We start from the raw sequence: 144179 nt of genomic DNA on the forward strand, positions 1-144179 counted from the left end.
AGTATTTTCATTTTAGGACTCTATGTTCTAAAATGTTGTTGAAGCTTATGCTGCAAATAACCCTTGAAGTTATGACCTCAGTACAGGGAAATCAAGGCTTAAGGCTCCCGCTATTAAGGCTTTTGTGAGCTTTTGGTATATGTTTTATAAAAGGTTTAAGTTTCAATATTCAATGGGTTTGAATAGGTTTTGTGCTTTTGTGGGGTTTTGTATAGATTTGATAAGTTTTGTCAACATCCAAAGCTTGGGTTAAACATAGAGTAAGAGCTTAATTGGCTACTAATAAAACCCTTAAACCTTGAGTAAAAGTTTAATTGCCTTCCAATAAAACCATAAAAAATGAGGGAAAAAAAGATATTAAATAGAAGAAATAAAAACATTGTTACATGAAATCACATAAAATCATTATTATATTATTGATAGATAAAAGAAAAATATCACCTCAAATAATGGACAAAAAATGATAAGGATAATAGAGCAATTAAATATGAGTATGATTCCTCAAAAGATACAACTAGTAATAGTGATGGAAATGCTTGAGATTATTTGACAAAGTCATGAAAGAGTTTAATTTTATAATCCTACCGAAAAAAAATTATAAGAGATAGAAAAACTAAATGACAAACAATTAGTTTGATTATTATGAATTTTATGGTTTTCTTATTAATCAATTTTCATATGTTTATTTTAGTATATTCCTTAATTTTTGAGATTTTTTTTTCTTGTCCATTAGTTTTATTTAAAATTAATTGATTAAATAGGATGAAAAGATCCCAAAATTGTAAATATAATCTCTCTGATTTTTTTACTTGAAAAATAACTTATTTTTAATATAAATGTCCTTCGATATTTGGATTATTTATACGTAAACTTTAAAAAAGAAAAGTTATTTTTACAAGGAAAAAATGAGGGTGTTTTTGTCAAAAATGGGTATCTTTTAGGCCTATAAAACGTGGAGAGAGTTAGATTTCCAAATTGTAGATTATTTCATCTCTTTTAATCAAATAACCCTTTTATTTATTTATTTCTCATTCCGACCAAGCTTAAGTTTCCCCTTGCTTGGCTAAATTGCCTAAGATTGTGTTTAGCCTTTCAAAACATTGTTTGGGACCTCACAAAACCATAATTAAATTCAATCCTTCATCCACCTTACTTGGTACAAATTTTTCCATTTAGTATCAGAGCTCAGTACAAAAGCTTATCAACCATCTGATAAATAAAATCAAAATGATCACTAGCAATGCACAAATTATAATGATGACGTTGTGGTGAAGATATTACATAGTTATATGAAAAACAAAATCAAACTATCAAAAAAAAAAAAAATCTTATAGTAATAGGAGAACTAGTGTTGAGAACTCACTGTCCTTGGACAAGACCCTTTGTCCCATCTATAGTGTAAAGACAAACAATGCACAGGTCTCTCTAAAGATAAGAATTGCAACAAATCCAAAAGCTTCAACCATATCATCTCATCCAAAAGCTTCTACCATGTCAGTCGTTCTTGAAGCCTAGATTAGTTAGAAATTTGTTAATATCAAACAAACATTTTGTTCTTGATCAGCTAGCATCAATAGATTAGTTAGTAAATAAAAATAGAACACTTTGTTCTCTATGCATATAAAAAGGATACAACATCTATTCAAAAGATGAGAAATAAAAATTTAGCTCATCAAATATTTATTTCTTGGCTCCATCATTTTCTTCTCTTTCCTTTTTTAATTACCAAACACATTTCTTTTTCATGGTATCAGAGCCTTCATTTTTCTCTTTTCAAGCAAGAGAACATCTTAATCACAGTCAGGCATTACTTCTGCTACATCAAGTTTGAACGTGTTGTAAAAGACAAATGCGTCTTCTCCATTCACAACCACTCTTAGCACAACACTCTCAATCAAACTCGATTGGGATAATTTTCTCTTATAGAAATCTCAAGTATCACCTACAGCTAAAGGTCATGGCATTAAAGGCTACCTATTTGGCACAAAGTCACGACCATCAGAATTTTTGGAATCTCAAGATGGAGATGGAAATAATGTTAGGATTATCAATCTTGAATTCAAATAATGGAACAGAGAACAACAATTACTATTGAGTTGGTTGTTTTTGTCTTTATCAATTGTAATCCCAAGCCAAGTTGTTCTCCACACTACTTCACATGAACTCTAGATGACCTTGGAGCACTTGTTTACCTCAAAATCAAAGGCAAAATTGTTACAACTCAAGATGCAATTATAGTCATTAAGAAAAGAATCTATAACAATGAGTGATTACTTTGTTAAGATGGAAAATATTGCAAATCAATGTGCAATGGCTAACTATTTTTTCAATGAAGAAGATTTGGTACTTTACATTTTAGCAAGTCTTGGATCAAAGTATGATCCAATTGTATGCAGTATTACTACTCATAATAGTGTTGATCATCTTTCTCTAAAGGAGATTCATGCTCTACTACTCAATTAAGAAAGTAGAATTGAGCAATTGTATGCAACCACTTCAGATTATCACCATTTATCTGCCAATTTTGCTGCTCATAAAAGTGGAGGAAATCGTGGTCATGGAAAAGGAAATTTGAACCCTCAAGGACAAGGCAGAGGAATGAATGGAGGTTTTTCTAGCAGAAGCATTGACGATAAACCTATTTGTCAAATTTGTGGGAAACAAGGACTTGTAGCCCTCATTTGTTGGCATAGAATGGATGAGAACTTTCAAGCTACATCCCCTACTAACAACAACAACAGCTATAAGACAACAATCTACATGGCCATACCAAAAACAGTGATTGATCCAAGTTGGTATGTTGATAGTGGTGCTACAAATCATGTTATAATTGAGATGAATAATCTGAGCTTGAAGAACTTGTATGAAGGACAAATAAAGCTAATGATTGGAAATGGTATAAGTCTTCACATTACACACATAGGTCACTTATATCTACCAATACCTCATGTTAAATCATTACACATCAAAAACACATTTAGAGTGCCTAAAATTATCAAAAACTTAAGTAGCATCCCCAAACTTACTACTGATAATCATATATTCATAGAATTTCTTTCTGACTTTTTCCTTGTAAAGGACAAAACTACAAAGAATATGTTGTTGCGAAGGAGACTTAAAAGATGACCTATATCTATTGACTGAACCTCAACCTACTACTACATCCCAAAACAGAAAAACTTCAATTTTTTTTTGTTTCAATCTTTAACAAGTCTATTAGCAATTATCATCCAAACAAATCTAGCAATTTAGTTTGTTGCTTAGTGATTGTTTCCAACGTTGATCCCATTGTATGACATAAAAGGCTTGGTCATCCTTCTACCAGAATTTTGAGTCAAGTGTTAAAGACTTGTAGCTCTTCAATAAATAAAACTCCATATTTATGTTCAACATTCCAATATGGTAAAAGTCATATGTTTCCCTTTTCAAGTTTAGAAACCAAAACTGCTACCCCTCTTGAGCTCATTCACTCATATATATAGGGAACAACACTCGTAAATTTCACTATTTGTTATACGTACTACATCCACTTCTTGGATGATTATAAGAGGTACACATGGATCTATCCCCTTAAATTTAAATCTGAAGTCTTTTCAATCTTTAAACAGTTCAAAGTTCTAATAGAAAATTCTTTGAATAAATCCATCAAGTATGTCCAAATAGATTGGGGTGGAGAATATAGGTCATTTCAAAATTTTCTTACTCAAAATGGAATCCAGTTTCATCATCCTTGCCCCTACACTCATCAACAAAACGGTAAAGCAAAGAGAAAACATCGTCATATTATAGAACTTGGTCTTACCATACTAGCTTAAGCATCTATGCCTCTCTTTTTTTGGTGGAAAGCATTTTCAGCCTTTATTTACTAGATTAATAGACTTCCCAATCCTATTCTTTCAAATGATTCACCATTTCAGAAATTGTTTGGTTATACACCAGATTATCTCTTCCTCAAAATATTTGGATGTACCTACTTTCCTCATCTGAGACCTTATAACTCTTACAAGTTATAGTTTTGCTATTCCAAATGCCTCTTTTTGGACTACAATTCAACTCATAAAGGCTATCTTTGTCTACATCCTTCTGAAAAAATCTACATTTCTCATAATGTAATATTCAATGAGCTTAAATTCCCTTATTCTAAACTATTTGGTCTCAAATCTGATGTTTCTCACCCCATATCTCTTCAAGAGTCTTCATCATTGTCCATAACATTTTGTTTGAGTGATACAGCTATAGTGAGGAACATGATAAGGCCTAGTGCAACATCACTTCCTATAACCTTTGCCATAGTTTCTAACATCCAATATGGGTTACCACAACCAACTCAAACCCCACTCTCAAATGTTCATGCCTCACCTACCTCATAACCATCTACATCTTTATTTTCCCATGCTCCAATTCCATGTCACCCCATGATTACCCAAGCCAAAGCTGACATTTTTAAGTCAAAAGTGTATTCTACCCTCACACATCCCTTGATTATCTCGCTTGGTCCTATTGAACCTATATGTGTAAAGAAAGCTCTTACTGATCCAAATTAGAAGATAGCAATGGAAAAAGAATACAAGGCTCTAATGCAAAATCACACATGGGACTTTGTACCGTGTCAGCCCCAATATAATGTAATGGGTAATAAGTGGGTGTTTAAGAAATTTCACCTAGATGGCACCCTTAATAAACACAAAGCTAGGTTAGTTGCCAATTCCCAAGGGCTTCCATCAAACCCTAAGTATGGATTTCTCAAAAACTTATTGTCTTATGATTAAACATGCCACAATTAGAATTATATTAACTCTAGCAATAGCTCAAGGATGTGAAAATTGGGCAATTAGACATCAATAATGCCTTTCTCAATGGATAACTACAAAAAGATGTGTTTATGTATCAACCTAAAGGTTTCATTCATCCTACCAAACTTAATCATATTTGCAAACTAAGAAAAGCTCTATATGACTTGAAACAAACTCCAAAGGCCTAGTTTGATTGACTTAAGATATATTATTGCAGTGGGGTTTTCAAGACTCAAAGTTTGATGTATCTTTGTTCCTCTATAAGACCAAAGGAATCATCCTGATGCTATTGGTATATGTAGACGACATCCTAATTACTAGAAATAATAGCACAACAATTTCTAATTTGGTTCATGACCTCAATAAGAGTTTTTTTTCTAAAGGATCTTGATTCATTACATTACTTCCTAGGAATTTTTTTTTTTATAAGTTACATTGCTTCCTAGGAATTGAAGTCTTTTAAGATGAAATAGGTATCTATTTAACTAAGTCCAAGAATATTGTCGACTTGCTTCAAAAGAAAAACATGGATGCAACAAAGCCCTTATCGACACCAACTATTTTTAGAAAAGTACTCTCCAAATCATATGGTGATCCTATGGATAATCCAACTACGTATAGAAGCAAAGGTGGAGCTTTGCAATATGTTACAATCACAAGACCTGATATATCATACATGGTTAGTGAGTTGAGTCAGTTCCTACAGAGTCCAACAAAGATACATTGGAAAGCTTGTAAAAGAGTATTATGATATTTGAAAGGCACCATCATTCATGGTTTGCATTTCCAATACTTAAAACTTGTGGGATTCACGATGTAGACTAGGCTAGTTGTCTGAATGACAAAAGATCAACAAGTGGCTATTGTATGTATCTATGAGGCAGTCTTATTTCTTAGAGCTCGATCCAACATCGAATCAGAATACTGAGTCTTAACTCATGTAACAGTTGAGTTGATTTGGCTCAAGTCCTTGGCAATAAAGTTGGGCCTTCAATTGATATTAAGACCAATAATCTGGTGTGATAATCAAGGATCTACCTTACTGGATGCTAATCCCATTTATCATGCTAGAACAAGGTATATCGAAATTGATATGCATTTTATTTGTGATAAAGTATTTCAAAAATAGTTGGATTTATGATTTGTACCTTCAATTGATCAAGTAGTTGATTTGTTTACACAACCACTTTCAATCACTCAATTCTTGAAGTTTATAGCCAAACTTTAGGTGAAAGAATCCCCCTTTCGTTTGAAGAGGCGTGTAAAGACAAATAGTACATAGGTCTCTCTAAAAAGCAGAATTGCAAAAAATCTAAAAGCTTCAACCATGCCATCCCCTCCATAAGGTTCTATTATGCCAACCATTCTTAAAACCTAGATTAGTTGGAAATCTGTTAGTATCAAACAAATTCTTGATTAGCTAGCATCAACATATTAGTTAACAAATAAAAAACAAAACACTATGTTTTCTATGTATATTAAAAATATACAACCTCTGCTTTAAAAGATGATAAATAAAAATTCAATTAATCAAATATTCGTTTCTTAGCTCGATCATTTTCTTCTCTTTCCTTTTCTTAATTACCAAACACATTTCCTTTTCACATAGCAATGGTCCTCACCATGTTTTTTTTCCCCAAATGCTGAGCAACCTCAAGAACCAATTGAGTTGAATTGTCCAAAATCTCTAAAGCCGTCAAGATCAAAGGCAAACTTTCATCGAATTAAACATCCACTACCGCACCAATCACCTGACACTTGCTCCCTATGGCACCAACCCCGGTGAACTCATCAGTAATCTTACCGTCATGTGAATTGCCCATTGTTTTGGCCTACAACAAAGGCACCATAGCTGTCGAAGCCCCAATGACAGAGCAATTAACCACTTCGTTAAGGAGGAAACATAGACGATGGTGTCGACCTTGCGATTGCACTGGAGGATCTGGGCACATAACCACAACGCACCAATGACTAGAGCAACATGGATAGGAGCTTCTGAGAAGCCATTGGAAAGTGGAATGGTTAGCGTTTTGCTATAATTTTTTATTGTTTTAGTCCATAATCATTTTGGGGATTTCAATATGTATATTTGTATATTTGTGTGTTTCTTTTGGTAGTTTTGCATTGAAAGACAGAGTGTTAAGTAACTACGAGGGGAGGAGTGGACGTGAAAAGGGATTTATAAGGAGGAGTTGATGAAAATATGGTGTTTAGGTCGTTTGTCTCCAAGTGAGGGACAACGAGTGATCACCATGCCACTAAATCACAGGAGATTTGGAGCTCCTAGTCCTACGTCCCTCTATTGACTCGGGAAATATGAGATCGATCTTTTGCAGTGTAATCTTCTATAACTACTGTGCTAATTGTCCTTCTTTTTTTTTTTTTTTAATTTAAGGAAATAATAAAAATAATAAGAAATGATGTTTAATAGTTTAGGCCATTTCAAAGGGATTTTTTTTTAAAAAAATATTCAATTTTCAAACATATTTTCTTAAAAGACATTTTCTAATTTATTTTCATATATTCATGTTATAAATATAAGAATTCAATGTTGTTAGAAAAAATTGGGCTAATCCAATTTATGGTAATCATCCTAGAGGGGGGTGAATAGGGTGATGGTCTCTTTTTGCAAATTTAAATTATGTGAATGCAAGAGATAATTATATGCAAATATATAATAAAGCAATATAAAGATAATTATATATAAAGTAAAAGAGTAGAGAAGAGATAATGCAAACATAAGATTTTTATAGTGGTTCAGTGCAACCTGCCCTACGTCCACTATCCTCTAACTTTAATCCTAAGCTTGAAGTTTCACTAATTTAAGGCTTCCAAACTAAGCCTTCAAGCAATACAATTGGATTATGGTTCCAATCCACCCTCTTAGACTTTTGACTCCAAGCACCCTTTACAAACCTCAAGAGATACCTCACTCTTGAATAACCCCTCAAGTGATACCCCATACTTGAGAATCCCTGAGTGATACCTCACACTTAGAATTTTCCTCTTAAAGATTTAAAAATGAAAGATAATAAATGATCTCACAAAATCCTAGTACAAAACTTTAAGGCTCAAATGATACAATAAAACTATGATTGAATGGTTCACTAATAATATGCAAGTTTTAGAACAATGATGTACTAAAAAACACTCTCCCAAGGCTCAAATATATTCAAGAAAGGTTTAGAAAGGTTAAGTTTATGAAACAATGAATATTAGAGCCTTTTTATAGAGAAAAAATGTCAAATTAGTCATTGAGGGTTCAATCGGTCAAGTTGGGGGTCAACTGATTGGCTAGCTGTTAACATTTAATACTTAGTAGGTGACCATTGGACAACTGTTAGCATTTAATACTTGGCAGGTGACCATTGGATCTTGACCGTCCCTTGACCAAACCTCGACTGGTTGAACAAATGTTTTGGAATAGAGAGAAGGTTTTTGCATCCTTCGACCAATTGAGTTGAACAGGTCAACCATTTCCTCATCTGGTTCAACCAATTGAGCTGTTTTTGGCTCAACAACCATCATTTTCAACTTAAAACCTTTTAAACAAGTTTGGAAAACATTTGACACAAGGTGTTGGTTGAAAACATGAAATCATCCAATTTAAAAAGGATTTAAAACAAAATTAATTTTGAATGATTTTGGTGCATAAATTAATAATGTAATGAATGAAAGACCTAGTACACCAAAAACCTTACAAAGAAATCCTTTAAAGATTAGGTCTTGAAAAACACTTTTCTGTGAGGTCTTCTTCTTCTTATTAATTTCTTTTTGGCTTGATTTTTTCTTGGTAATTGCCACTTTGGAAATCTTCTTGCCTAATCACACTTGAAATATAATCATTAGTTCCAAACCTTGTTTTGTTATCATCAAAATTGAGATTAACCAAACATTGGTTTCACAAATGTAAAATACTAAAATTATATTTTCAAAACACGATATCAGTAGAATTTCTTTTCAAGACAACAACTTATCTAAATACATTAATAACTTCTCTATTTCATCATCCATTAATAATTAATAACAATAAGCATCAATCAACATTAACTTAATAATCAAAATATATACATCATTGACAAATGAGCCCATATATAATAATCTCCAAATTAGCAAATGAGTCCAAAATAACTTTAACTAATAAGAGTTATAATAATACATGTCAAGTATAATAGTCTCTAACTAGAAACGGTAGTTAAAATAATTGATTATAGCTTAAATATGTGCTCCGATGGCACATAAAAGATAAGTATTATGGAATATTATAAATTTAAATCACCCAATTTAAGTAAAATTGATGTTAAGATCCTAACTATTGATTTAAATTCTATTTTGAGATTAATCTCCGATTTAAAGGAGGAAAATAATGTAAATTACAAGAGTTATTTTCAACCATGGTAGAGTAAGAAGTTTAATATTAACATATGAGATATTTGGAACTTGTGAATGAACAATGAAGTTATAGAGTGAAGTAGAGGGCAAGCAATCATGGGATAAAAAGTTTGAAGCAAATGCTAACAAGTTCAAAATACAAGATATTTTTTCTTACATGTTGGTAATTACAAACAATTTGAGAATGACTTTTCTTTCTCCTGAACTTATAGTCCAAATTGGAGAAACCACCAAAATTTGTTATAGAGAGGAAACAATAATGACGAATTTTAGCGGTAAGGTAATCAATTCTAAAGAAATCAAGGTAGTGGTTAGCGGGTTTTTACACCTCAAGGGTTCCTCCTTAGAACTTTCATTAGCAAACTAATCCTCATCATCAAACTCAAAGCTTGGAAAACTTAATAAGGCAATTTATGCAATAGTAAAGCAAGTTAATAAAGTTAATTGAAGATAAATGCTTAGAATCCATGTCATTTCAAATATTCAAAATACCTTTAAGTTAGATTACTACAAACTTAAGTGTCATGGAAGAGGTCCCTTTTTATAGATGTAGAGAATTTCCATATATCAAATAAGGTGTATCTTAATAGAAAAGATGTTTGGAAAAGACACCGTTTCATTATCGCAAGCTTTTTAGTTAAGTCCAATCATGTGGGCTCCATTACGCCCAAGTCCACACCCATCTAAATGTAACTTTATTTTTGTTTTATTTTGGGTTTTTATTTTTTATTTTGTTTTCTTTAATTTTTTCTTACATTTTCCTTTATGTTATGTTTGGTTCTTAGAAAATACTAAAGAAAGAAAAAAATGTTAAAGAAAATATTTTTCTTTATATTTGATTGTTGTATAAAAAATATTTAAGAAAATAAAATATAATTTAAACTAATTAAAAACTTATGCATTTTCAAATTGTTTTATCTTTATATCAATAAGTTGAAATAAGTGAAAAAAGTTTCAAATATTATATAAAAAGTAATTTATTGACTTTAAATATAAATTTTTTGTTTATCTTCATTTTTTTTTCTATTTTTTTCTTTGTTTTCTTTTATTTACATTTTCCCACAAATTTTTTGGACCAAACATGGCGTTAAATTTTCAATAACCCACAAATTTTTCGAACCAAACATGCCGTCAAGTTTTCGATAACCAAACATACCAATATATACACACGAAAAAGCTCAAAGAATGAAAAGATGTGACCAACCGAACAATGAACTTCAAATGTGATGGTACGGACAGTGGGCGATGCTTTGGCGCCATCCAACCTCCCCACTCCGAACCTCTGTAAGCACCCACCACCGCTTCAACTGCCAGAAACCCCAATGGCGGCTCCCCAATCTTCCTCCTCCGAAACCATGACGTTAGATTCCGCTCACCTTTTTCTCAACTCCCACAAATCACTCTCTCAACACCAATCTCCCCAACCCCCTCCACCTCCCTCCCTCTCTTTTCTCTCCAATCACTCCCCTCTCCCCCCAATCCCCACCAATTTTCCTCAGTCCAAGCTCATTCCCAAATCCCGGTTCGTTGTCGATGGGTTTCGGTGCTCCGGCGACTACTCCGTCACCTACTTCCTCTCTCACTTCCACTCCGATCACTATTCCGGGCTCAGCCCTAAGTGGTCCAATGGTATTATATTCTGTTCAAATACAACTGCACGCCTTCTCGTTGAAGTGCTTGGGGTCTCTTCTTTGTTTGTTTATCCTTTGGCGGTGTCCCAACCCGTTTTGATTGATGGATGTGAAGTGGCGCTTCTCGATGCAAATCACTGCCCCGGAGCGGTGCAATTTTTGTTCAAGGTTCCTGGTGTGGATGGTAGGTTTGAAAGGTATGTTCATACTGGTGATTTTAGGTTTTGTGAATCGATGAAATTGGAGCCTTGTTTGGGTGAATTTGTTGGTTCTGAAGCGGTTTTTTTGGATACGACCTATTGTAATCCAAAGTTTGTATTTCCGTCTCAAGATGAATCTGTTGATTATATAGTTGAGGCGATAGAGAGAATTGGCCTTGAGAACAAGGGTTTGATGAAGTCTGTTTTGTTTCTTGTAGCTACTTATGTTATTGGAAAAGAGAGGATATTGCTTGAAATATCAAGAAGGCGTAACTGTAAAATACATGTAGATGGTAGAAAAATGTCGGTGTTGCGAGTTTTAGGGTATGAGGATGGTGGGGTATTTACAGAGGATGAGTCTAAGAGTGATGTTCATGTTGTTGGATGGAATGTATTGGGTGAGACTTGGCCTTATTTTAGACCCAATTTTGTGAAGATGAAGGAGATTATGATTGAAAGAGGGTACTCAAAAGTTGTGGGCTTTGTTCCTACAGGGTGGACGTATGAAGTAAAGCGCAACAAGTTTGCCATGAGGACTAAGGATTCATTTGAGATCCATCTTGTACCATACAGTGAACATTCAAACTATGATGAGCTCAGAGAATATGTTAAATTTTTGAGACCAAAGCGTGTTATTCCTACAGTAGGATTGGACATTGAGAAACTTGACAGTAAACATGCTAATGCCATGAGAAAGCATTTTGCTGGTTTGGTTGATGAAATGGCCATCAAGCATGAATTCTTGAAGGGTTTTCAACGTGGGTGCCTGGAAGCAGATGAAAATGTTGAAAATAATACGAGAACTGTCCTGAACAAGGAGCTGGATGCAGAGAAACATGTGACTTTTTCCAAAAGGAAAACGAAAGAAAGTACAGAATCAGGATTTCTTGCAGTATCTTCATCTTCTATGCAAGAACCTGGTTCACGAGATTCAACTTTGCTGAATGATAAAGGATCAGAGGAAGTCATACAAGAACTTCGTGATTGCTTGCCCATCTGGGTCACTCAAAACCAGATGTTAGATCTCCTTAGCTGCTCAGATGGAAATGTCATTGAAGCAGTTTCTAATTTCTATGAGCGTGAAACTGAATTTCGTGAGCAGGTCATTGGGCATACAAATTCTGTATGTACATCTCAGACAAGCTCACTCAAAGATTCTGTGTCACTATCTAAACTGGGTTCTGTGGGGAGCAGCCCTCAGAAAATGGAGGATATTCATGGTAGCCAAAGCTACAGTTTACTCAACATTAGGAGTTCCATGAAGAGCAGCAGTCTCTCTTCTGGGAAAAGGAAGAAAAACCTTGACAAAAAGTCAATTAAGAAAGGAAAAGTTGGTTCAAAACCAGAATCTGGTGGCTCAAAACAATCTACAATAACAAGGTTCTTCAGTAAGATAGCGAGTAATGATTCTCAAAGTGGGGATGGTATATCTGAACAACTTTCTGATAATGAAAATTCATTTCCAAGTGAGGCTATCACATCTTATGAAGAACAGGTTGAGCAGTTCATTAAGATAGTAAATGTTGATGAATCGTCAAGATACTATGTTTCCTCCATCCTGAAGAAGACGAAAGGAGATATTAATATGGCTCTGGACATATACTATAGTAAACCTGAGGGTAACCTTGGTGAGAATGAAGAGAGGTTGGTGGTCAGTAGCAAATCGATTCAACCTGAATGCTGTATCCAAAGTTGCAGTTCTGAGCTAGAGAAAAAAGTATCAGAGAAGGAATCAGGAAATATAGTTGAAGCTAAGGGGCTATCAAGAGATACTATAGCTGCAACTCTTGTATCATTACCGCTGGAAAAATATTCTCCAATAGAGCACGGTCGGTGTACTTAGTTTGGAAAAAGTTAATTAAGTAGCATATCTTCCAAGAATGCATATCTCAATTTTGAATTTTATCCAAATCTAAATGTTAAATCATGCTGAGATACATGTGCAGCATGCTGGAAGCTTGGGCAGCCTGCCCCATATTTACATCTTGCTCGGACTTTTGACCTGGTTGAGGGTGAGAAGGGCAAGATAAAAGCAGCTTCTATGCTGTGCAATATGTTTAGAAGGTTTGTTGATGTTGATTGCACTTTTTTGTTTCATCCTTTAAAAGAAAAATATTTCCTTGCTATGAAAACTTGTTTTTAGAAGAGGATGCACTGTATTATACCTGGACTTATTGGGGCATGCTGTTTGCTTGCAATGTTTCTCATGGCACAGTTTGTTGGCCTTGTCTCCTGAGGATGTGATACCTGCTGTATATCTCTGCACAAATAAGATTGCTGCTGACCATGAAAATATGGTTTGTGTACTTCCATTCTTAAATTGCATGTCCCTTTTCTATCCTCAAGGGAGTGTCACTCTTCTCATGTTAAACAGTTTTTTATGCTAAACCACCCAATGAGTAAGTATCAATTAGCAGCAGCTAAATAAATTATTCTTGAAAGACTAGTTATTTTGGCTTGTCTTTTAAATTAATCTCTAAACTCCTTTTTTTGCTTCACATATATGCAGAATCCCAGTTAGTTGTTTTTATCTTGTATCTTCCATTATGAGGTTGTTCTTACTTTGCTTCTCTAGACTAATAATTACCTCAAGGGGCGAGTTCTATTATTCCTTGGCTCCTCTCTGCATTTTCAACTCATAAGCACACTCTTCAGGTTTTAACTAATGCAGGACTCTTTTTTGTGGAATGGAAATTTCTATCACTTATATCTCTATAGTCTCTGAGTGTCAACCAATTCTAGTTTATTAATCTTATTTACTTATTTATTTATTTTTAAATTATTCAATTTATAATTGATGTACTAATAGAAAATTTGAAAAAAGCACAATACCAAGAAAGAAGACTTGTTTTCTTATTAGTTTATGGTTTCATGATATTTTTGGTGTTCCAGCTTTACAGGAGAAAGAACCTAGGTAGGTTCTATGTCTTTGTTCTCAAAAGATGTCACCAAAAGAAGATGTCATTAAAGATTGTTGGAATATTTAGCTGGTAAAGAAGATAGATGCTTTGACAAAAAGAAGAAAGAAATTAAAGGAGGAAGATTTTTTTAGAAGAGAGATTGAAGAATAAAAGGTTAAAAATTCTTCTTCTTAATTAATTTGTATAGAGACATGTGCACACACACATATATACAAAAATCCTAGAACCCAAATTAGGGACTTTCCTAACTCAATTACAACAAAATCCCTTTGATTACGGGATTGCCTAATTCTCTATTTAGAATCACATCTTTCCTAATTTCAATCTTCCACACCTTCTTAACATCCAACTTACATATGATTCCACTTTCAAAGCTCTTTAGCCTTGAATCAATTACTCCACTTGTTATGAGGATTGCATCTAGGATTTGTCTACTCTTTACAAAAGCATGTTGAGTTGCTAAAACTCACTTTCCAAGCACTTTCTTTACTTTGTCAGTCAAGACTTTTGCTAGAAGCTTGTAAGTCCTTCAACCAAACTTATTGGTTTGAAGTCTTTTAAGTGTTCGAAACCCCTTTTTTTGGGACTAACACAATAAAAGTAGAATTAAGGTTTCTTTTGAAAGATTCTCATTGAAAGAACTCTGCAAAGAATCCTACCACGTCACTTTTGACAAACTTTCAATTGAACTACCAAAAATCTATGGAGAATCCATCTGGTCTAAAGGCTTTATCCCCACACAAACTAGAAAGGAATGAAAAAACCTCTTCCTCAGGTAACAGAGACTCAAGGGACTTAGGGTCTTCACCATCAAATGACATTTAATTCCTTTCATTCCAATGTGCCATCATTTGTCCCCCTTAAAGGATGCAAGGCTTTAGCCTTTTTTTGGCCCATATCGCCTTTAAGGGACACAAGGCCTAGTCCCACCTTACTCCTCTTAGCTCCATGGGCCTTCATTTCTTCCAATATGCCTTTTTTGCCCCTCATCCTTTAGAGATCCTTCCTTCCTTTCTTAGGCCTAAAGCATTAATGCTGGGCTTTCCAAGGGGAAGTCCAAACTTCTTGATTGGGCAACTTCCACCTAACTAGCCCACCTAAACACTTTCAACCTCACCTCTTGAGTTAGACCCCAACCCATTCTCTTGGCCATCCTATTTGCTAGTTTTATCACACCCTTTGTGCCCAAGCACCATCAGATCACCTACCTCTGAAGCATGGGTCCTCTCTAGCTGTTTAATGCCAGAATTCTCAGAACAACTCATATTCTTGTTAGCCAACAAAACACCCTACAATTAAAGGAAGTAGATGAAGTTAAGAATATGGGAAAAATGTTGGAATTGCCTAGTCTTCTCTAGGAATCCTTCAAGGGTCTTAGGAGTGCATCACAAGCAATAAAATAAAAGGAATTTGACTTCCTTTCCAAGGAAATTAGTCAGGAAACAACTTTTTCTCAACTCAAACATCTTCCCTTCTAGACTCTAAAATACATATATAAGATATTAAAATATTTTCTTGACATGGATTTAAAGGTTTCCTACTTATTCCAAAAATTACTATAAGAATAGGAAATGTTCCAAAAATTCTAGAATATTTAACTTACTAACCAATTAATTATACTTATAAGAGAAAATTAACTTGCTATCAAAGTAAAAAGGAAAATGCTTCATTTCACACCTTTTTACCACTTTACTAGATTGTGAATGGTGATTAGCTAAATTTTTTTTCATATTATTTTCTTCTTTTCACTTTTTCCTTTTTCTGGTCACCATGTGCTGTCAGAACAATGGTAAAAAGGTGGTAAAAGAGCATTACTCAGGGGAAAAAAAAAATGAAATATGTGGTTAGGATGCCTATAAAAAAAAGTTTATATCATATATTCAGTTAGGATTGTGAGTCCATGTGGATCCTGTGATGCTCACAATTGAGAGATTTTTCTTTTTTTGATAGTCCACAATCAAGAAACCTTTCAAACCTAGTAAATAAAAATTATGAGCTAGGTTGTAGAGAAGGCCATTAAAATGTTGAAACTCTAGCATGGTCTATTATGTAGGCCAATTGTAAGACCCAATAAATGGTCTGGGAGGTTTTACTTTTAAAGGATACTAAACTTCCAGTTTAACTCAATAGGTTTATCAACTTGGAAGCAAGCATGACAATCTTTTTCAATGATACACTTGTTTCTTTTGAGCTATAAAAGTTTTTTGATCAAGTTACCTCAAAATGCAGAAAGTATAGTAATATGATATTCTTAATTTTGCTATCCTTTACAACATTTCTTCATTTTTAGAAGAGCAATCAATCCTATATATCTTCTTTTTTGGAAGCTGTAATTTCCTTGACATAGCTTTTTTCAAGTCTATAGGATAAAGTGGCAATAGGATTAGAATCTAGTTCATCTCGGCTAGGTGCCAATGCCTCTTGATAATATATTTGATAAGTTTGAAAACTGCTCTTGGCATGTCCCTCTTATGCCTGTTAATAGATCAGTCAGTGATGGACTGGGTTAAGTCCTGAATTGCATCCCTGTGGGTCTATTCGTCTGGAGTTCATTAATTACCATCTCTATCTTTCTTTTAAGAATTCTTATTACCTTGGGCATAGCTCAATTCCTTTTGAATGAAGTAAGGTTTAAAACCTTTGAATTGTCAAGGTAAGGGAAAAAGGGAAATGCATCAAGCATCACATGACAAAGATAAAGAGCAAGAAGAATCATTTTTTGACTGTGAGATGTTGGGTACAGAGAAAAACACCTTGCAAAATCATCACTTGTAGCTGAGCATGTCTCCTAGAGGATCATGTCATCGACTGATGCTTTCCTACATGTCTCAAGTTCAACTAGTACAAGTTAATATAAAACAAAAGTAGAAGTAAGATATCTAATAGAATGGGAAGTATTAGAAAAGGAGTGGAACATGACATCTAATTGCTCTTGCTTTATAGAGGCATCATTTTGCTAATCCAACATCCATAGAAACCAACATTTAGTTGGGTGGTAGCAGTTATATTTATTATGAGTAGGTACATGGAAAAGAAAGATGCAATTCAAGGCCTTAAGGTTGATTTTCTGTGCTCCAAAGAAGGAAGTTGAAATACAGTAGTACACAAGGTAGAGATAATCCTGTGGAAATAGGTAAAGGATGATGGTGAATGCAATGATACTAGACTGACCTGGTGGTGAACTCTATCAGTTAATAGATGCAGAGACAATAAATTTTTTTGGGGTAAATGATATGAATCTTATTACTGAATATGTCTGTTCTATTTGGCAATCCCTATTTTGACATGGTGGTTTGATTTGAGGTTTACTCTTTTGCTAGAGCTTTGAGGTAGGCCATTGTTTATGTACTCAACCCCATTCGTAGATGGAGAAATTTGTCTTTTGCATTGAATTGGATCATGCCATTTTCTGGAAAAGTTAAAATTTTTACTGATGGAGAAACTTGTGATTGAGGTGCTGAAAGTAGTTTTTTACTCCATTTTCTTTTTACCTGCATATCCTTACTGATGACTGCAATCTGAAAACAAGCTTATTTCATTTAAAATTTTCTGCCCTGATGGTGACTATGGACTAAGGCTGTGTCTTTCATGTAATTTTCTTGGACTATAGACAATAATGTGTAAATGTGTTATATTAATGGTACAGGAACTAAATATTGGTGGAAGTATAGTCACATCTGCAATGGAAGAGGCATGTGGGACAAGCAGGTCTAAAATAAGGGCCATGTACAATAGCTTAGGTGATCTTGGTAGGAAGAGATGATTGCTGTCATAAATTTTGAATTGTTATGCTAAACTGTTCTCTTTTGATAAGTTTTTATAATCTAATTAACATTCTATCCTGATGAAAGGTGATGTTGCTCAAGTATGCCGACAAACACAGTCATTCCTTGCCCCTCCTTCACCGCTACTAATTAAAGATGTGTTTTCCATGCTCCGAAATATAAGGTATGAACTGTTAAATCTGGCTTTTGGTTCATGATATATCTATGGACTCAAGAGACATGTTGATGCCATGACTAGCAGTAATAAAGAATATATCATATAGGATGCAAGGCATTTAAACTGTGAGCAGATGACTGTCTGACATCTGTGAAAAGTGGTGCTTAGGTTTAAGAAGCAGGAAAATTGGGCAGGATTTGCAATTCCTTCTCACATTATACAAAATCTAGTACTGTTTGAAGAATTGTAAACAGACGAAGCTTGTGCCCATCTAATTTTTTTGTTCTCTCTATTTCTTTCTCAAGGTCATAAACTTGTACTCTTTGGGATAATTTCTGAGCCCCACTTGTTCTTAATTAAGGATAACATTTGATTCATTCGGTGGGTGATAAGTAAAGGGTTAAGTCCTCTGTGATTTCATCTTTTTCATTATGATGGGGAATCTTTTAAAATTTGAATCATTGAATACCTCACACCTTTGAGATCTCATCCTCTTAGCCATGCTACAGAATCTTTACTTGGCTCTTATTATAACCTTTGGACCATTATATACTTGGCCTTCATTGAATTTTATTATGTTTAAGGATTTTTTGATAAAATTGTTAATATAGGAGTTTTTGGTTATAAAGAAAAATATGTTCTGATTTTCTTCATTATCAACTTGAACTATCTTAAGAAAATTTTCTTTGGATAAAACCTAAGATTGTAATGCAATTACTAGAATCATTCTCAATTTTTCTTACAATAGAAATCATCAGTGTACAAACAGGCAGTGGAAGTATTGTTCGAAAGAAAAGCCTTATTTTGAATCTCATGCGGTCCTGTAGAGAGAAGGAAATAAAGTTTCTTGTTAGAACTTTGGTAAGCTATTTCCGAATTGTTTGGTTCTTGATATAGTTTTGTACAGATGCTTTTACTTTCGTCCAAAAGATAGTCTTTTCTAGTCTCATAGAATATAATCACTAAACAAAAAGTTATTTTATGTTGGATTTGCTAAAAGTGGAATTGACTTGCTGGATAAATCAGAACATAGTGTCACTTGGTCTGTGCAATAGTAATCAGGATCCTCAGAATGTAGTTAAACTGTATATTTAATATTTTATATTATTGTTTCCCTTTTGCATCCTTTCAAAAACTATGTTCCTCATTTTGCTAACAAGATGATACCAAGTAAGAGTGAAGAAGTTATTGGAAACTTCCATTTCTGAGATTGTCAATGGACCCCACTATAGTTAATGAGTTTGTTTGAGTCAAATGTGTCTGTTTGGAAAGTTCTAATTCCCCTTCTTTTAATGTTCATGTTGACCTGCCAAACAAAATAAGGATCTTCTTATGGTATGGACTTTGGTGAGGTCCCAAAACCTAAATACAAATTTGTTCTTTGTGCTTTATGCACAAATTTCTTATGATTTTTTACTTGTTTGTATTCAAATTGGTGCCTCATAGGAGCGTGTGTCCCTTATAGGGTTCTTGGAATGGTTGGCATCCAACTAAGGGGTGGTGAGCCTTGTTGATTTTTTTGCTTTGAGAGGGGGTTGTTGCTTTGTATACCCCCTGTATACTTGTAACTTTCCGCCTCTTCATTAATATATCTTGCTTTACTTATCAAAAAAAAAATTGGTGCCTCATAGGATCTTCTTGGGCCAAAATAAAACTTAATGCCATGCTTCTATGCATTTGTTGGTTTATGTCCCTAACTTGTGCACCACCTTTGCAAGCCTTAATAATGTTCATGTTGGAGTATTTCAAATGGTCCCTACTGGTGGATCTCTCGATGCATATGTTGTAAGCAGATATGGATTGAATCTGTATTTTTTTTTTGTATAGTATCTGAAGAATACAATCTAATATTTATAACCTATACAAGACATATTCAAACAGGAAACTATACAATTGTCACCTTAATCTAGAATATGAATTAAATTTGAATAGCAAATCATAATCCCAAATTTAGCTCCCTAAAATAATGAATTTAGTTCCCTTAATAATGAAATTAACTAAATCAAGTCTACTAAAATAGTGCAATTCTCACACTCCCCCTTAAGTTGGCTCATAGATGTCAATCATGCCTAGCTTGCTAGTTAAGTAGTCAAATGTAGGTTTCAACAGCCCCTTAGTAAGTATATCAGCAAGTTATTCATTCATTGGAATAAATGACAAACAAATAAGTCCATTTTCCAATTTTTCTTTGATGAAGTGTCGATCAACCTTCACATGTTTGGTTTGATCATGCTGCATTGGATTGTTAGCTATATTTATGACATCTTTATTGTCACAATAAAGCTTCATTAGAGTTTTCATATTTACCCTCAATTCTTCTAGCAACCTCTTTAACCATTGAAGCTCACACTTTCCTTGAGTAACAACCATATATTCTTCTTTAGCATTGCTTCTCGCCATAACTGGTTGCTTCTTGCTTCTCCATGTGACTAGATTTCCACCTACCATGGTAGAGAAACCTAAGGTTGACCTTCTTCATTAATAGCTCAAACCTAGTCAACATTAGTGCATGCCTCAACTTTTACATGTTCACCCTTTTTAAAGAGTAGACCGCCTTTCCTAGGTGTTCTTTTTAAATACTTGAGTATTTTACAACTTCCATTTGTTCTTCATGGGATGAGTGTATAGCAAGTCACTGCAAATGCTATATTAGGCCTTGTGTGTGATGGATAGATAAATTTACCTACTACTAGTTGCCTATCCAAAAAAAAAAAAAAAGAAGTTTGCCTACTAGTCGTTGATAACATTCCTTATCTAGTGGGCCTTCCTTTAGGAGCTACTTCCCTGGCAAGGTGAGCTTAAGGTTGGAAAAGATTTAAAGAGATTTTCTTTGGGAAGGGAGGAGATTCCTAAAGTAGGCCGCATTTGGTGAATTTGTCTATTGTCTGCATGGAGAAAAAGGATGGGGGCTTAAGTATTAGAAATCTTTCTATGATGAATAAGGCTCTTCTTGGAAAATGGTGTTGGAGATTTGCTTTTGAGAATGAGTTTTTTTGGAAACAGGTGATTGTAGGGAAATATGGAGAGGAAGATGGAGGATAGTGTTCTAGTGCTTCAAGGGAAGGTTATGAAGTGGGGCTTTGGAAGGCGATTAGGAATGGGTGGATGGAGTTTAGCCAAAGTGTGGTTTTTAAGGTGGGGGATGGTAGAAGAGTGCGGTTCTGGAAGAATAGGTGGTGTGGAGAGGATTCCTTGGAAGACGCTTTTCCAAGCGTGCATTCTCTTGTCTAGTCTAGAGATGCTTGGGTAGCTTAGTTGTGGGATCAAATTGGGGAAATGGGTTACTGGAACACTATATTCACAAGACTTGACAATGACTAGGAGTTGGAAGAGGTGGAAGCTCTTTTCAAAAAGTTACATAGACATGTTCTTAGAAGGGACGATGAGGATGTCATGTCCTGGTGGGTTTCAAAGAAAGGCCTCTTTATTGTGAAGTCCTTTTACTCCTCCCTAGTTCCTTGCAATGGTAGAGAGTTCCCTTCAAGCATAGTTTGGAACCCTTAGGTACCGAAGAGGGTCAACTTTTTTGCTTAGAAAACTATTTGGGGGAGAATTCTAACTATGGATCAACTAAAAAGGAGGGGTTGACTTTTATCAAGCAGGTGTTTTTTGTGTAAAGCAGAAGAGGAATCGGAAAATCATTTGCTTCTTCACTGTCCCAAGGTAGCCATGATTTGGCAACTTATTTTTGCACTTTTCGGTGTTTAGTCGATTATGCCTAATTCTATCAAGGAAACCATTTTTAGTTGGCACGACTCCTTTGTTAGTGTGAAAAGAGAGAAAAGGGAGAATTCTTAATTTTTGTTATATTAAAAACTGTTAATAATACTCATTGGACTTGGGTATATATATACATGTTAGTGGGACCCACAATACAATAAGGAAAGAAAAGGAAAAGTAAATAACTAAAATAACTGTACAGTATCTAACACCCCTCCTCAAGCTGGAGCATATATGTTATATGCACTCAACTTGTTACAAATGTATTTAATTCTAGGACCTCTGAGAGATTTAGTAAAAATATCTGCTAGTTGATCATTTGAATTGACAAAACTAGTCGCCACACATCCTGATGCGATCTTCTCTCTAATGAAGTGACAGTTAACTTCAATGTGTTTGGTCCTTTCATGGAAGACTGGATTGGATGCAATATGCAAAGCGGCTTGGTTGTCACAGATGAGCTTCATCTGTTTATCCTTTCCAAATCTCAACTCCCGAAGAAGATGTTTCAGCCATATGAGTTCACATGTTGCCAGAGCCATAGCTCGATACTCGGCTTCAGCACTAGATCTAGCCACTACATCTTGTTTCTTACTCTTTCAGGATATTAGGTTTACCTCTAATAAAAACACAATACCCAAAAGTGGAACGTCTATCTGTGGGTGAGCCAGCCCAATCTGCATCTGTGTAACCAACAACCTGGGTATGACCTCTGTTCTCGTACAACACACCTTGGCCTGGTGTGCTTTTGATATATCGAAGAATGCAGATTACAACATTCCAATGACTATCACATGGTGATTGTAGAAATTGACTAACAACACTTACAGGAAAAGAAATGTCTGAACGAGTAATGGTGAGGTAGTTCAGTTTATCTACAAGTTGCCGATATCTCCTAGGATCTCCTAAAGACTCCCCCTGTCCTGGTATAAGTTTGACATTTGGATCCATAGGAGTGTCTACCGGTTTACAGTCTAACATACCGGTTTCTTCCAAGATGTCTAAAGCATACTTCCTTTGGGATGTTGTGTGTAAGCCGAGGGTAAAAGGGGGTTTGGGGATAGGGAAGATTCCTTTAAGGAATCGCGCTCTTTTAGGGAAATGGTTGTGGAGGTATCCTAGGGAGAGTACAGCTCTATGACATCAGGTCATTCTTAGCATATATGGGACACACTCAAATGGTTGGGATGCCAACACTTTAGTCAGGTGGTCACATCGTTGCCCTTGGAAGGCCATTGCACAAGTCTTTCAGGATTTTTCCAAGTATACTCGGTTGGTCGTAGGAAACGGGGAAAGAATTCGTTTTTGGGAAGATTTATGGTGGGGGGACCAAATCTTCAAAGACCAATATCCAAGACTATGTAGAGTAGTAATGGATAAAAGTGTTCCCATATATTCAATTCTTGGTTCGGATCGCCCTTTCTCATGGAACTTTAATTTCCTTTGTAGTCTAACCGATTATGAGATAGAAGATCTAGAAAGCCTCATGTGCTCTATTGATTGTATGAATTTATCCACCTCCGCTTCAGATGCGAGATCTTGGTCCTTATTGTCTTCAGGACTGTTTACAGTCAAGTCCTTCTTTACAGCCTTGTCCCAAATGTCTGATTCATCTCCTTTGATCCCTTATAAGTTTGTATGGAAATCTTAAGTTCCCTTCAAAGTTAAGGCCTTTGTCTGGCTTGTGACACACAAGAAGGTAAATACCAATGACTTGCTACAATTGAGGAGGCCCCACAAAGCTCTTAGCCCTGACATCTGTAAGTTGTGTATGGGGCAAGGAGAATTAGCAGATCACCTATTCCTTCATTGTTCTGTGACGTTGGGGTTGTGGCACAAACTTTTTCAGTTAGCCAAGATGGATTGGGTCCCTCCGAAAAGCATTTCAGACATGATGTTCATCAATTATAAAGGTTTTGGCAAATCCAAGAGAGGGTTGGTTTTGTGGCAAAATGCGTGCATAGCTTTAATTTGGGTTGTGTGGCGGGAAAGGAATGTTAGGATATTTGAGGACAAAGCTAGGAATTCAGAGAATCTTTGGGACTTCATTCATTTCATCGCTTCGTTTTGGGCTTTTTGCTCAACGGGGTTTAAGGGCATTCCCCTTAACATTTTACAACTAGATTAGCTAGCAGTGTGTAGGTCCAATGAGACGGTGTAGTGTCATGTTATTTATTGTGTTGTTTAGTTTTAATTCTGGCAGGAGGACTTCTCATCCTCCTTATGTACTATTTTATCTTATCAATATATTCATGTGTGGTTTCCTATAAAAAAAAAATACTTCCTTTGGGAAAGAGCCACACCGGAACTGGATTGAGCTATCTCAATCCCTAAGAAATACTTGAGTTTCCCCAAGTCTTTAGTCTGAAAGTGGGTGAAAAGGTGTTGCTTTAGTTTCTGAATACCATTCTGATCATTGCCTGTAATGACGATGTCGTCCACATAAACTACTAGATAAATACACTACCTCGAAGAGTTATGATGATAGAAAATGGAATGGTCTGCTGTACTACGGGACATGCCAAACTCCTGAACAACATAACTAAAATGGCTAAACCATGCTCGAGGAGATTGTTTCAAGCCATATAGAGAACGGCGTAACTTGCACACTAAACCAGACTCCCCCTGAGCAACAAAACCAGGTAGTTGCTCCATATAAACTTCCTCAGCAAGATCCCCATGAAGGAAAACATTTTTAATATCTAACTGATAAAGAGGCCAATAACGCATAGCAGCCATGGAGAGCAATAGATGAATGGAAGCTATCTTGGCAACAGGAAAGAAAGTGTCACCATAATCAGAACCATAAACCTGAGTATAACCTTTAGCAACTAAGCGGGCCTTAAGAAGATTAACCTGACCATCAGGGCCAACCTTAACTATGTAGACCCAACGATAACCAATTGTAGATTTACCAGAGGGTAAAACAACAAGATCCCAAGTGCCATTGGAGTGTAAAGCAGCCATTTCATCTACCATTGCCTGTCGCTAGCCTGGATGGGAAAGAGTCTCAAGGGTGCTCTTGGGAAGAGAAACAGAAGATGTAACAGAAACAAATGCAGAATAGGGTGAAGATAATCGATGGTAACTCAAAAAATTATAAATGGGATGAGGATTACGAGTAGATCGATTACCTTTCCGAAGAGCAATGGGTAAGTCAGTAGAAGGAGGCAGAGTTGGGGCAGGAGAAGTCGAAGGGATAGGAAGTGAGTCAGCAGGTACCTCGGCCAAAGAAGAAGGAACGACGACACGATGACGGCGATGATAAACCTGAAGTGGGCGAAAAGACATTACATCAGGTGGGGAGATAATGGGAAGGGGTAAGACTTCAGAAACAGAAAGAGACTCAGAGGTGGAGAAGAATGGTGAGTCCTCAAAGAAGGTGACATCAGCGGAGAGAAAGTAGTGATGAGTCTCAGAAGAATAACAACGATAACCCTTTTGAAGTCTGGAGTATCCTAAGAAGATGCATTTTGTGGCTTTGGCATAAAGTTTGTCCTGTCCAGGAGTGAGAATATGAACAAAGCAAGTACAATAAAAAACACGAGGAGGAAGGAAATAAAGCGGTTGGTCAGGGAAAAGAAGGGAATGAGGAATTTGATCGTGTAATACAGATGGGGGCATACGATTAATCAAATAACATGCTATAAGAACAACGTCCCCCCAAAAATAAAAAGGAACATTACTATGGAGAAGGAGAGTACGAGCTGTCTCAACAAGATGTCGATTTTTACGTTCAGCTACCCCATTTTGTTGAGGAGTATAAACACAAGAAGACTGATGAAGGATCCCATGTTGGGACATAAATGAAGTAAATGGTGCAGAAAAATATTCCCTGGCATTGTCACTGCGTAACACACGAATAGAAATATTGAACTGGGTTTGAATTTCAACATAAAATTTCTGGAAAATAGAGAATAATTCAGCTCGATTTTTCATTAAAAATAACCAAGTACATCGAGAATAGTCATCAATAAAAGTGACAAAATACTGAAATCCTAAAGTAGACATGGTCCGACAAGGACCCCAAACATCAGTGTGGACAAGTTCAAAAGGAGACTTTGCTCGATTATTCAAACGCTTTGGGAACGAGACACGAGTATGTTTCCCAAGCTGACAGGACTCACACGTAAGCGACGACAAAGATGAAAAACGAGGGACCATTTTCTGGAACTTGGATAGACTAGGGTGACCCAGGCAACTGTGGATAAGGAGGGGATCATTAGTGGAAATGCAAACTGCAGGAGTTGAAGGCGAGGTGAGGTGATAGAGGCCTTGAGACTCACGTCCTATGCCAATCGTCTTCCCCATACTCCGGTCCTGCAAGGTCACAAATTTATCAGAAAAAGTAATAGAGCAGTTAAGAGTACGAGTGATTTTGCTGATGGAGATAAGATTAAAGGAACACTCAGGAGTATAAAGGACAGAAGTGAGAGGTAGAGAAGGAAGAGGATGTGCCAAACTAATGCCTTTAGCCACAGTTTGAGAACCATTAGCTAAGGTAACAGTAGGTAAGACAGAGGTAGTAATAATAGAAGAGAAAAAATCCTTATTACCAGATATGTGATCAGAAGCACCAGAATCTAGAATCCAAGGTCCAAGAGAAGATGTGTGAGTAAGACAAGCAGAAGCATTACCAGTCTGGGCAACAGAAGTAACAGAAGCTGACTTGGTGGCCTGATAGCGGAGATAGTCATCATACTCACTGTCAGTGAGGGAAATACCCTGAGATGTGGAGGAGTTCGGAGGCTGAGGCGGCTGAGGATCAGATGACTGGGCCACGTGGGCAGTGCGGGGAGGCAGCCCATGTAACTGATAACACCAATCACGAGTGTGGCCAAGCTTATTGCAATAGGTGCAATGAGGACGTTGGCCTCTACCTCGGTTACTACTGCATCCTCCTCGAGAGTTAGTTTGAGAAACTAACACAGAAGAATCTGAAGTGTTATCGGATGGCAAAGTTTGAGTGGAGGAGATATGGAGGAGGCGAGCAAACACATCATCTAAGGATGGAACAAAGGAACTACCAAGAATCTGATCGCGGATGGTCTCAAGATCTGGACGGAGGCCAATAAGTGTAAGAACCATGAAGAACTTGTCAATCTGTGTTCGTTGATCCCCAACATTAGTAGTAAGATGCATCACGGTCAAGAATTCCTCCTTAAGAGAGGCAATCTGGCCAATATAAGTAGATAAATCCATGTCTTGTTGTCTAACATTGACAATAGAAGAAGCCATCTTATAAAGACGTTGGATATCATTCGTGTATAGCCCTTTCGCCTGATTCCAAAATTTAAAGCATGTTTTGTAGGCCCGAAGATGAAGCAGAATCTTAAGATCTGATTGCCATAACACATTACATAACTGTGCATCTATCTTCCTCCATTGTACTCTGTCAACCTCAGGGATATCCGCCTCCTGCGTAACAAGGTAATCCTCATAACCTTAACCCATAAACCAAAGCTCCGTATAGGCAGACTAGGACAAATAATTTTCACTGCCAACCAATTTCTCCGAAGTAATCATAGGAGATCCAGATATGATAGAGGAAAAAATGGAACTTTTAGTAGCCATATCTACTTATCTGGAGAACGAAATATGTTTGGATCGAAGAGAGCCCTAATACGGCTTCAGATTGTGACTGAAAGAAGAAAAACCGAGGATCCGCGGCTGTGAGAGACCAAATAGTAAAGAAAAACAAATGTGGCACTACTGGAAGGGTAGAAGAACACTTCCTAAGACACGTGCAGGGCTCGGGGTGGAGAAGAAGTCACCGGAGGTCGTCGGAAAGGCTGTTTAGAGGGCCGACAAAGACAAAAAACCCCAAAAAATGCACTTGTAGGGCTCGGATGGCACAAGCAGAGATGGAGGGTGGCTAAAAGGCGTCAGGCGAGGCTGAAGGTGGAAGCGCGTGGTCGGAAAGTGCTCATCGCGCCCTCACGTGCCGGTGCGTGAGGTTTAGGCCGCCGGAGAAGAAACACGCGTGGCTGAGAATCTCCCTCCGGTGCTTTGACTAAACTTGAAGATCTCCTTCTTGCGCACTTGATGGTATGGTCAGTGTCGGAAAAGGATTTTGCCGAAAAAAGTCGTTGAAAAGTCGCCGACGATGAGGGTTTTCTGATGGTGGTGAGGGTTTTCTGACGGCGATACGGTTGATCGGAAAACTTTAGGAGATGGGGAAGGTGGCTGGAATGAAACACGGTCACTGAAAGGTTTCCCAGAATTGATTCACGGATAAACCAGAAATAATTAGGTTTTTTTTTCTCCCTATGCTCTGATACCATGTGAAAAGAGAGAAAAGGGACAATCCCTAATTTTTGTTATTAAAAACTATTAATAATACACATTGGACTTGAGTATATATATACATGCTAGTGGGATCCACAATACAATAAGAAAAAAAAAAAAGAAAAGTAAATAATTGAAATAACTGTATACTATCTAACAACCTCCTCACTGCTTAGTTTCTTTGAGTCCCAAATAATCAAAACCCTTCCCAAAGCCCCACAAGCTAGAATAAAAGCCCAGTCCTTATTCCTAGTTGTCTAAATGCTACCTCCTGTCACACACCTCCCTTTTTGTTTCCTGAAACATTACAACATTCGGGTTCTCATGTAGCAAGAAATCTTTAACCACCCTTCGTTTTTTTCTTAGAACTCAATCCCCGTATATTCCAACTGTAGATCTTATGACAAAACCACCTCTGTCCCTAATCCTCCAAGCTAGTTCCTGTAGGTCTCAAAGACTTGTGGAAGGTTTGTTCTTCCGCCTAGAATACACCCTGATGTCCATAGAACTTAAGACCAAATGAACTCTAGCCATTTTGTTGGGAGAAAGACCCTCTATTTGAAACCCACCCCAAGAGGAAAACTCAGCTTCAATCGGGCATTCTATAAAGAGGTTAGGGCCCTCACTAGGCATGTTGGGCAGGGTCTTAAGGGAGTTAATACCCTCAGACACTTGATCTGTAGGGGACTGAGACAGATGTACTGAGTAGGGAAGAGCCAAATCAGAAAAAAAAAAAAAAAAAAAAAAACAAGGGTGGATGTGCCAAGATAGAGGAGAGGGGAAGATCCCACTTTGTTTTTCTCTACCATCAAATCGCAAGTCCCCATTGAGGACCACCTTTTTTCTTTGGTTACTAGACTAGAAGGAAAAACCAAGATTGAAGAGCCACAATGAGCAAAACCCCTAAATCCTTAGTCTCCTCTGTTTGTAATGTTACAAGTTAAGCAAAATTTCGCTTTCCCCTCTGGCTAAATAGTTGCCTTAAGTGAAGACCTTTGCTGGACAGGGCATTCATTATTACCTACATTGCCACCTGTCGACGAAGGCCTTCCCTAGAACATCTTCTTTGGAGCCCTAATTGACGTTTAGAAGTGACAAGACTTGAGCTGAACCTTCGCGCCTTCTGTGATCCCACTTTGAAAGCAACGTCCCATGGTTGAACATCTTGTGCTGAAGTTAGAACTTCCTGCAATAGAGGCCTGCTTTGTCTTCGAAGCCCTTGTTGGCAACTAGAAATTGGAGGACTAAGTCTTGTCTGTAGCTTCTTCAAACCAATTTTTGGCATGAAACCCCCTAGTTGAGAAGAAAAGGCCTTTGAGACTATCATCCCCTTTGCGATTGAAACAAGCAGAGAGGAGTCTTCTTTGCATAAAGAGCCCTTCCTAGCTTTGGGCTGAACTCCATCCATCTCTTGGCCTAAAATTGTAAACGGGCTTTCTTTTAATTTATTTCCCCTATCCCGGCCCACTTTTGCTTCCACCAAGGGCTTAGGTTCTTGAGAAAAATGGGCCCTTCCCTTCTGCACAATATTTGAAGCCTGGTACCATTCCTCAATGCTTGAATTGGCCTTACCCCTCTAACCATATCTTCACCAAACAGCCTTAGCCCAAATATCCCATTGCTCTCTTTATTTGAATTCAAATTAAAGAGAGGGAAGGGTGAGACATAGTTATTCCCCATTGATGCACTCTTCTTGCCATGTGTCCCCTCAAAAGCATCCTCACCCTTTTGACTTTCTACTCCACCTTGAATTTTGCCAAAATCCCCATTAAAAGACCAACCCTTAGCCATTGGATTAGCCTTCTCAACCATCCTTTTGCCATCTATCTGTGAGTGAGACTCAAGCCTCCCTTGAGTCGACTCACACATTCCTCTAACCCATCTTTCGTCTTCAGTTTCAGCCATTGCAACTAAGATTGTAAAACCCCATCTTTCACCTTAATTAAAGTAGGAAGAACTGTACATTCCTTCATTGATATTCTCACCCTTGCCTTAGAAAGATCAAACAATTTTACAGTTCGCCAATTGATCTCTACCACCGTTCCCCACTGCTCCACAATTTTCTTCAGATGTTCCTTAGACCATAAATGAAAGGGCAAACCCTGCAATTCAATCCATCCTCCTCTAAACTTCCACAAGACTTCTGTGTTTTCCCTAGGAGACCACCATCTCAATTGGACTGTGTACTTTCCCTTAACCAGGAAAAACCTTAACTCCTGAAGAAATGAGGCTTTCTCAACTATGTCTACAAAAAATAAACCTTTTCCAATAGAGAAACCCACATTTTTGTATTTTATACTTTCATCCCTGCACTGCCTTTCCGTTTCAGTTATATTCAAGGAGAGGACCACCAACATTGAAGAAATAGCATTTTTTAGTCACTCCCAACCCTTGCCTTTCTCGCCTTTAGGGATTACCAAAAAAGTTAACTTTCTTTTGAGGGCAAACTTTGAAAGCCTGATAAACCTACCATAGTTGTTGAAGCATACCTCCATTAAGTGAGCTCTGGACTTTCCTTTGTATTTTATGTTGAAACCCATGTAACTCTTCAACTCAACAACCTTCGCCAAATGCTCAATCAACCAACCAACCTTTTCCTTCTCAAAGCCTAAAGAGAAAACAAAGCCTTTACCATGATCTGAAAGTGAACACCAAGTACCTCCGGACTCACCTTCAAACTTGACCTGGAAAGTCTTCATTTCCACAAAGAACCTTTGTGTCCTCATTTCAGGGGTTTTTACCATACATTAAAAAAACTCATTGTTTTTCTGATTGTGGTTAGTATATTCACTTTTACCAATTACTTTCATTGTTTGATACATTATGTGTATAGATTCTAAGGGGTTCTCAATTCACAAAGTTTTTATGTTGGAAAGCATTGATGGGGAACCATTCATGAGTCTTAAGAACCCTAGATGGTTATCTTACTCTAGCCTATTATCTAATCTTTAAATTTTTTTTTTCCATGATACAAAATCAATTCCAAACCACCATTAAAATTTTCAGATTACTCTAGCCTATTAGCTAATCTAAAAATTTTAATGGTGGTTTGGAGTTGATTTTGTATCATGGAAAAATGATTTTTCAAGGTGGCTTTGGCTTCACTTTTTTCTTTCGAAAGGTATGCCCAACAAACCCTAGAATCATTGATAAAAGTAATAAATCATTTTGCTCCAGTCAAATTTGTAACCATCGAAAAAAGTTTAATGGTTTATTTATGAATGCTTTTGTGTAGCTAGAGTAACAACTAATTGCATGATTCGCTAGATGGGTTGTATTCTAATGCTTGGACTACTGGTGTTTGTACTTTGTATTACTTTTTAGTTTTCTGGTTCATTTTGGAGACTCTTTTGATTTTTTGTGAGGCAAAGGAGGAACAGTTGATGTACTTGTGCTGGTTGTTAATGTGGTTTGAGGCAATTTTAGGGTTAAGAGAAAATTTGGAGAAAAGTGAGCTGATTCCGGTTGCTAGAGTTGAGAATGTGGAAGAGTTGGCTGATGAGTTCGATTATAAGGTGGGAAAATTGGCCTCCACCTACCTAGGAATGCCGTTGGGTGCTCCTTTTAAATGTGTTGCAGCTTGGGATGGAATGAAAGAAAGATTCTGAAAGAGATTGGCTATGTGAAAATGTCAGTACATTTCAAAAGGGGGGAGGATTACCTTAATGCAAAGTACCTTGTCTAATTTGCTGATCTATTTTATGTCTATTTCCAGCTGCCTAGGGTGGTTAGAATGAGATTGGAGCAGATTCAAAGGGACTTCCTATGGGTTGGTGGGGCTCTTTAGCAAAAACCGCACTTAGTAAGGTGGCCGATAGTGTGTTTAGACAAAAGAAAAGGAGGGTTGGGAGTTAAGAGTCTTGGGTCTTTCAATAGGGCTCTCCTTGGCAAGTGGGTTTGACGCTTTGCAAATGAAAGAAAGGCCCTTTGGAACCAAGTGATTAGAGGGAAATACGGGGAGGAAAGAGGAGGGTGGAGATCTTGTGAGACTAAGGAGGCCTATGGAGTTGGGTTGTGGAAAGCAATAAGTAAGATGGGACATCTAGTAACCCCTTCTTTTGGTTTTGTGGTGGGTGATGCTAAGAAGGTGAGGTTTTGGAAAGACAAGTGGTGTGGAACCATCCCTTTGTGCGAGACTTTTCCTTCATTATATGCTTTAGCATCTTACAAAGAGGCTTGGGTAAATGAAGTTTGGGCAGCCAAGGGGGAAAGGGGGGGAAGTTGGAATCCTTGTTTCAATAGACCTTTCAATGATTGGGAGTTGGAAGAAGTGGAAAGGTTGTTTTGTTGTTTGGAGGGGAAGAAGGTTAGGGTGGATGAGGAGGATAGGGTGAGGTGGATGGACTCAAAGGATTGGGTTTTCTCGGTAAAATCTTTGTATAGGACTATGCAGCCGGTGTCTCTTGTTTCTTTCCTTTCGAAGATTATTTGGAACTCTTGTGTGCAGCCCAAATTAAGCTTCTTTAAGTGCGAGGCTTCATGGGGAAGAGTTCTAACCTTGGATCATTTGCAAAAGAGAGGTTGGGCTTTGGCAAATAGATGCTTTTTGTGTCATACGTGTGAGGAGTCAATTGGCCACCTCCTCATTCATTGTGAAAAAACAAGGGAAGGGTGGATGTTGCTCATTTCTTTTTTTGGAGTTTCTTGGGTTTTTCCTCTTTCGGCGAAGGAAACCCTTTTAGGATGGAGGAGCTCTTTTGTGGGTAAGAAGAGGAAGGTGGCGTGGCAAGTGGGACCGTTATGTTTGTTTTGGGTCATATGGAAGGCTAGAAATTCAATTGCTTTTGAGGATTGCGTGTTGTCCATTCAAAGGCTGAAAGCTTCTTTTGTGTATTTACTATGGTCAGAAACCAATTTGTGGATAAAAGATGGTCCTTCAACCTTAATAGATTTTATAGATTGGGCGTGTTTGCGATAAGGGATAAGGTTTTTGTTTTTTTCTTTGTTGTATGGGCCCTTATGTAAGGGGGTGAGTTCCTTTATATTGTAATTTTGTGGATCGCTATTTTAATGCCTCTTTGCAATACAATCGTATACTTATTGATCAAAATAAAAAAACAAAGGATTCTGGTTTAATGCTTATCATTCTTTAAATTTGCTACCCGTATTCTGAATTTTGGGTCATGATGATGGATCCAAATTGATTTCCTATTTTTTATTCATTTAGTTGCATGCTTTCTTTTTTGTAAGCTGGTTTTGTAAGTGCCCAATTAACTAATATGAATGCAAACCAAGGGATTTTGTTCCAGCATCTGCTTAAGCATGGTTTTTCTATCCTTTTTGCCTGCATCTAGTGTTACCAATGTTTTCAGAACCGGACTGGTCATTGAACCGGAAAAATTATGGGTTTACGTTCATCGGTTGGACCGGTGGTTGAACCGCAGTCGAACTGGTGATGTCATAAATATGTATTTTATATATTATTAAAATTTAAAATAATTATAAAAAATTTAAAATATATATGCATAAATTAAAAATCAATAATATTATTTTATATCTTTGATATTATTAAATTAAATCATATCAATATTTTAAATTTTATTAAATAAAATATGTATAATATTTAAATGTGAATATATTAAAAATGAACAAAAATTCAATTATTTAATTTAAACTAATTTTATAATTTTTAAAAATATTATATTATTTTTATTTAATATTATAATTTTTTTTAAAATGGAATATATTTTGTTTTGTTTGGCATATTAGATATCAAAAGGCCTATAACCGATTTGTGTCCTAGGTCGGTTACTCAACCTGGAGTCCAAGGTTCAAACTCTCTTGGGTGGATTTGTTAATTATTTTTCATTGATTAATGTTAGTAATCCCACATCGGATTCTAAGAGGCATAAGGACGCCTATAAAAACTATCCTCATAGAAGATGCAAGCATCACCACATCTTGTAGGCTCAAGACTCGGCCCACAAAATGGCTAAGGTGGGGGGCTGGGCTTTGTTATAAAATAATGGGTCCAAGTGATGGGCTTTTGCCAAAAATTTATGTACAATGGAGCCTTCCATGCTTATAAAAAGAGAGGGAGACTTGAACCGTCTGGTTTGTTTAGAACGGCCCTGTTCCACCGGGTTAGCGGTCCAACCGCTGGTTTAGGCGGTTCATGGCCGGTCCAATGCTTAAACGGTTTAATAGAGTAAACCAGAACGGAAATGCGACCGGTCGATGGTTGAACCGGTTAGGACCGGCCGGTCCGGTCCGGTTTTCAAAACAGTGGGTGTTACTTCCTTAAAGACAATTATATTCATGATGCCTTGGAAGTCTTAATTCTTTTGGTTCTCCCCACATTTTTAAGATGCCAGTGGCAATATTACGGGTTCCAACTTGGTTCATGTAATCCGATAAGTTCCAACGTAGTTCATGTAGCTTGATAACTGACTGACTGATGTGAATGTGGTTTATTTGCCCCTCTATATATAATTCTATTTATAAGAAGCTATTATTTTTGTGTCTGATTTCAAAGAAACAAAGTGTTCATCTCCAGTGGACTTTCTTGTCTTCATTCTAGGTCTTTTGTTCTAAATTTCCACATTTTGAATATCTATAATGAACAGTGTTTTAAAAAGCTATTTATGCTTACGCCTTGAGGTGAGCCTCCAGGAGAGGCTATGCAAATTAGCCTTCAGGCTATGGCCTCAGTAGAGGGTAATTGAGGCTTATGCTTTACCTCATTTGGATAAAATGCTTCATGAAGGCCTTTAGCCTTTTAAAACATTGATAATTAAAGATATAATGGTTGTCACAGGATTCATAAATGTGTTATGTTACAATATATGACTGTTTTATTCTTTTTGTGGTTTCATGTAATTGATGGTGGCCTCAGATATGTGATTGGCTTCTGAATATCATTTCCCCTTACAGGTTAGGAATTTACGAATTGGGGCAATGATGAGAACTGTTCTGCCTGCATTGGCTCAAGCTGTTGTCCTGCATTCCTCTCCTAACTTTTATCATAAAGGAACAACAGAAAACATAAAGGAGAAGCTTCAGGTTTGATTTATATTCCTAGCAGAGAGAGCTGCACATTGGTTATCAAGAGATTGGTGACCCAGTGGATTATCTTGCTGGGTGCTATGGATTGAATCCATGAAAAAATAAAAAATAAATTTGGGCTAATTTGAACCATTCCATGAATGTGGTTGTGATTTAAATTATCCTTTCGATGTTATGAGCAACTTATCTTGAACTTCTTTTAGGTATTCAGGCAGGCATGCTTATCTTTATAGAGTTGTTGCTCATGATCCAATTCTGTTGCTAATTTCATTTTTCTGTCACTTCTTAGTGTCTTTCTGCAGCAGTTGTTGAAGCATATAATATACTTCCCAATTTGGTAAGTTTCTGTCTCTTAGAGTTTAAAGTTCATTGCATCTTCTTCTACTTCTTTAGAGAGTAAAACTTTTGAACTTCATCAGCTAAATGCAACACTGACATCTAGTTTTTCCTTTTTTGACTTATCATTGGAAGAAAATATGTTGTACTGACAGAAAGTGTATTCTATTCTTGTGAGGGAATATCTACAAAACATATTTGTGGGCTGTTAGCCATCCCTGAGAATTTCTGGGATGGAACTGATGCTTTTTATGATTTATAAATTAAAAATTTTTAAAGATGAAAATAAAAATGTGGTTTTACAACTGCAATCAAATGAAATTTTGACTAATATCATCAGAGAAAAAATGCTATAACTCATTCTGCATTTTATGCTAAAATGCAGCAAAATGTGGTATTTTTTTTCTTTTTTTGATCAGATCAAAATGTGGGTTTTTGAGTATTCGGAGTGCTACCTAGTATTGTTTTTCAGTACTTTTTTTGGCATTATTGAAGTTTTCTTCATTTATCCAACTCATATTAGATGTAGGTTTACTATTCAAATTATCTTTTTTATATATGGCGTAATAACAAGATAATATTAAAGCCGTAAAAGTTTGAGGTTTATCAAAATGTACCATTTTAAGGCAGCTGTTGAGGGTGGCTTCTATTTATATTTTATTTCTTCATGTATCGGTCATAAATAGGAATGAAATGGTTTTTTTTTTTTTTTTTTTAATTTTTTTTATTAGAAACCAAAAGATGTATTAATTAAAGTGAAGAAAAACATGAGAATGATGAGAAATCCTCCCCATGATATAAAAACCTGATCATAAGATTCAATAAAACCTCCACTTTACAAGGAGAGTTGTACAAAAGGAACAAAAAAAGCCTATACAAGTATAACATCTCGTGAAACTCATTTGGGGTCCTCCTCATGTAGGCCCAACCCTAAGGTGTATATACCAAAAGCCAACTAAGTTGAATGACACTCAATGGAAAAGGTTTAAAAACGTTAGTACGGTAGGCCCAAATAGAAACATAAAAATGAAGCAAGTCCCACATCATCTTAGGTGTCTTCCAAGTATCCTAAAAAGTCCTAGTATTACCCTCTCTCTCTCTCTCTCCACATAATCCACAACAAAGTGAGACAAGCAATCTTCTAAAGATTCTTGTCTCTAGTAGAGTTCCTAAAACACATAAAAGAAATAACCATCATATTGCAAATACTACTTGGCTAACCTCACACATCCCAGTCTATGTGAATATCCTATGACATAACCTTAAAGTAATCGGACAATGTAGGAAGAGATGATCAATTGTCTCTCCACTCCCTCTACATAGCAAACACCAATTAGGACTAAGGTCTTTGAATGATCTTTTCAATTGTAGCATGTCATTGGTATTTATCTTCTTATGTGCCACTAACCAGGTAAAGACCATGACCTTAGAATCTGATAAATTGGACAAGGCTGATTTTTTATTTATTTTTTAATTGAGAATACTCTTGAAGAAGAAGGTACCCAAGCTTTTGCATTTGGAACAAATGAAGTTAAATGTACATGGGAAAGTGAAGTCATTAGTCTTTCAAGATCCTTAATCTCCACATCAGTTAGGTTTCGACAAAAAATGAGATCCCTAGACAAAGGGGTGTCAATACCCAAAATGGCTAAGATGGATAGGTTTCTAGTTGTGGTGACTCTAAAAAGTCTTGGAAATTGTGAACACAAAGGTTGATCCCCCCACTATAAATCTTCTCAAAAACAAATTCTGGTCCCATCATCCACCATAGAATGGATGTGTGGAGAAAAAACTTGGAGAATAAGTGTAATGGCCTTCCAAGGGCAATGATTTGACCATTTGACTATATTATTGGCATCCCATCTATTAGGATGTGTCCAATAGATACTTAAAATAACTTGATGCCAAAGGGTGAAACTTTCCTTAGGATACCTCTAAAGCCACTTCCCTAGTAAAGCTTGATTCCTTAAAGCAATTTTCCCAAACCTTAAACCATTGAATTCCTTGTCTAATGTTGATTCCAAAAAGAGTGCTTTTATTTAGATTGATCTTTAGCCTTGAAAGACGCCTAAAAACCAACAAAATTAGTTTAAAAGTTTGCAACTCTTCCAAGGAAGCTCTAGAAAAAAAGATAGTGTCATAAGCAAATTGTAAATGAGGCACTCTATTCCTCTGCTCTCACTATCAACCTACTTTAAACATCAACCACAATGGTGAAAAGAAAAGGGGAAAGAGGATCTCCCTATCTTAAGCCTTTATATGCCTTAACCCAACCCTTGGTATTTCCATTCACTAAGACCAAAAAAGGTGTTGAAGATAGACATCCCCTCATCCAACACCTCCATCTTGAATTAAACCTTTTTCATTCAAGTATATGGTCTAAAAAACCCAATCAACATGGTCATAGGCCCTTTCAAAATCATTTTTGAAGACTACCCCTTCCTAAAGAGGAATGAAATGTTGTAGATGATTTCCTTTATGGTGGGATTATGGAAGAGCGAAAGGCTCATTTAATTAGTTGGAAGGTAAAGCAGATGGTGGTCACAAAGTTAAGAATTTGGAAGAGATGATTAAGTTCTTGGTTAAGCAAATGGTTTTCCTAGTTTATCATCTAGAGGAGAGTAGCACCGTCCAAGTAAAGGGAGTTGGGATAGGTGCAAGGTTGGAGGGTGGAAAGAAGTGGTAGTTTTTTTGTGAAATCATTCTACATTCTTTGGACCCTAGGAGTCTCTACTTCTTTTTCTGCTAAGGAGGTTTGTATTGCTTTGATGCTATCTAAAAATTTCTTTGCTAAGGTGTGTGCTTAGTAGAAAATCCTTACTTTGGTTAAACACATGAAATGAGGTAACCTTTTAGCTAGCTGGTATTTACTGTCTTTGAAAGCAGGAGAATTAACTTATCATATTCTCATTCACTGTGGGATGGCTCATTTTGTTATTCTCTTTGTTTAGGATTACTTCGATGCTTCCTAGGTTAGTCAAGGATCTTTTGCTGGGTTGGCATGGTAGTTTTGTTGAGATGAGATAGAAGAGGTTGTGGAGGCTTATGACACTCTTTTTGTTTTAGCCCATTTAGAAAGAGCGAAAGATTAAATGTTTTGAGGGCATGAAGAGATCAAAAGTGTTGGTAAAAGTGTCTCTATGTTGGTTGAAGGATTTGTTGGTTTTGATGTTGTTTCCTTTCTAGAGTTCTTAGGCTGTTTAGGTTAAATTTAAGTTGTTTTATGGCCTTTCTTTTCTTCTTTTGCTTGTGTCTCCTTGGGTACTCTTTCTTACCATCCAATCTACTTGGGTTGAGCCTCCCTTTTGATAAACTTCTCTTTTGCCCATTGGAAAAAGAAAAAGAAGAAAAGAAAAGAAAAACGAGTATGGATTAAAGAATGGGTCTTGGGTTTCTAAGGAGTTAAAGAGTCTTTAGAGTTGAGTTGTGGAAACGTATACTGGGGCGAGATTAGTTTAGCACTCAATGTGGCTTCAAAGTGAGATATAAAGGCAACTATCCTTTTGACACAATGCTTGGGGTGGGGGAAAAACCTTAGTGAGTGGTTCACATGTTTTCCCAGGTTGTCAAAGATAAGGTGACAGGATGGTGGATTATCAGTTCTAGGAAACCATATCTAGGCATTGACAGTGAAAATTTATTACAGTTCCATGATTGGGAGATTTAGGAGGTTGTATCCTTTTTGGTTCATGTTCATTGTCAAAGTAGGTAGGGATATGATTTTTTGTTTGGTGGCATGAGGTCCCTACCTAAAAGATATAGATATGTATGTATACATGTATGAATAAATATGTACATGTTAGATGAAACCAAACCTAAGGCCTCCCTTTCCTCACCTTAATACCTTGTCACTTGAATTGAGCCTTAAGGGCCCTCGTAGAAAAGATTTAATTAAAAAAATCATACGATAAGGAGCTGGTAAGAATAGATTGTTTTGCTTCCAACAAAGAAATTTGGGGTCCTAGTGTTCTCTTGAAAGTAGCTTTCCTTGTGAGAACAACACCTTGGGCTAAAATCCTCACTATTAACTAGTTAGTGAGAAGAGGCCATATTGGTGTTCTATGGATGAAAAGGATAAGATCTTAATAGCTTGGCAGGTAAAACAATGAGTGTTTTAGGGAAGGCAACAAGGTGATTATAGATCAAGAAAGTGTGGGCCATCTTTCGGTTTATTATGTGTTTGCTTGGTTGGTATGGTTTTGTTTATCTCTATTTTAGGATTGATTATTGATATTTGAAGGCAGTCAACAATAATTGGTCTAGTGGGTAAGCTTATGGGGAGAGGAAGGAAGGCTTGGTGGGTAGATCCTTTATGTATTGCTTGGTTGTAGGAGAAAAATAAAAGAACATTAATGCTGCTTCTTTTGCTTTAAGTTAGCAGTGCAAGACCAATGCTTCAGTAACTAATGCCACAAGCTTTTGAGAGTGCTTAGTAGTAAAAATATCTTCATGCAATTCATAGACTTGAGGAGCATTGCTCTGTTATGAAAATGACTTTGCAATTGAGTTCCAAATCATCTTGGAAGAATAGCAAAATTCAACTTTAGTAGTCATGTGGGGTTCCATACTATGCCATACCCATCTCATAACAACAAAATTCTCATACATCCAATGTTCATATGATCTAGCTTTGATATGACAATGGAGGTTATCAATCAAGTATTTCAATTTCCTCCATCCATGAAAACTGTGAAAAAATGGACAAGGTATTAATGCCATTCAATTTTTTCCATATAACTAATTTTGGTATTCCATCATCCTTGAGATGGTGTAATTTATCATCAATCATGAGAAATTTCAAAACTTCAGAATAAAAGATAGCATCCAACAACTTTGAAACAACTTGTGAACTCCACTTGGAATCATAGAATGAGAAATGTCAAGACTTTGGTGTAACAAATAGCAGCCAAAAACAAAATAACAATAAAGACTCCTCATCTAACAACAACAAGCTAATAAACTAACATTTATTTCTTTGTAACCTTTCAGCTTGGATTAGCATGTGCATAAGAGAAAGGCTCAATGCCTTTGATTTTGTAGATTGGTTGGGTTCTTGTCGAGAGAGAGGTTGATTCTTTTTGTGGCATATCTTTTGAGGCCTAAACTTTTAGTAGAGGTGGCAAAATTTGATACAAATTGTCAACACAACTCAAACCTAATGCATTTTTTACGAGTTGGGGTTGAGTATAATTGTGTTTGGGTCAAACTCCTGCCGATTTGCATAACCCTTTTATTAAATAGGTTGTTTTTTGCAAATTTGACTTAGATTAACCTATTTAATAATCACATTAATTAACCTTATTATAACTCTAATCTAACCTATTTGACCCATATTTGGTTCATGTAAAATTTGATTTTGAATAAATAGGTCAAAATTGAGTCATATACATGTCAAGTTGGGAAATTAATCATATAAACTCATATAATTTCTAACTTGATTTGATTATTAAATAGCTCTTGGTTATTTTTTTTTTTTTTTTTTTTTGATAGGAAACGCCACAAAGATATATTAATATAATAAGAAGTACAAGAAGAAGGATGAGAAATCCTCCCACCAAAGACAACTAAAATACAAGAAAATACATTTAAAACAAACGACCTCCCACTAAGGACCAATCCCTATGGAGTACACACCGCTTTCCAATCCAGTTGAATCACATTAAGGGGAATCCCCTTAAATGCCTTGGAACAAAAAGCCCAAAGGGAAGCAAGGAAAACAATAGAGTCCCAAAGGAACCCTGAATTCCTTGCTTTATCCTCAAAAATCCTTGCGTTTCTTTCCCACCACACAACCCGAATTAGAGCTATGCTCGCAGCTTGCCACAAAACTATCCCTCTCTTAGAATTACCGAAGCCTTTAAATTTGATGAACATCATGTCATATATGCTCCTTGGGGGAACCCAAACCATCTCAGCTAACTGAAATAACCTGTGCCACAACCCAATCGTCAAGGAGCAATGAAGAAAAAGATGATCTGCTGATTCCCCGTGCTTCATGCATAGGATACAAATATCAGGACTAAGGGCTTTGTAGGGTCTTCTCACTTGTAACATATCATTAGTATTCACCTTCTTGTGTGCCACTAACCATACAAAGGACTTCACTTTGAAAGGAACTTGAGAATTCCACACGAACTTTGAAGGAAAGTTCTGAGGAGATCCAGAAGATTGAGATAATGCTAGAAAAAAGGATTTGACTGAGAAGAGCCCTGAAGAGGATAATGGCCATAATCTGGCATCTGGGACCGAAGGAGAGAGATACAAATCATCGATAGACCGCATGAGGCCTTCTAAGTCCTCAATCTCAGAATCTGACAGGTTACGTCGGAAATTCAAATTCCACAAGAAAGGCCGAGAAGGACCAAGAACTGAAGAAATAGAAATGTTTTTATCCACTACTACTCTAAATAGTCTTGGATATTGGATTCCCAAAGGTTGGTCCCCCCACCACAGATCTTCCCAGAACCGAATTCTTTCCCCGATTCCTACCACATACCGAGTAATCAAAGAAAACCCCTGAAAGACTTGAGCAATAGCCTTCCAAGGACAGCGATGAGACCATCTTACTAAAGTGTTAGCATCCCAACCATTAGAGTGTGAGCCATAAATGCTTAAAATGACCTGATGCCAAAGAGCTGATCCCTCTCTAGGATACCTCCATAACCATTTCCCTAGAAGAGCGAGATTCCTCCAAGAAATATTCCCCAAACCCAAACCCCCTATTGTCTTCGGTTTGCACACAACATCCCACCTCACTAAATGGTCCCTTTTGCCTTCCCCAACCCCTGACCATAAAAAATCCCTTTGCAACCTCTCTATTTTTGCAGCCACTGAAGCGGGAATTTTAAATAAGGATAGGAAGTAACTTGGCAGATGGGTAAGACAAGATTGGATAAGAGTTATCCTCCCCCCGAAGGATAAGTAGGCCTTTTGCCACCCATCTAATCTACTTGAGATTCTCTCAACCACTGGGTCCCAAAATCCACACGCCTTAGGATTCCCGCCCAAAGGGAGACCCAAATAGAGAATAGGCCATCCAGACGCCTTACAATCAAGCATCTCAGCCAATCTTGAAAGAAGAGCCTGATCAAGATTGATGCCATAAATACTACTCTTGTTAAGATTGACCTTGAGCCCAGAAATGTGCCCAAACACTAGCAAAAGACTCTTCAGAGTCTGCAACTCTTCCTCCCTTGAGTTAGAAAAGAATATGGTGTCATCCGCAAATTGCAAATGGGACACCCTAGTTCTATTTCTACCCACCCTGAAACCCTCCATCATATTTCTTTCCTCAGCTCTCATAATCATCCTGCTCAGTACGTCTGCGACTAAAGTAAACAAAAAAGGGGATAAAGGGTCGCCTTGTCTTAATCCCCTTGATGCCTTAACCCACCCTTTAGCACTACCATTCACCAAGATTGCATAAGATACTGAAGATAAACATCCACTCATCCATTTCCTCCATCTAGGACTGAACCCCTTCTTTTCTAACACATGATCCAAAAAATCCCACTTCACGTGATCGTATGCCTTTTCAAAGTCTATTTTGAATACGACGCCTTCCTCCCCTGACCTTCTTCTCTCGTCCACTATCTCATTCGCTATAAGAACCGCATCCAATATTTGTCTCCCTTGAACAAAAGCGCCTTGAGTATAGTGGATGGTCTCATGTAGAACCCCTCTTAGACGCCCAGAGAGCACTTTGGCTATTATCTTGTAGAGACTAGTGATCAAACTAATGGGTCTAAAATCTGATATTCTCTTTGACAAACTCTTTTTGGGTATTAGAACAATGAAAGAGGCATTAGTGCTTTGATTGATAACTCCGCTCCTGTGAAATTCAGCGAACACTCTCACCAAATCCTCCTTAATCACATCCCAACACTCTTGGAATACGGCAATAGTAAAGCCATCTGGCCCCGGTGCCTTGTCCCTATCCAACTGAAAAATGGCCTTAGAAATCTCTTCTTCGGTGAAAGGGGAGTCTAACCTTAACGCACTCTCTTCCGAAATAGGGGACCAATCTAATCCTTCAACACCCCAAGACTCGCCTGTCGGATTTGTGTAAAGCTTCTCAAAGTAATGTAAGATCTCCTCTGTGATACTCTCGGCATTCTTCAGCACTAAGCCCCTCTCATTCTCCAACTCCTTGATATATTTCCTATTTCGCCTGCCATTAGCCACTTTATGATAAAACTTAGAGTTGCAATCCCCTTCCTTGACCCATTTCACTTTGGCTTTTTGTCTCCAATGAATTTCCTCCCTTAATATTAATTCCTCTAGCTCCCCTTTTCTTGAGGCTCTTTGGCTTAACAAATCAGGATTGAGACCCCCTTCCTGCTCAATGGCGTCAAAGTTAGCTAAATCATTGAGAATACTTTTTTTCTTTTCTTTAAGCTCTCCAAAAGAAAACTTGTTCCACTCCTTCAATTTAGCTTTAACATATTGGAGTCTCCTCATAAACTTATGACCTTCCCATCCGTTTCCTTGGAACCCACTCCACCAATCTCTAAAGTTCTCCTTGAATTTAGTGTGATTTAACCACATATTCTCAAACCTAAAAGGTGTTGGCCCCCACATGAACGGATTGGTATCCATAACGATTGGCCAGTGATCCGATGTCCTTCTGATTAAGGCTTCTTGAAGGCCTTGGGGAAAGAGCAGCCCCCACTCATTTGAGTAGAGAAAACGGTCCAATCTCTTACACACGGGAGACTCTTGCATATTTGACCAAGTGAATGAAGCATTCCGAAGAGGTGGGTCAAGTAATTCACATTCTCTAATAAAACTATCAAAGTCCCTCATGCTTGGAGTTAGGCTAGAACCCCCCATTTTTTCTGAGCTTCTCCTAATGACATTAAAATCACCGCCCACACACCATAGCGGATAAGTTAATCCATAAATGTCAAAAAGTTCCACCCAAAAATCCTTCCTAAGTGAGGGACTGTTTGGACCATAAACAGCAGAAATCCAAAGAGGTCCACAACCGTCCAAAGAGAACTTGACTGAGACCGAGAAAGCTCCTATTACCACCTCCTCTCTACGCAGATTTTTTGAATCCCATATGATCAAAATCCCACCTGAAGCCCCAGACACCGGAAGAGCAACCCAATCCTTATTTCTGGCAGTCCAGACACTACCCACAAACCTTCTATCACAAATCTCCTTTTTTGTTTCTTGAATCATCACAACATCCGGATTCTCTGTCTTAAGAAAATCTTTAACCATCCTACGCTTATTCCTTGAACCCAAACCCCTAACGTTCCAACTAATAATTTTCATGGGAAAACACACAGACCCTAACCTTCCAAACCAAAACCAACATGTCTCAATGCCCTAAGGGGCCTCTACTCTTCCTCCTAGAATACACCTTAATGTCAAGAGAGCCTAATACCTCTCGCACTTTGGCCATTTTCCCGGGGGACAAACCATCAATAAGGAAATCACACGAAACCTCCTTAGGTGTACAGCTCTCAGTCATCAGGTTAGATAGAGCACACTGGTTCTCTTCCTCACCACGGTCAGGTATGTCACCATGATTTAAATAGTCAACACCACCTTTTTCATAAAAAAATTTTGAGATGCCTTGGTCATCCGTAGGAGACTGAGAAAGAGGGACTGAACTGGGAAGAATTGGACCAGAGGGATTCGTCAAAGGGGAAACCGGGCTACAGGAAGGAAGAAAAGGAGACTCGGGTGTCTGAGAAGAAGAGGGCTGACATACCTCCAAGATTTTGGCTCCCGGAATTTCGCAAAACCCCTCAAAGATGAGTCCTTTACCTCTGATTATTGGATTAGAAGGTGAACCCATGACTGAATAGCCACGAGGATCCAACCCCGCTCGTCCCGATAGCCCTCCTTTAAGTTCAACGCGGCTCGCCGAGGTGTCCTCCTTCGAAAGAGTACCAGCCAGAAGACAACTGGAGAGAGGATTCACTCTGGTTCCTCGCTTCATCTGAGAGCCCATCCCAAACTCCTCTTCCATGATGCGGCCTTCACTTGACGACGACGAACCCCGTGTGAAAATCGGCTCACTGCAGCACCGATGTCCCTGTCGTCGATCGGCGCTTGGAGGGAAGAGGGTAGACCACGTCTTCTTTGTAATTGCCGTCTCTTCCTCCTGCGTAGCATCCCTCATGTGAACCGCAGGAGTTTTCCCCTTCCTCGCTTCGATTGCTTCTCTTCGCGAGCAGACTTCCATACCAGAGGGCTTCGTTCCTCCTAAGCTTTGGCCCAACCCCGACGGGCCTTTAAACTTACAGCCCATGGTGTTGTCTGACGATGGCCTAGGGTTGAGCAGAGACTGGGCCTTAAACTCAACGGCCCGACCTTCTCCTCCGAGGAAAACCTCGGCGCCGGCCCTTGCATCTTCTGGACAGAGCTCCGCAATCGCCTCTGTAGATGAAGCAACTCGCTGGGGAGAAAGGGACGAAGCCGATGCAGACTGGAGGGCTTGAGGAGCATCTGGGCCATCTTGAAGCCCACGATGCCTCATCCCACTTTGGGCCCTAGCCTTGTGGGCTTTAAAAGGGGACTCATGCACAGGCCCAAAAATTACTTCAGCTTGGCCCGACCTGCTCCATCCCCCTCCTATCTCCCCTTTAACCGCCAAACACGACCTTGATTGCCGATGACGTGCCCGGGGAAGACGCCTCTTTCTGTAGCACTCGATGTCCCTAACTCTACCTCGTAGCCCTTCTGCAACTTTTGACGACTGAGAGACGCAACCTCCCACTCTCACCCACTCGTTCCTGCTACGGTTTAACTCAGACGTGACAGCGTCGGCATCTTCGTCTTCTCCGGTGACTGAGACTGCTACTGTATAGGACCTTTCCCCATCTTCCACCTCAAGCAACGCCGGTAACACGACGTTTGGAAGCATCTCCACCCATAGCTTCGCCCTCGTCAAGTCCACCAGCTTCAAAGTCTCCTTTGCCACCTTCGTTACCCTCCCCCATTTCTTCAAAATGAAATTCAACTGAACTTCATCCCACAAATGGAAAGGGAGGCCTTTCAATACTAGCCATCCCCTCCTGAACTTTCCTTGAACCACCATATTTTCCTTGGGCGACCATTTCCTTAGCAGAATCGTCCTTCCTTTCACTGAAAGTCTTCCCTGATCATGAACTCTTTCCGCTCTCCTTGTTGAACTCACAAAGAAGCATCCTTTGAAAGCAGAAATGGGATTTATGGACACCATTCCTTTCATCCCCATCATCCTCGCAATGGCTCTTCCTTCATGAGTCCAGTCTTGGACTTTTACTTGGCTTTCACATATTACAGCTCTGGCCCATTTTCCAGCTGAAAACGAACCTCCAGTCCTCAAACCTGCCTCTACCACCACTTCAGCATATGACCTTCCTCCTCTGAAAGTGTCCCTATTCATCCAGATATCGCCATTCTTCTCCTTCGAATCTCCTCCGTCTCGTTCAGAATTCTCTTGCACTGATAGGATCGCCTTCCTAAGATCTTCCCATCCTTTCCCTTTGACGCCCTCGGGGACGACAAGAAATAAAGGTTTCCTTTTTGTAACAAATTCTGTAATTTTCATGAACCTTCCTCTGTTATTGAAGCATATCTCCATCAAGAGGGTCTTAGTCTTGCCCCTGATCTTTCTTACAAAACCCCTGGAAGCCTCCACCTCCACAGCTTTCTTCAAATGCACCATCAACCAGTCCAGCTCCTCCATATCAAAACCTATTGAAACTACGAAACCTCGGCTCCTCTCTGTTACCGATACCCAAGTTCCTCCATTCAAACCTTCAAACTCAACCTGAAAATTCTTTTTCTCCACAAAAATCCTTTCAACTTTGCTCTTCATTTTTACATTCGAGGAGATCATTCTGTTGAGAATGTGAGCGGTATTGGCAAAACACCATTGAACCTCATTTCCATTGAATGATAAAAAAAAATTTCATCCATTTACTTTGATTCATACTAATGTATGGAGTCCTTCAAGAATTCCAAATATTTCTCGTCCCAGATGGTTTGTATCATTCATACATCAAGGCCTATTATGACTTCTCACATTCAAAATAAAAAACCGAAAGTCAAAATGAGAAGAAATGGAGCAAAAAAGATCCCACCGCTGTTGCTCCTGCACCAATGAGTAAAATAAGGTAAAGAAAGTCGTACATCCTTCAAGAAGGCTTTCAACCACCCGCATAAGGATTTCAGGAAAAAAATGTTCCTGCTTCAGGTTCAATAGCTTCATTCGTTTAAAAATCCTTCAGTTCCACATTCCTTCCATTAGCACAAAAGGATTTTTGGGCTTACAGAGGACCATCAACAAGGACAGGGTGTTGAGATTTATCAGAGTCCCACCAAACACCCCCTCAAAGATTCAATCCTCTTTAGTGTGGCTAGGATGTCCAACAAGATCTTCAGGGAAGCTGCATTGACATAGCTTTTCCCAACTAAGTTGTCACAAACCCAATCTTCACCTCATGCCTAGGAACAGTACCTTGACCCAACACTGTTTCCAAAAAATAATAGCTCTTGGTTATTAAATGAGTTAAATAAGTTATAATGTGCTACTTGTTTGATAATTAGGTCATGTTTAGGTTTATTGTTTTTAATCCGATTATCATTCACATAATGTTTGGTTTGAACTAGTTAGCCAAGTATTTGACCTTTGACCTTACATGAACATGACCCACCAACACGAATTGCCACCCTTACCTTTTAGTGTTTGATGTATGCATCCCATGTACTTTAGTGTACTATTTTCTTTTTCTATTTATATGTACATATCCTTCTTTGCCTATCAGGAAAAAAAAAAAAAACACTAAAAAACTATGGAAAAATCCAATCAAACAACTTCAAAAACTATAATTAGCAAAACACTTGTTTGATCGAACCTTGTAAATTTCAGATCGAGGTTGTAAAATCTTCATGACATCATCATGATGTGAGTGTTCTGATTTTATTATTTATTTATTTTTGGGAAAATACTGGGATTGTGCTATGATATCAAGTTGTGATTACAAACTTGTGATTTTAGGGTTTTGAAGGAGGAAAAAGAGAAGAAAGAAATCCTGGAAGAAGTTTTGGTTTTTATCTAATTGATTTTTATGTAATTAATTTTCCTATATCTTTCCACCAATTTTTGTTATTGAGTTTAAAAAGAGAAGATTGCAATAATGCTCCTAATATAATGTAGCAAATAATAAAATCTAAAAGTTTTCTATTTCATTTGAGGTAAACATTTGTTGTCGCATATGTTTTTTTACTTTGTTCTTTTTCCAATATTGTTTCTCACTTATGAAAAGAAGCTCTTAAGGAATATACTGCATTTACGTATAGACTTATTTTCTTTTGTTTCTGGTTTATTTTATTTGCATTGTGGTCTTTATTATTTTAAATGAAGATGAATATGTAAGTTATGAATGGCACGTATGTTACTGTTCTTATTAGCTTAAACCTTTTTTATTAACTTTTTTTTTATAGGTATTTTTTTTTCCTGTCTGTTCCTAATAGAACTTGAACTTGGAACCTCCCACATCGTTGCACCAACCCCTTACCACTTAAGCCTGACCTCAAGGTCTTATAAGCTAGAAATATGAGATGATAAGAATTTTATGCTTGCATAGGTCATGCAGTTGGAAGAGATTTATCATTCTAAAGGCAGGAAAATAACTTTAATTGGTGGTAGGCTTGCAGTCATACTGACATGCTTTATGTTGCTCTTTGACATTTGATTTTTATTATATCTAGATTGCAGAAACTGAAAAGAGGCTGTGGTTGGGGATGAAATCAAGTGTCGCCTATTATTAGTTATAGCACAAACAAGAAGGGGGTCACATGATTAGACCACTAGGAATCATGAATTGAGTTTTGTCTGGAAAATGACTTTGAAGTTTTGGGTTTGAGATAAAGTTTCATGGAATGGGGCAGTAAGTTGCAAGTATGAGTATGAGGTTAGGGATTGTTGGTATGAAGAGGTTATGGTCAGTATATGGTTGGGTTTCTGAAGTCTAGTGGGAAAGCATGTGATGAATTTGCTGGAGGGTTAAAGGCAGGAGCTGGAATGAATGTTAGGTTTTGGAAAGACATCTGATGTGGTAATTCAACTTTGAAAAAGGACTTTTTTAATTTGTTACCCATTGGGGTTGATAAGGAGGTATCGGCGGTAAAATATGTTGAGTAGGTGTGTAGAGGATTTCAGAAAATCCAATGTTCATGAGAAGGTTCAAGATCAGGAGATGGAGGTTGAGCTGGTTGTACATGTCTTTGAGAGCATTTGAAGTGGCTCTTTTTAGTGTGGATGACAGTAAGAGTAGGTGCCATGGATGGGATGACAGAAAGTGTTAGTGGGCCCATTTCTTGATCCATTTTTTACTAGCACAGGAGATTTGGGTTGCCTGTTTTCCTTGTTCGAATCTATTTGGTTTTTAAGCTGGTGAAAGAGCTTATCAGGTGGTTGACCAAGATGAGTAAGTGAAATGGTATCTTATTTGGGTGAATTACCAGACCTAAAAAGTTCCTTTTCGGGGTTCTCTTCATTGGTCTTGGCTACTCCTGTTCAGATTTTTGGTGATACTTAATGCACAGGTCATCTTTGTTAGGCCATTATGCTGTGGCTGTGGTGGGCCTTGGCTCTTGCCTCATAATTTGAGTGCTCTTGTATAGTAGGTATAAAGTTCCATGTTCTAAAGATGCCCCCTCCTTGTTTCCCAAACTGGTCTTGTGTGCATGTCTTTACTTTACAAGTATGCTTGATTTTAGTGTTTCTTTTCCTTTTCTGTTTCCTTCTTTCATGTAGCAAAATTGTTTGAGATAAACTCATATTTTTGTTGTGATACAACTGGTACCTCGATATATCACATTTTTGTGCTGCTTGGTTCATTATAAACAGGATTTGCTCATTCCTTCTCTCCTGGACAAAGGCATTGGATTTTCTTCATCAAGTTTGTCTATGGTTCCAGGAATACCTATTAAGCCAATGCTTGCAAAGTATATATATGTATTTTGTGATTTCTTGGTATTTTCTTTTACCTCAGGATGCTTATCCTTGTTGTAGCTGATTGCTTGTAACATTTCCCTGTCTTAGAATCACCAATGGAGTCCCTCAAGCTTTAAAGCTCTTCCAAAATAAAGCTTTTACATGTGAATATAAGTAAGTTCCTCTTCATAGATGTATTCTTTACTTTCTTTTGGATTATGCTGTCTAATTTCCTGACAGCAGATCACTAAATTAGCATGTATCATGTAGCATGCACATGTGCAACTGGTTATATATTAGTATTCTTGGTTAGGGATTAAAGTATGCTGGACATTAAGTTGTGGAATTTTGAGAAAATTGGGGTAAAGTTCTTTTCATCTGTTTAACGAAAAATGAACTAATTGAAAACAAAGAGAAAGAAAGAAAAAAGGTTTTGCTTTATCAGCCTCACTCTATAGGCCAAGTTTCAAGGTATCAGCCAAGTCTAATACTACTAGGTTGAGTCATGTCAAGGACAACTGCTGAGACAATACTAAGAGCAAATTCTAGATTTTCCAATTGCAACAATGAATTGGCTGGTACAGCTGAGTCATGGCTGAGTTGTGATCAAAACTGCTGAGTTATGATCAACTTGCACCATGTTGTCAAGCTTGTAAAAGTTCCAAAGTCATATTTACTTCCCATCATTCAATATGAAGTCGAACACTAAGTTACTTGAAAAATGATTATATTTGAAATGAAGAAGAAAAAATATTATATTTGACGCGAAGAAGTTTTCAATTCTTTGTAAGTCATAAGTTGATCCTAAGACATGATTTCATGACTATTTGAACAATGTCAAATGTGATAGATTTCTTATTAGTTCGTTGAGTTTATTTGAAAGTAGAGAATGATTTCTGAATAATATTTATATATTTACTGGATATATTTACAATTTATGTATGACTTGCTACCTCCTATATAGATATTATCCGCTCTAAGCTCAAAGGGCCTTTAGGACTTTAAAACATGTCTACATAATTAAGAGGAATCTATACATATATAACACAAAATTGTAGGACTAAGCAGACAAGCCCCTTACAGGGTCGGACAAAAGAACACCCACACTTAGGTGAAGTATTAGCTTTGATACCATTTGTAACAACCTACTTCCAACTTTGTAGATATTGTTCACTTTGGGGCCTAATGGATCCTCAAGACTTTAAAACGTGTCTATATGGTTAAGAGGAACCTATACATATATAGCGTCAAAAACTTTTTTCCCTATCTAAAGTGGGATATCACACTTAAGGGTGCTGATTGGTTGTCCCATTTGTTAATATTTTTGTGAACATAATAGCAACTAATGCTCAAACTCAAGGAAATGACTTTTCAAGATAATGACAGAATGTTTTGTACTTACAACATGGTATGCATAATGTAAATATAGATAAGATTACTAAGAGCAAGAGAAGAAGAATAAATAGTGTTTAGAGCCTAGTGGAAGACAAGTGTTGTCTGCCGGTTCATGCTAACTCCATTATCATCTTATACCAAATTATATCATTTGTTTCCCCTATCCAGTTTCTGTTATATTTCAAATGATGCCCAGGAATATCTACTAATTCAGATATTTTGGGACTTCTATATGAATGTGAGAATCTATGTACAGTGATGCGACATATTGAAGTTGTATAATGAACATGGCTTCTTATTCATGTGTGACCCTTAACTTCTAACTTTTAGAGCTCAACAAGTATTCCAATCTAAATTTCACATTCTTAATCCAAACTCATTTTGTTTTGTTTTGCTTTGTGTGTATGTTATGTGATAAACAGGATTATAATGATTGTTCATCACATCTTTATCTAAATTTCCCACCATATGTTTGAATTTTTCAATATTGTTTTTAATGTTTCCTAGAACTTTCTTAAAACTTAAACATAATGTTCTAGTTTCGTGGGGCTACCAAGCCCATATTGAATGAAGTTCGAATCCTTGCACAGATATCAAAGAACACAACCACAAAATTGATGATAAATATAATCAAAGTAAGATACTGTGTCTCTCAGTAGCTTTCTTCATGTTCAATTTCCTCCCATTTCGATGTTAATGAGACCTATTTCGATGTTGGTATCACCTCCCAAGTTTTTCAGATCAAGTGGCAGATATGAATACCAAGCAAGGGACTTTAAGTGTCACACAATACTATCACTCTCTCAAAGGGTTATTGATGGAGTTAGACCTTTACCAAAACATGGAGACGGAATCTACTACCAATTTAAAGAAGATGAGGGACATGCTGGAAATGGAACAGGTCTTTCAATTTTTGTTTGGACTTAATCCTGGATTTGATCAAGCATGTGAAAAAATACTAGAAAAAGGCCTTTTTCCTGATCTTGATGAAGCTTTTTCATACATCCATGGGGAGGAAAGATGCAAAGAATTGATGGGCAACAAAACTGAAAATAGTAGAAGTCTTACAACAGAAAATTCCGTTGTAGTAGTGGCCAAACAAAATCAAAATGCAAGGGACAACAAGAAACCAGTGGATAAGGATAAAATGTGGTGTGGACACAAAAGAGCCATGTGTTGGAAGCTACATGGAAAGCCTCAAAACCTGAAACAAATTAGTGGCAAAGGAGGAAATCAGCCTATTAGATTGGGACAAGCTAATCACACAACCATTGTTAAAGAAAAATCAGAACAGTTGGGATTCAACAAATTTTATATTGAGAGGCTGAAACAATTATTGAACCAGCTGGAGAATTCTAATGCAAACCCCTCATTAAATTTAGGTTCATGTTTCATGGCTTAAGCAGGTACAAAGGCTTCAATTTCCCTCTAAAATAACTTCAATACATGGATCATTGATTCAAGTGCTTGAAACCACATGACTAGCATGTATAAATTATTTTCCAGTTATTTACCATATCCAGGAAAACAAAAAATCAAGGTAGCTGATGGATCATTCTCCTCGATTGCTGGCTAAGGATTTGTACATGTTTCACCTACCTTAACCTTACACTCTGTCCTTCATGCCCCAAATTTAAACTATAATCTATTGTCTTTTGTAAAAATTATAAGATTTGAATTGTTCTATTCAATTCACTTCTACAGGTTGTTATTTTCAAGATCGCCTGGGGAAGATGATTGGGTATGGTAAGCTGAAAAATGGACTTTACTAACTAGAGACTAACTGGAGAAGAAGAGGCAAAGCGTCTCAATGCTTGGTTTCAGCCCACAAAACTGGTTTGGACCAAATCCTTCTTTAGCATAACTGTTTAGGACACCCCCCTTGCCTTTCTTGACAAGGTCGTTCCCTTTCTTGTTTAAGAAAATAAACATTAGCAAGTTCCATTATGGGTTTATCTCATAAAGTTCAAGTTTGAAGTGCCTTTAATTTTTTCTGCATTTCACTGAGATTGATGACAACAAAGAATATTTCAATTAGGAATTGATGAGTTACTTGAGCAATAAAGACATTCTACATCAGTCAACATGTGTTGATACCCTACAACAGAATGGAGTGGCTGAAAAAAAAATAGACATCTTTTGTTGATAGCCTATTGTCACGGACTTAGTCGTTCACTAAGCTCGTGCGGCACTTAGACAAGGCAAGACGCTTGATCTTGCTAAGTCAGCCTTGCTCCCAATGCTTAGCTCGCTCGGCTAAGACACTCGCGACTCAAAAGCTTAAGGAGTTTGGTAGGCAACTCTTTAAAGAATGGAAGCTCTTACTAACTCAAGAAAGCCTTTACAAGTGCTTGGATGCTCACTTGCTTGGTTAGGAAATGATTTTGGATGGTGCTTTGGCCAAATGAGGGTCTCACCTATTTATAGGCATCAATGGAACTATCTGGAACCTTGGAGGGTTCCTTACAAATCAAGAATATTCTAGAACATCCTACCCTATTCTATGTACAACCCTATGTACAAGAATATACAAGAGATTCCTAGAAGTCTCTAGAAAGCCTTGGACTCCTCCCATGCCTTCCACCATAGTGTAGAGATGTGTGGACATCTCTAGGCATTTCTAGAACCTTCCACACTCTTCCCACCAATGGCTTAGTGTAGATGGCTCTAGGAGTCTCCAGAAGCTTCCCTCCTCCTATATAAGCCCATGGGGAGGGTCATTTGAAGCATCCTGTGACACTCTCCCCCACCGATGCCGTCGACGTCCTCGTTGTTGCCTCATTCTGAAACCTCTCGATGTGTTTCCAGAACTTTCTCAAGGCATCCACATGTTCCCAACTTACCTGCCTCTTAGGTAGTCCTTTCCATTGGACTAGATACTCTATCACAAGAGGGACCCCTTGTCTCCTGGTGACCCGTTCAGCCAGGATATTCTTCACCTCCTTCTCCCGTGAGGCTTCAGATGGATGCAGACCCGTGCGCTTTCGATGCTTGGAGTGCTGCTTCCTCTTACCCATTGAGTTCACCTTTCCCTTGGTGACCTCTTCCATGTGTGTGCGGGCTACCTCAGCTCGCTCCCCTTTTTCCTCCTTTACTTGCACCCCTGCTAGTAAGGAGGTCTTAGGCATACTAGGCTTCGGGTTGAATTGGAGGGCACCTAGTAGCTGCATTGAGCCCATATGTGCTTTGTCCTCCTACTCCCTCTCCTCGATCATGGCACTAAGTGCCTTCCTCTTTGGACAATCCCGTGCCCAATGTGGACCGTCACATAGGAAGCATTTGATTTTAGGCGTGAACTCCTTCCTTACCACCTTACCCCTTCCTTCTCGGACGTTAGGCGTCTTGCCTGATCCATTTTTAGGAGCGTTGTGGTCCCTTGGAACCTCGTCTCCACCCATGGTGTGGCTATCCTCCAAAAACTCATCATTGGAGGAGTCTTCCCTCTTATAATCCGTTAAAGACTCTGTTACTGCCATGGCAGTGGCTAAGTCTTGAACACCTCGACGCCTCAATTCCTGCTCGGCCCACCCTTGCAGGTTATCCATGAAGTTGAATAACTCCTCCTCCTCAGTCATGTTAGGAATCTCAAGTATGAGCGAAGAGAATTCCTTGACATAGTCGCGTATCGAGCCTGTGTGCTTGAGACGCCTCATGTTTTTCCTAGCCAGGTAAGCCACGTCCTCGGGGTAGAACTGCCTCTTGATCCCCCTCTTGAAGTCCTCCCACGTCTCTATGATGCAAGTGCCTTTCTCCATATCGGCAAACCTCCGACGCCACCATAGAGTAGCTGTGTCAGTAAGGTAGAGGGTTGCAGTTCTCACCTTAGCCACCTCATCCGTCAATGCGATAGCCTCGAAGTATCACTCCATATGCCATAAGAAGTTGTCCAACTCCTTAGCATCCCTCTTGCCACTAAACCCTTGTGGCTTCGGCACCTCCACCCTAGATGCCCCTTGTGTGGCCATGACCCGTGCCAACACAACAGCCTTGTAGATGGCCAACTCCTGCCGAATCTTTTGGTCTCGGGCCTCCATGCGCGCAGCTAAGGCCTCCATCCTTGACTCCATACAAGCGAACATGTTCATGACCTTTCCTTGGAAGGACACAAACTCCTCGTGTGACACCGGTTGAACTTGTGAGCCTAGCACCCCCTCGTGAAGGTCCTGGATCTGCTTCCTTAGATCCTCTAAGCCCTTCTCCATGCCTTGCTTGATCAAGTCCACCCCTTCCCGGGTGTCTGCCATGGCTAGCTCCACCTTGGCTAGCCTTGCCTCTATGTTGGCTAAGGCTTCATGAGACTTATCCTTCTTGCCCCTACCCTGTGCAGTAGGCTCGGTCTCCCTCCCACGGGTTTGCTCGCTAATCTCCTCTACGTTAGAGCCCGACATGCTTCCTTGCTATGCCCATTTCGTAACCGCGCTCTGATACCACTTGTCACGGACTTAGTCGTTCACTAAGCTCGTGCGACACTTAGACAAGCCAAGACGCTTGATCTTGCTAAGTCAGCCTTGCTCCCAATGCTTAGCTCGCTCGGCTAAGACACTCGCGACTCAAAAGCTTAAGGAGCTTGGTAGGCAACTCTTTAAAGAATGGAAGCTCTTACTAACTCAAGAAATCCTTTACAAGTGCTTGGATGCTCACTTGCTTGGTTAGGAAGTGATTTTGGGTGGTGCTTTGGCCAAATGAGGGCCTCACCTATTTATAGGCACCAATGGAACTATCTGGAACCTTGGAGGGTTCCTTACAAATCAAGAATATTCTAGAACATCCTACCCTATTCTATGAACAACCCTATGTACAAGAATATACAAGAGATTTCTAGAAGTCTCTAGAAAGCTTTGGACTCTTCCCATGCCTTCCATCATAGTGTAGAGATGTGTGGACATCTCTAGACATTTCTAGAACCTTCCACACTCTTCCCACCAATGGCTTAGTGTAGATGGTTCTAGGAGTCTCCAGAAGCTTCCCTCCTCCTATATAAGCCCATGGGGAGGGTCATTTGAAGCATCCTATGACACTATGCTCTCTTATTCCAAATGAAAGTGTTGAAACACCATTGGGGTGATGCTATACTAGCAACTTCATACCTTGTCAATTGAATGCCAACTAAGGTCCTAGAAAACCAAGCACCAGTGAAGAAACTCAAGACACTATTTCCCAACTTTCAAGGAGAAGGCACTTTACCACCAAAGGTCTTCGGGTGTGCATCCTATGTTCATATCCATGACCAATTACTTGGAAAGTTGGATCCTAGAGCTGTGAAGGCTATGTTCTTAGGATACTCTCCCATAATGAAAGGCTACAAGTGCTATCACCCTCCCATGAAGAAGCATTATGTCACTATGGATGTGACTTTTGTAGGGAATCAACTATACTTTGATAGCTCCTATCTTTAGGGGGAGAATATATCAAAGATTGGAAGATAGGTGGGATTGGGATGTAAAAAAAGAATTGAAAGAAGGAACAAACATCATTGCTATTGAAAAGAAGGAGTTGAAAAAAGGAACAAACATAATAGTTTCTGAAAAGAATGACGAATTGCTGCTAAAAGGAATGATACAATGGTTGAAATTATGAATAAAGATGATGGGAATAGAATGGTTGTCCACCCCAATCAGAGAGATAATCCTAGAAATCCTTCCTACAATAAATTAGATAGTGTTTCACCAAAAATATTTGCTGAAACTTCTCCTAGTTCTCTCACAAATAATGAAACCATGCCTGAAAGACCTAAAACTCCAATTCGCAATGTGTGCTCTAGGAAGGAAAGATTCATCATCACTTCTCTAGCTCTTATTGTCAACCTTTAAATAGGTAATGAAAATAACGATGTAAGTCCACCTTCTACTTTAGAGATCTCTCCTCCTAGTAATCTTGGTTTGCTTATTGTTTTTTAAAAAAGGGTTCGAGCTTGCACTCGTCATCCCATGTCTCATTTTGTGTCTATACAGAAACTTTCACCTTAATACCAAGCCTTCCTCTCACAAGTTTTGTCTCAACAAATACCCACCTCTATTCAAGAAGCCTTAACCTCAAAATCATGGAAAGATGCCATGAATGAGGAGATGATAGCATTGAAAAAAAACCAGACTTGGGAGATTGTTGATTTACCAAAAGGAAAGAAGCCATGGATTGCAAATGGATCTTCACCATGCAATACAAATTTGATGGATCATTGGAAAGATACAAAGCAAGACTTGTTGTCAAAGGGTACACTCAAACTTGTGTTATAAACTACCATGAGATGTTTGCATTAGTGGCAAAGATGAATACCATTAGAATTCTTCTGTCTTTGGCTGACATCAAGAATTGGTCTCTACAATACATTTCTGCAAAAGTCAAATTTGCTGAGTAAGAAAGTATGGAGGAGAGAGAGAGGGTTAGAGAGAGAAAGAACGTGAGAGAGAAAGATAGCGGCGGCGATGGGGGATCGACAGAGACTGTAGAGGGCGAGAGCCATGCGAGGCCTGGGAAGAATGTCAGGAAGGGTGGTTTCGACGTGGAATCGAAAACGTTTGAGGTTGAGGTGGAGAAGAGAAGAGGCAGATTGCAAGCCACGATTGTGGAAAGGAAAGGAGGGATCTCGTCGTGGGTTAGGCTAGGTCCGGTGAGCCTTGGGATAGTCCTCGATTGCCTGATTCTGAGCATCGAGGACGAAAGGATGGGTAGGTGGGTAAGAGAGTGGAAGGAGAATGAGAGGAAGTACTCTCTGACGCGCGACTATAACAGAGGGGGTTGCTTTCTCCGTCTGGGGGTTGCGGACTTGGAGAGAAAGAGGTTTAGCATTTTTATTCCCAAAGGAAGAGGAGCAAAGGGTGGTTGGGCTTCAATGGTGGAAACACTACGGAGCTTGGGTTGTGAAGACGGAAGGATAAAGAGTCAGAAGGAAGACGAGCCACGGTCGAAGCCAAACATGGTGAAGACATATGCGGAAGCGACCAATATGGCAAGGGGAAAGGAGAGAACAGAAGTAAGGGTAGAGGTCACAAAGGAGGAAGTGGGTCGGAATCTATTCAAACTTGAACACTGTGTTGTCGAGACATGGAACCCTAACGCAGCAAAAGGGGACGACCTCAGAGGGTGGGGAACCCAGTTAGCGAGAATTTGGAGCCTAAAAGGAAATCTAGGGCTAGCAAAAATGGAGAAGGGCAAGGTTTTAATGGAGTTTGAGTTTTTGATAGAGGCTGAGCAAGTCTCTAAGCTTGGAAGTATCTCGTTTGGGGGGTTGTTTCTTCGTTTGGAGAAGTGGAGGCCAGAGACGGGATGCCTGAGGGAAGGGGAGAGAAGTAGTGAAGCTTGGGTGCAGGTAGTAGGCTTATCTGTTTCCTTGTGGGAGCGGGATATTTTGAGGAGGATTGGGGAGGCGTGTGGGGGATTTCTTGCGGTTGACTATCAAACGGAAAAAATGGAGGAGTTACAGTGGGCACGACTCTTGGTGAAGCGGAACGGTGAGACTTCTCCCAATGCAGTGGAGGTTTGGGTTGAAGAGTCATGTTACTCGATAACCTTATGGTGGGAAGTCAGGCCAGTCATGAAAGTGTCGACTACTGGAAAGAAAGGGAAGGCCGTCGCAGCGGGAGAGAAGGTAAGGGGTGATGTAAGTGCACGCGCGAGTGAGCGTGTGACGGTGGCGATGGAGGGTTCGAGGCTCGAGGACACCCTGCTGATTGCCGATGGGACGCGAGGTCAGTCCAGCAGGTCGGGTCAAACCCCGAACCCTTCTCGGAGCGACGACGGGTCTCCAGGCGGGCCTCACGTCTCGGGTGGGCTGGGTTTGTTGGGCCAAGCAAAGCCCTCTCGGTGGTCTAAGGCCTCTGACTCCCCTGGGCTAATTCCGTTTGGGCTGGTTGATTCTGGGATTGGGAAGCCCACGGAAAAGGCCAAGCCTATGGGGCTGCTTCAAGGGGCTGGGCTGGACAACCAAAGCCCATCTTCTTCTGGTTTGTTTAGGGCCCAGGCGGAAAGGGCCTTCCTGCTACGAAGTGTAGCCGAAGCCCATTGAGGGGCCCAGATGCAGCTATTTCCCCTTTTTGGGTGAAGGATGGACAGTGGGGGCTCTATTGGGACGAGACTCAGTGTGGGGGGGGGATCTCCAGGACCGACTGTGCCCTGCTGGAGGAAGACGCAAGGTATGATAACGCTCTTTCCTCCTCTAGAATGGTGGCTCTTGACCCTCCTTCTCCCTTCTTTTCTCCTTTTGGTCAGACTCCCTTGAGGGAGTCTTTCGACCGTTCTGGGGCTCTTGTGGACTCAACCAAGGGGGATAGGTTGTGCAATGGAACTGGGTCTACAGAGCAGGTTGAAGGGAAGTGTTGGGATTTGGTAGAGATCAGTAATGATAGTATGGAGGATAATAGAAAGGCTTTGTGCCTAGCCCGGCCTATGCCTCAAGAAGAAAGTGGATGGGTGGAAGCGAGATGGGAGGAAAGTGATTTGGCTAGGTTCAATTAGTTTTTGGGATTCTCGACGGAGGGCCTAGAGAAAGATATCTTGGAGTTTATGGTTAAAATTAGGAAGAGGAGAGAAAGAATTCATAGCAAAGTCATGTTGGAGAAATCGAAGTTTGAAAGAGAGTTGAGAAGACTTGAATGTTCAGTCAATTATGAGGGGGGGAAGAAGAAAAAGTGTACTGTGCAAGGAAGAGGGTGCCAAATTATGGAAGTCCAATGAAAATAAGGCTCTTGAGTTGGAACGTGCGCGGAGTCAATGATAACTCCAAGAGGAAAGTGATTAAAGCTATGATCAGAAGCCAGAAAGTTGATTTGTTTTGTGTCCAGGAAACGAAAATTCAGTCCATGACTGAGGGTCTGGTGAGGAGTTTGGGTTCTGGGAGGTTCCTTGATTGGGGTGCTTTGGATGCTTAGGGAGCCGCAGGAGGGATTCTGATTTGCTGGGACAAAAGAACCTTGGAAGTCCTTGAGATGGAGATGGGTCAATTCTCAATCTCATGCAGACTTAGGAATGTAGAAGACGGGAAGGCCTGGATATTTACAGGTGTGTATGGGCCGTTTTCCAAAGATGACAGGGAGACTCTCTGGGGGGAGCTTGGGGCTATAAGGGGTATCTGGGATGATCCCTGGTGCATAGGGGGTGACTTCAATGTTACCTTATCCCTTTGGGAAAGGAGCAATCAGGGGAGGCTGACTGGCGCTATGAGAAGATTTGCTCAGGTGGTGGATGACTTAAAGCTCCTGGATATTCCTTTGCAAGGGGGGGGGGGGGCTGGCTTCTTGGAGTGGGGGAAGGAACAATCAAGTTTGGGCTAGACTGGACCGGTTTCTAGTGACCTAAGATTGGCTTGACTGTTTCAGTGGGATCATTCAATGTAGGCTGCCCAGACCCACCTCTAACCATTTTCCCATTTTACTGAAAGGTGGAGGGGTCAGAAAGGGCCCTTCCCCTTTTAGGTTCGAGAATATGTGGCTTAAAGTTGATGGGTTTAAGGAGCTTCTTCGGGGTTGGTGGTAGGAGGCGGGGAGGAGGGGGAGGGCCAGCTTCAGATTGGCTACAAAATTGAAGATTCTAAAGGATAAAATCAAAACTTGGAACAGGGATGTGTTTGGTAGATTGGAAGTCAACAAAAACCTAGCCTTGTAACAAATAGAATTTTGGGATAGGGTGGAGAGTGACAGGAACCTAACTGAAAGAGAGACGAAGCTGAAAACAGAGGCCAAGGATGTCTTTAAAAAATGGGTGCTTTTGGAAGAAACGCATTGGAGACAATTGTCTAGGGAGTTGTGGCTTAGGGAAGGAGATAAGAACACTGGCTTCTTTCACCGGATGGCTAATGCTCATAGAAGAAATAATTCCATGTAAAAGATTAAAATCAATGGGAGGTGGCTGGAGGAGGAGCGGGAGGTGAGAGAAGGGGTTGTGAATGCCTTTCAGAAGCTGTTGTCAGAGGAGCAATCCTGGAAAGCTGATATTGAACGGCTGCAGCTACAAAGGTTAAGCCATGCTAAAGCTGAAGGTTTGGAACAGCCATTCACTGAGAAAGAGATTCATGCGGCTCTGATGGGGATGAATGGTGATAAGGCCCCAGGCCCGAATGGGTTCACAGTGGCCTTTTGGCAATCTTGTTGGGAGTTCGCGAAAGAGGAGATTGTGGACTTGTTCAAGGAGTTTTTTGAAGAAAATTCGTTTGCCAAGAGCCTTAACTCTACTTTCCTAGTACTCATTCCTAAGAAAGGGGGGGCTGAGGACTTGGGGGACTTCAGACCCATCAGTCTGCTTGGGGGTTTATATAAGATCTTGGCCAAAGTGTTAGCCAATAGAATTAAGGAGGTGTTAGACAAGGTGGTTTCGCCGGACCAAAATGCCTTTGTGAAGGGAAGATAGATTTTAGATGCCTCGCTCATAGCCAATGAGGTGATTGACTATTGGCTTAAACGCAAAGAGAAAGGGCTGATATGTAAATTGGATGTTGAAAAAGCCTATGATAGTATTAATTGAAATTTCCTCATGAAGGTCATGCACAAGATGGGCTTTGGGGACTGGTGGATGAAATGGATTTGGTGGTGTATTTCAACTGCAAGTTTCTCTATTCTGGTCAATGGGGTGCCAGTTGGTTATTTCCCCAATTCTAGGGGGTTACGCCAAGGAGATCCACTTTCCCCCTACCTCTTTGTGTTGGGAATGGAAGTGCTAAGCGCGTTGTTAAGAAGGGCTGTTGATGGGGGCTTCATTTCAGGCTGTAGGATTCAAGGGAGGGGGGGAATGGAGATAAATGTTTCCCACTTACTATTTGCTGATGACACGATTATTTTTTGTGAAGCAAGACAAGATCACATTGCCTACCTAAGTTGGATTTTGGTGTGGTTTGAGGTAGCCTCTGGTCTTGGAATAAACCTTGCTATAAGTGAAGTAATCCCGGTTGGGGAGGTGGAAGACATTGAGGTGTTGGCGATGGAGTTAGGGTGTAAAGTGGGGACCCTTCCTTTTGTTTATTTAGGGCTACCCTTGGGAGCCAAGCACAAGACCATGGCTATGTGGGATGGGGTTGAAGCAAGAATGAGAAGAAGGCTTGCCTTGTGGAAAAGACAATATTTGTCAAAGGGCGGGAGGATTACCCTCATTAAAAGCACCTTGGCCAGCATGCCTATCTACCAATTGTCTCTTTTTCGCATACCTAAGCTAGTTGCAAAAAGGCTCGAAAAACTACAAAGGGATTTTCTTTGGGGAGGGGGAAGCACGGAAAGAAAAATCCATCTAATCAATTGGGAGGTGGTGTGTACCCAAAAGGAGAGTGGGGGTCTAGGTATTCGGAAAATTGATCTCTTGAATAAGGCCCTGTTGGATAAATGGATTTGGCGGTTTGCCTTTGAGGAAGAATTCCTTTGGAGGAAGGTGATTGGGGTGAAGTATGGCCAAGTGGGATTTGGTTGGAGAACAAAGGAGGCCTGCGGAACGTTTAGGGTGGGGGTTTGGAGGGATATCTTGAAGGAGTCGTCTTGGTGTTGGGATAATATAGAGTTCAAAGTGGGAAAGGGGACTAAGGTTAGTTTCTGGACTGACCATTGGTGTGGAAATGAGGTGTTGTCCCAAGCTTTTCCCCAGTTGTTTGCTTTGGCGGCCTAAAGGAATGCCTACGTAAATGAGATGTGGGATTCTAGTCTTGGTCAAGGAGGTTGGAACATAAGACTCTCTAGAAACTCTAATGATTGGGAGTTGGACGCCTTAGGAGAGCTGTTGCATATGTTGAGGGATTTGAGGATTTCTTTTGAAGAGGACTCGGTGATATGGAAAGGAGGGGGACACGGCCGCTTTCGGATTAGAGATGCCTACAAGTTGTTGACAAGGCCTAATGTCATTACCTTCCCGAAAAAGAGCATTTGGGTGGACAAGGTCCCAACCAAAGTTGTTTTTTTTTGCGTGGGAGGCTTCTTGGGAGAAGGTCCTAACTTTGGACAAACTTCAAAGACGGGGTTGGCATCTTCCAAATTGGTGTTTTTTGTGTGGTTGTGAAGAGGAAAATGTAAATCATATTCTTTTACACTGTACAGTTGTAAGGGCTCTCTGGGAGATTGTCTTGGCCTTGTTTGGGGCTAATTGGGTGTTCCCAGAGAAAGTCAGAGATGTTAGTCAGTTGGAGGGGCCCTTTTGTGGGGAGAAAGAGGAAAAGGATTTGGACTTCCATCCCGTTGTGTATTTTTTGGACGGTTTGGAAGGAGAGAAATAGATTAGCTTTCAGAGGGGGCGCTCTAGCTATTCAGAAACTAAAGAATTCTTTTGTTTGTAACTTGTGGAGTTGGGCTAGAGTGTATATGGGAGAAGAGTCCTCTTCGCTTTTAGGTTTTTTGGAATGGCTTGTCGTTCCCTAAGGGGTGGTGAGTGTTGTTTTTGTTCAGGCTGCTATGTATACTTCCTGTATGCTTTGTGGCTTTTTGCCTCGTAATATATATATGCGCACTTATCTAAAAAAAAAAGAATTGGTCTCTACATCAATTTGATCTCAAGAATGCATTCTTTCATAGAGATTTAGAAGAAGACGTTTATATGGACATACCATTGGGATACTAGGAGAGACGACCGAAGAGCAAGGTATGTAGACTAAAAAAGTCCCTCTATGGTTGAAACAATCACTTCAAGCATGGTTTGGGAAATTTACCAAGTCTATGCTTGATAGAGGCTATTCCCAAAGTCAAGGTGATCACACCTTATTCATAAAACCATCCTCAATTGGGAGAGTTATTGCCTTAATTGTGTACGTGGATGATATTATTGTGACTGGTGATAACAACATGACCAAACCAAGCATGTGGAAATTGATAGACATTTTATAAAAGAAAATCTTCACTTCGAACAAGTTTGTACTCCATATGTTTCATCCTCCAACCTGCTTGTAGATGTGCTCACAAAAGGATTATCTAATACAAACTTTCAACAGATAATTAGCAAGCTTGGAATGCGAAATATCTTTGCATCATCTTGAAAGGGAGTCTTAGAAAATGTCTATCAATTTCCACATGCTTGGTTTGGTCATGTTGAACTGAATTATGTGCTATGTTTATAGCTGCTTTATTGTCACAATAAAGCACCATTGGACTCTTTACTCTCACTTGCAAATCTAAGAGTATTATCTTCAACCAAAGTAGTTTGCAAATCCCCTACACCATTGTTTCCCTCAACTCTCCTTGGGTGGCATGGAGCGTTTGTGGGGAAAACCCGTAAAAAGGCGTGGCAAATGACCCCCTTATGTATATTTTGGTCAGTTTGGAAGGAAAGAAATTTGTTGGCTTTTGGGAATGAGGTGTTTTTGCTCCAAAGGCTGAAATATTCTTTTGTATGTAATCTTTGGTCTTGGGTTAAGGTGTTTATAGTTTTGAGCCCTTCTTCTCTTGTTAACTTTTTTGAGTAGCTAGGCTCTAAGTAAGGGCAGGGGCTGTTGTTTATTTCCTTTTCCCTTGGTTTCGAGTCTGTGGGCTGCTTTTGTATACTCCCTGTATACCTAAAGGGCACTAGTTTGGTGTTTCCTCTTCCCGTTTAATATTATTCTCTTTATCTATCAAAAAAAAAAAAAGAATAGACAATAATTTGGTAGAATAGGCAATTACTTTCTATAAATTAGTTGTATATTTATAGTTCTATTGTTACCACTGATGTGGATCTACTATGTATGGGAGGTTAGGATATCTTTCCTAGTTTAGAGCTCAATAGATCAACTAGTGTATTTTATATATCTTATAATATTTTTTCCTAAGAAATATATCAGTTTTCATAACTCTTTCACAAGTTTATAGAACCTAATGTGAAACCTCTCCCATCCCACCCCCAACTCATTGTCACCTAAGTTAAGCCATGAGGGCTGTGAATACCTTTTTTTTTTCTTTTTTTTTATAGAGCTCTTACATTGAAAATTTGAACTTAGAATTCTTTTGATGTTTGTTCCCCTAGATTTTTGTAATTGACATAATTCAGTTGTAGGATTTTGAAGGTTTCCGTATGTGAGTTTTGTGATTTTATTTTTGTTTTCTTATTTGGTAAAATTCAATGTATTGTTTTTTTCATTTATTCCACATGTTTCATGTCTTGGAGAGATTCACACTATTTGTATTTTTAAGTTGAACATGAAAACTGTCTTATGGACATTTATGCTCATTTTGTTATCTCTTTATGTTACCCACTGAACTTGCATGTTGCATTTGAATGGCACTTGTATCTTCAGATATGATGGTCAGCGCGCCCAAATTCACAAACTAGTTGATGGATCGGTGCGTATCTTTTCAAGAAATGGGGATGAAACGACATCAAGGTTTCCAGATTTGGTTAGTGTGGTCAGGGAATCATGTAAGCCTGATGCATTGACTTTCATACTGGATGCTGAGGTATTATCTTCCATTATGAGATGCTATTTTATTCTGAGGATTGAGTTGATATATTTATTTACATGAAGTTTAAAAAATTTGTATGAACAAATTTTGCGTCCTACAATCAAATAGACAAGATAAGAAGTGAACAGAATAAAATTTATATTACTTAAAAACAAATGATTGGTGCAAACCCTCTTTGGTCCATCCTTCAGAAGAGAATATGAGCCCTTTGATTCAATTACCTTTCTTAATTTTAATCTCAGAGTTGGTGAGCTCACATCCTTGAATTGGAGTTTAATGGAGGGCCAGGGATAACTTGTACCCAGATAAAATTGTATCAGTTCTTTGAATAGTTCTAAAAGAACAAACGGAAATTGTCTGAATATTGTCTTTGATCTTAAATTTTGAAGTTGGACAGGTGGCGCATGTGTGGTGCTTTGATGTTCTTTCATTGACAAGTCAAACTATGTATATATGCTGGTTTTGATCAAAATTCTAAGGTCCCTCTTTCTTTCTTCTAAGGATCCCTATGCTAAAGAAGGATATTTGTATTTATAGTTGCAACTAGGTTGTTTAATTTGACTTTTCCTAATTTGATTTTCTTGACTTGAGGAATTAGACTTCTTTATTTAAGAAATAGCTTTCCTTAATTTGAGAAATTTGCCTTCTTAATTAAAGTTAAACTTTTGTTCTCTTCATTTTTTACAACAATTTAATTATAACACTTGATTTGTGATCTTTCAAACACCAAAACATTGTGTATTAAAGCTATGCATTTTTTATTTTTTTTTAAGTTGTTTACCACATAAACAATTTTTGGATTCATCATCTTCAAATTGAACTTTGCTCTGTCGTCTTGGGATTTTGGTTAGAAAATCAAATTTTCAAATTTTTATTTTTATTGTTGTCGTCGTTATTGTTATTAGTATTACTATTATTTAGTTTAAAAGAAGGCTCTTACACTAATGGCAAATTTTCTTATTATTTGCTTTCAAAATAATGACTTAAAATAGTACAATTAATTACCTTCTAGTGTAAGATCTTCCTTTGAAACCAAATGATAGGAAACTTTCTCAACTTTCGTATTTCTATCTTCCACCAAAAACTTTTCTATTTATAAGTCCCACTTTCTTCTTCTTCACGCACATCACCTTTTGATTTTCCTTTCATTTTTTCTATCTATACATTCATGATAAATGAATCAACCTTGTCAGGAAATGTCTTCCTTTTGGTTTCACACATTTTCTTTTGGTGTTGTCTTGTCACATGGTCATGTACCCATGTTGATCGCATGTATTTTCTCACTCTTTTTCTTCATTTCTTTGTACAATTTTCTTTTTTTCTTTTTTCTTTTTTTTTTTGGCGTCCTTAAATTGCTTTTAGCTGATCACCATTCAATACAACTGATTAGACATCCATGTTTCCCATGTGTTCTTGTTAAACATTATGACTGCTTGGAGTATTGACATTTTGTTTTTCAAATATGTTTTACCTAAAACATGTGAGTATAATTTGATCAAACTTTCATACTTTGAAAGCTTGAATGTTCATTACAAGAGGTAGCCCTAAACCCTAAACCCTAAATACCATTTTTTGTTTGTTTGTTTGTTTATTTATTTATTATTATTTTATTTTTTTATTTTAATTTTTTGCACCGACTTCTTATGAAATGAAGAGAAATCAGTTTGTGGGTATGATCTTCAAGTAGTGAATGATGGTGAATGACCAACAATGAACCAGAGATGATAGAGGTGGCAATATAACCATAGCTGTAGTCAAGCAATGGAAATGGTGTATAAGTTGCTAACTATGGGTCTGATGGTGGAGATCTCATAGGTGTCAAGTGTTGAATACAACATTGTGACTGCTTTGAATGTCAATGTTAATTTCATAGTATTATGAGATTACGTAAAGAAAATGGTTGGAGATGTGGCGATTCTTGGAACTTGCCTTTAACTGGAATGATAGTTAAAGCTGGAAATTGTGGAACAAAGGTGGTCTGATTGTTGGACTCGAGTGTGGATACTTATCTAGGAGTCGGATTCTTTTAACTTCAAAATAAAGAAATGGGGAAACTAGCTAAAAAAGATCCAAAATTTAGATATAGATACGAGGATGCAACATAATAAAAGGGAAAAAAAACAATCAGAAATTAATTAAAGGTAAAACTATTTTTAATAAGAACTTTCTTTTTTTAATCTTTTATCTTTCTCTTTTCTTTCTTATCCCTAACTATTCTTAATTTCTCTCTTTTTTTGATGTAATAATCAGCTAAGGAAATCAAAAATTAAAAAATAAGTCAATCAAAATCAAAGATCCATGTTTGAAGTAAGGTAAGAGTAACTAATAAGATTCCCTACCCACACTCATGTTGTATTGTGTTGACATGAGTATGCTAGGTGAAGTTGGAGACTTTGAGCATAATAGGTGGTGGCATGGTTGTTGTCTTGATAAAGTAAGCAGAAGAAAGGGAAAAGGAAAGGAAAAGGACAGAAGGAAGAAAGAAGGAAAGGAAGAGAAATAAGAAAGGAAGAGAGGGGAAAGAGGAAAGAGATGAGAGGGAAAAAGAGGAGGAAGAAAATAAAAACAAGATCCACCTACCATGTTCTCTCTCACATTACCCTTTTTCTTTTAGTATCATTTTTTAGTTACTTTCACATTTTTTTAGTATCATGTTTACATGTAACTTGTATTTGTTTGATGCATGGAATAAGAAATTGTTAATCTTTTTAGCAAACATGAAGCCCTTGTCATGCTTGTGTTCGCTTATCAGGTAACAATAACACTATGTTATGCCTTTTGACCCTATAGAAGATGGATGTTGAAATCTTAGCACCCCATGCAAACTAACTTGAAGACTAGTGTTGAACTTTTCACAGTCAATTAAGTTGAGTGTTAAAATTTGACATCCATGAAGAATGGTATGACACCTAATGACGACTAGTTTCAAAATTTTGGCACTCAAGGAAGACAAACTTGAAATCCAGTGAAGTTGGCTTGACATCCTATGAATACTTGTGGATAGTGTTTTCCTATATTTGATTTGGTTTATGTAGTGGGGAAAAGGTTTATAATCCTTCTTTATACTTATTCCATTGCAATGAAATGTTTGTTTCTTGTTTTATATATACAAGAAAGAAAAAGATCTTATGAGGACTAGCATCAAAATTTAGAAAGCTTAATCAAATTGGTTGTTAAAAAGTTCATTGGTAGGATACTAAACCAAGATGTTTGTTAAAAAGTTCACATTGGTATGATACCAGACCAATACATGCCAAAACTTTGGTACTCTATAAAGATTAAGTTGACATCCAATGAAAGTTGCCACTCAATGTAATTAGGTGTTAACACCTAAATCAAGAACAATGTCAAAATTTTTGCACTAAAAATTGTTGTAAAGTTGGAGTTCTCTAATTCTAGAGATAGAGTTTCTATTTGTTTTTTTTTATTATTATTATTTTCTTTTTTTTTTTTATTATTATTTTAGGAAAGAAATAAGAATCTTAACAAGCTAGTTTAAATCTTAGATTTTTTTTCATGGTTTTATTTAGTTTTTAATGTTTCCTAAAGCTTATCAATAAGATTAATTATTGTAAAATAGATTGATTATAAATAATAGTAAGTCTTTTGCATTATTTGCAATTTTAAATGGTCAAACTTCATTACTTTTCTTCTAAGTGAGACTCTTTCTAAAGACCTTTTTTTGTTCTTTTATTTTATTTTTACTTTTCTCTTCTTTTTTTTTTTTTCTTCTGTTACCTCTCTCCCCTTTTTCCTTTCTTTTTCTTTCTTTTCTTCTTTCTTCCTCCTTTCATTTCCCTTCTTTCTATTTGTACCAAAACTACAACCACTTTGTCGTTAACTAGAAGGAAGTGCCAAACCTCTGCCAATCCAAGCTCGTTGACATCACCCACAACTTATTTGCCTCATGGAACCTCTAGCACTCCCCACGTCTCTAGTCATCATCTCCATGTCAAAACTAAGCCACCATGAAATTAGTTTTAGAGTTCATGATATACATTATGGGCCCAAATCCTACAAGCTTAAGATTTTAGGAAAATTGGTTGTTCAATATAGTATCAGAGCCTCATTTGGCAGGAGGTCATGTGTTTAGACCTCACCATATGTTTATTTTCTCAATTTATTAAGCCTAGAAGAGACTACTTTATTCCCCAATTTCTTAAGTCCATGTATAAACCAAAGGGGGCCACATGTGAGGGAGGGTGTTAAAATGGATGATATACATTGTGAGCTTAAATCCTACAAGTTTAAACTTTTAGAAAAATCGGTTGTTCAATAATTAGTACCATTATTTGCTGCTACTAATAATGTTTTAGTCAACACTTCACACCTATCAAAATGCACCTCAATCAATGTGGGGCCAATCAACAAGGCAATGGAAAGAGAAGGAAAAAGAAAAAAAGAAGAGCCTTGATGAATAAGGAGAATAATCTTTGCAATAGGGTTAATTATCCATCATCAATTGCCATCCTTTAGGGAGTCAAATTTCAAAAAGGGATGTATTTCAAGGAAAAGATGGTGGGACTTGGAATAGGAAAGTTCTCTATTAGCGTGAAACCCTTCTTTAATGGCCTAAAAGGGTGTCTTGAAGAAAAGAAACCATAGGGCACAAAATAAGGTAGTTTCCTATTAGTGTGAAATCATTTCTTGATATAAACAGAAAAGGAGAAATTCAAGGAAGAAAATAGAAGAGTAAAAAGGAAAACTTCAAGACCCCACTATATTGATCACAAGCACCTATTGCTTTATGCCTCAAAGGTGTAGTATTTGTAGACACTAAAAGATTTGTTGTGACCAAATCACAGGCAAATTGGTTATTAGTTAAAAGATTTGAAAATTTTATTTTCTAACTAGAACAAGCTAACACAACAAAGTTGAGTAATGATTCTATATATATATATATATATATATATATATATATATATATAGATAGATAGATAGATAGATAGATAGATAGATAGACATAGATATTGGATACATGGTAGACAACTCAAAAAAAAAAAAATCTTAGGTTTAACAAGCAATATTTGTGCATTTTGAAAATAACAAATCAAGCCTTACGAAATAACAAAAAAAAAAAAAACGGAAGAAGAAAAAAACCAATTAGTCAAATAAAATTTAGGTTGAAAAGGGAGGAAAAAAAAAATCTCACACTTGGAAATTTTCTTAAATTAAGGTAGATATTTCTTAAATCTAGGAGTCAAAGTCATTTATAAGAAAATCAAATGAATCTAGGAGTCAAATTCATTTAATTAAGAAAATCAAACCTAGGGATGTCAAAATAAACACTCCATCTGTGCTTATAACATGAGGAGACCTTAGAAGCCTGATCTTGGATCAAACATTCTTCAACTAGGTGGTGGAAAAATGTCTAAGCACAACACATGTGCCATTGGATAAAGACTAATATTCAGACAACTTCCTTTTGTTCTCCAAATTATTCAAGTTTATTTAAGAACAAACCATTTTTATCATTTGATCAAACTTTGGTATAAAAACGCGCTTGCAGTGGTCTTCAGTTGGAATTTTCTGAAAATTCTGTTATCCTTTCTTAAATTTGTAATTCTTTGTGGTTTCAGGTAGTTGCAATTGATAGAAAGAATGGCAGCAAGCTCATGTCCTTCCAGGAATTATCTTCACGAGAGAGAGGAAGCAAAGATTCCTTGATCACATTGGATAGCATAAAGGTGTTGTGCATCATCTTTTCTGATGGTCTTGTGGTCTAGTGCTTCAATTCGTAGTTACTGAATCATGGAAAAATCTGCTTAAAGTCTTAGATTTTATCCTAAATTCTTTTGAAATTATTTCTGACTAAGGTGCCTGAAATACTTTAAAAATATTTTATTTTCCTTCCTTTTTAGGAATATTTTTTTGAATCTTTACATAGGGGAGATCCTCATACACTAATGGAAATATGTTTTATGCATGGGACAAAAATATAGAGATGAAAGAAATCAGTCAGGTTTCAAGTCTGACCAGTTTATATTTCCATTGTTGTTGAGGTACATCCACCCTACCCATCTAATTGTTGTCTTTGGCTGTTTGCAAGACTGAAAAAGGGAGGGGTTGGGGTGTGGTAATTGGGGCGAGGGGCTTGAGGACATTTGCTGCCAGAAGTAGCCCCAACACAGTTACCAATGGAAGGAAAGTTTCAGCCTTCTAAGGTGAGACTAGTCTCAGCTTAAACAATTGAGTACGGTGTAATGCCCCAAAGTCCCCAGCCCCTCCTAAAGATCCAAACCATGTACTGCAGCTGGTTCCAGTCAGTAACATGAGATTGGTCAAACTTGAAATCTTTATTATCTGATACTGTATGTCTTGAAAATGTATTTTTATGCCTTTCTCAAAAATATAAAGTTTCAAAGAACAGGTTGAGTAAATAAGTTATGCACAATGTAGCTCTATTCTGCTTTTCTCTTATCAGGAAAAAAAATTGATTCATTGATATAAATTAGAAATTATAAAGAAGGATGAGTTATCCTCAAACATGATTATAAAATCTGTGACTGAAGAAAAGAAACTAAAACACAAACACACAGACACAGTGGCTACAACTCAAGGTGGTATGTGGAGATCTAGAGAAAATCTGGAATGAACTGCTGTGTTACAGTTGTGTCACAGCTTTGGTATAGTTGTATTTCCTATTCTAATTTTATTCCCTGATTTTATGAGACTTTCTCTCCTAAAATCAAGGATTATATTTCTCTTCTAAGGTAAATGACCTTAGCTATTCATGTATCAATATCGGTACTATAATCGGTTTGAAGATAGAGAAAAAGAAGTTTTTTTTTTTTTTTCTCCCTCAAATTTCTTCATCGTTAAGAATGACCTACAAAGAAATCTAACTCAAGGCATCGTTAAGATCCACTTTCTGGGTATAGCGCAAGGAACCCAAGTGTGGGAAAACACTAACGACATCAGTTATTTGGTGTAACCACACCATATATTCACGTACTTCTGCTTTAACATTCAGGATATGACAGTAGCTGAATCTTCCTTGGCTAAGATGATTGGGACTCAAAAGTCTAGCCTGATGAAGGACTTCAAAAAGTGCAAGATCTCTGACCCTACAGCCACTCCTATCCTAGGAGGTTTGAAGAAGGCTCCAAACATTCTTTTTTTTTTGATAGGTAAAAGTAATTGTATTAAAAAGAAAAGTATACACGATGCATACAAGGAACAAAAAACAAAAAGGCGTGGACACACAAAAACAACCGCACCTTACGGAGCTCCTAACCAATCTACAAAATCAAGCATCAACAAGGAGTTATCCCCAATATACAATCTTACCCAATTACAAAATTGATACAAAAAAGAACTTTTTAAAGAATGATTTGAACATTCACAATTTTGAAAGGCTCTCCTCTTTCTTTCCCTCCAAATGGACCAAAAAAAGCATAATGGAGCAGCCTTTCAAGCCTTTTTTCTTTTTCTACCAACAGGAAAGCCTCCCCAACTCAAGAGAAAACCTCTCACCGAAGAGTGCATCACCCACTGTACACCAAATAAAGCAAAAATTAGCTGCCACAAAATACGAGCTTTCGGGCAATGAAGAAGAATATGAACACTCGTTTCTTCTTCCTCTTTGCACATGTAGCATCTATTAGGCATCTTCCACCTCCTCTTTTTGAGCTGATCTAGAGTCAATCTTGGCCCAAGTTGCCTCCCAAGCAACGAAGCTAACTCTAACAAGGGCCCAGGAGTTCCAGACTATACTGTGAGGGAAAAGATCTACTCCCCTACTAGCCAAGGAGGAGTAGAAGGACCTAACAAAAAAAATACCACTCTTTGTGTCAAGCCACTCCACTGAATCCTCAGAATCCATAGAAATAGAATGATCATACAGCCTTTCAAATCCTCCAACTTGTTTGAATGTTGGTGTGTGGGTCTAAAGGAGTGGGCTAGCAAGGACTGATTGCTTTTTGTATATTCCCATATGGGTTGTGGCACCTCATAGTTGTATAAAACTTCCAAATACAACAGGTAAGCTTTCTCCCTCTATGAGTTGTGGCCCTTCTAGGATTCCCCCTCATTGGAAGACCCAAATACAAGAAGGGCCAATACTAGCATAAAAGACCACTGTTGGATGATGTGACAATTCAACGATGCCAACTATTTCCTTTAGAAAGGCCTAATACTAGCATAAAAGATGATAAAGTAAAAGTCTTCCAGATACAGAATCTTTAGGTTTCCAGCACTATAGAAGTTTATTTGTTGTAGAACGAGATGAAAGATCAAAGAAGATAAAAGGAAAGAAAGAAATCCTTGGCAATTACACCAAAGTGTGAGAGCTACAGAGAAAAATATTTTTTCTGCATTTTCTATGCATAATAATTTCAGAGTTTACAATCCTATTTATTTACAACACATATTATAGAGTAATTCTATGTGCATAGGGAATTTAGCCTAAAAATTAGCTGAAAAAATAGGAACTGCTATATTTAAAAATTATAGGGGATAATTTCCAAAATCTCTCCTAATCTATTGCAATCTATCCTAATCTGTTGCTCCTAATCTGCATAACTAATCGCCTAATTTACCACACAAGATTTGCACTCCTCAAGCTGGCTCGAAAATATCTTGCATTCCCGATTGCATGTAAGATTATCAAATCACCCTTGCAGCAATCCTTAGTAAGAACATCGACCAGTTGTTCTTCAGTTAGAATGTAAGGCATGCAAATCAAATGTTAATCAAAAGTTGCAAAGAGATTTCTTGTGGGGAGGGGGAAGTTCGGAAAGAAAAGCCCACCTAGTCAATTGGGAGAGGGTGTGTGTGGGTAAGGAGGAGGGGGGCTTGGTTTGAGGAGGTTAGCCCCCTTGAACAAAGCTTTGCTTGGAAAATGGGTGTGGAGATTTGCTTGGGCCAAGGACGAGATGTGGAAACGAGTTCTTGTGGCAAAATATGGGTAAGAGGATTTTGGGTGGAGGACTAAAAAGGCAAATGGGGCATTTGGTGTTGGGGTTTGGAAGGAGATCTTGAAAGAAGCTGATTGGTGTTGGGATAATATGACTTTTAAGGTGGGAAAAGGCACCAGAATTAGGTTTTGGGAAGACCCTTGGTGTGGGGATGTGGAGCTGTCTCGGAGGTTCCCTCAACTCTTCACTGCAGCTGCCCAAAGGAACGCCACAGTGGAGGACATTTGGGACCAGAATTCTGGTCAAGGAGGGTGGAATCTGAGGTTCATTAGAGGCTTCAATGATTGGGAGCTGAACATGGTAGATAAATTACTCCAAATCTTAAGGAGTCAAAGAATTACATTGGAGGAAGACTCAGCATTGTGGAAGGGAGGAAAAAAGGGGAAGTTTGGCCTTAAGGAAGCGTATGGTTTGCTGATCAGCCTTAGTGTATCCACGTTTCCTAAAAAGGGCATTTGGGTGGAGAACGTTCCTTCTAAGCTAGCGTTCTTTGCGTGGGAAGCTACTTGGGGGAGGGTTCTTACCCTTGATAGGCTTCAAAAGAGAGGATGGCAGCTTCCTAACCGTTGTTTTTTATGTGGTAGTGATGAGGAAAATGTAAATCATCTTCTTATTCATTGTACAGTGGCTAGAGTGTTGTGAGGGATTGTTCTGAGTTTGTTTGGTGCCCAGTGGGTCTTTCCAGAATCTGTAAAGGAGGTGGTTTTCAGCTGGAATGGTTTGTTTGTGGGTAAAAAGAGGGAGAAAATATGGAGATCAATTCCGTTATTTATTTTTTGGATGGTTTGAAAGGAGAGGAATAGATTAGCTTTCAAGGGGGGGGTGTTAGATATCCAGAAAGTTAAGAATTCTTTTGTTTGTAATGTGTGGGGGTGGGCTAAATTGTATAGCGGTGCGGAGCCTCGCTCCCTTATAGGCTTCCTGGAGTGGTTAGCCTCCAGTTAAGGGTCGGTGGGTTTTTTGTTTCTTTTGTCTTTTGTTGAGAGCCCTCGTCGCCCCGTATACTCCCTGTATGCTTTGCAGCGTTTTGCCTTTTGATAATATATGTGTTTATTTATCGAAAAAAAATCAATCTCCACACATTTAGTTTTATTGTGTTGAACTGGATTATGAGTTATATTGATATTGATAGCTGCTTTATTGTCATGGTAGAGCTTCATAGGCAATGGACTGGGAATTTTCAAGTCTTTAAGTAGTTTTTCAACCAAAGTATGTCACAAATCCCATGAGCAACAACTTGAAACACCGATTCAGATCTACCCTTTGTTATCACCATTTGTTTTTTACTTCTCTAACTAAGTTACCTCTAACAAAAGTGCAGTACCCTAAATTGGATCTTTTATCCGTTCCACTACTTGCCCAGTTAACATCAGTGTAGGCTTTCAATCTACAAATGGTCATGATTCTCAAACAGTAATCCTCTCCTTGATGTCCCTTTTAGATATTTGAGAATCAGTTGGACTACTTCAAAATGTTCATCTCCTGGTGAGTGCATGAATTAACTGACTACACCAACTGCAAAAGTTATGTCTAGTCGAGCATGCGGAAGATAAATTAGATTTCCAACTAGCCTTTGGTACTGCTCTCAATTTCCAATTCTTTCTGTTCTTGTTGATTGTAGTTTCACATTTGGTTCCATTGGAGTCTCCATTGGTTTGTAGCCAAGTAAACCAGTTTTTGATGGTAGGTCTAACAAATATATCCTTTGTGTGACAAATATTCCTTCCTTGGATTTTGCAAATTCTATTCCTAAGAAGTACTTCAAAGCCCGAGATCTTTAATTTCCAATTCTTGTGTGAGAAATGACTTCAATTTGTTCAACTCATTCACATCTTCTCCAGTTAAGATAATGTCATCTACGTACACAATGAGAATGACTATCTTTCCATTACTCGAGTGTTTGAAAAACATTGTATGATCAATCTAGCTTTGGAGACATCTTTGGCCTTTAACAGCTCTTGTAAATTGGTTAAGCTATGCTTTAGGTGACTATTTCAGCCCATAGAGTGCTCAATTCAGTATGCAGATATATCTAGTTTCATAAAATTCTTCAAACCCCAATGGCAAGTCTATAAAAACTTCTTCCTTCAGATCACCATTCAGAAAAGCCTTTTTTACATCTAATTGTTACAATGACTAGTTCAAATTTGCAGCAAGTGAAAGGAGAACTCATAAGGAATTCATCTTTGCCACAAGAGCAAAGGTCTCTTGATAATCTATCCCATACGTCTGTATGAACCCCTTAGTGACAAGTTTTTCTTTCTATCTCTAAATATTCTGATTCGACTTATACTTGATTGTAAACATCCATTTGCACCCCATTGGCCTTTTTTTCTTGAGGTAAATCAACCATCTCATATTTTATTTTTTTTCAAGAGCCCACATCTCTTCCAAAACTAGTGTCTTCCACTCAGTATGGTTCAAGGCTTCCTGTACGGTTCTAGGAAAAAAAACACTAGAGATATTAGTGGTAAAAGTCTATATGCGGGTGATAGCCTTTGATATGACACATGTTTTGCAATAGGATGCATTGTGCAAGAACAAGCGCCTTTCATAAGTGCAATTGGAATATGAAGATCAAAGGAAATTCTCTCACTACTAGACTTGGGAATCAAAGCAGAATTAGGGACCGAAATACCAGATTTTTTGAGTTGCCTTTTCTAGAGAAGTTTCTTGGCATGGTTTAGTCATTTGATACTCTTTATCTTGATCATTCTTCCTTCTAGAGTAAACACCAGGTTCACTTTAAGGTTTTCTCGATAGGTTTCTCCCATGATTTTTCATATTCTATAATATCTGGACCCATAGAATTAGGATCGAACAAAGAGGGATTTAGTGAAGAAGCAGTAGGTAAAGGTAAAGAAGCCAACACTTTCCAAAATTGGTCTTCCCCTCATTATTCTCCCCTTAAAGAGTATTTTCGGTAAAGTAGGGTTGGTTTTGAAAGAATGTGACATCCATACTGTTGAAATTCGGCATTCAAAGTTAGGGTTTTAATTTAGTAAAGTATTTTAGGAATAAAAAAGGAGAGATCATTTAGGATATTTTCTTAGGATTCAGTTTCCTATTTTTTAGGAGAGAATCAAGCTAGATAGATATTTTCTTATTCAGTCATTTGTGTATATATATATGTATGGTGTGTACCGAATAAATCAATAAAGGAATTCAGAAATTCTTCATGGTATCAGAGCCAGTTTTCTGAAACCCTAATCCCTTCTGGCCACCTCTTATTCAAGCCATCTCTCATTCCGGCCAAGTCTCTCTGGCCATCTCTCAATCCGACCATCTCTCTCTCTGGTCATCTCTCATTCCGACCATCAAACCCTGTTCTCAGGCCCGTATCTCTGGTTTTCTTCTCTTCCCTATTTCCAGCAACCATATTCGGCTGTCTCCCAGGTCGGTATCTCTGGTTTTCTCCTCTTCCCTATTTCCAGCAACCATATTCGGCTGTCTTCCTCATCTCCATGAAAAAATACGGAATGGCATCATCACAAGTATCCAGCGTCATGGCACCAGAATCAGGGGACAGTTCTGAAATTCCAAACCTTGGTGGCAGTGATTCCTCTCCTATTCTCATCACAGGACACAAATTAAATGGTCATAACTATTTACAGTGGTCACAATCTGTGTTGTTGTTCATTTGCGGTAAAGGAAAGGATGAGTACCTCACTGGAGAAGCAGCCATGCCAAAAACTACAGAACCGGGTTTCAGGAAGTGGAAGATTGAAAACAGCATGATCATGTCATGGCTTATCAATTCCATGAACAATGACATAGGTGAAAATTTCTTGCTGTTTGGGACTGCAAAGGACATATGAGATGCAGCCAAAGAAACTTACTCAAGTTCTGAAAATACTTCAGAACTTTTTCAGGTTAAATCAGCCCTACATGACTTCCGCCAAGGAGAGCAGTCAGTTACTCGGTATTACAACACACTCACAAGGTATTGGTAGCAACTTGACTTATTCAAGACTCACTCATGGAAATGTTCGGATGATGCAGCAACATACGGGCAGATTGTGGAACAAAAGAGACTGTTCAAGTTTTTCCTAGGACTAAACAGGGAATTGGATGATGTTAGAGACCGAATCATGGGCATTAAACCCCTGCCAAGTCTCAGGGAGGATTTTTCAGAGGTTAGGCGTGAAGAAAGTAGAAAGAAAGTGATGATGGGATCCAAAGAGCAACATGCCCCAACATTGGATGCCTTTGCCCTTGCTGCTCGGTCATTTAATAGTAGTGGTGGAGATCGTCAGAAACAGGATAGGCCTTGGTGTGATTATTGTAAGAAACTAGGTCATTATAAGGAGGCTTGCTGGAAGCTTCATGGCAAACCGGCTGATTGGAAACCAAAGCCACGGTTTGACAGAGATGGCAGAGCACACGTGGCTGCCAACTCTAAGAGCACATCTGTTCCCGAGCTGAGTCCATTCAACAAAGAGCAGATGGAGATGCTACAGAAACTATTAAGCCAAGTTGGCAGTGGCAGTACTACCGGGACAGCCTTCACTGCTAATCGAGGAGGAATGAAGCCGTGGATAGTGGACACAGGTGCTTCTGATCACATGACAGGAGATGCTGTCATTCTTCAAAATTACAAGCCAAGTAATGGTCATTCATCCGTCCATATTGCTGATGGTTCAAAGTCAAAAATTGTCGGGACAGGTTCCATAAAACTTACTAAAGAATTGTATCTTGACTCTGTCCTCCATGTTCCTCCATGTTCCAAACTTGGATTGTAATCTTTTGTCCATTAGAAAATTGGCCCGTGATATCCAATGTGTTACTAAATTTTATCCAAACTCGTGTGTTTTTCAGGACTTGAAATCGGGGAAGATGATTGGCAGTGCTGAACTGTGTTCCGGGCTCTACCTCCTCCCATGTGGCCGATTCTCAAACCAAGTCTCTCAAGCAAGTTGCGTACAGTCTCAGAGTCTGTTAGAGTCTTTCAATTCTGTGTCAAATTCTAAGGTCAATAAAGATAGTGAGATTATAATGTTACACTATCGCCTTGGTCATCCTAGCTTTGTTTACCTTGCAAAATTGTTTCCCAAATTATTTATCAATAAAAATCCAGCATCTTATCTCTGTGAAATTTGTCAGTTTGCAAAGCATACTCGAACAGTGTATCCTCAAATCCCATACAAACCTTCAACTGTTTTCTCTTTAGTACATAGTGATGTGTGGGGTCCCTCACGGATAAAAAATATTTCTGGCACTCGATGGTTTGTGACATTCGTTGATGACCATACACGGGTAACATGGGTTTTCCTTATGAAAGAAAAGTCAGAGGTTGGGCACATTTTTCAAACCTTCAATCTTATGGTTCAAAATCAATTCAATTCTAAAATTCAGGTCCTCAAGTCAGATAATGCAAAGGAATACTTTACTAGTAGTCTCAGTACCTATCTTCAAAATCACGGCATTATCCACATAAGTTCTTGCATTGACACCCCACAACAAAATGGGGTGGCTGAACGCAAGAATAGACATCTCTTGGAGGTTGCCCGGTGCCTTATGTTTTCCTCTAATGTTCTAAACTATTTCTGGGGGGAAGCCATTCTCACAGCTACCTATTTGATTAACCGTATGCCATCCAGAGTGCTTACCTTTCAATCCCCACGTCAACTTCTCTTAAAAAAATTCCCTCACACTCGTGCAACCTCTTCTGATTTACCACTCAAAGTATTTGGTTGCACGACATTCGTTCATGTGTATCCTCAAAATCGTAGCAAATTTGTTCCTCGAGCCAATAAGTGCATTTTCTTAGGGTATTCTCCAACCCAAAAAGGGTACAAATGCTATTCTCCAACCAACAAAAGATTTTACACCACCATGGACGTCTCTTTCTTTGAACATGTCTTCTTCTATCCCAAATCTCATGTTCAGGGGGAGAGCATGAATGAACATTAAGTTTGGGAGTCTCTTCTTGAGGTTGTACCTTTTTCTCACTCAGAGTCACCAAATCCTTCCCAATCCGCACCCACTGAGTTGTCCGCACCCACTGAGTTGTCCACACCCATGCCGTCATCAGTCTAGCCAGCCCAGCTCACAAATGTTCCTTCTCCCGTGACCATCCAGTCTCCCACGCCTATTCAACCTATAGCCCCACAACTTGCTAATGAGAACTTACAAGTATACATCAGGAGAAGGAAAAGACAGGAATTAGAGCACGGATCATAGCCAACATGTGGCCAATATATTGACTCCATTTCAAGTCTACCTGAAGAGAACATAGGTGAGGATAGGGCTGGAGAGGTGTCAATTCCCAGCATTGATGATTCTACTCTGTCGATTGCATTGAGGAAGGGTGTTAAGAGATGTACAGATCATCCAATTGGGAATTATGTTACGTATGAACGGCTATCACCATCTTACAGAGCATTTGCTACTTCTCTTGATGATACTCAGGTTCCCAACACAATACAAGAGGCATTCAAAATTTCAGAATGAAAAAAGACAGTACAAGATGAGATTGATGCACTTGAGAAGAATGGGACATGGACTATCACAAATTTTCCGGTTGGGAAGAGGCTCGTGGGGTACAAGTGGATTTTCACCATAAAATACAAAGCAGATGGATCAGTCATGAGATTCAAGGCTCATTTGGTAGCTAGAGGGTTTACATAATCCTATGGGATAGACTATCAGGAGACTTTTGCTCCTGTTGCAAAACTGAACACTATCAGGATTCTTCTCTCATTGGCTGTCAATCAAGATTGATGCTTGCAACAACTGGACATAAAAAATGCGTTTCTAAATGGTGACCTAGAAGAGGAAGTCTACATGGAAATACCACCTGGTTTCGAAGGAAGTATGGCAAAGAATCAGGTTTGCAAACTCCAAAAATCCTTGTGCGGCCTTAAACAATCTCCCCGAGCCTGGTTTGATAGATTCACAAAGGCAGTCTTGAAGCTGGGCTACAAACAAGGCCAGGCTGATCATACTCTATTTTTCAAGAAGTCTCATGTCGGGAAAATGGCCATATTGATAGTCTATGTCGATGATATTATTCTATCTGGGAATGATATGGAGGAATTACAAAATTTGAAGAAGTATTTGTCAGAAGAGTTTGAAGTTAAAGACCTTGGAAATTTGAAATATTTCCTTGGTATGGAAGTGGCTAGATCAAGGAAGGGAATTGTAGTCTCTCAAAGAAAATACATACTCGACCTTCTTAAGGAGACCGGTATGCTTGGATGCAAACCAATTGATACTCCTATGGATAGTCAGAAGAAACTTGGTATCGAGAAAGAGAGTACACCAGTAGACAGGGGGAGATATCAGCGACTCGTCGGGCACTTGATTTTTCTCTCACACACTCGGCCAGATATTGGCTTTGCAGTGAGTGTTGTAAGTCAATTCATGCACAGCCCCACTGAGGAATACATGGAAGCAGTCTACAGGATTCTTAGATATTTAAAAATGACACCAGGGAAGGGTCTATTCTTCAGAAAGACAGAGAATCGTGACACTGAAGTATACTCAGATGCGGATTGGGCAGGAAACATCATTGACAAGCGGTCCACTTCTGGATACTGTTCTTTTGTCTGGGGAAATCTTGTTACCTGGAGGAGTAAGAAGCAATCAGTTGTAGCTAGAAGTAGTGCAGAAGCTGAATACAGAGCTCTAGCACAGGGAATCTGTGAAGGGATTTGGATAAAAAGGGTTCTTAGTGAACTGGGACAAACGAGTTCATCTCCGATTCTGATGATGTGTGATAATCAAGCAACTATAAGCATAGCAAAAAATCCCGTGCATCATGACAGGACCAAGCACGTTAAGATTAACAGACACTTCATCACAGAGAAGGTGACTAGTGAGACGGTTAAATTGAACTACGTTCCTACCAAGCACAAAACCGTAGACATCCTCACCAAAGCTTTACCTAGGCCTAACTTCGAAGACTTAACTTGCAAGCTGGGATTATATGATATATATTCTCCAGCTTGAGGGGGAGTGTTGAAATTCGGCATTCAAAGTTAGGGTTTTAATTTAGGAAAGTATTTTAGGAATAAAAAAGGAGAGATCATTTAGGATATTTCCTTAGGATTCAGTTTCCTATTTTTTAGGAGAGAATCAAGCTAGATAGATATTTTCTTATTCAGTCATTTGTGTATATATATGTGTATGGTGTGTACCGAATAAATCAATAAAGGAGTTCAAAAATTCTTCACATACTAACAAAAAAAATTTCAAAGATAGTATTATAGCACTTATTCCCCTTCTATACAAAAAGTTTTTCTATAGTGATTTGAAGGGTTGGTTGAGCTCTTCCCAGATTAATGGAATTTGAGGAATTTTGAGAAGGGATTTATTAGCCCTATTTGCCAAATGTAAATACAACAGATTTTAAGAAAAAATAGAGAAAAAAAAAAAAGGAAGAAGATGAAGACCAAGATGTGAAAGGGGTTTTGCAAAAGACACAAAAAGAATAGAGAGCCCATAAACTTAATGGTGCTCAGATACCATATTAGTCAGAACCAATCCTGCATTATTCCCATTTCAATAAGAATAGTACATATAGTTGACTACAAGTCTACAACTATTTCTGGGGATGTACAGAGTTGTTACTAAGGCCATGATTTTACAATTATTTCTAGCTATAATACAGCTGCACTATAATGAATAATAGCTTACCACTCTTAACAGCTAATTACTAGGAACATACGAGGTAACAAAACAACAATCAGTGATATCCCTAGAATTAAGGAATTGTGCTGATTTCTAATAGGTTGAGTATATTCACCTGCTCCTTTCACTCAAAATTTTCTCTAGTTGGCTTTTTTTTTAAAAAAAAAAAAAAAATTGTTTCCATTGCTAGTGTTGCATTTATTTATTTCCGAATGATGTCTGGTGTCTTTTTTAATTATATTTTCAATCCTTTTGTTTTCTTTCTGTTAACTCTGCTCTATCTGCTTTTAGATTTATCTTTTAAAATCTTCTGTCCTTGCAGGTTGACATTTGTGTCTTTGTCTTTGATATCATGTTTGCTAATGGAAAACAGTAAGAATCTAGAACCCTTCTCTTGAAATCATTTTTTCTTTTGTAATGTATATATGATGACAAATAAAGGCAACTGAACAATGGAAGTGTTTTGATCAAAAACATCACTTCAGTCTTTACAATCTCAGAAAAGAGTAGTGTATTTGAAAATAAATATTTCTGTTATTGGCATATTTGAAAAGGGATAATGGAGCTATAGTGACCAATCTTGTACAAAAGTAGTGTGGAGAACAATGAATGACTAAGCTATGGATTCTATCATGAAACCTTGCCTCTGAGAGTGTGAATAACTGAGTGAGTGACAGAGAAAAGCTTCTGATGGATTTAACATACTCCTATCCAGTACCATGAGTAAACTCAGGACTGCTGATCTGCTCTCTGTTGTGTTGAGTAAATTTAAGCTGCTGGAAATCTAAATATAAACTGCTTGAAATGTTCAGATTAGTAGTGTAAAGCTTCCCAGGCTCCAACATTGCCTTAGTGCTCCATGGTTCTTCCTTAATTGGTGAGGATGAATCAGTAAGGTGGCATTTTTATTTTTGCCTTAAATCTAAATAGACCTTAATTTAACTTAAATTTAAATAGTACTTAAATCTAAATGAATCATCAAATAAGCAACTTGCATTAATGCTTAAGTCATTTTTTAAATTGTTTGTTTTTACCTTACTACTTTTTCTAATACAATTCTGTCTTAATGAGAAAGTAAAAAAATTTCACTTTTATCTTAAATTTTAAAGCAACTTGCTTTAAGACTTAAAGTTAAAAAAGACAAACAACCCCTTAGTAATTCAGTAGTAGTTTGTCTATTAAAACAGTTTATGGTACCATATGCTGCAGCTTAACATTCCAGGGAACTTCTATGATGAGGGAAGTTTGGTAAGATCAACTATTTGGATAATTCCCCTGATCAACTGACAGCCTCTGTATATTTTCTCTGTTTGTGCTCAGCTGAATCTGAAGTATTTTTGGTTATTCTTGAAGTATCATGATATAAAAGCAAAGAAGATCTCAAGATTAATTAGGATTTCACAAGCCATGAAGCTTTACTGCAAATCATAGTTTTTTAACGAGAAAAAATAGCTATGCTCCTTCTGCAGGTCATTAGATTCTAGAACTTGACTTAATTGAAAACCTTCCGTAGCTGCCATATTGGGGAACAGAGGAATTTTGTGTTGATTTTTTTGTTTTTTTATGTAGATATATTTTTTTTGTGATGTTATGTTTTGGGATAACTGTCACATTTCTGCTGTGCCTGCAGTTTGTTTTTTGTTAGGTTTAACTTACATTTAATCCATAGATGTGTCCAAATTTTTCTCTCATTTCTGTGCAATTATTCATGGACCACACACAAGGAATTAAGAAAAAAGGCAAAACATAATAGAAATGATGGAATGAGTACAAAAAGAAAAATCAAAAGCTTGTAACCCCTTGTACAACCTGAGCTATTGAGGAATTCAATGGAATTGTTTCTCCTAATTAAAACATCTTCCTCCTAAGCATGCAACAGATCTTAATACAATCTTTTTATGCTTACTTTCCCAAGTCTCATTCCCTCAAAACTTCTCCTATTCCACTCTGTTCCACAGGAACAAAGATAAGAAAAATATCACTGTCCTCCCACCCTTCCTCATATCTATCCAAATGGAGTTGACATGTCTCTGTTGTTGTTATTAAAAGCATTCAAGTAATGCCCAAAACAGTGCAAAACCATTGTCCACAAGTGCAAGCAACCAGGCTATGAGCCCACAAATCCCAATCAACATGAAATAATTCAAGGGATGTTTCACTGAGTCCTCACTCATTGTACTCATGCAACACCAATATGCTCAACACCTTCCCGAGCTGCTATCCAAAAAACAAAGGCCATCTTTGGAGTAGCAGCAAAATTTCAAATTCTGACTTGGTGAATTCTTCTTCTGATATTATATCATGAGAAGTTTTTGCTGAAACATCCTCCTCTTTGAAAGCCTCACATTTGAATCCAGCCTTCCCAACCCAATCAGCCTGAACTCCATAATTTCTCTCCATGGACTAGACCATCTTTCATTCCCAATCCTGAAATTCCCTAATGATCATCAGGCTGCTACAACCTCTGGTCTCGCCTCTGCTTGACTGTGATGATCAGCTTCTGCTGCTTCTGTATTTTCTCAGTCTTTACTTTCCTTCTTGTAATGTTTTGCTTGTGTGGGGTCAAATACCAATGAAAATTTAACAGAAAACTGTGACTGGAATTACTCCGGAAGCTAAACATGAAGGCTAGTCTGTCACATGCAGTGGAGTTTTATGGCTTATGGAGACTTAATTAATCTTGAGATTCTTCCTTTTTATATGGTGACATTACTAGCACAATCCAAAATATTTTCAAATTCAGCTATCAATGTGTGCAGAAAATATACATGTATTTGTCAGTTGATCAAGCAAGATATATAAAAAGGTCTTGCCACATGCCAACATTTATTTTACCAACTGATAATAGGACTGATATTTTAGTCATGCATCATTCTTCATCCTACGTGTATTAAAAGTTAATTGCAGTTTCCAAAATTTTCTCAAATCCACTGTTCTTTTTTAAGAATGTAAAGAGTCAGTTAATGGTCTCAATTTGCAAAAGAATCAGTTATGATTTTGAGTGAGGATTTTGTCCTCATTTGTTTCTGTGTTAGGTTAAATAATTGCTATTAGTTGGCATCAGTGGTGGAAGAGTTCTAGTTTTCTGGATTCATCATGTTTTTAAATCCTTAAATAGGTTACTGTAATAAATCCTCTGTTACAGGCTTTTGGATATTCCTCTGCGTCAAAGAAGAAAATGTATGCATTTCTCCTCTGGTAACATAATCATTTTTTCTTTTACTGGGAAGATGCTCCTTTACTCTTGAAGCATTGTATGTCACAGATTTGAAGGATTTGTTTAACAACCAGAAATTGGGTTATTTTGAATATGCAGAGGAAACAACAGTAAGTACGTCGCATATTCCCATAATTGATCATTATATATTTGGTTGCTTATACAATTTTCTGTTTTGTAGGTGGAAGCAGATGATGCTTCAACCAATGAAGCCACATTGACTAAAATAAATTTGTTTCTTGAAGAAGCATTTCGCTCCTCATGTGAAGGAATTATGATTAAATCTCTAGATATTGATGCTGGATATTCTCCATCTAAGCGTACTGACACATGGTTAAAGGTTTTATATGATGCAGGAGTATTGTTGTTTTGATATGATAATACATCAAAAATAAATAAAACTATAAATTTCTGATTAGGAATCACATTTCTATTGCAGGTCAAGCGAGATTATGTGGAAGGATTGAATGACTCACTTGATTTAGTCCCAATCGGTGCTTGGCATGGCAATGGGAGAAAAGCAGGCTGGTAGAATAACCTCAGATTCATCTCCTCTTTGTGCATTCAGAAACTGCATGAAATTGAAATTTTTTTCATTTTGTTTTCCACAATTTGGAAAGGCATGGACTCGCATTATCATGCAGTCATTACAAAAAAGAAGTGCTGTAGCCAAAATATATATATCTATATATATTGGTAACCAACGAGCTGTATCTTGATTGGGCTTTAGAGGGTGTCCTGGAATTCCCTGGAGCCAGTAGTTAAAAGTCCAAGCCAGCACTTAGATTGGTGTGATGCGTATCTTTCATGATGTAATGTCTAAATGAAAATCATAAAAACTATGTCCAGAAAGTATGTGAATGTTTAATAGAATTATTTTTATTTATATTGAATTCTGTTAGAGAAATATTAAGTCCTTTTAATTTGAGGTGCTTCCAAATGTTTCCCATGTGAAATCCTCTGTTTTGAAGTACTGCCGTTAGGCATGTTTTGATATGTGATCTTCCATGTTTCAGGTATAGTCCATTCCTCATGGCTTGTTACAACCCTGACACAGAGGAATTCCAAAGTGTATGTCGTGTCATGTCAGGGTTCTCAGATAATTTCTACAAAGAGGTAAAAGTGGTTCTTGCTGATCTTTACAGTAGTGTAGAAGTGCATGTCATGTGAGCATGTAGGGGTATACTAACTTGATTTTAAGTTGGAGTAAAGATGCATGCAATTGCTCTCAGATAATTCGAAAGTATATGTTGTGTCATGTCAGGGTTCTCAGATAATTTCTACAAAGAGGTAAAAGCGGTTCTTGCTGATCTTTACAGTAGTGTGGAAGTGCATGTCATGTGAGAGTGTAGGGGTATACCGACTTGATTTTAAGTTTTAGTAAAGATGCATGCAATTGTTATGTCATGATGTTTTCACTAATGCCACTTTCTCTGGATTATAGGAAAACATAATTGAAGAATCGATCCCAGAAAATTTTTTAGATTTTGTATTGGTGGCACAAAAAGCTTGTGTTGGTTGTAAGTTATAATGAGATTTATGATCCTTCAGGTTCGTTGGCCTCATGTACAGGATTGGACCCTTTTCTTTGGCATTTTCTAAGCCTATCTATTTGCCTACTGAAAAAGAATGATCCTCTAGGGAGATTGGATGAACCTTCCCTTAACTAATGGAGAGGCCACCTTCTGGGAATTATGTTGCCATCTGCTTGGCACTTGTGGCAAATATTTTAATAAAATGATTGAACTGACATCACAATAGTAATTATCTCACCCAACATTATTGTACTCCTGCTGCAACTATTTTCTTGTTAACAAATGGAACCTCGACAGAGATGATGCACATCAGTAGAATAACTGGGGGTTTGTAAATTGACTTGCAGATGAAAGAGTTCTTTAATGAAGACAAGATATTATCCAAAAAGCCACCTTATTATCAGACAGCTGAGCTGCCCGATATGTGGTTTACTCCAGAACTTATTTGGGAAATAAGAGGGGCAGACTTCACTGTGTCTCCAGTTCATCAGGCAGCCATAGGTTTAGTTCATCCATCCCGTGGCATCTCAGTACGATTTCCAAGGTTCATTCGACCTATAATGGATAGAAGACCAGAGGAATGTAGCACAGCTGCAGATATAGCTGATATGTTTCATTTTCAGACCAGAAAGATGGATGTAACACACCATAATTGAATATGGTTTTCCTGCACTGTGCTTCAGATGCAACTTTTTGTTTCATTTTTTTTGTAGTGCAATGCAAAGGTTATTTAATTAGCCCTTTTGCATCTTCACTTGTGTGTAAACCTGTACAGATGTAGTGATGGATTTAGTGTAAAGTTGTATACATTCTGTACGGGCTTTCAACAGGAAAGGAACTATTAATGAAAATGGAAGAGAAGAAATTCTACTTCAGTTGCTTTCTCTTGTTTGGCAGATGAAAAGAATTTTCAGTTGTGGCCATTACCTTTTGACCACCAAATGAATTTCATCCACTTTGATTGGATCGATCATTTTCCAGTCAAATAGTATTAAATTTCTTTTTTTATTTTATTCATTCTGAGTCATTGTTTTAGGGTTGAATCTCTATCATCTCATTTTTAGATTATGGATTAATGGAAAAAGAGAGTTGGGGTGTACCTTTTAGAGATTTTTCCCATATTGAGGAGTGTTTGTTTCTGAGAAAAATTTCTGGGTATTTGAGTTGGACATCATATTTGAGTAAAAAAATTTCCAACAAAAAGCGCTGGTTCATTTTCATGTACATCCCTATTCTTATTCTTCATCAATTGCAGTAAAACTCAAATGTCTTCTTGTGTTGATATCGTGTTTGAAGGGATTCCGAAAAAGATGGTAGGAACCTGAGTTTCCTAAGATCCTATACAAGTGATCTGGGAGAAGAGTAGAGATCTTGGGAAAACTTTATACTCAAAATTTTTTTTCATAGAAAATTTTGCGACCGATTAACAAATAGTTTTTATCTATTTAGAGATTTTTCATGTTATATTATTGTCTTTCTCTCTAATCTCCTTTAAATTTTTGTTTTAATTCGGTTAGAGCATGGGTTTCATATTTGTAAATAAGTCCTTGTTTCCTATGTTGGTTGAGAATATGTTTATTTCATTTGCATGTAGCTTATGTGTTAGTTGAAAATTTGAGAAATAAATAGGAGAAGATTATATTTATGGTAACTCTTTGAAATTTTTATGATGTCCTTAAAGCTACTAAGTGTAATGCTAGAGTTATGTATTCCATCTTTAATGCATTTAGCATGGAAGAGTTTTGAAGAATCTCTTTACATAATTTTGCTTAGGAAGCTTAGGATGTCCTTCAAATTACTATGAGGGAACTAATGTTATTAAAGTGTCACAAGACTTTTGGAAAATTTCATGCTAAGTTAATGAACACAGTTAATTCTAGCTTTAATTTTGGTAAACCTATCCTTGGCGAGAAATTTAACATAAAAAGTGACTACTAACAAGGAGTCTAAGGATGTGGCTTTTCTAAAAATAGAGGAACTTGTTGCCTCTTTCTAAACATTTGAGATAACCCTTGAATCACCTAGGAAATGGGAAGAAGTTGCTTTAAATGCTATTAAAGAAGAGTGCTTCAGTTCCCAAATTAAGGATGATGAAAATATGTCAAGTGGAAAGCTTACTAAGTTTTCTAGAAAATTGAAATACATGAAATTTAGGAAATATGAGAAAAAATCAAAAGACATTAAAATAAATGAAGAAACTCAATTAGAAGAGAGAAAATTAGGGAAAAAATGTGTTGAAAAGGAATTTGAGACTGACTACTTCAAGTGTGGGGGAAAGGGGCATATTGCAATTAATTGTCCCTCAAAGAAAAGAGTAAGAAGGCCTATAAGCAACATGGAAAAATCAAGTCAATCAAATGAAAATGAGTCGAATAGAAGTGATGAATGCATCAACTCTTCACCACCTTTGTGGTGAGTGTCAATGAAGAACTTCTCTTAAAAGAAGTTTCAAGTGAGTCCAATGAATTACATGGTTGAGATGCGTTTCAACACAACTTCTGAGATTTTGTACAATAAGTGTTGAAGTCTTAAAAAGAAAAAACAAGTCAAATGGAATGCCTCTAAAAAGAGTTTAATCAATGTGATCAATGTTTTTATGGGAGAAGAAATCTTTGTTTCACAACATTGCTTCTAATGTTTAAGAATGAGTAATGAAGAAAAATAGTAATGAGCTAAAATTTGAAAACCAAATGTTTAAGAATAAGTCTTAAAAATGAAAAGTCACATCCTAGCTCTAAAAGACTTAATGATTTGATTAATTCAAAATGTAAATCTTTGAATAAAATAGGCTTGACATTTATGGATGAAAATACTACTCTACTAGTGGTAAAATAGTTTTCATCAAGTCGTGTGATGAAGAACCTTAACCTTCTAAGAAACTCGGTCTAAACTGAAATTTCACTCTAGTCATTGTGGCAAAATGGGATGCTTTTTTTTATTGATTTTATTCAAGATTCTTTAATATTTTTAAAAGGAAGTTGATCAAGTTGATCAACCTAACAAATGAAAGTTATATATTGAAAAATAAGTTGTTGAATGGTAAAAAGAGAGTATCCAAGGATGGATTAAAGATCCTTCATTTTTGGTGAGTTGAATGAGAACACTTCTAATGTGAAAATAAATGTTTCGAATGTGAAACAAATCTAGATGAAAAAAGTTGATCTTAAATATTTAGTTGTTCATATAGCTCTTAAAGCAAGTAAATCACATTCATGGTATTTTTTTATAGTGCTTACTCACATCATATGACTCCTAACAAATCATTTTTCACTAAATTCATTGAATTTGATGGAGAAAATACAACACATGGTGATGGTAATGTGGCTAGAATGAAAGGCATAGGCACCGTTTATGCCTCAAGCATTCCTAATCTTGAAGAGGTTATATTATGAAAGGTTTAAAGACTAATTTAATAAGCATAAGTTAAATATATGAGAATGAGTTCAATGTCCAATTTTCATAAAATTTGTCTAAGACGTTTGACTTGAATGATCCATGTCTGATAATTAGATTTGAGAGCTTTTGACATGTGTGATGTTGTTTGTCAAAACTCTTGCTCATCCTCTTCTCTTGTGTCTAAAAGTTTTAAAATTGAATTTATTGACTTTTAGCATCCTAAATTGATTCAAATTGAGAAAGGGTATACCATTATAAAATTTTGGAGTGATAGGGTGAGGGAATACTGTTGGGGCAAGGCCCTTAAAAGAAAGACATGATGTAATAAATTTAGATGTAAATTTCCACTACTCTAACCATTAATTGCATTTAGATTTATTAGCATTCGGGCATACATTACTTGTATTATACATAGCTGGAGTGCATTAGGAGTTGCAAAGAAGATCTAAGTTATGAATTCCTTGCAAGTTAATAAGTTGTTTATAGTCAATTCATAGACTCAAGCAATCCATATGAGATTGTAGTACACCACCTTCTAATTGGAGGGATGACTTGTCTTAGTCATTAGGATAAATTTATCATGGTGAGTGTTGTAATGTGTATGGTTACGCATTTGATAGGATTTATAATGAATCATGACATTGATCATCGAGTAGTCATGATTCACCAGACAACCATTTTGCATGGACTCTCAACCTTGAGAGAACATTGAGCTAGTGTTGAAGTCTTCACTAGCTTTTATTTATTGTGAAAACCCTAAGGTGGTTATACATTCCCTACAAATTAGGTCACTATTGATCAAGGCATATGACAATGGGTATTCTCAAGATAAGCACTATGATATCTCATAGGTTTGAAATAGTGTATCCCCTTGGATGATCCTAAGGACTTGTGATTATGAAATTTGTGGTGTTGCAATAATTCCTTTGGTAGAATTTGACGTATACTTTTGATGAACTACAGTTTGTTAATTGATCATATAATAAGAGGATCTAAGACTCAAGGATTGAAGAGACAATCTTGAGAAGTTAATAACATTTACCTTATTAAATTATGGATGCTAGATCATGGGAAGTTTGCATGTAGTGGATAGTAGACAACGGACTAAAGGAATTAATTACATGGAATTAAATCAACTTGAGTGTAGTTTACTCTCTTAAGTGGAATGTTGAATCAACTTCAAAATTGGGTTTTAAGAGAACTAGTGTTTTCTTATGGGTCCAATGGCCCCTGCTCGAGCTCATATTCTTTGTCGGCACAAAGGTTTAAGGATTTATGAAGAATTAATTATTTATGTAGATAAGGACATTTTGGTAAAAGTGCAAGGTTGCACTATATTTTATAATTAATTATTTTTGCTTATTTGGATTGAACTAATTAATTAATTAGAGCCTACCAAATCTAATTAATTAATTAAGACCTAGTGGGCTAGAATAAGTGACCTAAGCTCAAGTTGGGTCAAAGTGATTTAAGGCCACAAGAAAGTTTACATAAAAATCATAGGTTCTAGGTTTAGACTTTTTAACTTTTCAAACTATTAGTCTTCTAGATACTTAGCCTTTTCCTTTCCCTTCTCTCAAAGTGTGTAGCCACTTTACACAAGTGTCATGGATCAAAGAATGAGCGATCAAGTGGAAGATCGCCAGGTTTCGAGATTTTACATCACCATCTTCACCAACTGGAATCAATCTCGTAACATCCAAATCACAAGTATTGTTTTCTAAACACATAGATCTAATGTTTTGTTAAAAACTACTTTTGTTGCTTAGATCTAGTTATCCCTAGGATATTAATAGCTTGCACCTCATGATCTGAGGGTTGGAATGTATTGATCTAGATATTCCTATGACTAGTATTAGAGTCCTAGGTTAGGGAAAGACATGTTAGAGCCTTTCTACAATGTGCTCATATGATTTTGCAAGGTTTTTTTTTCATCCCATGACCTTAAGGGATAATGGTTGAATGTTTATTTCTTAAATGTGTGAATGGTTTGATTTTTACTTTCAAGATTTGGTTGTAAACTCCATAGCAAGTGTAAGATTTTTATATTTCATTGTAAAAATCTTTGTTTTATTCTTAGATAAGTTGTAAGCTCCATTTTGGAGGAGTATAGGTTTTTTTTTTTTAATGTAAAAAAAAAAAAATCTATTTTTGTTCATCTTTGTAACCTAAGAGTGGAGATCGATCAATATTCTAAGATATTCAAGGACATTCACAGAGAAAAACTAGTCCTCTAAGATAAGTTTTCTAATGGAAAAGTAGCCAAAAAAAAAAAAAAAAAAGTGGAGGAAAGCCTCTCAGGAGCATAATTGTAAGCAACAATGCTCAAGCATCGAGAATAGCACTTCAATGGTCAGTAGCACTCAAGTGCTCATCAAACACTTGAACGGGACACTCAAGTGCTCCAAGATGGTTTAAGCGTATTTTTAGGTCTCTTGAGTGCTTGAGCACTTTTGGTAATGGAAGATCAACAAATTTAGGGTTTTTTCAACTTTCTAACCCCATTTTTGGTCATAAAGATACTTTGGTAAATTTTGATTTACCAAAATAGGATCCATAAGGTATTTTGTTAATTTCCTTTTCCATGTTTATGCCTTAAATATATAATTTTTATATATTGTTTGTCTTTCATGAAAATGGAAATTTTTAGTAACTCTTAATGGAAATAAATTTTCTTGAAAATAAGATTTCAAAAGATATTATTTATTGGTTGATTAATTAGAAATGGTCTCTAGCCTAGTAATAAGACTCATGATATGCTTGAAGTAGGTTTAATCCTTATGATGCTTGGATATCTTGCAAAAGAACATGTAGTTTGAGAAGACTACATTTTTGTTAAACTAATTACCAACTTGCCTTAAATGCTCATTTCTGTTTATTAATGCATGAAATTATTTTATTTGTTACAGATATCATGTTTTTAACATAATCACCTCTTATCTCATGTTTAAATCAGACCTAATTATGGACTAAACTTTAATTTGGATATAGTACGAGTTGCATAGAAGCTATTTTAAGTAGAGTTTGTTATTTCCTTTCAACAAACCTAGAAAAAAATGAAAGAGAAGCATATCAAAAGTGGCATAAGACATATCAAAAAACCAAGTGTCTCATGCTAATTGGGCCTTTGGATAATGCATGCCTATTGTCGTGGTTTATGATATTCTCTTTAAAATTGCAAGGGTTATTTGACAATAGGGCAAATCAACTAAATAAGTTGCCCTTGGGACTATTATGAATACCAGGATTCATGTGATCTTACAGATTTTACCAAATTCTTTTGGAATAGGTGAGAAGATTCTCAAATATTGGAATGGTGTTCATAAGGAAATCAAAGGTTTTTCAAGCTCTTTTACCAAAAAAAACACCAAAAAAAGAAATTTCAAGAAATGAAATAAGAGAGCAAGCTCATGGGCATGTGTAGACCCTAAAATTTGTCCAAATTTCTTTTTATTTATTTATTTATTATTATTTTTACATTTTTCTTTTTTTTTTCTTTTCTTTCTATTTTCCCTCATTTTCCTCTCTCCTCTTTCTTCTCATCCCACCCACTCCACCTAACCCTCTTACCCATTCTATTTTTCTACATGGCTAACCCACTCCCCATACCTCCTTCCAGCTTCTCTTTTTCCTTTTTTATTATTATTATTATTTTTCTTTACACCCTTCTCTTCTAGAGCTACCCAAGGGACCCAAGAAAAACCCACAGAGGGACACCAAGACGGTATTTTCTCTTCCTTTCCTCTTCTCCCATTTTCTTGCTCTAATTTCTTATTTCTTTTTTTATTCTTTCTTTTCTTTTTTCTTTTTTGGTTTCCCACAAATTTATCACCTATCATTGTCATCGGCAGAACCATCAGCCAGCCACTGCTGAGCGACGATTCTCTCTTCCATTCTTTCATTCTTCCATTTCTCTCACTTTCTCACCTCACCCATTTTATTTTATTTTATTTTTTCTTTCATTTTATTCTCATTTTCCATTCTCACATTCCCAAGCATATTTACTGCCACTCTTTCATCTTTCCAAAGATTTGAAATTATGTAAGTTTATTTATTTATTTATTTTTCTTTCTTTGATTTTAATAGTAATTGTTATTGAAATACGGCTTGTGCATTTATGTTTGTTTATAGGCCTTGTGTTTGGGTATGCATATTGGATATCTAGTTAAACTTAATTAAATTTATTGGTTTTTTTTTTTTTTTTTGTTATATTTGGGTACTACATATTAAATTTGGCTTGATTTTAGTTGTAAATTTAGGTTTGTGTATTAAATTAGACTTGAATTATGAGATATTGAATTTAAGCCCAATTGAATTTATTTTGATTCGTCATATTTTGGGTTTGTTAATTAATATAGAATTTAAGCTCATTTGTTGTTGGGGAAATTTTTTGGATGAATTGATAATTTATATGGATTTTACCCATTTTAATTATTTAATTTGATTGACATGAGACAATTACGGTATATTTTGGATGTCGGTTTTCAAATTAAATTGGGCTTGATTTTGGTTATGGATTTGAGTTTACTTATTAAATTGGGCTTGAGTGATGGCCTATTAAGTTTAGGCCTAATTGAATTTATTTTAATTTATCATGTTTTGGGTTTAATTAATTAAACTTATATTTTGGTTATTAATTTCAAAATTTTGGATTAAGGCCTATGACATGTGAGATATTTTTGTTTGGTTATATATGCTAATTTGGACCAATTTCGATTGACAAAATTTATTGGACTAATTTAAAATTTGAATTTGAGTTTAAATATTTCTTTAGGATTTTATACATTTCTAGATATTTATATTTGACTATTTTTGTTTTTGCATGGACTCATTCCATTACTCGCATTGGAATTCTTTGAGTACGTGGAGAATGGAATTTCATGGAAGGAAATAAGGCTCAGGAAGACTGCAAATGGAGCATTGAACTTGTTGTAAGCTTGTTTGGGTACACGTTTTCATTTCCTACTACTATTTGGTTTTATTTTTATTGATTTTTGTAAATATTTCTTTGTATATATTTGAATGTGTACAGAATTGAATATCGAACAAACCATAAATTTTGTTTAAATAAGAGGAATAATTCAATAAACATGTGTTTAATAAAAATAACAGTCCAAAAATTATTCTTTTTAATAAAAGTAAGTTTTCTTAATAAAAATTTAGAAAATTATTTCTAGGAAAATCTAGAAAATCGTTTTTAATAAAATTCAAAATAATAATAATTGTCCAAAAATTGTTTTGTAAATAAAGTTGTCCCAAAATTTAATTTTTAATAAAATCGTCCAAAAAAATGTTTTTTTACATAAATTCTTTTCCTTAATTAAAAAGAGATTAAAAGTAATTTTTAGAAATAGAGGATTTAAATAAATTTTTTTAATGAGAATAGGATGAAAGTTATTTTTGCAAATTAAAGTTGTAGAAATCATTTTCTTAATAAAATTAGATTGAATTTTAACATTTTTGTAAATAAAGCTATAAAGTCTTTTTTATTATTATTAAAAATTCTTTTGCAAATAAAGTTATATTTTTTAAAATAATTTGTATGAATCACTTTTCTTAAATGAAAATAAATTGAAATCATTTTGTAAATAAAATTATAAAAATTCATTCATTTCTAGTAAAAGCAAGTAAAAATAAATTTTGTTGCTAAATTGAAATTTTTTTAAATAAATTCGTTTGATATAATAAGTATAAATAATTCTTTTTGACAATTGAATAGAAATGAAATTGAATCATATCACTTGAAGGAAATAAATGGACTCTTTTTTGTAAATAAATAATTTGAAATTATTAATTCAAATTTGTTTTTAACAAAATCCTTTGAAATTTCTTGAAAATTAATTCTTTTGAAATATTTTTTTATTTAGATCAATAAATCCTTTTGCATAATTCTCTTGTCATTTATTTTGTGCATTCTTGTAATAAGATTTTATCGTCATTTTTGCGTGTATTGATTTGTTCCTTTAATCTTCATATCCATGATTAATTAGTAAATTGCTACAATTATCTCAATTCATTTAGTAGAGACCATAAGTATATGGGCTTAGAAGGATGCTATGGTATATTTTCCCGATAGGTAACCTGATCACTTAATCTAAACTTGGTTTTTGCAAACATATCTTTTCCAAAGAAGGAGTCACATAGGGTTATTTCTTATTTTGTTTTCTCTTTAAAAAATACAACAAAAATAAATGGTGACTTCAAGTCTTTTTCAAAAAATCATATTTTTCACCAAAGAAAAAGTAAGTCGCGCCGTCGAATGGAAACACACGTGAAAAACGCAAGTCCACAATAGGTGATTCTATTGTAATCTTTTAGGATCCTAAAAAGGAATGCTCAATTTACCTAAGGAAAAAAAAAGTACACATCATATTCTCGTTGTTGAATAAATAGTGATGAATTGATTCCAAGTTCACTATTTGTAGTTCTCTACAAGGTTTTCAACAAGTGAGAAGGTTACATTATGAGATTGTACTTACCTTAACTTTAGTTACAAGGTTAGTTGTACAAGCTGGTGGGAGGTTTTACTTTATTTTTTATTTTTTTATGTTAACTCCATTATCACTTTGCCAAGAAATTAGAATAATTAGATCTCAAGAATAAGCCTAGCACTAATCAAATATTTGGTTTCTAATGCCTAGGTCATATTAATCTAATAAGACCCAAAGACTGGTTAAGTCTAGATTTTTATTCTTTTTATTCTAGAGAATCTTTTAGTCTACAAATCTTGTATAGAGGGTAAAATGACTAGGAGGTCCCTTTATTTCTAAAAGACATAGAACCAATAAATTTTTGGAGTTAGTGCATGTTGGCATGTGTGAACCTTTTAATGTATGGGTATTTCATCACTTTTAGTGATGATTACTCTAGGTTTGGATATGTATATAGCAAATTTGATGCCTTAGATAAATTCATTAAATCGAAGGCAAAATCAGATAACCTATTAGATAAACATATCAATATACTTCGATTGGATCTTCGATTAGATCAAGGTGGCATGTCTAGTAAGTTCGTTTCTTTCCATAGGATTATGAGATTATATCCTAGTTGTGTGCATCGGGGATTCCATATCAAAATGGAATAATAGAAAGAAGAAATCGAACTTTTATGGACATGGTGACATTGATGATTGGTTTCTCATCACTTTCCACATCCATTTAGGATATTCCTTGGAAATTGTATCTTACCTCCATTACTAAGTCAATACCTTTAACTTCCATAGAGATGTGAACACATTGTAAACTTAGTTTACAATATATTCACATATTGGAATGTCTAACTCGTGCTAAACACAAAAGTAGACTAGTTGGAAGCAAGGCAAGAGAGGACACCAATTTATAGAACATTTAGGAGTACTTTTGGATTATTAATTTATAGTTCACATAATCTAAAGGTGTTTGTTGGTACAAATACCATATTTTTTATAAAGACTATATGATAAGTAATAAGGTAAAAAGTGATATAAATTGGAGAACAAAATAAATAAATAAGAAAAATAGTCTTACTTTTGCATAAGATACTATGGATCTAAAGATTTAGAGACATATCATTCCTATTACTTCTAGTACATCAGTGTTTCATCATTGTAGGAAGTTTATATTTGACATATTTGATAAAGCAATAAGCATGTTAGTGTCTATAACTTGGCAAAGAGCTATGAAAGGATAGTTAGAATCATTATGATCTAATGTAGTTTGGGTTCTTGTAGAAGCACTTAAAAGAATAACACCCATAGGTGTAAATGTTAAGATTGAGCCCCTAAAAGACAAGACATGATGTAACAAAGTTAGACTTAACTATCCCCTTGCTATCCCTTTGGTGTATTGATATTGATTTAAGCATTCAACCCATGTATCCTACTTTGTATATGACTTAGATGCATTAAGAGTTACACAAAAGATACAAGTCATGGGTTCCTTGTAAGTAGATAAGTTGTCCATAATTGGTTCATGGATTTGGGTAATTTAGGAGATAGATTTTTTGGGAAGCTAGTACTTCTATGGGTCCTAGTGGTCCTTACTCTTAGCTCATATTCCTTGTTATTGCAGCTTATAAGGGTTGAATAAGTTTTTAGTTCACTTTTGTGCATAAGAACGTTTTAGTAATTACGCAAGCTTGCATAGGGATAAGTGAGTGGTATCTCTAAATTAGGCTAATTGATTAATTAGGCCTTATATGGTTAATTCATCAATTAGCAACCTTTTTGGGCTAGATTAGGTGACCCAAGCCCATTGTGGGCTTAAGTCACTTCAGCCCACTAGGAAGCTTATAAATACCCCATTAAGGGTTAGGGTTTCCAAGTTTTATCATCATTCTCTTCTTCAGTCTAGAAAGAGAACCCTAGCCACCATTCTTGAGATCTCCACTATCTTGATGCCTAAACACAAAGAAGAGTCATCGGGCAAAAGATCATGGTGTTTACGAGATCCACTATGACTTTGGAGTTATCTACATCGATTGGAATTGATCCAAGAACATTCAGATCAAAGGTATGTGACTTTATTATCTATATTTATGTTTTCTATGGTATCCATATTGTTTTTTAATACATGGTTATCTGTTGCGATAGATTTAAAGAGTTTGGGATAGATTTGCATACACCCTACACGATCCAATGCATGGAAATAGAGTAATCTAGGGTTCCCAACAATAAGTTGGTCTACAAGAGAAAAAAAGTAGATGGAAAGGTTGAGATTTATAGTTCGAAACATTGCTTCAACTATAGGAAATCATTTCACCAGTAGCCATACTCAAATCCATCAGAGTACCCATATCCATTAGAGTATATCTCATTTATGAGATATGACAATAGGATGTCAAGATAGTTTTTTTAAAAGATTATCTTGATATTAGCATCTATATGATGCAACCAAACTTTTTCATGGTAAAAAGCCTTGTGTGTACAAAAAGGCACAAGGAAGCATGGTAGTGTTCTAAAGTCTTATAAGTAGATGACAATCTACTCATTAGGAATGATGTAGAGATATTATCATCAATTAAGATCAATTCGTCTACTCAATTTTAAATGGAAATCTAAAAAGGGGTGCAATATATTCTTAAGTTTAAAGTCCTTAAGGACTACAAGAATAGGAAATTGTGTTATGTTACCTACATTGGTAAGCATTTGGTCAAGTGTATGATATAGAACTACAAGAAGGGTTTGCTACCCTTTAGGTTTAGAGTTACCATTTCTTGAGATTGATGTCTATATACATCTAATGAGAAAGATTGTGTAAGGTGGTACCCTATGCCTTTGCAATAAGTAGCTTGTATGCAATGCTATGTGTTAGACCAAATATTTGCTTTATTGTAGGCATTGTGAGTAAATATCACTCAAGTTTAGATCAAGAACACTAGATAGTTTTCAAGCATATACTTAAGTATTGTAGGACAACACGGGTTTATGTGCTTGTGTTCTAAAGTATTGAGATAGTTTAAAGAGGTGATGTGATGGTTGGATATGTACATTTTATGGAGAACCCAACAAATCCCTTCACTGAGACATTGACCAGAAGAGTCTTTGTTGGTCACAGAGATAGAATAGGTTTCATATGAGTATCTAGTATGCACTGAATGCACTGATAGCATAATGCTTATAGAGTTGGTGGCTGGGAGAATGTTAGAATAATGTTAGGATAAAACCCTTAAAAGCATGGCATGGTGTAACAGATTTGGAATTCATTATTCATTTAATGATATTTTAATTTCACTTTTATCTATCCTTATTCCATGCATTATACTTTATTAGCATTCTGACCTAAATCTCTTGCATTGTATATGACTTGGGTGCATTAGGAGTTGCATGAAAAATCTAAGTCATAAGTTCCTTATAAGTCAATAATTTGTTCACAGTCGATTCATGGGATTAGACAATCCATTTGAGGTCATAGTGCACCACCTCCTAATTGAAGGGATGCTTGATCTTGGCCATCAAGATGGGGTTCCCATGGTGAGTACACTAGTGTGTACAATTACACATTAGAGAGGACCTATGGTGGGTCATGATATAAAGTTATCGAATAGTCATGACTTCACCAAGTTGTTATACTATATTGTCTCTCAACCTTAAGAGGATATTGAATTTGTGCAAAAGTTAGCAATGACTTTGACCTATAGGTGAGATTGTAAGCTAATCATATATTCCCTATGGATTAGGTCACTATTGATGGAAACCGATATCAACAGTTATTATCAATAAAGGCACCATGATAGCTCATAGGCTTTGAGATAGTGTGTCCTATTGGGTAATTCTAAGGATGTGCAATCATGAAATTTGTAGCCCTGTAGTAATTCCTTTAATGGAATTTGACATATATTCTTAGTGAGCTAGAGTATGTCATTTAATCAAATAATACAAGGATCTATAACTTAGGGATTATAAAGGTAATCTTGAAAGGCTGATAACTTTTATTTTTTTAGATTACAGATGACCAATTTATATGTAGATTGTATGTAGTGGATAGTAAGTCAAGGACCTAATCACTTGGTGTCCCGTTATAATATACATAAGGTACTAAAGTGCAATTGACTCTCTATAGTGAGATGTGTTAACTTTAAAATTGGATTTTGAGGGACTCGATACTATCCTATGGGTCCCAATAGTCCCTACTCGAGCTCATATTCCTTTATGACATGGTTTATGAGGGTTGGATAGGTTTTTGGTTCACTTATGTGTATGAAAGTATTTTGGTAATTACTCAAAGTTGCATAGGGGTAAGTGAACAGTGTCTATAGACTAGGCTAATTGATTAATTGGAACCCTAATTGGGTTAACTAATCAATTAACAACCTTGACCCAAGCCCATGGTGAGCTCAAGTCACTTAAGTCTCGTAGAAAGCCTATAAATACCCTCCTTAGGGGTTAGGATTTCTCAAGTTTAGTCTTGTCATTCTCTTTCTACAGTCCAGAGAAAGAACCATAACCTCGAGCCCCAAGATATCCATTGTCTCAATGTCTAAGCTTAAAGAAGAGTTATCAAGTAGAAGATCATGGTGTTTACAAGATTTTCTTCAGTTTTGGAGCTTTCTACACCGACAATAATCAATTTGAGAACATCTAGATCGCAAGTGTGGCACTAATCTTTAAATCTATGGTATTATTTTGGTTTTTAATTGCTATGATTCCATTGTATGATAGATTTAGAGAGCCTAGAATAGAATCTAGGGCTTAGGAACGGAGGAATCAGAGGTTTCCCAACATTTTTTATGTTTAAGCCACTTATGAGCTACATAGCTTATTGTGTTCTCAACTAATTACCTTCAAAACTGTTTCACAAACATCCCTAAGTCCTAGATGTCTTCTTCAAGAAGTGTCTTGCTTTCTTTATTTATCTTGATTCTCATTTTTGTTTTATTCATTAGTATCTTCTCATATCCTTCTTTCTCTATTTTATTCATGGCTAATATGTCTATGAGGATGTTTCCTTTATCCTTCTTTCAATGGTTATTTTGTTTCATAATAATCTTAAAATGCTCTAAGATATGAAAATCTTCTTATGTTTAATGCTCACTTATTTATGAGTTGCTTACAAATTTGATTTGATTGGATAAGTTGCGAGATGTTAATTACGTATCTTTTGAGGGACTAATAGCTTGAAAAATTGTCATTTGTTTTCATAAAATTTGGTGAATGATTCTTAAAGCCTAGATAAAAGCCCCCAATTGCAAAAATGGGACATTCTTATTTTTTTAAAGCAACAACCTTGGTGAACTTAAAGTCGTAATCAAATTCTAAGTGTGTTGTCAATATGTAAAAAAAAATTAATAAAATTCAAAAGTTGTATATGTGAAGAGAAGTGAAATGGTCATATTAAACAAAAATCCAATAAAGAAAGGTAAAAAATGACTTAAAGTGAAATAAGCTTGAGCTGCTCTTAGGGTGAATGTAATCTTGAAAATGATTTTTAGTTCAAGATAACTATAATCTTATAAGTGGAGGTTATCTATCATTGTTGGTTATTTATGGACTTATGAGTGAGCTCTTTTTAGCTAGAAGTTGTTTCATAAAGGGTAAATAATATCTTACTTTGCATATGATAAATTAAAAAGTTTCTTATGTTCAATGCTCTAATTTTTTGCAATAAGTAGTCTCTTTATAGTAATTTTCAATCATTATCCATCTAGATAACTAAAAACTAAGTGATTCAAAGTGTGTACCTCTTTTTTTTTATTTCAATTTTTTTTAAGCCCATGTCAATTTTTTTATCATCTCATCTATTCTTTCAAAAGGTTGTATAGTTTTTTACCTCATTTCTATTGATTTTTGGCATAGCCCAATTGATCAAAATCGATTAATCAAATGTATTGATCACCTATTTTTTAAAGCAAAACTAAGAGCTAATAATATGTGAGAAAAATGGTGATTAATTGACTATTTCGATCAACTACTTTTAAAGCAAAACCAAAAACCAATTTTATATGATCAAAATGATGTTTACTCGACTATATCAATCAATTGTTTTTTCAAGCAAACCAAAGATTAATCTTGTCCAATCAAAATGCTAATCGATCAAATGTATTAATTGACTATACTTGAGAAAACCAAGAGCTAATTTTCTTTTATCAAATTAGTTATCAACCATTCCCAATTGATGGAACTTATCATAAAATCTCTTTTAGAAAAAAATAACTAAAAAATTCTTAATCCTTTTTCAAACAACCCTAAATAATTTTAAGCCACAAATTTCATTCCCAACACCTAACCCTTTCCCTTACTCTCCATCATAGCATCATAACAACACTTATCATCATCTTTAGTGTCTCAAAGGTTATTTAATCGTCATCTCTAAAGTATAGTTACAATTCATTCGTCCCCTATCATTTCTAATTACTGAAAGACCTTTATCTCATTGCTTTTCCCATTGGTACCCTAGTTCTCTAGTTTAGTTCTTCTCAAGTTCAAATATTTTTTACCTTCTCTTATTTTGTAAGTTACAACTCTTTTTATATTGTCTATTCCAAGCCTTATTTCGGCTTAAAAGTCCTTGGAGTTTACATTGTTGGTGTTGGTTTCTTAGTGTCTTCATTATAGTATTAGAGCTTAGGTGTAATGTTTTTGCTATCTATTGCTTAATCTTTGTTCTTTGATACTTCTAAAATACTTTTTTGGTAGAGCTCATTTTCTTAACTTTTTGTCTAATTCCTATGGTAGGGTTTAGGGAGAGGATGCTCATGTTGAATATTTTTCTAATATATATTTACATCGGTATTCAATTTCTATTAGAGCATGCATGGTTTGCACATTCTCAAATAATTAACCCATTTGCAAATTATTCTTCTCCCCTTCAATTGCATTATATGTCTCCTCTTTAACACTCCTATTTTTCATAACCAACCTCTAATATTTCTTTAAAATCTATGTCATCTTCAACTCTTAGGTTAGTCTCACCCATGGTATTTAGGCCTCCACCACCGATAGACCTATGTCTAATAGGCTTCATTAAAGGTCAAACCTAATCTTAAAATCTACCTTGATTAAGCTTAACTTCTATCACATGTGACTTTCCATAATTTGGGAAGATTATGTGGGGACAATAGCCTCAACTGACATAGTTATTCTACCTAACACCATCAAGTGAATTGTCCTTTGTCATTCATAAACTCAAAATGTTTGTAACAATACTTCATCAACGTTCACATCAAAAGGTTAATTTCAACCCAACAAGTAATAGGTTACAATTAATACAACACCACTTTCTCCTAAATCACTAAAATTAGTAGCAAACAAATCTTCGAAGATGTCAATAATATATTAACAATCTAGATTTATATTGTGTATGTTAGGATATAACCCTTAAAAGCATGAAATGATGTAACAAAATAAGTTTTCATTATTTTATTTATATATTATGATTTATGTTCCCACTTTTCTATCCATGATTACATTATTATTTATCTTAGCGTTCATGCATGTATCACTTTCATTGTACATGAATTGGGTGCATTAGGAGTTGCACATAAGGTCCAATTCATATATTGCTTACAAGATGATAAGTAGTTCATAGTCGGTTCATATAATTAGGTAATCTATCTGAGGTTGTAGTGCATCACTTCCTAATTGGAGAAATAACTTATCTTAGTCATTGTGTTGAATTTCCATGGTGAGTACATGAGTATGTATAGTTTATAGATTAGATAGGACTTATAGTGAGTCATGACATTGGCTATCAAATAGTCATGATTTCACCAACCCACTAAGTTTCATGGGCTCTAAACCTAGAGAGAATGTTGAGCTAGTGTTGAGATCTTCAATGGCTTTAACTTATGGGTAAGACCCCGAAGTGGTCATATATTCCCTATAGATTAGGTCGCTATTGATTAAGATAGGTGGCAATAGGCATTCTCAAGATAGGCACCATGATATTTCATAGAATTGAGACACTATGCCCCCTTAGGTGATCCTTAAGACTTATGATCATGTAATTGATTAGAACTCAAATTATACACTTTGATGACTTTCAAAAACTCATTTTAGTGTGTTTGAGGCACTCATAACAACCTCAACTGTTCAATTTTATGTTAATGTCTTAGAAAAAAAATATTTTTAATGTGTTTTGTGATATTTTTGCATAATTAAGGTTTGTTTGGTACATTCTTAACACTTCATGGACAAAAGAGTACGTAAGTAGGGGACAAGATCACTAATAGTGCATTGAACATGATCCCCAAATTACACACTAAGTAGAGCCCATTGTAGCACACCTTAGGAGCACTAATCTAAATTGTGAACTTGAAGTATCCCACCTTTAAGTAGTGATTTTGATTGCACACTTAAGGGACCTAAACTACATTATGCACTTCATATTGTACACTAAAAGGACCTGGCTTAGGTGGTGCACCTTTTAAGTGCACTTTGGTGAATAGCACACCCCATTTAGGCGCTCCAATAATGGTGTGTTCTTGAAGTGAGCTAAGAAGGAAGCCACCCGACCTCCCTAACCTACACGTACAAATCGCATCCTAACAACCATAAGTGCACTATTTCATCAATAAGTTAAGGTCATCTCTACAACCCTTAGTGCACAATTTTCCTTCAATAATGCAATGCATGTCCCCAAAGTCATAAGTGGACTATTCTCTCCTCCATTTACAAAGCACATCCCAAATAGCTTTCATTTTAGTGCATTGCCTTGATCGCTCCACCTTGCACTCATGCCACACCTTCTGATTATTGCACACTCAAGGATGCATAACACTTAGTGCCCTTGGAGAGTTGATTGATCCATCCACATCACCATGCTAACACGTCGAAAAAAAAAAGTGTAGCCACCCACTCCATGTTGATATCCCATGACTGATGATTGTGCTGACACACTTAGACTACTAGCATGAGTAAGAGGCATATCTAACTATGGATAGATTCGAAGCAGTAGGGAATGAGAGAATTTTTCGTATATAAATACAAGAACGATAAATAAACAAAAGGAAGAATGGGGATCAATAGGGAAATAAGTTAGATTGTCTTTAGTTTTTCTTTATGTAATTTTTTTTTTTTTTTTTTTTGTAGTTCAATAAATCTTTTATTTCGGTTTTATGTTCTAATGTTTGTGTTTCCTTTTTAATTGTGTGTTTTTCTATTTGTGTTTTCCTACTCCAAGTGGGTAAAAAGGGGTAAGATTTCCATATCTTAATTTGGTTCACCATTGGTTTAGTTGTGGATGGTTAAAAGAGACCTAACTTAGGTTAGCAGTTTCAAGGATTGAAATAAGGGATTAGTAACTTAGGTCAATGGTTATGAGGACCAAAAGGAATAACCATGGTTAATGGTCTTATAAACCAAACGTAGTCCTTTTGATATGGGGAGGAACCCACTTACACCTTCTTATTGCGAGAACCCACAAACAAGCAATTAGACAAAGCTAAGCTTTGTTGAAGCGATCATTACCCATGTCAACTAGAACCCATTTGATATAAACCCTTGGCCTGATCCTAAGGTTAACATACGTTCAAAGCCCTGTTAGTGAGTGGAGCTTGAGAAAATGAATTAAAGTTAATTGCTGCTCTTGGACTTTTTTTTTTTTTTTGTTAGTTTTCCTTTCAATTTCTAGGATCTTTCCCTCTCTTCAATTTAAAAATCATTTTTTTTTCTCTTCCAACCAGCACTCATACCACAAAATCTCATGCTTTTAGCACAATTAACCTAATTTTTCCTATAGAGAGACCTAACTATTATACCACTGTTAGTTCTTTTTATTTTTGGTTCAATAACTAAGAGTCTCAATGACTAATCTAGTTTAATTTTTGTAAAACTTCATTGCTGAATTTATTTATAGATTTTGATATTAAACCAAAGATAAATGAACTAGTAATTTGTGGTCGTAGTAATTCCTTAAGTGGAATTTAACATATGTTCTTTGTAGATAAAAATATGGTCATTGACCATAAACTAAGAGAATATGAAACTCAAATATCATAGAGGTAATCTTAAGAGGTTGATAACATTTACCTCATAAGATTACAAACGCCAATTCATTGGGAGTCTACATTCAGTGGATGGTAAGTCATGGGCTTGAGAAATTGATTAAAATAGATTTAATCAATTATCATCTCAATACAATTATATAAAATATTGGAATGCAATCAACTCTCTTTAATAAAGTATTGAGTCAACTTCAAAATTAGATTCTAAGGGAGTTAGTATTATCTATAGGTCTTAGTGGTCCGCACTCGAATTCATATTCTTTGTTGGCACAAAGTTTTGAGGATTTATAGATAATTAATCATTTATGTGCATGTGGATATTTTGATAAAAGCATAAGGTAACATAGGAATTTATAATTAACTATTTTGAGTTTTTCTGGATTGACCTAATTAACTAATTAAAACTAGTTAGATAGATTAAATGATCCAAGTCCAAGTTTGGCCAAAATCACTTCAAGCCACAACAAAGTGTGTTGTGGTCTTCCAGAAAACCCTAACCTTTATCTCTCTCCCTCTCAAGGTGTGTAGCCATTCTACACAAATGCCAAAGACTAAAAAAGGACTGATTAGGTGGAAGATCATAAGTTGTTGGGATTCGTTATATCAACTAGAATCTAATCTAGCAACATTCAAAACAAAGGTAAAAAATTTTAGCACCTAGATCTAAGATCTATTGCATGTTTGTATGCTTCTACTCCAATAAGATCTAGTATCCCTAGGATCTTAGAGAGGATGTGTGAACTAGTGGTTTTCCCAACAATATAGTTGATGTCACTTTCCATGGTGATGGAAAATGAAGTCGTAGTATCTCATTTTCACCTATACAACAAAAACACTAAAAGAAATTACTAACCATCTATCTGCAAAAAGGAAACAAAACCTTAATTTTAAAACTTTGTATGCACTCACAAATCGATTTTTGAAAGGTTTTGCATTGCAATTCTACAAATTGCTCTTTGTTATTCAACGACCCCTTCTAATGCAATTCTGACTTAGGATAACTTGATTTTGAGCTTTAGATTTTGGTATTTGTACACCCTATGTTGCAATTGTAAAGTTTTGATCCCAAACAATTGGATTTGACAATTCATGTTAGGGATGAGATGTTACAATAGCAAAATTAGATTTTTTTTTTTTTCCCTCAAAATGTGATGTTTTACAATGGGACTTCATGTTTTTCCCATTTTTAAAAAAATATTTTGTGGTCAAAATGTTACATTTAATGCTCTCCAAATGTAAAGTATTGCCAGTATTTAGGAGATTTCACTATAATCATTGACAAAGGTTGTCAAATAATCCCAATATAATTTTAGAAATTTATAGAAATAAAACATAATTATTAGATATCTCAAGGGATGTTGAGTAATTTTCCCTATTTTATTTTAAGAAAAAAATACATGGATATCATCTAAGTAGGTTGAGAGTTTTTGCATAATACTTGAAAAAAACTATTTTCATGTTATCACTTTCTAATAAAGCTACTTATGTACGCATAGATTTGTTTAGTGTACTCTTTCTTTTCATATGTACTAGCGAATGTTGTGGCATGATTTTTTTTTCTTTGTGGTTATGTCAATTTATAATGATTATAAAATTTTTAATTTAATATTAAAAATCATAAATTCAAATTAATAAAATAAATAAACTTATTTAATATAAAATTAATATATATATTGAAAGTAAAACTTTATTAAATATAAATTGTTTCATAAAATATTTAGAAAAATATATGTTAAGCTTATATAATGCTTATTAGCCCACCTATTCGAACATGAATCCATTAAATCAAATTTTAAATTTCATAAATTTCCTTTTCATGCTTTTTACATAAAAATACTTCTGCTATTTTTTTTTTCAAAATTGATAAATTTTGGTAATATAATAAAACACTAAAAAAAAAAAAAAATCATTCACAAAAAGAAAAAAAAAATGGCAAAGAGGCTTGGAGAATGTATTCATTTAAAATGAAAAAGAAAAAGGAAGGGCAAATGGAAGCTAAGGACACGTGGGTGGCACGTGGTCTCCCCTGCAGGCTAGCTTTCTCCACTTTCCCCATTGAGCCCTAAACCACAAAAGCCTTCCCGCCACAGGGTAGCTGCAGTCAACCGGCTCAACCGTTTTTAAACTCCCAATTCTCCCGCCAAAATTTGGATTGGCTGTGCAAACCGGCTAGCTCCGGTGACCAGTCACCCTCTCCCAGTAGGCTGTCCCAATATAAAACGGTGGAGCAGCGACACTAGAGGCGTCAACGCCATCAGGTGCTTCGATGAAGGTTGTGGAAGCTAGGGTTTGGATCTTGGCAGAATGAGTGCTGTGAACATCACAAACGTCGCCGTTTTGGACAATCCCGCCTCCTTCTTGAAACCCTTTCAGTTCGAAATCACTTACGAGTGTTTGACTCCTCTCGCAGACGGTAGTTTCTCTCTCTCTCCTTCTATCTCTTTCCCTTTTCTTTTATTGTTTTTTATTTTCGGATGCGTTTCTTTGGGTTGGGTTTAATTTGTGGTCTATTTGTTTGTTGAGGAAAAAAAAAACACGGGAACTTTGTGGAAGATTGCATAATTTGGCTCAATTAGGTCTTCTAGTTGTATTACGCTGGGTAGATGAGATTTTAGGTTTTATAGTGGTATTTTAAATACCTTTTTTCAGAAGGTAAAGAATGTCAAATCGGTTGCTTGCATTTTCTTGCCAAGCAAACAGCGCATTATGATCAAAATTGTTACGCCGGGCAGCCGGTAGGGTTTGTAGTGTTGTGATCGTCTTCTGAATGGAAATGGAGGCGCGCAAGATTGTTGTTGAGATGATAGGATATATTTAATCAATATTGTTTTATTGCATGAGTAGATTTTGAGATTTAGATCATTTTGAAGGAATTTTGGCTGAACGTGGTCTGGAATGGTTTAAGCTAATCTTAGGAAAGAAAATTAGCCACAGAGGAGAATTCCTTTTAAGTGTTTAGATTGTTGATATATTAATGTCCATTATAGGGTTGATTCTTCTATGGATAATAAAGAGATCAAGTGAATGGCCCGTAAACAAAGAAAACTATATCTCTATGTTATGGGGGTCCTCTATGCCCGTAAACAAAGAAAACCATATCTCTATGTTATGGGGGTCTTCTACTTTGGGGGCAGAGGAAAAAACTTTTGAGGATTTAAAGGATGGATTAGATGATGCAGAGAATGTATGAAACAAAAAATAGACCATGCTTGGGTTAGCTGCTCTTCATTGAGATCATGGGACAGTGAGCTATGATATTGAAGAATTTACATCAAATGAGCTGGATGGAGCTGCCAATTCCCTGGAAATTGGCAGAAATTAATGATTGTTATAAACAAAAGTAGGAGTTTCTCTGTATGATTTCTAAGATCTCTTTCCCAAATGTCAAATTCTTGGGAAAAAACTGAGATGAAAGAGCAGAGAAATGCTTAAAACTGGTACTCTTTGAGCATTTTTCTCATTCTTTCCAAGAAAGAGAGAAAGCCTTAAGGAGAAATCTTGATGAAGAAGGGGAGTTACTATATTCAAAGTGAAGGTACCTTACAGTAAAAAGTAATGAGTTTTAGTATTTGAAAACAGGAGAGCCCTGCTCTAGGATTTGCTGCTCTACTGTGATATGATTTTCAAGATCTATTTCCCAAATGTCAAAGGGCACCTTACTCTTAGTTATTGAGGAAGAAATGAGAGGAAAGAAAAGAAAAATGCTTAAAATTGGTATTACTTAAGCATTTTTCCAATTCTTTCCAAACAAAGCCTTAAGGAGAAATCTTAATGAAAAAGGGGAGTTCTATATTCAAACTAAAGGTATCTAACAATAAAAAGAAATGAGTTGTAGTATTTGAAGACATAAGAGCCCTTCATGCACTAGGATTTGGTACCCTACTTTGATTGAATAAAACAAAGTTTGAGTTTGGATCAAGAACATGCTGCAAAGAATCTCAAGTTGATTGCGACTTCTTTCTGGATTGTGTAGGCATGTGAAGTTAGTATGCACTCAATGTAGGGCTCAAAATCTTGGCTGAGTCATATCCACCTCAGCCATGACCAGTATCGGACTGATACCCGAGTTCAATATTTGGTTGACTTGCAAATAGACTTGCTTGAATTGAAGATAAATCAGCCATCTTGAAGCGAATCACACAGAAACTTTGAGACTACTCCAAGATTATGCCAATATTGATCTATTCGGGTGATGGGTGGTGGAAAAAATGGTAATGTTGGAGCGGAAATGGTGGAGAAGAGGAGTATAGAGAGCTTGGACCCTCTGCATCTTCATCCCTATATTTGCATCTCCATCCTTAAAACTTTACATCTTCATCCTTCAAACTTTACATCTTCATAAGGCTATTTTGTCTTCAATTTAGAGCCTTCAAAATGGGTGTCGTGCAGGAAACAGGGAGTTATCCATTTAGAGGTGAAATTGGTATTGTGCAAACAAGGGGAATAGGTGTTTGACTAGGTGTATGGGTATTTGATAGGATTAAGAATTTGGGTTTCAAATCATAAGTGTTTGTCTTTGAATCATGGGCATTTGTTTTTAAGTAGGTAATGAGTATTTGATGGGCATTTGTATTTTAGTAAATAATGGAAATTTGATGGAAATTAGGATTATAGCAAATGAATTATGAATATTTAGGTTTACATCAAATAAGTAGGAAACGAATATTAGTATAAAAATTAAAAATAATGAATATATTTGATAGGAAAAATGGTGCTTAATTTTTTTATAGATGATTCATGGTTATAATTTTTTAATAATTCAAAATATTTTTTAAAAATTCAAAATATTTAATTTAAACAAATTTGTTATAATATATATATATATTTGATAACCAAGGAACTTTCCTTGGCCAAGCGCTTAGGACTTTCGACTAAGACCCAAATTTGTTATAAAATATAAATTCACTTTTTATTATTTTCATAAAAAATAAGAAACATTTACTATTAAGTGATAAAGTTAAAAAAATTTTAAATTTTAATATTGTTATAAATCATTCCAAAGGTATGCTTTTATGACAATTTGAATAATTTTATATATAATAGAAATTTATTTTATTAATATTTTAGCATATCTATTTATGTTTATTTTTGTAATACTTTTTGCAATATTTTTAAAAAAAATTTGAGCTTTTAAACTAGAATCTTTTGTAACCCAATACCAATCCGAGATGCTGAAACCAATGTGCCTTGGGACCTCCCGAGTCAGTGACCAATACCATGACTTTGAACTATGAGTCAATGTGATTGACAACTTTTTTGTAGACAATCTAAATGCACATATATACCATACAAGTGTTTTTTATCCTCCTAAATAAAACTGCTAGTTTCAAACCTTGCAACCACTGATATTTAAGTAGAAAAGTGATTTTTTTTTATTGCTGTTACATTGGTGAAGTTCTATGAGGCTTCTGTCATTAGTATTTGGACTTACGAAACTCATTACTGGTAAAATATTCTCTTGCACGAACCAATAGCCATAATTTTTCAAAGACCCAATCTGCCATAAACTCCACAGTATACTCGGAGACTCTTTTATCCAAAGTAGATTCCTTGTTGGTATTCATAAGCTTTCTGTGTGAATATGATCCCATCATTTTTGTTATGAATGTGTAAACAGATTCTGGAACTGTTTTCTATATAATGTGTTCATGGTGGCATTGGGTTACTGTATTTGTATTTGCCATTGTATTTGATATCTGATTTATCACATCAGCAATACCGGTATCTTTGTTCGAGGTTGAATTTCAAATTCTGAAGTTGCCAATTAGCCTGTTAGTAAAAATTAAAGAGTAAAAGAGAATAACTTCATGTTGTTTTGCATTATCCATTTAATGACCTTGATGCTGTGTGGATATCTGTTTTATTTCTTTTATTTGTATTTTTGTTATTACAAACATTTTGTTGGCTGTGACTGTTAGGATTGACATACAACCAACTCATCACTCATTTTACTGCCAAGTACATGTGTTTTTAACTCCAACATCTTTACTTTATACATTTCTTTTTCCTCTTCTTTTTTGGGTTTTCTAAGTGCATACAATGCCTTTTTCTATATGGAGTTCATCATACAGTCAATGGAATATAAGAGGGCAACAAATAAAATAGGAGAAGAATCAAGGTGTAAATTTACCATTGCTTTAAAAAATGTGGTGGGGACATGCAAGAATGCCTCAATAGTTAAGGTAATATTGACTTGGATGATCTAGTCATATGAACAGATTCATCAGGTATGACAGGAGGTGCTACCCATTCAATCAATTCAAAGCAAAAAAACTAGGTTCAGGATCAGGAAGCGGTACCCATCAACAAGTGAATAATTATGCATTCAGGCACTTCCAACATTACTGAGTTGTTGTAGCTTGTGTGTTTTAGTAAGTCACCCCACAAATTCTATGCAAAATTTTTTTGAATTTTGGAGAATTAGCAGGCCAATATATATTCTTTTAGGTCTAGATTTGTTTTCACCAATTCCTTACTATGCTTTAACAAGTTCCCGCTAGAGAAAATTTCAGACCTTGATTCTTTTCTATCAAAGTGATCTCTACATGAATGTTTGAAGGACTCATGCACATCAGCAGAACAGTCAGCTGACATGGTTCATTATATTGAATTCATTCAGGGGCGCTCTACCTGTTTTTGGAAGTATATGGAAATTGCACTGTATTGCCTATATTTGAAATAGAACATTGAGTTTGTATGCCCACAGGAATTTGGAAAGCGATATCAGCCAGTAAAATTGTTGATAAGCTCCTAAAGATAGGATCATGGTCACAATGGTAGATTGTGTGGTGTTCCTAGTAAACAGTGTAAGGTTGGTTCAGATACAGTGTATCTGTTGGGACCCTATTTCTTGAATTCTCATGTTGGCTGGTTGACACAAGCTAAAGTCACTAGAAACGATTAGTCATGATTATATGCTATTCACCCAAATGTTTAACAAAGTACAGGAACTAAATAAATTATACGGTTTGACAAATTGATCTACTTGTTTTCTTGTTCAGACGCCTAAACTTCTGTTGATTTACAATGCTTTCTCAGTATCCATTGGATTGTAACAGTTTTCACTTTATAATTTCAATGCAGATCTTGAATGGAAACTCATCTATGTGGGATCTGCTGAAGATGAGACTTATGACCAACTTTTAGAGAGTGTACTGGTTGGGCCGATCAATGTTGGAAACTACCGATTTGTGTTGCAGGCAATCCCCACTGGCTCAATACTGAATTTTTAAATCAGATTCAGTTGATTTACTTTTACTTGCATATGGTGGAACCAGCTCTGATATATATTATTGTCTAACACTTTGCAGGCTGACCCGCCTGACCCATCAAAGATCCGAGAAGAAGATATTATGGGTGTGACAGTGCTTCTGTTGACGTGTTCTTATGTGGGACAGGAGTTTATCCGTGTGGGCTACTATGTGAACAATGAATACGATGATGAGCAGCTGAAAGAGGAACCTCCCCAGAAGGTGTTGATAGACAGGGTCCAACGGAACATACTATCAGATAAACCAAGAGTAACAAAGTTTCCCATCAATTTCCACCCTGAGAACAAAGATCCTGGAGACCAACCCCCTCCGCCTGATCATCCTGCTGAAACTGATGGAAATAGAGAAGAACCACCTGCTTCAACTCATCACCCTTCAGATGCCCGATTGCCGTAACTACTACTTCCAAACTCTGACCATCCAATTTTCTGGTTTGAGCATAGCATGGTAATTGGTTTAGTTGATATCTATGCTAAAAAAAAGAAAAAAAAAAATTCTGGATGAACTGCATCCGAAGGATCATGTATTTATTACATCAGCCTGATGGAGAGATGTCTGATGAAATGCTGGGTTCAGTCTGGCTGGTTTGGGTTGCCAAAGTACTGGTTCACCAGGTTGGTTACTTTCTATGTTCAAAATTGGATTTTCGGACCTTGTAATAATTATCAAGGAATTTCAGCTTCATTAGCTTTAATGACCTAATAACAACTCTAACAAAAATCTTTTTTTTTTTTTCACATTTATGGGTTTTTGTTAGGCTATGTTTGGTTCTTGAAAAGTTTTAAAGGAAAAAAATAATATAATCTCTTATTTGGTAATAAAAAATCAATGAAAAGAAACATGAATATATATATATATTCTATGTTGGTTGAATGAATATAAGGGTAAGGAAATAAATAAATTTAAAATTAATAAAATATTTGTATATATTATTTTAAATTTATTTTAATTTGTTAATATAAAAATTAAATAATTAAAAACCAAAAGGGGTTCTAATGAGCACTTATCCGGGCCTTCCTAAAGGAAGATTTTCCGTGGTATAGAGACCAACATAGGCCAAGTAAATTTTTAGAACTCGGACGCATGAGTTGTTTGAGAGCCCAGCTGGCAGCTGGCATGTGCACACTAAAATTCTTTGAGAAACTAATAACAAGAATAATTGTTTCAAGTTTAAACATTTTTGTGATTTAACAGTGAAATCCAATTTGGTCTGCAATATTATATTAACTTTTGTGAATTGGTCAGGAGACATGTTTAGAAGTTTGTTATCATATAGGCTCGGGTTGTTCAAACCTTGACCCAAGCCCAACTCAAATTAAACTTGGGTTGAGAAAACTTAGTCCAAATTCAATCCAAATAATGAAAATGTTTTCCCAAACCTACCCAAATATCAGGTTGGGTTCGGGTTGAGTCGGGTCAACCTGTTCAAGTTGCACCCCTATTAGTAACCCTATTAGAAAGATTAGCAATGCGTTTTTTCAGAGTTTAAAAGTGATTCCTAAAATTTGTCAAAAAACATTTTTTAAGGTGAAAGATTTTTTTTAAATCACTGTCAAATGAAATCTTAATTTATTTTTATTAATGAAAATTACTAAAGGTAAAAAAAATTAAGATAATCTTGAGTGAAAACCTCATTAGTTTAGGAAATACTAAATATTAAATACATTTTTTCAAATTGAAATTACCTATTAAAACAAACTTATAATAAATATTCTCTAATTAAAATAAGCAAGTAAAAGCTATAAAAATTGAGAAATGGCTCAATAAATCTAATATTTTAGCAAAATTTGCTAATCATTTTTCAATATATAATTGTTTTTAATATATAGTTATTTATACTGTTGTAAAACGAGGATAAATGCAACGCAAATAAAAGTAAAGAAACTAATATATGTTATTTCAATAATAATACATAATGGGGAGGAAAAAATCGTAGAAGAAAATTGAGAGAATTGGGAGAATGAAAGGAAGAGAGAAAATGAGAGAAATAAAATTTCTTTCTTTTGCTCGGGATGGGATTCTACAAGGGATGGAAAGCCCTTTTATAGGTTGTCCTAAAAGGTTCCCATTTACTCATCTTAAAGATGAGTAAATGAAACTCATAAATGAACTTCAATTAATTATTACATTAATGTGGTCATTCATTACCTATTTATAACACATCCCCTTGGATGACCACTGTATTAAAATAATATGCTTAATGAAGACCTTGCTAGTAAAAAACCCTATGGGAAAAACCTAGTGAAGGAAAAATAATACAATATTCTTATAATTTTTTAAGTTGTTCTTAATATGTTAGGACTACCTCGTTAAAAACCTTGTCAGTAAAACCCAATGGGACAAAACCTGGACGAAGGGAAAAAGAGTACAGTACTCTAACACCCTTTTACAATCATACTCCCCTTCATGTCGATATCCTTGAGTTAATGCATTCCAATTTTGTGTATTAACTTCTTCAATGTTGAGGTTGACAATGACTTTGTGAATAAATTTGTTAAATTATCACTTAAACATATTTGTTACACATCAATTTCACCACTCTTCTAGAGTTCATGTGTATAAAAGAATTTTGGTGAAATGTAAGTCATCAAATAAATAAGCATATTATATATGAAATGTATCAATCAATACATCATATATCCAAAAAGCTAAGATTTCAAGGTAAGCAATATGATCCAAAAAAAATGTATGTCAAAATGCAAAAGGATAATATGCAAACATGTATCTATCCTATATATCCTCCTAGAACCTAAAATATTTCCCCTTTTGGCAACATGAAAAAAGAATAAAGGACTCACAACAAATGATCAAAATGTGGAGGAAAAGGTGGAAACACGGAATGCAAGTAGGTCATCATTTCCTCATGTTGACGCTTCATGCGATCCTCAATATGCTTGATCCTCTGCTATAGATACTCAAATTGAGAAGTATAGTCACTCTGATACTGATCCATGCGATCCTCCATAGAGTAGAAACAGGTATCACTAATCATAACCAACTCCTCCATACGAGTACCAAGTGAACTAATCTGGGTCGATAAGTCCATCCAAAGAGCATGGCCAGGAGCAGGAGATGCCTGAGGTGGTGATACCTAAGTATAGGTAGGCTCAGAGTATGTTAGTCCAGAGAAGTCAAGCTTAGTGTATGATGGTTGAGTGGAGGGTCCTTGTATAAAAGCAGGCTCAGTCATCAATGGCTCAGAAAAAGTAGACTCAAACTTAGTACCTCTCGTTTGTGAAGGAATCTATGTCTAAAGTAAAAGAATATCAAGCTCAGCTCACTCAGCTGGCCACCCTAAGGGTCCACTCCACCTTTCATCTGTCGAATCTCTGTCTCTTCCTCAACTCTAGGGTGTACCTATCCTTGTCTCAATGGTTGTGGTTGTGCCTATGCCTATGCTAGTGCTCTCTCTACTTTTCTAATCCATGAGTCGTTTGGAGCCTTCTCAAATTTCATCCTCCTCAGGGATTGGTCATTATACATGTCATGAATACTAGGTGCCTCACAGTCTATCTCTCTGCTCAAGTTTATGATAGCCTTCTTAAATACCAAAGAGAGAAAGTGTCTATAGGAGAATGCTTTAGTCGTGCTCTTGTAACAGGTAATCATGTGCATCATCATCAGATATCCCAAATGAATTTGTCTCCCAATGAGGATCGAATCCATCAAGAAAGCCTCATAGTAGGAGACCTTGTCTTGGTGTCCATCCCGTGGCAAGAAAGCGAAGCATAGCATGTGATGGAGTACTCTACAGATGACAGTCAAGCTGTTTGCTGATGACTTGCCCATCCCATGGGCATCTGGCAGTCCATAGATCCTCTTAATAACCTTTTTATGCTCAAATATCATAATGGTAGGCCACACCTAAGACTCATATATCCTTAATCTGACGGTTGGCACTCCTATAATTCGACAAATAGCATTCACATCAAGCTCAATCTCAGCTCCTCTCAAGGTATAAGAAATAGGACCTCCAACATGGTACCTAGCCTTGGCACAAAATGCTCCAACCAAATTCGGAAAGTCAGACTCGGATAGAAACACAATTAGAAGCCATCCCATCTTCGCAAAAAGGTCCTGAAATCCAAAGTAGATCAACTGTATGAAGTCAATATCTCTCCTAGGTACCACACATTAGTGAGAGAAGTGTTGCTTGTACCGTTGGTACTCCTCCACGATACTGAACAAGGAAATGTCAAAAACAAGCCTTTCGGTGTGCTTCCATCTGGGACGACTCAGCTAGGCGCTTACCCTGTGCTCTTGCAGTTGTGGGCTCTTGTTTGGGAGCCATGAAAATCTAAAGGAAAGAAGTGAAAAATGAAATGAAGATCGGGTAAAGAGAGAAAACGACTCAAAACTGAAACCCTAACCTCTAATCCACCCTAGACTCACAAATTAGTGTCCAAGATAGCATAATCAATTAGAAATAGCCTCAAAATCTCTTCTAGACCCTTCTTGCAACAAAACCACTTGAAGAACAGTAGAAAGAAATGCAAAAAACCAGGCGCATGAGGCTCTTAAAATTCCTAACTCTAATAAACGGTCAATCGGTCTTAAATCGGTTGACCGTCTGGTTAATGCGGTCAACACTTCCTTGACTTTCCAATTTTTTAGACTTCTTCACTCCTTGATCCTCCTCTTGCCTTTTTTCAAATGGATTTCCCCACTTTTTATGCCCAATGACAAGGAAATTTTGATTTTTGGTAAAAAAAATTAATCATTTTCTAAGCATGTGTTTATATTATGTTCTATATGAAGCATATGACATGATAGTTCAATCAATTAGAGAGTATAGTCATTAAACATTCACAAGAAAGCACTAGATCATAAACCAATCACTATTAGGATACCATAAGCCTATGTCCATTGTTCTTTTTAAATATTTAAGATGTCATGCCCCAAAACCCACTCCAAGGGCATGACGATCATTTCACACCTCAAGCCCAAAGGCTCAAAGTGGAAATGACACAAACATTCGTATTGTAACTGGAAAGAAATTTACCAATTACCAAATTCCTGTTCAGAGTAGTAGGACAAAATTCTAAAGTCTCCGAGTATCAACTTTTTTTAAAAAAAATTAACACATCAACTAGAGTGTTATTGTCCAAATAACTCCAAATTCAATAATTTAAATGAAAAATAAATTTTAACATCTAAACAATGTCCAAAAATAAAGTTTGAACCAAAAGCCTAACAAAGAAAAATTCCCAAGCCTAGCCAACACTCCTCGCCCGAACTGAAAGTACCTGAAAATTTATCAACAAAGGGGTATGAGCTTAAAGCTCAATAAGGAACATAAATGCAGTTTCATGGATCAAACATTTTCAATCGTACTTGCATCTAGGAGATATAACATATACTTATTTTCATAAAAAATCTTTTGAGTTCGAAATACTAATACATTCAAACTTTTCAACAAACTTTCTCATATCCATTTCAAAACAATTTATCATCAAAACCAAATCAAATGCATTCAATATATCTTACTCTGGTTATCAAATAACAAATGGTGCTGTAGACCCCCATTTTAGGGGCTTATTTTTCCCCACTTTTCTACAGATCTTTTAGCCAGGTGTCACTACCCCCAATGAGCCACGTGTCAAATCCTTAGTGGCCATAAGGGAATCAGTCTTGCTTTTTGGGAGGCGAATACGAGGATGACACGTGGAGGAATATTCTGGAAGGTGGTCCTGCAGGCCGTTAGCAGGAGCGGATGAGAGAGAGGATTCTGCAGGGAGTAGGATGGCTTTTGGTGGTTGTTTCTGGAGATATGGTTAGATGGGCAAATCCGGTAGAAATGAGACATTTTTTTTGTTATCAGAGAAGGAGAGTATTCCAGGGGGAGGGGGGACTTTTCTTTTTTGGGGACGGGGGGCTGTTTTGTTGGTTCCATCTATCTTAGAGGGGAACTTACTGGAGAAGGAGATAACAAAGGAAAAAAGCAGCTACAGGTGAGTTTGAGGTGGGTCTTTTTCTCCCTTTGATTCATATTCTTCTCATCTCTTTCTCATTTTGGTTTGCTTTGCATTACTCATCAGTTTGGGTTGGATTATATGTTGAATTTCATTGTTTTTCTAGATCACTTGTTTGTTGTTGTTGTTGATCTTGTTGTTATCCTCATGGTTTATGTTAGGAATTTGAAGCTAATCCAACCTATGGTAATCACCCTATAAAGGGGGTGAATAGGGTGATGGTCTCTTTTCACAAATTTAAACAAGTGAATGCAAGAGACAATTATATGCAAGTATATAATAATCAATATATAGACAATTGCATATAAATTAAAGAGTAGGGAAGAGATAATGCAAACACAAGAGTTTATAGTGGTTCAGCGCAACCCGACCTACATCCACTCTCCTCTAGCTTCAATCCCGAGCTTGAGGTTCCACTAATTCAAGGCTTCCAAACCAAGCCTTCAAGCAATATAATTGGATTATGGTTCCAATTCACCCTCTTGGACTTTTGGCTCCAAGCACCCTTTACACTTCTCAAGAGATATCCCACTCTTGAACAATCTCTCAAGTAATACCCCACACTTGAGAAACTTCCTTTCAAATATTTACAAATGAATGATCTCTCAAAAATCATAGCACAAGAACTTTAAGCTCAAATGATACAAGAAAAACTAGGATTGAATGGTATACTAAAGATATGCAAGTTCTGAAATAATGGTGCACTAAAAAATACTCCTCCAATGCTCAAATATAATCAAGAAAGATTTGGGAAGGTTAAACTCTTGAAACAATGAAGATTGAAGCCTTTTTATAGAAGAAAAAAGTCATACTAGTTGTTGGGGGTTCGACCGGTCGAGCTAAAGGTCGATCGGTTGACTAGCCGTTAGCATTTAATTATTGGCAATTGACCGTTTGGGCCTCAACCGGACCTCAACCGAACTTTAACTGGACCTCAACCGGTTGAGGTTCAACCTTGACCGGGAAGAGAAGGTCACTGGGAGAGAGAGAAACTTTTTTGCCTCCCTCAATCGGTCCTCGACCGGACGAGCACAACCGATCGACCGGTTGAACCGGTTGAGCCATTTTTTGGCTCAACACCCAATCTTTTTCAACTTAAAACCTTTTGACACAAGTTTGAAAATCATTTAACACAAGGTTTTAGTTGAAAACATGAAATCATCCAATTTTTAAGATATTTAAAACAATATTACTCTTGGATGATTTTGGTGCATAAATAAAGAATGAAATGCATGAAAGTCCTAGTCCACCAACAACCTTACAAAGAGATCTTATGAAGCTTTGGTCTTGAAAAACTCTTCTCTTTGAGGTGGTCTTCTTCTTCATGATTTCTGTTTGGCTTGATTTGTCTTTGTGATTACCACTTTGGAAATCATCTTGCCTAATCACACTTGAAATATGATCATTAGTTCTAAACCTTATTTTGTTATCATCAAAATCAAGATTAACCAAACCTTGGTTTCATAGTTTAGTTTTGGGTTAATGAGGCTCTGTTTCTCACATATTTTGTGACTTTGGCTTGAGATCTCCCCACCTGTATCAGCCCATGGATATCACCTGAAATAAGGCTTGATACACTCATGTTTTTTTTACTTTATTCCTCAATTATCCTTCGCTTGTTTTTTTTTTTTGTTGTTTTGGCTTCTTTTCTTCCATATTTGTTCCTCTGTTGCTGGTGCGTTTGAGATATTGGGTATCAGAGTTGAATTGGTCATTTGTTGGAGGGGCTACTTTGGTTGATGTGTTTCCAATGAGGTAAAGCTGGAGGATAAGTATGGGTCCAAGAACATGATCACAAGGGAAGATAGGTCCTTGGCAGAATGGAAGACCTCCATCTGATGGCTTGTTTCTGGGTTTCTGCATTGCATTGTATTAACGGGTTTGGCTTGGGTACCTGTAGCTGCTGTCCATTTCTCACTGCCATTGCTATTGCCTTTGTTTTGATGAGAAGGTCCCCGGTGCTAGTGAGAAGAGGGTCATCAACTCAGTCCTCGTGGCGATTTTAGAAAGGCACGTCCCAACAGTGACGTCTTTGGCAATGTCCGGAGATGGAAAAACCTTGCTCAGTGCTGAAAAGGGCAAAGTTGTGGACTAGTGGGACCTTCGTAATCATAGTTACAAATTGGTTGTTCCCCATGTTTGCCCCCATATCTGAAATAACCCATATTTTCCATACCTATACATGCTACCCACTCCTTTTAAACCCATTGAGCACATTCTCATACTCCCTCATGGTATTCTCTTGCTATGTCACACCCTCACATACCCCTGATATCCATCACCACCCTCATCTGTTATCTTTCATATCATTTTCCTCACTACCCAGCTTTCATCCTCTCCCAAACCCGTTACCCATAGCCAATATCTATCTCGCCCATTTTCCCATTACCTTCCTTTGCAAACTCCATTTCTTATTTCTATCTCAAATGCATGCATGGCCACCCTCTCACACACATGCAATTCATGCACACAACTCCTTTATCATCCTCCTCAAGTTTTCTCATAAACTCCATATCATCATGCATAGAAGTGGTCAGACCAGTCATACCCTTTTACTATACCCTGCAATGCCCATCTTCCATCTAAACCCGTTCCTCATTCATGCCCGTGTCATACCCACGTTCAAGCTCATCACCTTCCACGCCCATACCCATCATCTATCATCCGTTCTCTATCCACTCAACTCCATCTCTTCTTTCATACTTATCAAACCCATTTATCTCTCCACACCACACCACCTACCTATTCTCTTTCAAGTGCCCTTCACGTTCATTCCCTTCACCTTTGCATGGCCATGCATGGTTATGTTATTCTCCATGCTCCTTGGTTCCCATGCAAGCACATCCATAACCCTACCCTTCTCTATCCATCATCATTATTAGAGATTATGTCTAAGGAAGATCATGAGGGGTGTCGTCACGTGACTACACCTAGACGTGCTCTCCACAGGTTGCTACATGGGAGGTCAAGAAGGCGACAGAGGCACAGGGAAGCTAATGGAGAATGTTAATACATGTGTTGTGTGCTGGGCAAAGGAACTTGCTCTAAAGGATTATGCTATGGAGTCTGATGAGTCCTGCATATACAATGCTGCACAGTTAATGGTTCCAAGTCTAGCTGGAAGTTTGGCCCATGTCACATGCAAAGAACCTCTTCACGGCGCCATAACGAATCAGTTTTTGGAATTCACCTCAGGGTTTAAACATTGGAACTGAACTTCTAGAACAAGCTCTGTCATTTTTTTTACTAATGATAACCTTGATTTGGGCTGTGTTGTGATTGAACATGCTGCAACAGAGAAGGCATTACAAACCATTGATGAAGCTTCATGCGAGGTCTTGGGATATCTAGCTGCTTGTGTAAAGGACTTATGCAGTTGTCCTTTTGCCAAAGAGTGACGATTGTGTTTCAGGGATTCACAGTTAGATTCGGTTAAGTGTATAGAGGAGACCATGGTTCCAGAAGTGTTCCTGCTGGTGCATTGCTGGAAGTGTTTATCAGCATAGATGTTGCTGTTATGAATGACCTGGTTTCCTTGGAGAAAGCCACTGCCGCTGCCACCATCATCATCGGGGTCGCACCAGTGCAGATGTAGATATTTCCACGTGGCGAACAACCTGGAAGATGCGCATGAGCAGATCAGTACAGCTGTTTCAATGACTGAAGAAAAGCAAACCTGATTTTGATACCCCTACTGTTGTTGCTGAGGCTGGGAATAAATGCAATTCGTGAAGGTTACGCAAGGGAAACAAACATTCTGGAAGCCACCTACAGCAGCTTCATTGACAACGTTGAGAAACAGACTGGTAGTCTATGCTCTGTTTGGGACATTTTCCCGAAGGAGATATCAGATTCTGATACAAAGAAGCCTGAAGATCGAGATGATGGGGAAGTGCTCAACAAGATGCCGAGGAATCCAAGAAGCAGCTATCAACTATGTCATTAAAGTTTGAAGAGTCCCAGTGGCAGCCTCTGGAGCTGTCTGCTTCTGAGGAAGAACGTGTCATTGAGCTTCAAAAGATCTCACAAGAAATGGATCGAGCATCTTTGCCTTTGCTCCATTACCTGTGCTAATTTCAAACAACACTGGCCACTGCCCAATGTTGTCGCCGTTGCTGCTCACCCATCTGGCACCGTCGCCGCCTCAGTTTTGTTAGACAGATTCGTTCGCGTTTGGATGTCGATACCAATGCTACAATTGCCACTCTGGAAGCTCCTCCCTCGGAAGTGTGGCAAATGCAGTTTGATCTTGGGGGTTCTATTTCAGCAGTTGCAGGCGGGAGTAGTGCATCGATTAAACTCTGAGACACTGCCACATGGAAGCTGATTGACACCCTTGCCATCCCTCGTCCAGAAAGCTCTAAGCCAACCGATAGAGATGGCAGTAAGAAATTTGTCCTTTCAGTTGCATGGGGTCCTGATGGGAGATGACTGGCTTATGGCTCAATGGACGACACCATTTCTATATTTGATGTAAACTGGGTCAAATTCCTTCATCACTTGGAAGGTCACTACATGCCCGGACCTGACTTTCCAACTGGAGGATTAATCATGGGAAATATTGGCATCTTAGAGGTATATCGAACTAAGTGGGGACGTATAATAGTCAGAGGAAAGACTGAGGTTGAATTGCTCGACTCTAAAACCAAGAGGAGTGCAGTCATAATAAAAGAGACCCCACTCAGATGTGCAGCAGATTCCTGTTCTGATGGCAGAATTAAAGAGTCTAAAACAGGAATACCTACATAGGGCAGGGCTCTTACAGATATGGAGATACTGCTCACCAACTCCAATTGGATATAAGAAGTCATCTACTAATGGCACCCGCGGTGATAGCAGAGATAACATTGACCGCCAGATTCAATTAGGAACTAATGGGTGATGGGTGTTTTGGTAAATTTTGGGTATGTGTTACTTTGTAAATCTTCACTCCCGGGCCCGCATGCATGATTCCAAAATTGCATGGCCACCCTCTTGTGCTTCTTTTCACACTCATGTCTCTTCATCCATTTCCATGCATGTTTTTTTAAAAAATGGGTTTTCAAATAATTTCAGGTCTCCACATTTGTCATCCTTAGATTTATTTTTAGGTCCTAAAACTCCCGTTTTCCATATAATTTCCTGATTCCAGTTTTCTTTTTAGTTTTTTTCAAACTCCATTTTTATTTACTTATTTATTTATTTTTAATTTTCATCTTTAGGTTTTTTTTATAATCACCCAAGAGTCTCATTGTTAATAAAATTTTGCTGACATTTTTTCTTTCTGGCATGCAACCTTCATAACTTCCATGATTTTAAATTGTTTTGAAATAAGCAAAGATTAAATCCCGTAATTCCGAATAATGGAGTTTATGAAATTAATTCATACAACATAAAATGGGTTTTGGTGGGGGCCTCACATTCATGTATGATTGATGTTATTCTGCTCTATGACATGCTCGAAATTATTTTTTAATTGTGCACTAACCTCACTTTTTGATAGTTTATTGTGGCTCGTCGCCCAGGTACGTATCTATTCCTATTCTGGTCTTTCTATATATATATTTTGATTCTCATATGTGCATGATAGTTCTGGGTATTCATTGATTCCCTCATCAATTGTCATGATTGCTTCATTTTATTAGTTGAGACCCGACTTTAAGGACTTAGAGGGGTGTTACGGTCTATACTGTACCTTCCCGACAAATAACCTGACCCCCGAACCAGATCCGGTTTTTTTGACAGACCACATTTTCCAAAATAAGGAGTCACACTTAGGGTTTTTCTTTCTTATTTTGTTTACCTTGTAAAAATAAAACAAAAATAAGTGGCGACTCCAAGTCATTTTTCTTAATCAATAAAAAATCATTTTTCAAATAAAATAAAAATTGAGCTCGCCATCGAGTGGGAAACGCATGAGCCGAAATGCGGGGTCCATAGGTGTCCAATTAGGTGGGACTTCACAAATGAGTGACTAGTTTCAAATTTGTTCTATTTAAGGTGAACAAAACCAAAAGTCAACAATTATAACCCATTGACTAGGGGTCATAAGGTCAACTATTATAACCCGTTGACTAGGGTCATAAGGTCAACTATTATAACATGCTGACTAGGGTCATATAATATCAACTATTATAACCCGTTGATTAGGGCCATAGAAATGTCAACAATTATAACCCGTTCACTAAGGCCATAAGAACCAGAGTCAAACACTTTATTTCATTAATTCAAACTTGTAAAACAAAATATCATATCTCCAAAATTTTTCACTTTTCATAAATAAACAAAGAAGATTCTCAAATATAATTTCCATACAAAACACATATTTGATCCATGCAAAAAGATAAAAATAATATTTTTACACTTTTCAAAATACAATATAAAAAGGAAATTATTTTCTTCTGTAAAAATCTGTATTAATTTCCTTTACCTTGAAGAAGCACTCAAAATCTTGAAGTATTTAACTCTGAAGAATTTCTCCTCATCTAACATAATATCATACACAATATTGATTATTGATTATTTATCTATATATATATATATATATATATATATTTGACAATCTTAAAAATATTTTATTTAGTATTAGGGATCCTAATTAATTTCTCATTTTAAAATTATTACCATCTAATATTATTTTCAATTTCCTAAACAATAATTTATTTCATTTTTTCTAACTTGTCTAAAATAAATCTTTTAAGAATATTTATTTGCATTAAACTATTATTACTATTATTTAAATCTCTTACCGAAACTTAACAAATACCCCATGCAATTCTTTTTTTTTTTTTTTTTCAACATGTCAAATCCTTCTTACTCTTCTTTCATCATTTTTTTTCCTCTCTAAAGTCAAAACTTTTAACCTCCATACTCACAATTTTATGTAATTTTCACATTCAAAACTATATAATTTTTTTAATTTTTTTTTCTAGATCTATTCATTTGAGTAATCAAAATTTATTGATCTCCATTAATAAATCAAACTATATTCATAAATTTTTAATCTTTTTTACCTAGAAATTAATTAAACGAACTCTAATCAAAATTGAGATATTTCAAAGAATATCTAAAGTGTTTAAAACTAATTAACGAATATAAAATATTAATTTAAAGATTAAAAATCTTATCTGAAAAATTGATCTTCAAACCCTAAACCTTCAAACCTTTAACCCTATGCTCTCTGATATTTCTGATCTCTATATAAAAGGGTTTTCTGAATAGAGAATATAGGAAAGATATAATTTATATATAGGGGTTTTAAATACGAAAAGACCTTTTTACCCTTATTAAATTACTTTAATTAATTAATAATTCCTAAATTATGATTTTACCCCTAAATTGGGTTTGGGGCATTACATAAGAATTCTTTTTACGACATTTAAGTGAGATTCTTTAAGACAAGATTGAAATCTAGCACACAAGCATACACTATACATAATATTGGGTCTACTAGCGGTCAAGTATAGCAAATAACCTATCATTCCTCTATACATAGTAGGGTCAATAGATTTACCTTTCTCAACCTTATTAAGCTTGATGGATGAGCATTGGAGTCTTTCTTGTTTTGGCTTCCTCTATGTTGAACCTTTTGAGAAAATTTTTGATGTACTTTACTTGATTGATGAAGGTTCCTTCATTTAATTGCTTGATTTGAAGTCTAATAAAGAAGTTATGTTCTCCCATCATGCTCATTTCAAACTCGCTATATATGCACTTAGCAAATTCTTCACAAAGAGAGATACTAGTAGCACCAAATTTGAACTAAGAGCATATCATTGTCTTTAGTTTTTATGAAGAGAGTTGTGTCAATTTTACCTATTTTAAAACCATTTTCTAAAATAAATTTGCTTAATCTTTCATACCATGCTCTAAGTGTTTGTTTCAAATTATAAAATGTCTTTTTAAGTTTAAAAACATGGTTAGGAAAATTAAAACTTTCAAAACCGGGTGGTTGTTCAACATAAACTTCCTCATTAAAAAAAAAAACATTTTTTTCACACTCATTTGATATAGAACAAAGTCCTTAAAACACACAAAGGTAAATAGCATTCTAATGGCTTCCAATCTATCTAGCAGAACAAAGGTTTCTTCATAATCTATCTCTTCTTCTTGATTAAACCTTTGGGCTACTAACCTTACTTTGTTTCTAATAATTATGTTATTTTCATCAATTTTATTTATAAAGACCCATCTAGTTCCAATAACACTTTGATTTGAAGGCTTTGGTATTAATTTTCATACTTCACTTCTTTCAAATTGATTTAACTCTTTTTGTATAACAATCATTCAATTTTCATCATCTAAAACATCATTTATATTTTTAGGCTCAATTTGAGAAATAAAAACTAGATTATTACAAATGTTTCTAAGAGAAGATCTAGTTCTTACCCCACTAAATGGATTACTTATAATTTGATCATATGGGTGATTGATGACAAACTTCCATTCTTTTGGAAGTTCTTGGCTTGATTCACCTTGCACTTGTTGAGAAAAGGGTAGTGCCAATGGTGATATTTCTTCATTGGGATCCACTTCCTTCTCTTTTTGTGGTATTCTATTTTCAATTTGCAATCTTCTCATATAGGTATCCAAGCCTATATCACCATCAATACTCTTTCTTTCTTGGAAAAAATTGTTAAATTCATAAAGAATAACATGGATGGACTCCTCTACAAGCATGCTTCTTTTGTTGAAAACTCTAAAAGATTTACTTTAAGTTGAGTAACCAAGGAAAATTACATTACATTTTCCAAGGTTATCCTTAGTGTTTAAAATAAAGCAATTGCATTTAAAGACTTTAAAATAACTAATGTCAGGTTTCTTGTTTTTGCAAATGTCATAGGGAGTTTTCTAAAGTATGGGCCTTAATAAAACTCTATTTAAAACATAACAAGATGTGTTAACCACTTTGGCACAAAAATATTTTGATAGGTTGTTTTCATTTAGCATGGTTCTTGCCATTTCTTGAATAGTTTTATTTTTCTTTTCAAACTACCTCATTTTGTTGAGGAGTTCTAAGAGTTGAAAATTTGTGGTTAAGTCCATGCTCATCACAATAATTTTCAAAATCAACATTTTCAAATTCTTTTCCATGATCACTTCTTATGCAAGTAATTGCAAAACCTTTTTTCATTTTGAACTTTATTGCAAAACTTTGAAAACTCATAAAATGTTTCATTTTTTTGGCTTAAAAACAAGACTCATGTGTATCTAGAGAAGTCATTCATAATAATATAAGCATAAGACTTTCCTCCGAGACTTGGTGTCCTGGATGGACCAAATAAATCTATATGCAACAACTCAAGCGACATAGTTATGGAAATGGAGTTTTTGTTTTTAAAAAGTTTTTGATTTGTTTTCCCCGTTGGCAAACTTCACAAACTCTATCTTCTTGAAAATTTAATTTAGACAGGCATTTAACAAGTTTATTTTTGTTGAGTTATGGAATAAGGTCATATTAGCATGTCCCAACCTTGTATGTCACAACCAACTTTGACCATGCATGCTTGAAAAACATTTATCATGGTTATCATATTTTGAAATATTTATAATGTAAACATTGCACACCTATGGTCCATGAAGATGGTTTTGTCATTTTGAATATTCCTGATAATACAATGAGATGCTTCAAAAGTCACTTTAAAACCTTTGTCACAAAATTGACAATGCTTAAAAGATAATATTTTAAATCATCTACTACTATAACATTTTCAATGAGAGAGGATGTGGTCTTACCAATGTTTTCTTGATCAATGATATTTCCTTTTGCATTATCTCCAAAAGTAACATATCCTCCATTTTGCTTTGTAAGAAGGGCAAACTTGGATTCATTTTTGATCATGTGTTTTGAGTCTCCACTATACAAGAACCACTGTCTTTCTTTAAGCCCTACAATACATGAATCAAGTTGATTTAGGTATCCATATATTTTTGGGTCCTTAAGGGTTAGTGACCTTGGATTTTTCAACCCAAATCTTCTTAACTTTTGCATTTAAATTCTTCTGAGGACAATTTCTTAGAGAGCATGTGCTACTACTATGTCCTCCCTTTCCACAAAAGTTGCAAGTAATGGAAGGACTTACACTTGTGGATTCCTTTACAAAATAGTTCTTAAAATACTTTTGATTTTTTGAGGATTTGAATTCTAGCCATTGTTTGTTAAAGATACAGTTTTTGCTAGCTAAGATCATTTCAAAAGATTTTTGTTCCAAAAAAAAAAAAAAGATTGAAAAAAAAGAGGTCAACCATTCATTTTTTTTTTCTTCTTAAAATCTCATTTCATTTTTCAAGATAAGTTTTAGAATGTGCAACATTTGAAAATTTTTCTTTTACTTCTCAAAGTTCTTTTTCAAGTTATTGGACTTTCTTTTCGAGAAAAACATTTTTCAAACCAAGTTTTTCAAAATCCTTATACAATTCTTCAAAAACATCATGTATATCATCATAGCTAATGTTAAAGTTTACCTCATCAAGTTCATTTATAGCCATGAAGCACATGTTTGCCATTTCTTTCTCATTTTCTTCTTCAAAGTATTCATCTTCACTTTCACTCCAAATGGCTATTATTGCCTTCTTCTTTATCTTCTTAGCTTCACTTTTGTATGGTTTCTTACACTTGAAGCACACCAAGTCCCTCTTCTCATTCCATCTTTGTTTGTCACAATTGGATGAAGATTCCTTTATAAAGGAGTCTCTTTTAGAAGTGAGCTTTCTTCTTCTAAACTTTTCATCCCTCATGAACTTGTTGAACTTTCTTATGATGAGGGTTAAGTCTTCATCTTCTTCACTTTCTTTTTCTTTTTCAACTTCTTATTCTTCCTTAGTTGTAACCTTAAGAACAATGCTTTTTTTTTTTTTTTTTGTCTTCCCCTACTTGTTGCTTCTTTGCCAAAGTGATCTCATATGTCATCAATGACCTTATAAGCTCTTCCAAAGGTAGCTTAGTCAAGTCTTTAACTTCTTAAATTGTGGTGACCTTTACATCCCACTTTGATGGGAGTGATCTCAAGATCTTTATCACTTTCTCTAATTTTTTGTAGGTCTTTCCTAAGGCTTCAAGACCATTAATAATGTTGGTGAACCTAGTAATCATCTCAACAATAGTTTCATTATCTTTCATAAAAACCGATTCATAACTATGAACAAGTAAATTGATTTTTTACTCTTTGACTTGATTTGTTCCTTCATGAGTTATTTCAAGTAACCTCAAAATTTCTTTAGTAAAAAAATGGAGGTCTATTGGTTGCAAAACTTTCAATGTGAGATGAACTTGATGGATTAGTCATTACTTCTTAGATAGTTAAGTCTTAAACAAGAGGTCTAACTTTGATACTAATTGAGAAAATAAGATTAATCTTAATTAGGAAAACACCCAAGGGGGGAGTGGGTGAATTGGGTTTTTAAAAGATCTTTTGCAAACATAACAAATTCAAACAAAATAAGCGCAAATAAAAGAAGATAGGGTTAGAGGAGGCAAACACAAATTTTATAGTGGTTCGACACCCCTTACCTATGTCTGCTCTCCTCAAGCTCTTAAACAAGTAAATGTTCCACTATCTTGAAGCTTCAACCAAGCTTCCAACGTCTTTACACTTGAATTTTGGCTTCAATGGGTTCTTACATAATCCCTTTAAGTCTATACTCACTTAAAGTTTTTAACACTTAAAGGGTGTTTGTTTTTTAGCTTTTTGCTGAAAGTAATTTGCTTTCAGACTTTAGATAGTTTGTTTTTCTATTTTTTCATAACTTATTATAAACTTTTTGCTGAATAGAAAAAATAAAAATATTTGGTTTTTTCTAAATAGAAAAAAAAACATGTTGATTTCTCTTTACCTTTTAATGTTTAATAGAAATAAAATATTACAAAAACAAACAGTTTAATACTTAACACTATTAACCATTAAAGTTCTATTTAGAATTAAGTAAAAAAACAAACACCACCTTACAAAAACACTCAAAATATAGATGAAGACCTCTCAACCTAACTTAATAAAGGTTCAAATACGATTGGAATTGTTAGAAAGAATGACAAGGCTGCACTTAAAGAGTATGTAAGTGAGAATTTAATGCACCAATGAAAGGATAAGAGATTTTAGATGAAGAATGGGTAGTGAACAATTAAATCTAGGTGTTCTCTTACTCATAAATGAAGTGAAACTTTCAATTTATATGTTTCTAGTTTTGGGAGTCAAAATTGCCAAAAAGTAGTTGCAACTGATCGAGTTGGAGGTCAACCAATTGACTAGTTGTTGGGTAATAAATGCATGATAGGTGACTATTTTTAATAATTTAATTTCTACTTAGAGCCTCCCAAAAAATCAGGCAAAAAGGGCTAGTATACCTATTAATTCTACTTGCTATAACGATATCAACAAAATTTTAAATCTAATTACCCTTTCAGTTCATGACTGATTCGATTATATAATAATATAATAACTTTTATCTAAAAAATTAACTTGTATTATGTATTTAAGAATCATTTTTAAAATTTTAAAATTCGATGTGATAAAAAAAATTTTAAAAACAGAAAAAAGAATTTATATTCAAATAACATCTAAATTAATTATGAGTAAGATTAGTGACTTATATCAAGAAGTAAACTACACTAACTACACTAATAGTAAAGAGTAGTCATATTCAAATATCAATGTGAAATTCGTGGAGCGTTCCATCTCAAGTACATGCAAATATTTTTAAGAAAAGCTTATTGAAATACCTTGAACCGATTTGATTGTAATAAATGACAAAGGAAACTTCTTACATGAGTTGATAGGAAACTATACAAAAAAAAATTGTAATTCCACTCATACAAGGATTTTGCCCAAATGGTTCCGATTTCCAAATCTTTATTCACGTTTAATAATATTTTTAAAAGTAATTATTAAAAATTAAATTTGAGAATAATATTAAAAAATAATTTTTAATTATATTCTAAAATCCAATTACATTTAAAAAATGGTTTTTACGTTAACGTGCCATGATGGCTGTTGGGGTGCGTGACAGGCTACCAACGGTCCTTTTCCTTTTCTTTGGGTTTTGCCCAAAATAACCCTCTTAAAAAATTTATTAAATTTATATTTAAAACCATTAAATTAGGTCATATTGAATATAAATTAAAAAAAAGACGTAAATAGTATATTTTTCTGGTTAAATGAGACCCATAATTCTTTTTTTCTTAAATTAAATTTAAAAAGGTACAAATAAAAGTTAATAAGGACAACAATGAGAAAGGACGAAGAAAGGGAATGAAAAAAAGAACAAGGGAAGTTAGGGTTACGGTGGGAATAAAAAGAGGAAGAAGATGGAAAGTTAGGGTTTTGGAGGATAGTTTTGTCATTTTATATTTATAATTTATTTAATATTTTTTTAAAAGTGGTGAGTGCAAGGAATATTTAGGTGTAAATGTGTAATGTATTTAATATACTTAAAGATTATTATTTTGATATTTTGCCATTCCGTATTTACTATTTTAACCCTCACTTTTATCAAATTTCTTTGAAATTTAAACGGTCTTTTTGTATTTTTGTGTTTTCTCCTCCTACGCATCAGCGAGCTTTGTAGTCACTGCAAGGATCTAAAAAACAAGAGAAAACCCTAATCTCTCTTCCCCAAAAAGGAACTGTGAGGGCAAAGCCTCTCTGGTTAGAGAAAACCCTAAATTCCTTTGATCTTTTGCATGTTGCGACCGACCCTAACTAATCATTGTTTAGCGATTAGTTTGTGCCAGTGGCAGTTCTCTATTCCTGGATTTTTCTATTTGTCTGCATTTTTTTTTTCTCAGCAACCAAACAGAGTTCATCGAGGTTTGTTTCTTGTTTGTGTTCTTCACAGTTGAAGAAGAAGAAGAAAAAAAAAATGATAAAGAGGCGATTCTACAAGATAGAACATGCCGGTGGCAACGATGATGCTTCTGATTCGTCTTCGGACTCTGAAGTAGAAGCGGAAGCAGACGCAGAAGAAGAGGCCTCTGAGGAAGCCTCTGAAAATGATGTTAAAGTCCACAATGAGTCTTCCTCTACCTCTTCTGGTTCGTATTTCTATTATGAGTTGTTGAATATTTGGTGATTTAATGCTTACAAATACTGGGTTGCATCTATTTTTCGTTTTAAATTGGTTTGTGGTGGTAGCTGATTATGATCTTCCTCCATTGTTTGGCGGGTTGGTTCAAGCACAATTGGATTTGATTTTGGAATTTGAAAATCTTGCTCTAAATATTTAGAATGGGTTTTGCTGATTGTTGTTGGAATTCAAAGGGAATTTCAATTTCATTGGCATCCGAATCAAGGAACTTTCACATTACTTTTGGATTATATGGAACCTATTTGGGTTAGGTTTACTTTATCACAAAGTTGAGAATAATTCGGAAATATGACAAACTTTGTGGATATATATATATTTTGAAAATTTAATAACCCAAATAAGGAATATTGCAGTGAGGATTTCACTTTCAAGTTCTGAATTGTAATGCTTCAAATTCAAACTAGATGGGCATCTTAAGGTCGGATGTGATTAATTGAGATGACACTGGTGTTCTTTTGTTGGTACAAGGAGTAAAAGGAAACATGCCGATTCTTTTCTTATCATGTTATCATAAAGCTACACTTTTTCTTGTTTATTGCCTTACCTCTGAGTGAAGTGTCACTTGCACAGGGTTGCCTTTATATTTGGATTACCTATAAACAATCTCTTAGCATTACAAGTCATGTTGAAAGAGAATGCTCCCTTTCATTTAACTTTTGAACATTTTTTTTGCTTTTCTTAATTAAGATATTACTTTTAAAATTCTAACATTGGATACTTTAGCTCAACAAAAAATCTTCTGCCTGTGCACATGTTTATCTAGATGCTACTATAAGTTCTGCTCATTCCATAGTTACTCTTTTCTATTTTTTTATTTTTTTATTCTTTTGAATCTTTTTGTTTCCAGGATATGCGAGCGAAGATAGTTCAGCAAATGAGGTTGGCATTGACTCTTCAGGTAGGACTTGGTTGTATGCTATGCTGTTCTCAACTTGCTGCTATATTGTTGTTTGGGTAAAGGTTTTCTTGGATTTACTGTTTGATATTTGTTCTAGATAATAATACGCCTAATATGATGTTTTATGGCTGGGGTCTTTTATTAAAAGATTTGGTTTAATTTGATGGTGACACTATGTATTTGCTTCTCATTGTGTAACATTTGATATATCATCTGGGTCTTGTGTTGCCAGGATTATACCTTCACTAGTTTGTTGAATCCTATTAATATTGAATTCTTAAATGAGCTTGAAATGATTGTAGTAATGGATGAACTACCTGCTTAGGATTGTGCTTCCACATATAAACATGAATTTTGAGAATAATGATGGTGAATCTTGAAATTTGTTAATAGTGATTTTTGTTTCTCACCCTAAATGGCTAGGATAAGGATTTATTAGGTTCATTGGTAGCAAGATATTGATTATATTCATACCAGATACCTCAAATTGAATTTTTTAGATTATAATCAACAACTTAGATTTTACATTCTGTAGGATTGGTTATTTGCATTAAAGGAAGTGACTTTGATGTTTATCCCATCTTATCAGAATATGCCCTGTTATGGAAGTGGCTGCAGAAATTTGGCGTGAAAGACAGTTTGCATAGGTGTTGTGGGTAAGTAGGGGCTTGGATAGAATAGGACTCTTAACCCAAGGTTGTGCTATTTGGAAAGCTACCTCCATAATTGGACCTACTTTAGAAAGGAAATTCGAATTTAGTTATGAAGGATGATTGCAGAAACAGTGACTGGGTAGTAAGAGAAATGGTAAATCTGAGATAGGATTTGGGAAATATTTGTTTGGTGGAGTTCCTCCTTCCTTTCCTTTTGTGCTGAGAGGGTGTTGGTGCCGGATTGTCAGTGCGGCTTTTAACCTTCATCTGGAATACACTTTTTTTCTACTTTTCAGACCTGTACTGAATGAGAACATATCATTTTTGCCTCCTATCCCAATTATGGTGTAGGAAGGGTATAGCACCCTCCCAACAAGTTTCAAATGAAGATGCATCTTTGGTTTCTGGTGAGGCCCTGATTCAATTTCATGGTTCAGACTGATGCTCAATTTCACTTCCTTGGCAAGACAAGCATCTGAAGGTTATGGTACAAATTACAATAAAAACAGCTAAAGTGTGAAAACAAGCTAATTCAACTTAAATATACACCCAAGAGGGGATTTTTTATTTTTTTATTATTATTGTTTGTGTTTGGGGGTGGGGGTGGTTGGGTGTTAAACCTTTTTTTGGGAAAAAAATGTAAAGAACAAAGGTAAAAGATTGAGAGAAGAAAATGTGAACTCTTTTATGGTGGTTTAGCAAACCGCTTACATTCACTCTCCTCAAGCTCTTAACAAAGTGAGGGTTCTATTAGCTCCAAAGGTTGAACCATAAGCCTTCAATGAGTACACTTGGATTCCAAGGTTCCAATGGACCTTTACAAACACTTGATGCGATTTACCTCACTTGAAAAACTTTTCTCACAAGAACAAATTAGGATGAATTTATGAACTCCAATGCTAGTAGCAAGTAAGGTTGTTAATACAAATGAAAACTGGGAAGGACTTGAAGGTGCACTAGAGAAAATAACAAGTTTTAAATTGAATACACTTGAAAGAGCTTTGAATGAGAGAAGAAAATTGGTTTAGCTATTGAATATAGTGAGTTTCATGTCCATAAATGTTTTTAAACACTTCAATTCATAGTTTCATAGCTTGGGACCCCTAATACCCTAAAAAAGGACTTGATCTGGTGAGCAACAAGTTCGATTGGTTTATTAGTTGTTGTGCATTTAATGCACTGACATGTGATTGTTGGGGTTCAGACCCTCAACCTGTTGAACATAGGTTACTAGAAAAGATAGAGTATGCAAAGTGCACCTTGACTGGTTAAGCCCAATTAGTTGTATTATAAAGTGCATGAAAGACCTCTGTTTGAGGCCTAGCCTCTCTCTATTAGGTTTTATAGAATGGGCGGGCTTTTCTTTTTAAAAGTGGTTTTTGTAGTTACTATAGCTAGTTTTTGTTTCTCACTTGTGTACTTTTAGTATACTGTTTTTTCCACTTTAGTTTGACATCCTTTTTGTTAGATAGTGTACAGTTATTTCAGTTATTTACTTTTCCTTTTCTTTCCTTATTGTATTGTGGGTCCCACTAACATGTATATATATACCTAAGTCCAATGTGTATTATTAACAGTTTTTCAATAACAAAAATTAGGGATTCTCCCTTTTCTCTCTTTTCACATGGTATCAGAGCTTAGGGAGAAAAAAAAACCTAATTATTTCCAGTTTATCTGTGAATCAATTCTAGGAAACCTTTCAGTGACCGTGTTTCATTCCGGTCACCTTTCCCATCTCCTAAAGCTTTTCGATCAACCGTATCGCCGTTAGAAAACCCTCACCGTCGGCGACTTTTTCGGCGACTTTTTCCGACGACGTCCTTTTTCGACACTGACCATACCATTAGGTGCGTAAGGAGGAGATCTTCAAGTTTTGTCAAAGCATCGGAGAGAGATTCTCATCCACGCGCTAGCCACGCGCGTTTCTTCTCCGGCGGCCTGAACCTCACGCGCCAGCTCGTGAGGGCGCGTGGAGCACTTTCCGGCCACGCGCTTCCACCTTCAGCCTTGCTTGACGCCTTTTAGCCACCCTCCATCTATGCTTGCCCCTTTCGAGCCCTGCAAGTGCATTTTTTGGGGGTTTTTTTTTATCTCCGCCGGCCCTCTAAATAGCCTTTCCGGAGACCTCCGATGACTTCCTCTCCACCCCGAGCCCTGCACGTGTCTTAGGAAGTGTTCTTCTACCCTTCCAGTAGTGCCACATTTGTTTTTCTTTACTATTTGGTCTCTCACAGCCGCGGATCCTCAGTTTTTCTTCTTTCAGCCGCGATCTGAAGCCGTATTAGGGCTCTCTTCGATCCAAACATATTTCGTTCTCCAGATAAGTAGATATGGCTACTAAAAGTTCCATTTTTTCCCCTGTCATATCTAGATCTTCTATGATTACTTCGGAGAAATTGGTTGGCAGTGAAAATTATTTGTCCTGGTTTGTCTTTGTGGAGCTTTGGTTTATGGGTCAAGGTTATGAGGATCACTTTGTTACTCAAGAGGCGGATATCCCTGTGGTTGACAGAGTACAATGGAGGAAGATAGATGTACAGTTATGTAGTGTGTTATGACAATCAGTTGATCATAAGATTCTGCTTCATCTTCGGGCCTACAAAACATGCTTTAAATTTTAGAATGAGGCGAAAGGGCTATACATGAATGATATCCAACGTCTTTATAAGGTGACTTCTTCTATTGTCAATGTCAGATAACAAGACATGGATTTATCTACTTATATTGGTCAGATTGCCTCTCTTAAGGAGGAATTCTTGACCGTGATGCCTCTTACTACTGATGTTGGGAATCAACGAACACAGATTGACAAGTTCTTCATGGTTCTTACGCATATTGGCCTCCGTCCAGATCTTGAGACCGTCCGCGATCAGATTCTTGGCAGTTCCTTTGTTCTATCCTTGGATGATGTGTTTGCGCCTCCTCTGTATCTCCTCCACTCAAACTTTGCCATCTGATAACACTTCAGATTCTTCTGTGTTAGTTTCTCAAACTAACTTTCGAGGAGGATGCAGTGGTAACCGAGGTAGAGGCCAACATCCTCATTGCACCTATTGCAATAAGCTTGGCCATACTCGTGATCGGTGTTATCAGTTACATGGGCAGCCTCCCCGCACTGCCCACGTGGCCCAGTCATCTGATCCTCAGCCGCCTTAGCCTCCTAGTTCCTCCACATCTCAGGGTATTTCCCTCACTGACAGTTAGTATGATGACTATCTTCGCTATCAGGCCACCAAGTCAGCTTCTGTTGCTTCTGTTGCCCAGACTGGTAATGCTTCTGCTTGTCTTACCCACACATCTTCTATTGGACCTTGGATTCTAGATTTCGGCGCTTCTGATCACATATCTGATAATAAGGATTTTCTCTCTTCTATTACTACTACCTCTGCCTTACCTACTATTACTTTAGCTAATGGTTCCCAAACTATGGTTAAAGGTTTTGGTTTAGCTCAACCTCTCCTGTCACGACCCAAATTCCGGGCGACCCAAAATTTGGCCCGTGACCCCAGGTCAAAGGTTTGACCTTAAGGGTTTCTCCTATTCCACGTTGGCAGTCAACTAAAACACTCTGAATTTTTTTTTTCACATATAAGTCCCACTAGGTTCTCACCAATTAACAATATTTCAAACCTTACTCAAACACATTAAGATTTAATAAATATCATTGTATTCCAAAATAAAATTTCATAAAAATCCCCTTAATCAAATTAAGGTCTTATTACATTATCCATAATTCACTTATTACAAGGTCTCAATACCACAAACACAATAAAAAAAAATAAAACACGTTCCTCTAAACCGTTCCAAGGGCATCCTGAAGTCCTCCCTGTCCCACTTGTGGATCCTCAGGAGTGATATCTGCATCTAAAAATATATAAAAAAGAAGGGGTGAACATTTCCACATTGCTTAGTAGGGTGCCTAACACCCAAAGGGTTAATGGGGGATTACTATGTTTCAATAACCCAAACACAACAGTTTACCAATATAAATCAAGTCACACAATTTAACATATAACATTATACTCAATACCACAACATCCAATCATTAAATGAATGCATATGAACGTGTGACACACAGTCATACAATGCACTATCGTTCTCGGGCTTTCACCGAAGGATACGCTTCCGCACCCAAATATACTCCCCATTTGGAGTCTTCCTGAGGTAAACTTTTGGGTCTTTCACCCTAGGGATCTCTCTCCCTTTTTAATTCGCCTCACACAGGCTTTCACTTTTCATCACTATTTTATTTTATTCCATTTCATACACTTCTCACAATTTTTTTTTTTTTTCATACAACCATGATGCAAATGAATGCCACAAATTCCAAAATTCCTCAATAGTTTCTACAATTCCAATAATTTCAACATTCTCAATAACTCAATAAAATAAAATTTTCACATTTAAAATTCCCGAAAATATACCAACAAATATTCAGAAATTCACACATCAACATACTTGAATTTATATCACAATTTCAAAAATTTTCAATACTTCTAATAATTCATAATATTTGGAAATAACTAATTTTCCACAATAAAATTACCGCAATTATTCCAATCAGTTTTCAAAAATTCATAAATCACTAGATTTGAAATCTTGCCCTAATTCCGGAATTTTCCTACATTTTTAACAATTTTTAACAACCTAAAATAATTATTTATCAATTACAAAGAATTCCGAAAATTACAAAAAATCCAGAAAAAATGTCAAATCATTCCAGAAAATTCACACAACATCACAATTACCTATTTAACTCATAAGTATCAGATTTATAATTTTTTTTCAATGAAAAATACATTAAATTTGAGTTTTAGGGTTAGTTTTCCCCTACCACAAATCTGAGAATTTGGTTGTTAAAAACGAAATCAGCCACCGTAGACTTGTTCCTCTAGTCGAATAGAGCACTTCCTCCGAATTTGAGCCGAAATGGAGGTCGTTTGGCCGTCCAAACGGCCGGTCAAAGATCCGGCGAGTAACTTAATTTCTGCATAGTAGCCCCTCTCTCTCTCTCTCTCTCCTCGCGTGCTGCCAGTTTTCCAATTCTCGTCATTTTCCCTTTTTTTTTAATAGCCCACTTTTGTATTCCTACCACTACCAGCCACTAAAGCCCAAAACCAAGGCCCAAAGATTTTATTTCCATCCATACTTACAGGCCACTCCCAAAAAGCCCATTTGCATAAAGAAAAATTTATTTTTTTTATTTTTACTTTTCTTTTGTTTATTCTAATTGTTTTATTTGATTTCCAATTCTTTTTTTTTAACACACAAATTTATTTATTAACACCAATCTAAAACTAATTTTTCTCAATTTTATTATTCATCAATTTAATTTAATTTTTGTTAATTAATTTTTAATTAATTCATTTTTTTTTTTCGTTTTTGTTTTTCGTTTTCGGAAATTTTCAATTTCTAAAATCTTAAAAAATTTTCTACCCTAAGGCTGACATGACATAAAATTTCAACTCGTCTATTTGACCGACACAATAAAATGAAATTCACCAATCCGAAATTGACACGTGTTCTCCAAACACTTTTCTTTTTGACTTTTCAACCATCACACAAAATAAGACTTTTCAAACTAAAAATGCTAACGTCTCATAAAATACTCGGTCATTACATCCTACCCCCCTAAAAGAAATTTCGTCCCTAAATTTAAACTAGCTTACACAAAATGAGATGACACTTTAAGGTAAGCTAGTTTAAATTTCGGGACGAAATTTCTTTTAGGGGGGTAGGATGTAATGACCAGGTATTTTATGACACGTTAGCATTTTTAGTTTGAAAAGTCTTATTTTGTGTGATGGTTGAAAAGTCAAAAAGAAAAGTGTTTGGAGAACACGTGTCAATTTCGGATTGGTGAATTTCATTTTATTGTGTCGGTCAAATAGACGAGTTGAAATTTTATGGCATGTCAGCCTTAGGGTAGAAAATTTCTTAAGATTTTAGAAATTGAAAATTTTCGGAAACGAAAAACGAAAAACGAAAAAAAAAAAGAATTAATTAAGAAAAATTAATTAGAATTAATTAACAAAAATTAAATTAAATTGATGAATAATAAAATTGAGAAAAATTAGTTTTAGATTGGTGTTAATAAATAAATTTGTGTGTTAAAAAAAAAGAAAAAAAAGAATTGGAAATCAAATAAAACAATTAGAATAAACAAAAGAAAAGTAAAAATAAAAGAAATAAATTTTTCTTTATGCAAATGGGCTTTTTGGGAGTGGCCCGTAAGTATGGATGAGAATAAAATCTTTGGGCCTTGGTTTTGGGCTTTAGTGGTTGGTAGTGGTAGGAATACAAAAGTGGGCTGTTAAAAAAAAAGGGAAAATGAGGAGAATTGGAAAACTGGCAGCACGCGGGGAGAGGGAGAGAGAGAGAGAGGGGCTACTGTGCAGAAATTAGGTCACTCGTCGGATCTTTGACCGGCCGTTTGGACGGCCAAACGACCTCCATTTCGGCCAAAATTGGAGGAAGTGCTCTATTCGACTAGAGGAACAAGTTTATAGTGGCTGATTTCGTTTTTAACGACCAAATTCTCAGATTTGTGGTAGGGGAAAACTAATCGTAAAACTCAAATTTAATGTATTTTTCATTGGAAAAAAAATTATAAATCTGATAATTATGAGTTAAGTAGGTAATTATGATGTTGTGTGAATTTTCTGGAATGATTTGACATTTTTTCTGGATTTTTTGTAATTTTCGGAATTCTTTGTAATTGATAAATAATTATTTTAGGTTGTTAAAAATTGTTAGAAATGTAGGAAAATTCCGGAATTAGGGCAAGATTTCAAATCTAGTGATTTATGAATTTTTGAAAACTGATTGGAATAATTGCGGTAATTTTATTGTGGAAAATTAGTTATTTCCAAATATTAGGAATTATTAGAAGTATTGAAATTTTTTGAAATTGTGATATAAATTCAAGTATGTTGATGTGTGAATTTCTGAATATTTGTTGGTATATTTTCGGGAATTTTAAATGTGAAAATTTTATTTTATTGAGTTATTGAGAATGTTGAAATTATTGGAATTGTAGAAACTATTGAGAAATTTTGGAATTTGTGGTATTCATTTGCATCATGGTTGTATGAAAAAAAAAAAAAAATTTTGTGAAAAGTGTATGAAATGGAAAAAAATAAAATAGTGATGAAAAGTGAAAGCTCGTGTGAGGCGAATTAAGAAGGGAGAGAGATCCCTAGGGTGAAAGACCCAAAAGTTTACCTCGGAAAGACTCCAAATGGGGAGTATATTTGGGTGCGGACGCGTATCCTTCGGTGAAAGCCCGAGAACGATAGTGCATTGTATGAC

At 36.3% G+C, this 144179-nt stretch overlaps 3 protein-coding genes across 9 annotated transcripts in view; all 3 read left to right on the forward strand.

The window, feature by feature from the left end:
* The first annotated feature begins 10363 nt into the window (after nt 1-10363).
* Nucleotides 10364-89076, forward strand: LOC100266816 (DNA ligase 6). Of its 7 annotated transcripts, XM_010662077.3 has the most exons (20): nt 10364-12845; nt 12963-13080; nt 13232-13313; nt 17584-17686; nt 17789-17885; nt 18638-18740; nt 34761-34889; nt 35182-35229; nt 50086-50183; nt 50281-50346; nt 65732-65891; nt 71477-71584; nt 83772-83821; nt 86595-86629; nt 86715-86776; nt 86848-87006; nt 87106-87194; nt 87683-87782; nt 88111-88217; nt 88549-88628. In XM_010662077.3, the coding sequence occupies exons 1-19, from the start codon at nt 10412-10414 to the stop codon at nt 88195-88197; spliced, it is 4128 nt and encodes a 1375-aa protein (XP_010660379.1). In that variant the 5' UTR covers nt 10364-10411; the 3' UTR covers nt 88198-88217; nt 88549-88628. The 7 variants fall into 7 exon arrangements, 6 of the variants coding, with proteins under 6 accessions (XP_010660379.1, XP_002266168.2, XP_010660378.1 ...); XM_002266132.5 differs by lacking the exon at nt 88111-88217 and having other exon boundaries at nt 88549-89076; XM_010662076.3 differs by lacking the exon at nt 88111-88217 and having other exon boundaries at nt 17584-17677; nt 88549-89076.
* A 20923-nt stretch (nt 89077-109999) lies between these two features.
* On the forward strand, nt 110000-115989 carry LOC100244498 (histone chaperone ASF1B). Its single transcript, XM_002266083.5, has 3 exons — nt 110000-110429; nt 115100-115215; nt 115327-115989. The coding sequence occupies exons 1-3, from the start codon at nt 110321-110323 to the stop codon at nt 115681-115683; spliced, it is 582 nt and encodes a 193-aa protein (XP_002266119.1). The 5' UTR covers nt 110000-110320; the 3' UTR covers nt 115684-115989.
* Nucleotides 115990-134763: 18774 nt separating this feature from the next.
* Nucleotides 134764-144179, forward strand: part of LOC100266821 (uncharacterized) — a 15504-nt gene continuing 6088 nt past the window's right edge. The window contains exons 1-3 of the mRNA XM_002267212.4: nt 134764-134878; nt 135069-135264; nt 136165-136215. Of these exons, the coding sequence (XP_002267248.1) occupies nt 135093-135264; nt 136165-136215 (223 nt within the window). The 5' untranslated portion in view covers nt 134764-134878; nt 135069-135092. The remainder of the gene's footprint in view (nt 134879-135068; nt 135265-136164; nt 136216-144179) is intronic.

Source organism: Vitis vinifera, chromosome 14 (genome assembly GCF_030704535.1).
Source record: "Vitis vinifera cultivar Pinot Noir 40024 chromosome 14, ASM3070453v1".
In the NCBI taxonomy this organism is placed as follows: Eukaryota; Viridiplantae; Streptophyta; class Magnoliopsida; order Vitales; family Vitaceae; genus Vitis; species Vitis vinifera.

Coding starts and splice junctions, on each gene's coding strand:
- LOC100266816 (XM_002266132.5), top strand. CDS start 10,412: ATGGTACGGACAGTGGGCGATGCTTTGGCGCCATCCAACCTCCCCACT. Junction 13,081..13,231: donor CTGTGCAATATGTTTAGAAG/GTTTGTTGATGT, acceptor CTCATGGCACAG/TTTGTTGGCCTTGTCTCCTG. Junction 13,314..17,583: donor CTGCTGACCATGAAAATATG/GTTTGTGTACTT, acceptor TTAATGGTACAG/GAACTAAATATTGGTGGAAG.
- LOC100244498 (XM_002266083.5), top strand. CDS start 110,321: ATGAGTGCTGTGAACATCACAAACGTCGCCGTTTTGGACAATCCCGCC. Junction 110,430..115,099: donor TTTGACTCCTCTCGCAGACG/GTAGTTTCTCTC, acceptor ATTTCAATGCAG/ATCTTGAATGGAAACTCATC. Junction 115,216..115,326: donor ACTACCGATTTGTGTTGCAG/GCAATCCCCACT, acceptor AACACTTTGCAG/GCTGACCCGCCTGACCCATC.